General features: G+C 56.4%; 7 protein-coding genes across 12 annotated transcripts in view; 4 read left to right on the forward strand and 3 right to left on the reverse strand.

Moving 5' to 3' along the window:
• The window catches only part of FDXR (ferredoxin reductase), a 10,476-nt gene extending 6,567 nt beyond the window's left edge, over positions 1-3,909 (forward strand). For 2 of the 3 annotated variants that reach the window (XM_068413116.1, XM_068413118.1), the window contains 4 exons: positions 398-597; positions 920-1,091; positions 1,501-1,674; positions 2,397-2,999. In XM_068413116.1, the coding sequence (XP_068269217.1) occupies positions 398-597; positions 920-1,091; positions 1,501-1,674; positions 2,397-2,527 (677 nt within the window). In that variant the 3' untranslated portion in view covers positions 2,528-2,999. The other variant, XM_068413117.1, reaches the window with a different exon arrangement.
• Positions 3,910-14,981: 11,072 nt separating this feature from the next.
• GRIN2C (glutamate ionotropic receptor NMDA type subunit 2C) lies at positions 14,982-25,220 on the forward strand. The gene is made up of 12 exons (XM_068413259.1): positions 14,982-15,389; positions 17,013-17,608; positions 18,133-18,247; positions 18,832-19,043; positions 19,117-19,330; positions 19,679-19,832; positions 21,086-21,211; positions 21,305-21,534; positions 21,730-21,890; positions 22,463-22,650; positions 23,275-23,507; positions 23,868-25,220. The coding sequence occupies exons 1-12, from the start codon at positions 14,982-14,984 to the stop codon at positions 25,218-25,220; spliced, it is 3,990 nt and encodes a 1,329-aa protein (XP_068269360.1).
• A 3,800-nt stretch (positions 25,221-29,020) lies between these two features.
• Positions 29,021-73,107, reverse strand: TMEM104 (transmembrane protein 104). 2 transcript variants are annotated; one of them, XM_068413224.1, is made up of 10 exons: positions 73,058-73,107; positions 71,537-71,654; positions 69,439-69,560; positions 67,439-67,520; positions 66,384-66,486; positions 65,895-65,975; positions 61,359-61,458; positions 60,455-60,560; positions 44,385-44,478; positions 29,021-32,489 (listed from the first exon to the last, which is right to left on the reverse strand). In XM_068413224.1, the coding sequence occupies exons 2-10, from the start codon at positions 71,579-71,581 to the stop codon at positions 31,729-31,731; spliced, it is 1,494 nt and encodes a 497-aa protein (XP_068269325.1). In that variant the 5' UTR covers positions 71,582-71,654; positions 73,058-73,107; the 3' UTR covers positions 29,021-31,728. The 2 variants fall into 2 exon arrangements, with proteins under 2 accessions (XP_068269325.1, XP_068269324.1); XM_068413223.1 differs by having other exon boundaries at positions 60,455-60,563.
• A 157-nt stretch (positions 73,108-73,264) lies between these two features.
• Positions 73,265-77,911, forward strand: NAT9 (N-acetyltransferase 9). The gene is made up of 6 exons (XM_068413285.1): positions 73,265-73,718; positions 74,478-74,587; positions 75,515-75,655; positions 75,878-75,937; positions 76,119-76,213; positions 76,304-77,911. The coding sequence occupies exons 1-6, from the start codon at positions 73,642-73,644 to the stop codon at positions 76,448-76,450; spliced, it is 630 nt and encodes a 209-aa protein (XP_068269386.1). The 5' UTR covers positions 73,265-73,641; the 3' UTR covers positions 76,451-77,911.
• Positions 77,912-79,672: 1,761 nt separating this feature from the next.
• On the reverse strand, positions 79,673-89,719 carry NHERF1 (NHERF family PDZ scaffold protein 1). The gene is made up of 6 exons (XM_068413353.1): positions 89,307-89,719; positions 83,088-83,249; positions 82,167-82,320; positions 81,518-81,558; positions 80,859-80,957; positions 79,673-80,740 (listed from the first exon to the last, which is right to left on the reverse strand). The coding sequence occupies exons 1-6, from the start codon at positions 89,685-89,687 to the stop codon at positions 80,576-80,578; spliced, it is 1,002 nt and encodes a 333-aa protein (XP_068269454.1). The 5' UTR covers positions 89,688-89,719; the 3' UTR covers positions 79,673-80,575.
• A 3,114-nt stretch (positions 89,720-92,833) lies between these two features.
• Positions 92,834-99,304, reverse strand: RAB37 (RAB37, member RAS oncogene family). Of its 3 annotated transcripts, XM_068413216.1 has the most exons (9): positions 99,193-99,304; positions 97,399-97,509; positions 95,473-95,514; positions 95,248-95,314; positions 95,109-95,161; positions 94,611-94,676; positions 93,775-93,831; positions 93,457-93,533; positions 92,834-93,347 (listed from the first exon to the last, which is right to left on the reverse strand). In XM_068413216.1, exons 1-9 carry the CDS (start codon positions 99,286-99,288, stop codon positions 93,242-93,244), a joined length of 675 nt encoding a protein of 224 aa, XP_068269317.1. In that variant the 5' UTR covers positions 99,289-99,304; the 3' UTR covers positions 92,834-93,241. The 3 variants fall into 3 exon arrangements, with proteins under 3 accessions (XP_068269317.1, XP_068269319.1, XP_068269318.1); XM_068413218.1 differs by lacking the exon at positions 97,399-97,509; XM_068413217.1 differs by lacking the exon at positions 94,611-94,676.
• Positions 99,305-113,474: 14,170 nt separating this feature from the next.
• Positions 113,475-116,125, forward strand: LOC137670632 (CMRF35-like molecule 3; the record flags this gene model as incomplete). Its single annotated transcript, XM_068413561.1, has 5 exons — positions 113,475-113,543; positions 114,362-114,691; positions 114,988-115,120; positions 115,620-115,729; positions 116,085-116,125. Coding segments are annotated over exons 1-5 (657 nt in total), but the record flags the coding sequence as incomplete, so codon positions are not given.
• Between the last annotated feature and the right edge of the window lie 2,886 nt (positions 116,126-119,011).

Consider the following 119,011-nt stretch of genomic DNA (forward strand, 5'->3'; position numbering starts at 1 on the left):
GGCAGGAGGTTCAGGAGGGCTGGGGAAACCTGGCAGGAGAGATCCCAAGGCTGTTGATTTAAGAGCTTCCTGCAGAGCTAAAAAGAAAACACCGAGTTCAAGGGTGTCCAGAGACTTGCTGTTCTCCACAGGCTGCTGCCTCTGAGCACCAGCAAGACAGCAAAATCTCAGGCTTTGATTTGTATGTCCCACTGGCCTCAAGCCTCAGGAGCTCTCCTGGTCACTCTGACTTGCTGTTTGTCATCTCGAAGGCGTTGGGACTCCCATCGGCGTGACAAACTCCAAATGGATGCTCCCATACCACTGAAACTGCCTTGACGTGGCCTTGGCTCCATGCTGTGTCCCGAGGGGCCTTTGCTATGGTTCCTGTCCTGAAGCTCTCTCTCTTTCTTCCTAGATGCCCCCAGGCCCAGGAAGCGTCTGACTGAGCTGATGATCAAAACAGCCCTGGAGAAGCCTGGGGAGAAGACTGTGGAGGCGCAGGCAGCAGCCCCCCGGGAGTGGGAGCTGAAGTTCCAGCGCAGCCCCCAAGAAGTGCTGCCCACTGCTGACGGGAGGAGGGCGAGGGGCGTCCGCATGGCCCTGACCCGCCTGGAGGTGCGGGCTCGTGGGGGGGCTGGCATGGCCCTAGCAGGGCTGGGGATGGAGCAGGATGACCTGCAGCCCCTGGGAATCTCTCCAAAGACAGCTTTGCGTTCCCTGGCTGCTTTGAGTGGCTGCTGGCAGCCTCTTGAGGAAGTCGGTACCACCACCAAGAGCCTTTCCCCGTCTAAAGAGAGCTCTTTCCATGCTGCTGCTGCTGCAGAAGGGCCTTTAGCAAATACCTGGGGATCAAGGAAGCCAAAGGGGACTGGAGGAGGCTGCTGCTCTGCATCTGGTGACTGCCTGGTGGTCAGCAGCCTCTTCCTCCCTCTCTCAGGGCTCGGGTGACTCCGCCAAAGCCATCCCCACTGGAGATGTGGAGGAGCTGGAGTGTGGGCTGGTGCTCAGCAGCATTGGCTACCGGAGCCTGCCCCTGGACCCGGCAGTGCCCTTCGACACCCAGCGCGGCGTTATCCCCAACAGCTCGGGCAGAGTGGAGGGTGTCCCAGGTCTGTATCCGCAGGGACACACGTGGGGCATGGGTTGAGCACAGCCCATGGGGTGGGGGCTGTGGGGTGGGAAGCTTCATTCAAGGGCACTGGTACAAGGCAGTTGCACACCTCAGCTGGAGAGTGGAAACGGAGGAAACGAGCTGCCTCTGTCAGGTGTTAAGGCCTGGCCCATGCCCAGCTCGCGTGAGGGGTGTCTGGTTCTGCAGCAAACAGCACTGAAGGTTGTGCTGGTTTTAGTGGGCCTTGGAGTCTGTTCCTAAAGCCGTGCAGCCCGTGGGGCTGCTCAGTGCCAGCCGGCAGGCACACAGGCTCCTGTGATGGCACCACTGAAGGGCCACGCTCCAGCCCACCACAGGGGTGAATTCTTCTGCTGGACCGAGCCTGGCTGCTCTGTGTGCCCGTGCAGGTCTGTACTGCAGCGGGTGGGTGAAGAGGGGACCCACAGGTGTGATCATCACCACCATGAACGACAGCTTTGACACTGCCCAGTCTGTGCTGGAGGATCTCCAGGTGGGCGTGCTGGACGTGTCCACCTCCAGAGAAGGCTTTGGGGCCGTGGAGAGCATCCTGCGCAGCCGAGGTCAGTGGGAGCGTGTGTGTGAGCCGCTGGAGCAGCCAGCGTGAAGGTGTGATGCAGCCAGACTCCTCCTGGGTCAGGGTATACTGGGACAGGGAGTCCCACGAGCCACTTTTGGGAGCGGAACCTGAACCAAGGAAACGTGTCGTGCTGCCGTTTCGTTGCTCCAAAGCCCAGGGAGAACAGGACTTGAATTCCCTCAAACTCGGTGTCATTGCTGAGGTTAATGACCACTCTCTGGGAAGGGCCAATAAAAGCAGCACAGACCTGGGGTAGAATGTCACTGTCAGCTGCCTAGACAGCGAGCGATGGCTCTTGAGTGGTTTTCCCAGCAATCCTTCCAGGCAAGTTGGGGGAAAGATTAAAATGCCCAAGGGAGTAATTTGGTGTTGCTGTGTTTAAAGGCATTCAATTAAAGTGTGTGTGTTTTGCCTCTTAACTGTCTGAGGTTTCACAGTGAGCTGGCAGTGGTTTATCCCCCAAGGTGGTGCCGTGCTCGCCGTTGTTACGGCTTGCAAAGGTCTGACTGATCCGAGTCGACTGGAACCTGCCACCCTCTCCTCGCGGTGTTAGAAATTGTTATTCCTCTGTGAGGCTGAAGTCTGACGCCGTGTCGGAAGAGGGCAGGGTTTGCTGGCACGTCAGGTCCCTGCGAACGCGGAGGTGAGGCTGAACTCGTTTTTCCTTGGTTAACTCGTCTCCCCCGTCTCTCGCTGTCACCCCAGGGGTCCGTCCTGTTTCCTTCTCGGACTGGGAGAAGATAGATGCTGCTGAAGTGGCAAGAGGCAAAGCTGCTGGCAAACCCCGAGAGAAGATAGTGGATCCCCAGGAGATGCTGCGGCTGATCGGTCACTGACGGAGCAGCGATGGGATCGTGGCGCTGGCCCAGCCGGTACTGTCCTGGGGCAGCACCAGTGGGGTACGGGCAGGGCCCGGGAGGGCAGGGCTTGTGCCCGGGGCTGGTGGCCGCTCTGGGGAGGTGTGTGACACTTGAGCCGCTCAATGAACTCCGGGTTCCCAAAGTGAGTGTTTCAAAACATCCGAGGCTGCTGGCTGGCCCCGCATCTCTGCCGCCAGCTGCTGCCCCTGGGGCTGATTCTTGTCCTTTAGGTCCTTTGAGCATTAGGAGGTTGGCCGGCACAGGTGAGGGGAGCTGTGCCCCTGCCAGGAGTCCTGGCCAGACACTTTCCCCCATGGCAAGTCACATAGATCAAACTTCCTTGTGTCTTGCTGCTTCCCCTTTAAGCCTCAAGCCAAATGGCTTCGTTGCCTTGTCGGTCGTGCCCGAGCAGGCTTCTTTTAAGAATAATTGTTTTTTAAATAAACCCTTCCAGGGAAGCCAATTTGGACCCGCTGCTTGAGTCTGGCTTCTTTGTCTGTGACCGCCTTAGTCTCGGAGCAGCCAGCCCAGCGCCGCGTCTCCTGCACCGTGTCCCAAGGCCAGGCAGCTCCTCTGGCACAGGGAGGGACCGTCCGCTCCCCGCTTGTCCTGAGCTCTGAACAAACAGACAAGGGCATTCGTTCACTTTCTGCCTTCCGCAGTTAAACCCTGGCAGAGGCCAGGTCCTACCTCGTGGGGTGGATTGGGATAACAGGCGTGTAATTGCCTTGTTCTGGATCATGAGGGATCCTGTGTTCCTTGGTACCTGCCAGCGCTGACTGGTGCAAGCGATGCCTTGAGCCCTTTCACTTCATTCACTGGTGGGGTTTTTTTGGCCTGTGTGTTTTGAAGCTTATTGAATGCTTCTCTTAGCCCAAACTGGCCATGGGGATGGTGTCGGGTTGTAAGACAGATGACAAGCTGTGAGCTGTAATCTCCTCTTTATCCGTGGCCCCCTCTCCTGGCCATCCTGCCACCCATGCTGTCCCCTACCGCCTGCACTCCCTGCGGGAGCACTGCAGGATTGCAACTGCTCCTCACTGACCTGTGGAAACGGTGACAACGGCAGCTGCTGGTGGCTCTGTGTTAGAAACAAATTAGGCTCCATGATGGGGGCAGAGGGTGAATCAAGCCAGGGCAGCTGGCTGGGGTTTGTGTCAGGTCCACGCTCAACCTCCGTCTCTGCTGAGCTCTCTCCTGTGGTAGAGTGTTGCCCACTGGGCACTGTACCCCCACCCCATCTCTGGTCCAACCTTAGGCAAGGAAGATCTGTGGCTTCTCTCTCTTTTTTTTTCCCCTTCCCCCCCCTTCCTTTTCTATTTAAATCTCATTCACTCAGGAAATGTGATACTGGGAACTCGTACGCAAACGAGCAATAAAGCTTTTGTGGAACAGCTGCTTGTATGATGTGGCTCTCGTTACGTCTCGCGGCTGATGCGGTCTTAGTGCTGAACTCTTGAGCAGGAGATTACATCAGCTCTGGGTTGGGAGGCGAATAAGTGCTTTGGAAAGGGGGGTGTGGAGGCGAGGGGGTTGCTGTCAGGACAAGGTAGATAGCCCAGCCAGAAACGTGACGGTGAAGGGGTTGTTGTGGCTGCATCAAATGTGCAGTATCGGGAAGTGATGGGCTGAGTCTTGCCTGGGGTTTTCTTCCCCATCGCCTTGGATGTTGATGTCAGGGTGCTGCTGTAGCCGTGATAAGGCCACGGTGCTCGCACTGAGCACAGCAAAGGGCTGCTCCCAAACCGGGGATGCTTCAGGGTAGTTTTTGGGCTGTGACAACAGATTAAGGGGAGCGTCTGTCTTTGCTGAGCCGAGTGTCCTTGCTCAACCCAGAACCTGGCCAAGGCCCTGGGCTTGATGCTGGGCTGTGGGAAGGCCATGGGATGATCAAGGTCAGTGAAGGGCAGGGCTGGAGGACTGAGTCTTATGGGTGGAGGCAGGATCGTTACGATTGTGTAAATCCCTATCCGATACCTCGAGCTCCCCCTTCCTCTGCTGACTGCGTCCCCATGCCCCAGCCGCGTGTTCTGCTGCCTCCCCATTGCTGTCGGTGCTCTCCATCCTTCTCACCAAGGACTGGGGTGCGTCCAGCTTCCCCGTGAAGGTCCTTATCCCTGGTCGCAGTGTCATTAGGTGGCGCTGGGAGGCCGGTAACGGGGAGCAGAGAGGGGCTGAGCGGGGATGGAGGGGTGACCTGGCACCCCCGGGTCTGGGGTGCGAGGGGTGACCCGGCGCTCTCACTGCCTGCAAAGCCCCAGCCTGGGCTGTGAGCAGGGTGAGGGGCCCTTGCAGGCTCCCGTTTGCATTCGGGTGCTGCTTTTAGGCACCGTTAACCTTGTGGGTGTTTGCTCCAGGTACGTCCCCACCACGGGTGGTCCAAGGGGCGAGGGGGGCAGCCTCGCTGGGCAGCCACCCCCTTGCCCTCCACGCTCCCGAGCAGCTGGAGGAGCAGCTCTAAAGCCCTTTTCTGCAGCAGGTAAGGAGCCGGGAAGGCGATGCTGTGACTGACACCCGGCTGCCGTTGGAAGGAGGCCTGAAAAGTTGAAAGTCGTCACTGCCAGGTCTTAGTGTGGACTTCCCTGCTCTGATGAGTTATGGCTCAGCTTAGCTTTAATGAGACTGCACAAAGCTGGTGGGGATCAGCATCTGGTGAGGGCTGGCCCCGAGGCCGGCCCGGGCAAGGCTGCGCGTTCCCTTCCCGCACACCACGCGTCCCTTGGTGCTTTGTGCTGCTCCCGAGGGCAGCCAGGCTGGGTACGGAGCAGAGAGAGCCCGTCGCAGCGTGGGGTGGTTGCACAGTACGTGCCCTTTTGTTGGGTCTTTGCAACCTGCTGCTTTGCGCTGCCCTGCCTCGGTTTCCCCGGTCTGCAGGGCTGCGCAGGCTAGCTCTTCTCTGCCCTGGGGCTCCTGCCTGGGGCTGCCGGGCAGCTTGGAGTAATCCAGGGAAGAAACCGGTCTGGGACACCCCAGAAGCTCCTGTTGATGCTGCATTTTGCAATTACACCCGAGAGACAAGTGCAGAGGCTCTCGCTGGCTCTGCTAACAGGCTGCTGCCTGAACTCGGCCTTTTCAAATGAGTATTTAGAGCCCCTGAAGCAGGAGGTTACCTGTGCTCTGGAATAAGGAAAAAAACCAGCTTGAGTGAGGTCTCTGCCCTGGCAGCGACGAGCTGTGCTGCGTTTAAAAGCCAGCTCACGCGACCAGAGAAATGGTTGAAAAAGCTTTTCCCCAGCGTGACTAATGTACAATTTCCCAGCCCCATCCCCGGAACTCGCGTGGCTGCACAGGCGGTGTCCGGCTTTACGCCGTCCCCAGCCCCTCGCCCTGTGAATCACCGAACTGCGGCATCGCTGCCGGGAGCCCGAGCGAGCCCGTCTGTGCGGGGGCTTTGGGGAGCAGATGGCTCTGGGAGCGCTGACTGCGGCACCTCAGCCCCTGCCTGGACCCTCCCCTCGCCGCGTGCTCTCCTGGGCACATCTCCTGCCTCGTGTGCTCTTAAGATCCATCCCCAGCCCTGGGCAGGGATGGGGAACAGGTTGGCATTGGGGTACCAACATCTGGGGTTGCCAACCCCCCTGCACCCAGGGAACTGCTTCCCTCCTGGCACAGCGTCACACCAAGAGCATCCTTGGCTCCAGACCCCCCAGAGGCTCGTGGTTTCCACTCCTGACCTTACAGACCTGACCTTCCCGGGGCTCTGTGCTCCCTGAAATATTGCCCCTAGCCCCGAGGGCTGTGCCAGGACTGGTAGCAGCGGCTGCAGGATGGCTGCACAGGGCGGGAGGCTTTTCCCTCTGCTTGGGGTGAATCACTTTGGAAACGGGGGCCTCACGAGCCCATTTCCTGAGGCTGGGAGGGGAGAGGAGGCACAGGAGATGTGAACTCCCAGCAGCTGCTTCGAGGAGCTATTTAGGGACACAATAAAGCGGCAAATAAAGTTGTCGGAGGGCGAGGGCTGCTTACGTCCCAGATGGAAGCCAGTTCCTCCCTTCCTGGGGAATTTCCATTTCCAACCCCCTGGCTTCGGCTGCCTCATCCCCAACCTTCGGGGCCACCCCGCAGGCACACACCTCCCTGGGAGGAGGAATTATCCCTGCAGGGATGAAACCATCCCAATTTATTTTAGCTCCCTTAATGACTGCGAGGGGAGGACGTGGTGGCAGCGGAGCGGAGCTGTGCCAGATCCATGCCGTGCACAGCACCATCCTCGTGGCCTCTCCCACCTTTCTCCTTGCCCTGCTTTCTGCCTGGGTTGCTTTTGTGGCTGCTGGGATCCATGATCCTGGCCAGCTCTGTGTGGTTATTTAAGCACTGAAGCACTGAATACCCTTATGGGATGGAACAGAGTGGGGACAGTGCCTGGGGGGTGGCCCTGGGAGCCAAAGGCAGCACAGGGGGAGGTGACCTTCACCCATGTTTGCTTCTTAAATGAGACCCAGAGGGACAGGGCGAGGTGAGTACCCAGGAGCAGAAGTGGCTGGGCTCAGATCTTCTGAATTTTGGGCCAGAGCGGGATGGGTGCAGGTCAGGATGGGTGCAGGTCTGGGATGAGTGCAGGATCAGGATGGGTGCAGGTTCGGGGCTAAATCTCTGGCCTGTGTCACCTGCAAGACTCTGCTCTGGCAGAGGGATCGTCTGATGTTGGATGCTGTTAGTGGGATGCAGGTGCCCCTGTCCCGCAGCTGCCACACTGCCTTTCTGGGGCCAGCTCTGGCTTTGCGCTGGCAGCATACAGACCTGGGTCCTTTCTTTCCCAAAGTCCTGGTTTAGGGCGCACTCAGGTTAAAAACCTTTGCCCGAATTTCTCCTACAGATCAGAGGCCCATGGTGAGTCCTTGCCCTGCAGAACTGGAGATATCGAAGGCACTGGCTCGAGCTGCGCGGTGCTGCCTTGGCTGTGGGTGTGCCTCAGGGGTGGATGCTGTGGGCAGGGGCTGGGGTGCGGGTTTATGCTGGGAGTTGATGGGCTCCCGTTGACCCTGCAGGGCTGGGGGGGGCAGAACAGACGGGGCTGGGGTAGGATGTGCTGTGAGGGGCTTTACCCCAGCTTGGGGTGCAAGGTGCTGGTGGGGTTGCGATGGGGTGCAAGGAGCCTGCGTGGAGCCTGAGGCATTTCTCTGACACCAGCGTTGGCCTGGATGGGTTAGCACAAAGCTGGACTGACATCGGCCTCTCGCCATGGTCCTCCCCCGGCTCCCCCAGCCCAGACACCTCCGGGCTCTTCCCTGCAGGAGGTGGCTGCAGACCCGGAGCTGTCACCTTGCGTTTATCAACCTGCTTTTGGAGCCTCCTGCAAGACAAGACGCCGGGGAAAGGTAATGGGGCGATGGAGAACCCAGCTGAGCTTGTCAAGGCCATGCCATGGGTGAGGGACCCGCTGGGATGCCGAGGGTCCCACACCGGGGCACCCACCCCAGCAGTATGAAGGAGGGGGAAGGCACCTTCGTGCATGTGTTATCCCCACACAGGCCAGAAAGGTGGGCACGGTGGAGAGATGGGGCACAGCATCCCCAGGGAGGACGCACGAGGGGCTGGGGAAGTCAGGGGTTTCCAACCATGAGGAAAAGTCCATCCCAGCTTCCAGGGCTGTGGGCTTCATCTTGGGGTGCCAGCGGGGCTTTTGTTCCCACTAGAACTTTTAGAGCCATCAGGGCACTTTTCTTTTTTAGTGTAAAAATGACTTTTGTTATTTAAATGCACAAATAAGTTATTTTGATGGTTGCAGAACAGCTCCTACAAGCTGTGTTATGGCTGGTGCTGGTGTTGGCTTTGGGGAATCTCTGCGTTTTCCCCCAGAAAAACATTGTGGGTTTTTTTGTTTTTTTTTAAATACGCTGAAGGACTTTGCCAGGAAAACTGGGAACCTAGAGGCAAGCTCTCAGCGCAGTCGCTCGCCCTGCAGCCTGCCTGGCCTTTGGCTCCTCTCAGCTCAAAGGGGTGGTTTGTCTCTTCTTGCAGCTGGGTTTGTCTCCCAGGGAAGAGGAGATGTGGCTGGGGGGGGCCCAACGTGTGCCACCACTGGTCCTCCCTCTCTGCTGCTTGTCCCCACTGCAGACACCCTCCAGCTGTGCCCAGCTGTGTGCCACGTCTGGGTTTGTCTGTCTGTCCCATGTGTGGGGTTTGGGCTGTGATGGGAGTTAAATGTCCCATGGGATGGAGGTGCTGGAGCATCATGGACGAGATGGGGGAGCCGGTATTCCCTGGGGCGGGGGGGGTTGCTGCTGCCCATGTTGTTCTGCCTGCACTGGGCAGCTCTTCTGGGAAAGGTTTTCCCTGTGAAGCATCACCAGGGCTGAAATAGGTGTGAGCCAAGACCCCCTGAGGGATCCAGCCTGGGGGGCAGACAGTCCTGGGAGGGGAAAAGGATGCTCCTGAGCTGCTGGGGGGGCACTAAGGGCACGGGAGGGGCTCAGGGGTCTGTGCCAGCCCCGAGGGACCAGGTCCCCGAAAAGCAGGTCCCTGGGTCTGGTCACATCACAACCATGAGGGCAGCAGAAGGGGTTAAACGCAGCCGCTGCTGCTTTCAATGTCAAACCCCAAAGCTACCCTTTTGCCCTGGGAAAAGGATTTGAGGCAGGAGGACCTGTTGCTAACCCTTCAGTCTCCTCTCCTGGGGCAAGAGAGAAGCAGTGCTGCCAGGATCCCGCAGCCTGAGGCTGGGCGAGCAGGATGCGGCCGGCAGGTAGCCGAGAGGGGTGCGAGGTCCTGCGTCCCCATCGCCCCGAGCCCCGGCACTGCAGCAGCCTCAGCGATTTGGCCGAGCTCTCCCGCGGAGAGAGGAGGGGCTGCTTTTACACGGACTAAAATGAAGCCCAAAATGCATTTTTTTCTTTCCTCGGTTGTTGGCATCCCTTGCAACCCTGAGGGCAACCACAGCCCCAGGCATGGGTGGCCAGGCTGCCTCAGGGACAGGGACAGCGCGGGGAGGTCCTGCGTCAGGCAGCTCATGGTTAACCACAGGTTTTTAGGCAGGTTGAAACCTCTCTAGAAAGGGCCTTTCCAGGCCCCAGCAGCCCCAGGGAAGCTGCATCGATGCTGTTGCAGGTGGCTGCGGTGCCAGGTTGGGTGGCAGCCACCCGACAGCACTAAAAGACTTGCTTTTGGGTGGCCATGTCCCCGAGCCGGGCACCTGCGCCTGGGGGAGGCAGGAGGGCAGCGCCTGGGCACGGGTGCTGCTGGCACCCCGCACCGGCACAGATGGGCAGACGCTTTCAGGGTGTTGCTCGATATTTTGGTGGCTCTGAGCCGGAGTGCGGGGAGGTTTTGGAGCAGCTGCCCCCCATGGCAGAGCCTGAATTGGGCTCTAGCCCCTGCCAGGCCCTGCTGGGAGCCGGGATCCCCCTGGCTGCTGCAGAGCACGGGCTGGTTTTGGGGCCAGGAGTCAGACCGGGCACCCAGCCAGGGACAAGGGGACCCCAGCAGGGCCCCTGCCCATCTCCCCCCTTCCTTTGCTGGATCTCCCCCCTCTCCCCCACCCAGTCTGGCTTGCTCTAAACCAGTGCTGCGGGATCAGCTGATGCTTTAATACTGGTCCTGGTGACAGCTGGAGGATGCTGCTGCCTGCGGGGGCTTTGCTCTGTGTCACCCCCCCCCCCCCTCCTCATGACCGATGGGGACCCTGGGGCTGCCCTGTGCCGGCTGAGGGGGGGGGCACAGGGGTGGGCAGCTGGCCAGTGCCCCCCAGTTCAGTTAGCAAAGGGCTGGAAGGTATTTCGGGGTGGGGGGGGGAGAGTCCAGCCGCAGCCCATTGCACCCCCTCCAGCTCTGCCTGGGGCGGGGGGGCTGGTGTCAGGGCTGTGCCATTTTGCGGTGGGTTTTCTCTCCTGGGGAAGGAGAAGGGGATGAAGGAGGGGGGGGTCGTGCCCGCTGCCCTCCCCGGCGTGGGGCCGGCCTGGGGTGCAGGGGGAGGCGGGCAGGTTTCGGGAGGGGAGGGCTGCCCACTCCCCCCCCGCCGCCAGCCCCGGGGCTGGCCGCCAGTCCCGAAGTTGCGGCGGGGCGAGAGGACGCACGTCCTGTCCTTCCACCGCCCCGCACCGCCCGGGCAGCCCCGCCGGCTCCCCGGTACGGAGGGGAGCCATGGCTACCGGGGCCCGGTGGCCACCGAGACACCTGCTGCCACCGGGTCCCCCCCCCTCCCCGCGCACAGCCGCTCCGCTCCCTCCTTCCTCCGCTCCCGTCCCTGCCTCCAGCCGCCGCTGCGGAGCCGCCGCCGCCACCGCCGCCAAGGACGAGCCGGCACCGACGGCGGCCGCCGGACCCCCTCGGTCCTGCCCCGGGGGGCCGCTCCGCAGGAGGAGGAGAGGGCTGGGAAGAGCCGAGCCACCGGTGGGACGAGCAGCCCCGCCGGAGCCGCGGGGGATGTAGGCACCGGGCAGCGGCGGTCCGTAAGTACCGGGCGGGCTGGGGGGAGCCGGGACCCCCCCCTGCGGCTCTACCGGCACCGCCGCCAGCAACTTTTAGGGATGGGGTGGGGGGATATTTTTATGTTGGGGGGTGGGGGGGTTGCCCTGGCCATTTCCTTCTGCCCCAGCATCCTCCCGCTCCCGCATCCCCGAGAGCTCCCGCTCCCCATCCCCGAGAGCTCCCGCGGCCCGGGCAGGGGCTGGGAATGAGCCTGAATTCTGGGCGCTGTGCTGGGGGTTTATTTTGGGGGGGTAGGAGGCAGGAAAAAGAGAGGAGACTTCCCTGGGTGCCGCCAGTCCTGTGTCCCCCACCACCACCTTGCGTAACCCAGCAGCAGGCAGGACACTTTGGCGTTTGGTTTTGTTTTTTTTTTGGTTAATCCATATTTGACCTTTTTAAGCTGCGTTTCGGTGTGTGCGTGTGCAGGGCCATCGCCCCGGCCCGCAGCCCCCGGCCCACAACTGTTGCTGTCGGAGGTGCAGACGAGGAAGAGGAGGGTGATGAGGACCCAGGAGGGTGATGCTGGGTGGTGGCAGATGAAGGTTGAAAGGAGACGGTGCTTGCTGGGGGCTGCCAGTGCTTCTCCCTCCCGAGCTGTCCCCCCTGCGTGGGGACAGGGATGGTGATGAGTTGGCTTTGGGGAGGTTTTGCTGCTTTCCCTCCTTTTGTGGGGCTCTGTCAGGGTCTTCTTGCTCCACAGGGGTGTCCCCTATCTGGGCAATGACAAACCCTGGCACAACCCGGTGCCCTCCCCAGTGCCTCCCATCCTCCCCGCACGGCTCCGGCCAGGTTCGGGTTTGCTCTGTCCTTTCCATCCATCAGTAGTAGTTCCCCCTCCCCTGGAGCAGGCTGCGTCTTCCTGGTGGTTTTGGGCTCGAAGGCATTTTTGGGGATAAGGTTTCTTTTTCTTGAGTGATATTTTGCATTCTGGGATTTTATTTCTCCTTTTTCTGAGGTCAAAATATCTGCATGGGCTCTCCCCCTCTCAAAGCAGGGGAGGGAGGGATGGACGGAGGGCAAAAAGGAGGTTTAAAATTAGGAGCAAACTTTCCCTGTTGCATTAAAATGACATTTCAGGAGGCGGAGGGAGGTAAGGGCTCGGTTGGTGCCTTTAGCAGGAGGTTTCTGCGAGTGTTTGGTTTATCAGGTGAAGCTGTGCCTAGGAAAGGGGTTAACCTGCTCAAAACCAGCCCAAAGCGACAAAAAACAAGTGCTAAAGCCACTGAGCGGCTCCGTGGGTGTCCTCTGGTCCCTGGGGAGGCTGCTGGGAGATGGCATCGCCCTGCCCGGGCTCCCGACCGGGGCCACCTACCCTTTGCCTGGCTGGAAAAACCTCTTCGGGAAGGCATTTTCCCAAGGGAGCAATTCCGCAGCGCTTGCTACAAGAGGTTGAAAAATGTGGATTTTTTTTTAAAGTCCGTGGGGGCTTTGCTGTGTTGTGCCGAGCCCAAGAGCAGCCCCGGCTCTGGCAGTAGCGCAGGGATGGGCTCTGTTCCTCCTCTGCCTCCACCACCTTCCTCCCATTTGCCTTCCCCACCCTCGTCCCCCAAAAAAACCCCATATTTTCCTGCACTCCTCTAGCTCACTCCTGGAAAAACACGGGCTGGGACTGCAGGGGGTTGGCTGGGCTGGAGGAGCCGGCTGCTCTCCGCATCCCGAATCCGGCCATTTTGGAGCAGCCCTGGCTCCGACCCGCGCACGGAGCCCTTGCCAGCCACGGGCTCGCTGGCTCTAACCCCCTCCATCCTCCTCCGCCGCAGCCCTCGGCGAGTGGCTCGGCTTCGGCCAACGGCACCAGCCCCTCGACACCGCGTTCCTGGGAAGGATGGAAATTCCTTCCCCAGGTTGTCTCAGCAATGGCTGACCAACACGGCGTGCCCGTGCCCGCCTCCTCTCTGCCACGGCCATCGCGCTCCCCCTGCGAGGGATGAGGATGCTTCCCACCTGCGGCTCGGTCCAGTGGGAAACCAGTTTGCCCAAACCTGCTCCCAGTTGCAGTCGGGAGCGGAGCAGCCCCTTTGGAGGCAGCACTTGGTGTGGCGGGAGGGTTTTGCTGGCCTGCGCTTGGGTTACTCAGTGCTGGAAGAGGCTCCTGAGTGCGGGGAAGAGCTGGGGTGAGGAAGAGGATGGTAAGGGCCCAGGATGGGTGATGTGGCGGGGCTGGCATGAGCAAACCCGGTCAGTCACCACGAGGGCCTGGAGTATATTTAAACGTCCTTGAGGAGGGCTCAGACGGGCAGAGCTGCGGGGAGAGTGGCTCTGTTTGTTTTGGGTGGCGTGTTGATCCCCTTCCTCTCTGCTCGGGTAGCTGATGCCGGATTCCGATGAATTATTTATCGCGGGACTAAAAATACTCGGGAATTCGCAGCGAGGAGCGGGCCGTGCCGTGCCAGAGCGGGGGATGCTGCCAGCGTGGCATGACTCACTCGCTGCCCTCTCCGGCCAAGGAGTCGTGGCTGCGGCCATCAGTGTGGCGTCGTGGCTCCTGCGGTGCGGCCGGCTGCGATGTGGGGTGGTGATGGGGATGCAGCCGGGCAGAGTGAACCCTCCTAGGTGATGGTGGGTGCTGGGGGTGGATGATCCCCATCTGGCCAGGCGAGATGTGCCTGGTGAGCGTCGGTGCCCGTCCAGGTGCCTGAGCCCTCCTGGCACATGTGGGGTGCAGGAGGGGGACATGGGGCTCGTGTCCCCCGTCTCTCCGGAGGGGACAGCCTTGGTGCTCAAATCCGCACCGTACAGCTCTTGCAGGGTGCCCGGCCGGGCAGTCGTTGGGTTTATTTCCTGCGTTTTCAGTCCAACGTGCTGGCAGTGTTTTCGCAGCGTGCCGAGGGTCTGTCCATCACTGCGGCACGGAGGGGTGGGGGGGTCCCCAGGGCAGCCCAGACCCCAAAACCATCCGGGACTCGGCAAGGGGCTCCTCTGGCTGTGCCGAGGATGCGTTAAGCAACAGCAGCTCTTAATTGCAAGTGACGTTTCCAGGCGCCAGCTGGCATCTTGCTGCATGGAGCGACACCGGTGCGTGGCCGGTGCCACCGCGGAGGGCAGCTTGTCCCCCTCCCCGCTGCCCAGCGTGGCACCGGGGCAATGGCCCTGGGGGCAGCAGGGCTTGGAGGGGCTCGGGTGCCCCCAGACACAAATCTCGCCGCGGGCTGGTTTTCCCAACGGGCTCCGAGGAGGGGGTGAGCTCCAGCACGGGGGGGCATCGCCGTGGGCAGGGACAAATGCATCCCCCTGGGGGCTGTCACCCTGCCTGCTGTGCGCTGGGCACTTGTGGTCAGAGGGAATTGGGGACCTGGCAGGAGGATGTGTGCAAACACCCCCCCAAGCCTGGCTTTGGGGTGCAGCCCAGCAGAGACGCAGCACGGTGGGTGCCCAGCGTGGTGGTTCTCCCCTCCAGGAAGGGGGGAAAGCTGAAGGATGGTGTTTTTGGGGAGAAACGTGGAGATTAGGGGCTGGGTGGGCACTTTGTTTGGGATTTGGGAATCAGCAGTGAGGGGGCTGGGGCGGGGTCATGGGCAGGGGACAGAGAAGGGACTGGCTGCTCCGGTGACCATGTGGTTTGCAAAATCCCAACATGGGCGTTGCGGAGCTGAACCCTCCCTCAAGGGCAAAGCCTCGAAATACTGAAGGTGGCTGTCAGCTGTGGAGAGAGGCACCAAGGAGCTGCCAGCTCCTCCTGTCCCCACGTCGTAGCAGTGATGGCTTTTGGAGGAGGAAGAGGGGCGGGAGGGGGACGGTGGTGCTGGGGTGGGGTGGTGGTGGGAAGCAGCGACCGTCTGGAAAGAGTTAGTGGTTGGTGGCACTGGGGACAAGGGACATGGCACTGGGGTGTGCGGTGGGTGGTCATCCCTCCACCACGTCCAGCCTCCAAAGGACGAGGGTCCTGCCCTGCCCCTGGGGTCAACCCTCCCTGGTGCTGTCCCCAGGGCGGTGGGGAGGGCTGGGGTGAGCGGGGCCGGGGGTCCTGGCAGGCGGCTGGATGTGAGGGGCTGTGTCCTGTCCTGGCAGGGACGCGGCGGTGGACATGGGCAGAGCGCTGGCACACGCTCTGCTACTGTCGATGGTGCTGGGCTGCTCGGCTGCCTTCATGGACCTCCTGCTGCCGGGCCCCGAGGAGCCGGTGGTCAACGTGGCCGTGGTGTTCGGGGGCACGTCCTACCCCCTGCACATCCGCTCCCGCCTGAGTCCCCAGAGCTTCCTGGACATGCCCCTGGAGATCCACCCCATCACGGTCATCGTCAACAACACCAACCCCAGCACCCTCCTCACCCAGATCTGCAACATCCTCGCCAGCCACAAGATCCACGGCATCATCTTCGAGGACAACGTCGGCACGGAGGCTGTGGCCCAAATCCTTGACTTCATCTCCTCCCAGACCCAGGTCCCCGTCATCAGCATCAGTGGGGGGTCTGCTGTGGTCCTGACCCCGAAGGTGAGGTGGTTGCCAGGGGCTATTTCCGGGGGCGGGGGAGAAATGAAGGATTATTAGAGAGGGGTAGATATGGGATGTGAAATGCTGGAGGGCAGAGGAGCTGCTGGGCTGCAGCCCAGGGGCTCGTGGGCAGGAACAGGCAGTGGCTGCAACAGCGTGGCCAACCGGTGTGGTGGGACATGGGAGAGGACTTCAGTGCTCTCTGCAAGGACCTTCCCTGGTGTCCTGCTCCCTGTCCCCTCCAGGCTGTGCCCACCACGGGGTGCTGGGGTCTGCCAGGGCAGCGGCAGGGTTGGCATGTCCCCATCCTCCTCCCTCCGCGCCCCACTGGGGCCGGATCCAGCCCTGAACTGGCTGGGCAGGCAGCGTGGAGAAGCCTCGCCTGGCTGTGGCAGCCATCTCAGTTGCACCATGGGCTCACACGGGATTTTTTGGCTTCTCTGCTCCTCGCCGACATCAGAGACTGTCACTGTCACCTGCCTGCCGGGAAGCGCTGGCGGCAGAGAGAGCTGGAGCTGGGCTGGAAGGTGCTGAGTGGGCAGCGATGGGCTGTGGCAAGGCTCGATCCCTCCCGGGGAGATTTGGGCGACCTGCTGGCTGCTCATCTCACCCTGCCCAGCCCAGGCACCAGAGGGGTCCCAGTGCTGGCTCCCGCCCAGGGCAGCAGCCCCCGGGGTGGAGACCCTGCCGCTCCTTGGGGCATTGGTTTCATGCTCTGGTTGCTCAGAGGTTTTGGGGACTAAACCCCCTGGATGGCACCTTGGCAGCCCTGCCTGCACCAACCGGTGCTCCTGGACCACCCCGAGCTGCTGCCCACTGGGGGTGGGTGACGGTGGGTGCAATGGACTCGGGTGGGTGTAGGGGGCTCTAGGTGGAGCCTCACTCAGCTGACAATTAGCCACGGCTTTGCTGTGGTCTGGGGGTTTTTCTGCAGCTTTCTATAGGGGTTGGGTATTTTGGGGGTGGGGGAGGGACTCGTCTGAAGGCTCAACCTTCTCCTCCTCCTCCCATGGGTCTGAGGTCCCCAGCAGCTCCCCAGCTGGGACTCCCTGGGTCTTATCCCTCTAACTGGACCACTGGCCTCATGGGAAAACCTACTTCTCTGGACGTGGAGGGGGTCTGGGTGGCAAAACGCTGCTGCCTGCATGAGACCTTCCACAAATGCCATTCGCTGAATCATTTAAGACAGAATCAGATCAATTAAGGATTGCTAATGAGAGGCCAGATGGCCGGGGAAGTGGGGCGGGGGGGAAGGAGCCGTGCGGGCTCCGGCAGCAGGTAGTGAGTTGGAGCTGGGATGGGAGTTACTCGCCTGGCAGAGCCCTCGCCCCCTCCCCTCCCAGTTTAAGGAGAAATTGTTGGTCTCCTTTGGAAAGCACTGGATGGAATTTCGGTCCATGAGCTGAGAAATGGAGGAGAGGCCATAGGGCCTGACCCTTTGTGTGGGATGAGGTTCCTCAGAGACCACCGGTGGATCAGTCCCATTTTGGGTGTCTCCAGCCCATGGCCCATGCCAGTTCATGGCTCCCTCGAGCCCTTTGTGATGGTGAGTTCAAGACATCTTGCACAGGACACCTGGACCATGGTGCTGGAGCAGCCCCTGAGCCCCTTCTCCTCCCGCAGGAGCCTGGCTCGGCTTTCCTGCAGTTGGGTGTCTCCATCGAGCAACAAATCCAGGTCATCTTCAAGGTGTTGGAGGAATACGACTGGGGCTCCTTCGCTGTCATCACCAGCCTCTACCCGGGCTATAACATCTTCCTGGACGTCATCCGCTCCTTCACGGATGCCAGCTACTTTGGCTGGGAGCTGCAGGAGGTGCTCACCTTTGAGATGAGCCAGGAGCAGAGCAGCTCCAGGACGCAGCGGCTCCTGCGGCAGATCGATGCCCAGGTCCTCATCGTCTACTGCTCGCGGGAGGAGGCCGAGTACCTCTTCTCCATGGCGGAACAAGCTGGCCTCGTGGGGCCGGGCTACGTCTGGATCGTGCCCAGCCTGACGGTGGGCAACATGGAGGTGCCACCTGCCTCCTTCCCCGTTGGCCTCATCAGTGTGGTGACGGAGAGCTGGAAGCTGAGCCTGCGGCAGAAGGTGCGGGATGGGGTGGCCATCATCGCCATGGGGGCAGCCAGCTTCTTCCGGGCCCATGGCTACCTCCCGGAGGTGGGACGGGACTGCCAGGCTCCCGCTGGGGCCACTGCCACCAACACCAGCTTCTACCGGTGAGGTCCAGGGACCCGCTGGGGTGGGTGTGAAATGGGGGAAATGGGGAAACAGAGAGGGAAGGGGCAGGGGAGGAGGAGGATGAAGCTGGTGGGCGGGGGGATGATGCTCGCTGTGGGCTGCAGCTGGTGGTCCATGCCTCTCGGCTGGGGTTCCGCTGGAGCATCTCCCCAGAGCAGCCCTTGCCTTTTCTCATGCCTCTCTGTGACTTGGGACCCACGGGGTGTCTCGGGGGGGTTCCCAGCTCTGCTTCGCAGTGCAAACGTGGCCCCTCGGGGCTGCTGCGGCAGTCTGTGCATCCTCAGCCCTGCAGCGGTCCATCCTTGGTGCCTCCTTGCTGGCAGGGCTTTCTCCAGCTCCCCGCTGCCCCTTGTGTAGGGGCTAAACCTGGTCCCCAGCTCTCATCCCCCCGTGTCTCCGTGGGACCTGTGGCAGCCTGGCTGGAGCTGCAGGAGGAGGAGGAGGAGGGCTGTACGGGGCTGGGATGCACAGCTGGGGTTTCACGGGTGCTGTGTCCCACCAGGCACCTCCTCAACGTGACGTGGGAGCACAGGGACTTCTCCTTCAATGAAGGTGGCTACCTGGTCAGGCCCACCATGGTGGTGATCTCACTCAACCAGCACCGGCTCTGGGAGATGGTAGGACACCCGGAACCTTGGGGATGGGCATACTGCGGGGTGGCTCGGTAGGGTGAGCCCGGGGCCATGCATGGGCTGGGGTCCCACCTTGGGGAAGGCTCTCCTATGCAAAACCCATGGCTGGTACCAAAGGTACCCATGGCAGCATGGTGGGGCTTTGTGGCAATGCTGGACACCAAAGCTCTGCCAAGAATTGGGTTTTTTTTTTCCCTGCAATTTGACTGAAAAGTTCCAAAAGAGGCAAAAACGCAGCTGCTCACCTCTGGAGAAGGGCACCCACATGCCTAGACCTGAAACATGCTGCGGAGGGTGTTTTTCTAGTTTAAAAGTATTTTGAGTGAATTTTGGCCAGGTTTGTGCTCACCCAAGCCCAGTGTTTGGGGCCCAGGAGGAAAAACTTTGCCCTGTGGTCAATTGGTGAGTGGGGAAGGGGGTGCTGAGATGGGCCTCACCACAGCTCAGCTCCAGCCTAACGATGCTCTGGGAAAAACAAGTCCCAAAGACATGGGGAGGATGAAGACGGGACCTCGTGTGACCCCCAGAGCCCCTCGCTGGGGTGACGGTACGCTCTCCCTTGGGGACAGGTGGGCAAGTGGGAGAAAGGCATCATCCACATGAAGTACCCGGTGTGGCCCCGCTACGGCTCCTTCCTGCAGCCCGTGGTTGACAACCGCCACCTCACGGTGGCCACGCTGGAGGAGAGACCCTTCGTCATCGTGGAGAACACGGACCCCAGCACCGGAGTCTGCGTGCGCAACACCGTGCCCTGCCGCAAGCAGACCAACTCCTCCCAGAGGTGAGCAGAGAAGATGGAGCTCAGTGATTTTGGCCACCGCTCCCTGGGCACGCGGAGACACCAGCGTGCTCAGAGCACCTTTGGTTGGCCCAACCTGTTTTTCCTGGTGTGGTTTCAGTGGCGATGGCCTTGTGGATCCCTACACCAAGCTGTGCTGCAAGGGCTTCTGCATCGACATCCTGAAGAAGCTGGCCAAGGCAGTCAAGTTCTCCTATGACCTCTACCTGGTGACGAACGGCAAACACGGCAAGATCGTCCGTGGGGTCTGGAACGGCATGATTGGTGAGGTAGGGGTGGGCATGCCCTGGCCTGGGGCTTCCCTGCTGAGATGGGATTGGGGGTGTCAGCGGTGGGACACGTCCCTTGGCAGGGGACAGCTCGGCATGAGGAGCGGGGAGGTGTGATCGTAAATCATGGTGCTTATGGGCAAGTCTCGGTGGCAGAGGGTGAGCAGGGGAGTCAGCTGAACATTTATGACCCTACAGCTGATTGTGTTTGTGTCACTGGTCATTTAAGAAGTTAACATCAAAAAAAAAAGCCAAAATTTCAGGTTGGACATGCTGGAGATGAGGGATACCTGGGGAAGGTGGTGTAGGTCCCTCTGCCCACCCTGAGACCGTCTGCCCCTTCCCCAGGTGTACTATAAGCGCGCAGACATGGCCATCGGCTCCCTCACCATCAACGAGGAGCGCTCGGAGATCGTGGACTTCTCCGTGCCCTTCGTGGAGACGGGCATCAGCGTCATGGTGGCCAGGAGCAACGGCACCGTCTCCCCCTCCGCCTTCCTGGGTGAGCCGTATGTCCCTCCATCCGTCCATCCGTCTGTCTGCAGGTTCATCCCACGCTCCCGACAAATGCAAATTAGAAATATCGTTGGGTTTTAATAACTTTTTGTTTTAAAAAGCCTGGTTGTAAGTCATAAGGGAAGGAGGTTTTGCTGCCGGCTTTGGGGCTTCCTCATGAATAATCCCTTTATTACGGAGACGGAGGCTGGGATCGGTGGGTTCCTCCTCTTTTCATGACTTGGGTGGAAGAAGGAGGATGGGGACACGGGGGGGGAGACAAGCCGGGGATTTGCCAGCTCTGAGCTCTGCTCCGGGGACCCCTTCTCTCTGCCACCATCACCGCGGTTAAGCCGGGTGCAGGAACCCGCTGGCGCTAAAAGTTTTAATGAGTTTTTAAAAAAAGCCGAGCTGCAGCCTCGGGAGGGCAGGAGAGTGGCCAAGGTCACCACGAAATCCAGCCTGAGCACTCGGCCAGGGCTTGAGGCTTTTGGCAAGCAGCAGCGACCGGCTCGGCTGGAGCCAGGGGTGCTGTGGGGTGCAGGACATCGCTACCTGGGCGCATCTTCCCCCTCCTGTCCCCCCCACGCCGCAGTGTCCGATCCCCCCCCCAAGGTCACCTTGGCCGGCCCCAGGGACAGATGGAGCATCCCGCCACAGTTGGGCAGGGCCGGGGTCCGCTGTCCCCGTGCCACCGCCTCGCGTGTCCCGCGCTAATGAGCCGTGTCCCCATCAGGGGAGGCCTCTCCTCCCTGACAGCGAAGGACTTGCTGACAAATGGACCTCGGCGGCCACGTGCCGAGGGCCCGGATGCATCCCCACCGCTCCGTCCCGGGCAGGTGGGGGCTCGCCACCCACCCCCAGCTCCCGGGGGGCTCTCCCAGGGGCTGAGCGGGGCTGGGAGGGCTGGTCCCATGCCCAGAGCAGGCATGATCCCATGGCCAGAGCCATCGTGGGGGACAACCCATGATCCCATGGGAAACTCTCCTGCTGATGGCCCCGGAGCTGGGCAGTGTCTCGTTAGCGTCTCCCCATTGATTGGTTTTATTTAGGCAGGGAAGCACGGCCACATCCCCCCACCTCACAGCACCCCCTTCCCTCCTGATGTCCTGTGGGTCTGCTCGGCCACGGTGCTGCCGGTTCCTGTCTTCTCTCCGAGGAGAGGCAGGATTCAGGAGAACGAGCCCCGTCTGTCGGGGAGGGCTCCTGGGGAGCTGTGGGGTGTCCAGGGGGGCTGACGGGGTCCCACTTGCCTTGCAGAGCCCTACAGCCCGGCCGTGTGGGTCATGATGTTTGTGATGTGCCTCACCGTGGTGGCCGTCACCGTCTTCGTGTTCGAGTATTTCAGCCCCGTCGGCTACAACCAGAACCTCACCAGCGGCAAGAGTGAGTGGGGGGAGGCAGGAGCTGGGCGGGGGGACACACACATACACCCCTGGCCAGGCTGATGGCTGTCCCCTCTGTCCCCTGTCCCTGCAGGGCCGGGAGGTCCCTCCTTCACCATTGGCAAGTCAGTGTGGCTGCTGTGGGCTCTGGTCTTCAACAACTCAGTGCCCATCGAGAACCCCAAGGGCACCACCAGCAAGATCATGGTGCTCATCTGGGCCTTCTTCGCCGTCATCTTCCTCGCCAGCTACACCGCCAACCTGGCCGCCTTCATGATCCAGGAGCAGTACATCGACACCGTGTCAGGGCTCAGCGACAGGAAGGTGGGGCTGGTGATGGGGCTGGGATGCCTCAAAGATCATAAGGGGTTTTTTTTGGGTGAGGAGAACTTGGGGGGAGGCTGCATGTCACTGCTGGCTGGGCACGGGTGGGTGGGTGGAGGGCTGGCTGTGGGGAGGGCGGACATGCTGGGGACATGGACTCTGTGTGATGCTGCTCCCCGGGGCCCCCCGTTGCAGTTTCAGAAGCCGCAGGAGCAGTACCCCCCGTTCCGCTTTGGCACCGTCCCCAATGGCAGCACCGAGAGGAACATCCGCAGCAACTACCCCGACATGCACACCCACATGGTGAAGTACAACCAGCGCTCCGTGGAGGACGCCCTCACCAGCCTCAAAATGGGGTACGGCTCCCCTAAACGGGGTATGGCTCCCCCAAATGGTGTACGGCTCCCAGAGCTGGGGTACAGCTCCTCCAAATGGGATACAGGACCCCCCAATGAACTATGGCTCCCTGGGATGGGGTACAGTCCCTCCTGGATGGGGTAGGGCTTCCTCAATTGGGGTACAGCTCCCCCTCAAGTGAGATATGGGCTCCCCAGGCTGGGTATGGCTCTCCCAGATGGGGTATGGCTCTGGGCAACTTCCCTGCACGGGGGTATGGGCTCCCCCAAACAGGTTGCAACCCCCTGCAGATGGGGTAGAGCTTCATACAGCTCCCCCCAAAAGGGATGCAGCCCCTCCCAGATGGAGTATGGCTCCCTTAGATGGGATACAGCCCCCCCAGTCTGGGTACTTGCCTCCTAAATGGGGTTATGGCTCCCCAAGATGGGGCAGAGATCCCCCAAAGAGGACACAACCCCCTCCAGATGGGTTACAGCTCCCTGAAAGGGGAACAGCTCCCCAAAAAGGGGTGCAGCTCCCAAAAAAGGGCTGCTGGGTCCCCTCCTCACCCTCCCTCCTGGTTTCGGGGCAGGAAGCTGGATGCCTTCATCTACGATGCGGCGGTGCTCAACTACATGGCGGGCAAGGACGAGGGCTGCAAGCTGGTGACCATTGGCAGCGGGAAGGTGTTCGCCACCACAGGCTACGGCATCGCCATGCAGAAGGACTCGCGCTGGAAACGGGCCATCGACCTGGCCCTGCTCCAGTTCCTGGGAGACGGTAGGTGCCCGGGTGACCTTCTCGTTAGCCCTGTTGCCGTCCTCACCTCGCCCCCGCCCTGCAGACTAACCCAAGAGGGACCAGGCATCACTGTCCTCTCCTTCACTGGAGTGGGTGGCTTTGGTCCCTGGACCCTGCACAGCCTCCACGGCTCATTGCAGGATGCCACCGAGGGGGTCAGGTGAGGTGGTTTTCTCCACCATCTCCTTTCAGGTGACATTAAACCCAGCAGCATCTCTCCAGCTGGGTGCTGGGGGGGGTCATTCCCTCTGGGGGGTCCCTCCTCTTGCAGGCTGTAAAATCCTGGAGATGGCCATGCACAAAACCTGAGGGTCAGGAGGAGAAGCCTGGGGAGGGGACAGTGAGCAGGGCTGGCTGGCACATGGGTGGGGGACAGAGACAGGAGAGGGCCCTGGAGAAGGATGAGTGACCAGTGAGATGCTCAGGCCAAGGGCAGCAGCAAGGGCTGAGCTGATAACAGCTCCAGGGTCTTGGGGGTCATTTTCTCCTCCTCGTCCAACCACAGTAGGGTGGGGATGGGCAGGGGCTGTGCTTGGGGACATGATGTCGGTGGGGGGGGGGTGGCATTTTCACCCCCTCACTGCTGTGTGTGCCTGGCCTCAGGTGAGACCCAGAAGCTGGAGACAGTTTGGTTGTCGGGGATCTGCCAGAACGAGAAGAACGAGGTGATGAGCAGCAAGCTGGACATCGACAACATGGCCGGGGTTTTCTACATGCTGCTGGTGGCCATGGGGCTGAGCCTGCTGGTCTTCGCCTGGGAGCACCTTGTCTACTGGAAGCTGCGTCACTCCGTCCCCAAATCCCACAAGCTCGACTTCCTCCTGGCCATCAGCAGGGTGAGGGATGCTGCCAGGGGCTCTCGAGGGGCCCAAATGTCCTTACATGGTGTCATGGGGCTGGGCATGGCTTGGTGGGCACCACTGCACAGGAGGGGCTGGAGATGCTCCCGCTGGTGTGAGCTCTTGGTGGGGGAGAAAAGCCAGTTTTTTTGTAAAAGGGCTCAGCCCTGGGCGTGACCCGGCGCCTGTGTTAGCATCCCTGGGGAGACGGAGGACGGTGTCAGCGCTGGGGATGCTGCGGAGGGGACATCTGTGCCATCAAGACACCTCAGCATCTCAGCTTGGTGGGGTGGGTTTGTGGGTGCAGGACCCCGACGGCCCCACTGATAGTGGGGGGTCCCCCCCTTCTCTCCACAGGGCATCTACAGCTGCTTTAGCGGGGTGCAGACCCTGGCGAGCCCCGGGCGGGCACCCACGCCCGACGTCACCGCCAACTCGGCCCAGGCCAACGTGCTGAAGATGCTGCAGGCGGCCAAGGAGATGGTGTCAACGGCTAGCGTGGGCGGCTCACTGGAGCAGGCCACCCGCACCATCGAGGACTGGAGCAGCCGCAGCGAGCGCCTCCAGACCACCTTCTCCCTGAGGACACCCCAGCTCGTGGTGCAGAACAGCACCGGTGCCCACCGGGCCCCCTCCTCCGGCCCGGCACCCACCGAGAGGCTGGGGAGACCCTATGCACCCAAGGGTGCTCCCCTGGGGCTGCCACTGCCCCAGCCCATCCCCGTGGACTCACGGCTGCCTGGGGAGGACAAGTGGAGAGGGGCGAAAGAGCACGTCCCCCGCCTCTTCCACCCCCTGAAGTTTCGGGGTGGCTGCGCTGGCGAGGAAGCCCTCCCTGGTTTCCCCCACTTCCCGGCAAAGACCTCCCCAGGGGGGGAATTGGGGGAGCAGGCACTGGTGGGGAACCACATCGGGGCTCCCCTCCCGCCCCCCACGTCCCCCAGGGACCTCCCACCGCCGGACATCTACAGGGAGCACAAGCGGCCGGTGGGGCGAGGGGACCGGCCGCAAAACACCCCCCTGCTCCCTGGGGACGGAGCCCACGGGGGCTCGGGGACGCTGCCCCGGCTGCTCTCAGCAGTGGAGAAGAGGCGGGAGGTGGGCAGCACCTTCCTGCCCCTGTCCTGCCCTCACGGCGCCTTCTCCAAAGCCACCAGGACTTGCAGAGCTGGGGGCGAGCTGGCCAGGCCGGAGGCCGCGGGGATGGAGTGGGAGAAGCCGAGTGGGCAGGCGGGCTCGGGCAGGGTGCCGGGGGAGCGGGGCGAGCGGCGGCGTCCCGGGGGGCCGCGGCGCTGCGGTGCTGCCCACCTGCCCGACCTCTTCCCCGAAGCCGACTCTGGCTGTGGCCCCCGCTGTCCCCAGGCCACCGGCCGGCTGCCACCGCGCTCGCCCATGCCCAGGCTGCCGTCCTACCGCGAGGCCTGCCGGCAAAACCCCCGTGCCACCACCACGCCGTACGCCCGTGTGAACTCCTACGCCAACCTGCCCCTCTACCCGGGGCGCCTCTCGTGGGGGTCCCTGCCGCCCCGTGAGCACCCCGGGGTGCCGGCGGGCTGCGGCCGGGGGGCCGGGCGCTGGGACGGCGGCTGCAGAGACTGCAGGAGGCACGGGGGGACGGAGAGGAGGAACCTGCTGGTGGCGCGTGGGGTGACGAGTCCCTGCGGCGGCGGGTCCTGGCGGCGGGTGTCCAGCCTGGAGTCAGAGGTGTGATGGGGGGGTCCCTCCACCCCCCTGCCTGCCCTTTGCCTGGGTGTCCCCCCGGTCCGTCTCCAGCCTCCCGGGGTCCCGCACTGCCGGCAGCGGGATGCTCCAAGCAGCTCGGCGGGTCCCGTGCGCTTTGGGGGGGTCGGAGGAGCGTGGCGGGGGCTGGGGCGCACGGGCTCGGGCTGTCCCCGCAGGTAGGGCTGGCCGGGGACTCGAGGACACCAACCTCACTGCTGCTGTGTTGCCGTCACGTTTTGGTTTCATTTGAGGGACTCGAAATGCCACGTCCAGGTCATTAAAGAGACATTTTCAACCGGCTGCGGACCCTTCTTCCATGAGCCCAGGGCTGCCCTTGGCTCACCCCTGTGTCACGGGGGTGCTGGTGGCCCTGTGCACCCCCTCCCCGCTCGCCTCCCATCCCTGCTGAGCCCTGGCACGGGCTCGTCCCACCAGCAGCAGCCCGGCAAAGGCAAACGGCACCTCATTAAGCCACGTTGGGGGATAATGACTTAGGAGCCATCAGCCTGCGCTGAGGCCGGAGCTGAGCACCGAAGCTGGAGTTACTGCACCCTGCTCGGGTTTGCGGTGCTGGGAGCTCGGCTCGGCAAGTGATGCTCCCACACTGCAAACCAACAGCACAGCATGGGAAGGTGTGCTGGGGGGGGAAAGAGAGGGGAAAAAAATCCCACCTTCCCAGGCTGATGGAGCCATAAATCAGGCAGGATGGATGAGCCAGGTTTAATTCTTCTCCTGATGTACATGTCTCACACAGCCTCGCTCTGCCGGGCATCATCCCCACAAGACACTGCTCTAAAGCTCCATTTTTTTGGTTGTCTTTTTTTTTTTTTTCCCCTATTTAAAAGCAGCTGTTGGGGTTGCTGGCAGCCACCGAGCAGCCACCGAGCAGCCGGGGCCGCTGACAGCAAGGGGACGAGGGCACGGGCTGCTCCGGGACACCCAGCCCTGCCCCAGGGATGGCTGCAAAGCCCCAGGGAGGTCACGAAGGGCCCGGACACGCGTGGCCCAGGGTCAAAAGCATTGGCAATGTCTGTCTGTCCATCCGTCTGTCCATCAATCCACCCACCCCATCTGTCTAGGGTTAAATCCAGCCAGGCCCCCCCCACATCCCCCAGCCTGGCTCCCATCATACTCCAGTGCCGGTGCTTTAAGTCCTGTTACTTATTTATCATCGCAATTGTCCCTTAATTGCTTTGGCAGCTCCTCCGAAGCCTCCTGGCAGGGAGGGAGGTGCTGGGGTATAAATAAAGGCCATAAATAAATAAACCCGGCTGAAGGCTCCGGGATCCTTGCGGGGCTGCCCCAGGCGATGGCACCCGTGTGTTCGGGGCAGCTCTCCCCAGCCGGGTGCCCCGGTCACCCCCGAGGGTGACAGGCTGGTCCCCAGGAGGCTCCAATACGGCCTGGGGAGCTTTACCCCCAAATTGTGGCTTTTTTGGCCCAAGGAAGCCAGCAGATGCAGCTGTGCTGCCAAGGCCAAGCCTGAGCTGGGGTTGGGGCTGCGAGAACAAAAGGGAGTGGAAAAGGGGAAAAAATTAAATATGAAAAATTCCCAACCCACACTTTAAATTAATTAGTGATGTCCCCAGTGACTCAGCAGAGGCCAAATGGATTTGCTTCATGTTTTATTGAAGGACTTTGCTGAGGACAGTGAGGGACAGGGGATGGGGGTGCTGTGGGTGCTCCCAGGGGAGGTGGCCCTGGGGACGGGTGTTAGCACCCGGTGTAAGGCTGGTCCCCTGCCACCATGGTGGCATTTGTATAATCATCTTTATAGGCTAATTGGGATGGATGAGAAGCATTTTTCTCCCATTCCCGGTGCTGATGTGGGCACTGGGGGGAGAGGAGCCGAATGGGACACGGGGGCACGAGCACCCAGAGCAGGTGGGAGCTGCGTGACCCCCTCCCAGGACCAAGGACAGGCTGAGCTGCTCCTGCAGCATCCCCGCACCCCGCCTGCACCAGGGACAAACCCGCAGGGCAGCAGCAGCCTGGAAGCACCCTCTGCCCGGGCTTTCCAAAGCTGGCGTTGGGTGGTTTAGTGCTTAACAGCCGCTGAGGGATATTATTTCTTTTTGGTGAAATTGCCTAATCAATCACTTTTTAATTCAGCCGGCTCTGGCACCCGGGACGCCCCGGGACACTGCGGGCGTTTATGTGTGAAGAGAAATACGGCTGGCTCGGCTGCTGGCCACCCACCCCTGCTGCTGGCCACCCACCCCGGGGTTCGGCCCTGCTCCGGGGGGCTCTGCCTGCCCACCCCCCTGGCCCTGCTGGCTCTGGCATCGCCACAGCATGCATTATTTTTGCTGTCGGCATCGTGAGCCCTGTCCTGCTGAGGAAAGGGGGCACAAGGCAGGTCAACCATAGGGAGGAGGTGCCCAATGGCAAGGACGTGGTGGTGATGCTATGGGGAGACGGTGGCTCCGGTGAGGGTGGGGGGGCAGCTGGTTAAATCACAAATGGTACAACCAGAAAAGATATGGGGCCAGGAAATTGTTGGTGCCAGCATGGGGAGAGCAGGGTGCTGCCATGCCTGTGCCCAAGGATGCTGGAGGCAGCAGCACGCACAGCCGCCTCCGGTCCCTGCCTCCTGCCAGGGTAAAGCTGCGGCATGAAACCTGCCCTGGGGTCCCATCCGCCCCCTGCACCAACTCGGGCACATCACCGTGCCCCGTCCCCGCGCCGGGGAGAGCCCTGGGGCCGCAGCACAGCGGGGAGGTCGGCAGGAGCCAGCTGGGTGCCAGCTGCTGACCTAGTGGAAGAAGCCCTTTGCCCCAGCATGAAGCCACCTGGGGAATGGCTTCAGGCTGCCGGCAGCCCCCCGGCCGAGCCCCCGCAGCAGGGTGCCCTTCCCCAAGCTGCCGACAGCTCCCAGCTGCCCAAACCCACGCGGGGGAAAGGCTGGTGAGCATCTTCTCACAAACCTCCAACCAGCCGAACTCCCCAGGGGACACGCTGTGACTTGGTGACGTTCAGCCTTGTCTAAACCTGCCTCTCAGGCGCCAAGTTCTTATTTTTCCTTCCCTGTCCGTTGCTCTTCGAAGTGCTGCAAAAGCCCGACTCCATCCCCGATGCCAGTTTGAGCTCAGATTTACAGCCCAAGCCCCGAAATCCTCCGCTGCTTGTGGGCTCCTTCGAGAGAATCACAGCAGAAAGTGTTTATTTCCATCATAAAGATCTGTTTTAATATTTTAACATAAATCAAGCAGCGCTTTATGGTGGTGATAAATTTGCTGGCAGAAACTGCCTTTGCAGCCCGAGGCGGCGGAGCAATTCAATTTGTTTGGTTTTAAGTGTAAGGAGCCGTAATTGAGAAGGGGAAAGTACAGATGTTTTAATTGAGATTGCAGCTACCGCCCAGAGTTGCAGGAGGCTAATAGAGAAGAAGAGGTGAGGGTCTCCATTAGCCTCTCCGCTTGCCATTTCTCCTTGGCCCGCAGCCCCATCACTCACAGCCATCCCCTCCAGGAATAGCTGCTCGGTACTGTGAGATGAGGAAGGGGGTGGAAAAAGAAGCCACACTAAACCAGATGTATAATGTGCATTTTATTGGGTTTTTTTTTTTTTTTAATCCTTTTTTTTGAAAACTAATGACAGTCAGGACAAGCAGCACGTGAGAATCTGTAATAATGAATCGTTAGTGTTGATAACGGCCGAATAAAACCAGACTCATTCGTGATGGGTGAGAGGAGGGAGCTCCGGCCCCGCACGGAGCTGGGGTCACCCCGCGTCCCCCCAGCCCACCCCCAGGCAGTGCTGGCTCCCCCGGGCCGTCCCCTCCCCGCTTCCTCCAGTAATTTTTAAGGCATTGTTATGTCATGTTTTATATGAAAAATGTTCTCTCTCTACTGTAGAGATTCTTTCTGTTAATCATCACCCCCAGTCCTTGGATAGATTTGTTTTGCTGCTGTGCAAGGACAGCGGGTGCCTGGGAATTTGTGGTTATTTATTTAAGAAAGCACTCGTGCTCCTTGGGGACCAGAGTCCTTCTCGGTAAGGTCGCATGGCACAGGCCAGGCTCAGGATGCGAGCCCTCACCATACCACTGCCTCCAACACCCGGATCCAGGCAGCTTTTAGGGCTAAGGGCCCTTAGAAGTCACTGCCACGCACCGAGGAGGAGAGGTGGTCACCCAGGCCAGGGAAGAGAAGGCACATCTTTAAATATGAGATGGCAGGAGAGGGTGTGCCAGGCTGGGCTCCCCCCACCTCCCACCCCAGGCAAGGCAGGAGGATACCAGGAGGCTACCCTGTACGAAACAGGGGCAGGAGGGGAGGGAGGGAGACCACGGGCAGCCCTAAGAGGGGAAGGGAGGATGAGAGGAGATGAAGTAACAGACAGCCCCGTTCTCTGGCTGGCCATGAAATGTGAAGGCAAGAGACTGAAATGGGCACTTGCAGGGATGGAGGCTGAGCCAAGCGCCTTGCGAAGCACGGGCAGCCTAGGGCAGGCAGCGCGGTAGGAAAGGCCTCAGCCCCCTCCACAGACTCACACCTGTGCCAAGGAACAGCCCCCGCAGCCTCTCTGGCTTTCCAAAGGCTCATTTCATCTGCACTCAATCCCTCCCTCCAGCTCTGCCCAGTTCCCAGCTGCCTCGCAGGTGGCTCCCATGAATTTGCCCTCCAACCCACACAGCTACTGTCCCTCATCCTAAATGAGACACCAGCACCAGCTACCTGTAAAATAATTTGCTAATTTGGCACTGAAGGTGCCACACCAGCTTCCCCGGAGCACTTGGGGATGTTTAACTCACTAGCGAGGGCTGCCAATGCCTGTTCAGCTCATCTCCAGCTTGATCCTAACCAGTCCCCCCGGATCCTCTCCAAGGACACAGTGGCAGTGCTCAGGCTCGAGAGGTGCAGGGTTTTGCTTTAAAAGCCATGAAGTGTTTTTATCCAGCTCCAGGTACTTGCGTACTCCCCCAGAAGAAGCACTTCAGGTCATATGGGTACCAGAAAGTCCTACTTGAAAACGGAGCTTGATTAAAAAGAGCTGCAGTTCAAAGCTTGCTTTAGTGAGCGGCGACACTTAATACCGCAGCAAGTGCAGAGGGCAAGAGGATCTAACGTAAGTGACATGCACCTGGCTTTGAACCTGCTTTAATAAGGGGGCTTAAAATATTTCAGGTGAAAACTTTTAAAGATCTTCCTTTTATTAGGAAAACCAGTATGACCTTTGCCCAAGGGGCTCAGAGCACAGGACCCAGTGCTGCTTGTCACCGTGTGGTGTTACAGTGACCACCAGTAGCCTCAGAAGCAGAGACTCACCCACAGCACGGGCTGCCCGAGGTAAGAGGCAGCCCAATTCTCAGACAAGCCCAAAGCCCACCTCAACCCCGTGCAGAAAGAGAAGAGGGGGGATTCTGGCCCAGTGCAGGCAGGGTTTCAAGTTTTGCTCCCCACAGCACTGGGAGCTCTGCCCTGGCAGGCAGGGCTGAGCCAGGGCACAGCCGCCTCCTCCTGGCACCAGCCCAGTCCCCTGAGTTAACACCCACCTCGTTTCAAGGCTAATTACCCAGCGCAGGAGGCTGGAAATGCATCAGTGTGCAGAGCCAGAGCTCTTGCAGGCCTCACGCGTGTCAGGACTGGGTAATTAGCACCTCCCCAGCCCACACGAATCCTGACCGCTGGCACCAGGGTCTGGCCCGCGGCACCGGCCCGTGCAAAGGTGCGAAAGGGAGAAGGGCTCTGCCAGCTGCTCGCAGGGGCCGAGGGAAGCAAGGCTGCCCTCTCCTTTCTGGGGCGAAGAGCTGTATCCCTGCATGCGGAGGGGCATGGCTCTGCCCGGCTGGGGCTGCCATAGCACAGGAGAACAGGATAAGTGTCAACATAAACTCCTGGGCTGGAGAAATCCAGCTCCAAGCAAAAGATCCCAGATCCCAGGCAATCCACGGTGCACAAAACAGGTTAATGCCTCTAGAAAAAGAAAGTGTAACAGAACACAACATTATTTTTGTCTGAATTAGGGCTATTCCCACCCCAACTTCTTCCCTCAACTGGTACAGGAGGTCGGTTGGGAGGGAGAAGAGACTCAATTCCCCCAAACTGCTGCTGGATTCTGCACAGCACGTCCCTGCCTCTGGGAGAAGGGACATTTGGCCGATTAGCTTAGTGCTCAGCCAAGGCCGTCTGCTCTCGGGGGTGCTGAGACCTGCAGCACACAGAGAGCCACGCAGGGACGGAGAGCGCGATGCTCCAACAGAGCTGAAGGCAGAAATGGCTGGACACTGGTGAAGCGTGCAGGCTGCCAAGGGCTCAGCCCCAGGGCTCTGTACAGCGGGTCTGAGAACCAGGGTTGTAACAAGGCTGAGTCCACTCCATCCACACCCAAACGGAGTGGAGAAAGTCAGTGTCCAGGTCTAACCCATGCCACCAAGGTGATGGCCTGGAAACTTCCCTTCACGCTGCCTTTTCCCCTGCTCCACAGTCCCAGAGGGGCAGATGAAATGCTGCAGTCTCTGGAGCCCAGGAGGGAGCGTGCCACTACCCCCCCATCAGAGCTTTGACTCGCTCAGGACAATGTTTGCAGTCACAAACACAAAGCACGAAAAGCCCCATATGAGCACGAACACAATCCAGAAGGTGTGCCGGAAAGGGGAGAGGTGCTTGTTAACTGTCCCACTGCCAAAGACCAGCTGAGTGTCCTTCCGACTGCAGTACGCCAGGAAAGCCGGAATGAGATACTGGATCCCGTTCCCAGCATAGGCTCCCGTGATCCCCACCAAGGACTCCAGATCGTGGGTGCAGAAAGCCACCAGCACTGGGGGAATCAGCGTGATGGCAGGAAACACAATCCTATCCACCACCCACGGGTAGGTCCCCCCTTCTCTGTGGAAAAGGGTCTTCCAGTTGTTGCGCAGGGTCACTGCGATGATGGGGAAGTTGGTGCTGATGGTGAAGACGGGGAAGAGGCCCAGGAAGTAGCGAATGAAGGCAACGTTGATGATCTCGCAGTTGGTGAAGTTGAGCGTGTACATGTCCATGAGGGTGTCGTTGCGGAAGCAGTAAATGGCAGTGAAGGACAGGAGGCTGTAGAAAGCCAGGATCAGGATGTAATCGAGCAGCACGAGCTTGTTGACGTGCTTCTTCTTGGAGATGGGTGTGATGAGGGATGGCAGGGAGTGCTGGCACATGAAGGAGTAGACGCACACCCCAAAGAGATTGCGGATGCCCGATAGCTGGGCCATGGATGGGTGACCTTCAGCTTGGCCTCTGCTGATGCGGATGAGGGCCAGAATAATCATGAGGATGAACGCTGGAGAGAGAGAAGGTTTCAGGTCAAGCCCAGGTCTGTGCTCCCCACAGCGCTCCTCCCATCGGCACCGGCAGCCTTGGCACCAGCTCTCCCTCCTGCTCCCCAGGAGCATCTCGTTATCTCTGGAGAAAATGGTACATCAAAGGCAAGGTGCAGGGGCATTAATCACGACTTGCTTTCAGTGCTAGTCAGCAGATTAGGGAATGGGCTCGGGACTGCCTTTGGCAGGCATCTCCCTCCAGTCTCCTTCCGCAGGGACTCACCCTCCCACCCCAGACAGCAAACGGCTGCTCTGGGCCCTTCGGAAGCGTAACGCTAACTTGGCTGTGTGAGCCCACCACCCTGAAGGGTCTCAGTCCATGGATGCTTCTGCCACGCACCTTAAATATCACCATTTAGAAATGGCTTAGAGATGTTTGAGCTTTGACCTCCAAAGCAAGAAAAGATTAAACCCAGCTGCAGTCAACCCCAGGAATATTCCTACATATTTGCAACTGGACTAAATGTTTCCAAGACCTCACCTACGTACGGTGGCAGATGCAGGGGAGCAGCAGCTACTGCCGAGCTCTCCTGTCCCTGCGATCTGTCAAGCACGATGGAGCAAGAACTAGCCAGCCATTTCCCGGGCAGGAGGAACAGGCTGTCTGTAGTTAATCCCAGGGTGGAGAAGCCAGTCTGGAAGGGACTAAAGCAGCACTGTAAGACTGCTATTAAAATTCATCACTTCTAGGTACAAAGTCTGCTCGTCTACTCTTCACTTATGTCGAGGAAAAGCCTAACAACATTTTACAAAGCTTATGACAAAAAGCAACATGCTATGGACAAAAATGAATTGAGGAGATGGGACTAATGCCCTTATTTACTCCGCTGGCGGAAATCTGAGCCAGAAGCAGTTACTGCTAGACTGTTGTTCCTAGCATGGCACATAAAACCAGCAGAAAACTAATTCTGGTGTCGCAGAAATCACATCAACCTGGGAAAGATGATCATCAGCTGCTGGAGTTAACAAGGAGCAGGGGAAAAAAGCCTGCCTGGCAGGGCAGCAAGGAGCAAGATTTACAGTCTGGTGCTAGCAATGGATGGGCCAGCGTGGCTTCCACAGAGCTGTCTCCTGCACTGGTTTGAGGCATTGGGCCACAGCTGTGAATTATCAGGTAATGAAAAACATAACAAAATGCTGAGGCTACTACTCTGGACAACTTTGAATGTCATAAATATAAATACAGAGGAATTAATCAGAGCAGTGCACAGTCCTGTGGCCAAGCCCGTAGGAGGCCGGCCACCGGCGCTGTGAGCCAGGCAGGCTGGCGGTGGGGGGACAAGGACACGGGCTTGCTCTGTGCCCAGTACTGCTCTGCCTCACACAGGCGGCTGGAGATGGGAAACCCTGCCAGGGACGGGGCTAGAGAAGAGAGTTACAGAGCAGTTAGCGAACGCTGCCTCTTCTGTCCCCAGCACGACCGGATTAACCTCAACCAAACATCTCCTTGGCGCGCTCCCAGCACTCTCCCAAACCCCGCTTCTCCTCTCACAGCCATCCTCCTTTTATTCCTGCAGCAAACACCAACTTCACGCTGAGCCCTTACCAAGCCACACATCTCATGCTGCCTCAGGGAATCTCTCGCTTCCAACTGTTCCCCAGTGACAGGGCAAGTCCATGAACACTGGACTGGAGAGATGACAGCACCTTCACGGTACCGTGAGGGCCAGGCCACTTTGGGAGTGCTGGGCTCTATTTACTTCCCCAAGAGCAGTCACAGGGGGCTATGGAAAGCAACAGCTCATCGCTCTGGGGGTGTGCAATTCCCCTCGCCTTCACTCAAGCGAGGTGCACCGTGAACACAGGTAGGGTTGTTGTGCCTCCCCCATTGCTCCCCGGAGGGGAGATGCTTGCCAGCCTTATCTGCTACGGCAGGATAGCTGGCGAGAGCTGTGTTCCAGGTGATGTGATAGTGGCTGTGCTCCCCAGGGCTGCACAGGCTACAAGAAAGAGGAGAAGGTGCCTTGAGTAATAAGACAAACCAGGGTAGACATTGAGACCATTCCTTTCCTTCTCGCTTGGGAGAGGTGGTCAGCCTCTGCCGCCCAGTCCTGAGCTGGTCCTGTATCAGGACCAGATGTAACTGCACAAGACACAGCCTTAGGCTTAAGCAGCTAGAATCCATAACCTTTGTTTTTCCTTAAATACTTCTTTCAGAAATTAAACATATTCAAGTCTGAAGGAGTGATAATCCAGCAGTAAGATCCAAACCGGCCCTGTTTCCAACAAGGCAAGCTGTGCTCCTCCTGCCCCAGCACTGGTGCTCTGCAGGTGCATGGTCCTTGAGAGAGGTGGTGCTGGTGAACTGGAAGCCTCCCCTGCACAGTTCCAGCCCCAGAGAAGACAACAGCAGCCCTGCCCCAACGGCTGTGTTTTCTCTCACTGCCTGCGGCAGAAGAGTCTCTCTCTCCTGGAAGTGGAGAGTTAAAACATTTGCATGCCAGATTTACCTGCCTGCCCCTGGGAGGAGGCAAGCCCAGAAATGAAACTATGAAACCTAGTTACGCTGGGTGATAAATCAAGATGAAAAGAAGATGACAGACTGTGACTGACAGGCAGCTCTGAGCAGACAAGAGGCAGCTCGGGATCCTGCAGGTACACACGAAGCTCCTGCTCGCATCCTCCTCTACCTGGGACGCCAGGCTGAAGGCAGAGTCACACCACACCATTCCAAGTCACCTACAGTTGCCACATGAACTGTCTAACAGTGTTCCTTCTCCACAAGGACCCTGGCAAAGTCAGACATGGGTCAGTTTAAAAAAAGCCTCAATTTGTTCCTGCATATGCAGGACAGAGGATATAAGCAACATGCTCCAGGGATGAAAGACCTTCAGATACCATGACCAGCCACACCCAGAGCCACGAAGCAAGATGGACAGTGATGCTACCACACAGCATTAGTACGTTACATGAAAACTTTGTTTTAAACCTTGTTTTATGTTGGCTTTGCAGCCAACAAGGCACAGAGGACACTTCTAACTCATCACATCTTCTCTCCTCTAGAGGTTTGAGCACCCTTTTTACTGAAGGATGTAAGTGAAGCTGTGGGGAAAAAAAAAGGGGTATGCTGTAAAGTAAAGGAATCTCATCACTGCTGCCCAACGGCCTCCCCTCCAGACCCCTCCTCACACTCTTCCAGGAGCAAACACTGGCTCTTCTCAGACAGCGCAGACCTTGCAGACACCTACTGCTGCCTGTCCTGCTCGACTCAGGAGATGTTAGTTCAGAGACAGGGCAGCTCTGCTATGGTTCTTGCAGGTGGAAGAGGGATGAATATGGATGAGCACACATCCAAATAAGAGCACTTTGGGAAAATATGTGAGTCTGGGGATATTAAAAAATACATTTTTGTGAGCTTTGATAGAAGCGTAACAGAGCTGCAGAGAAGCAGTGGAGATAATTCAGCCATTCCAAGTTTAAGGATTGTTTTGCAGAGTCAGAGCAAACAGCTTTGTAAATGAAAAATGCTGTTTTGTACGTGAGCTTCATCTCTCTGCAGAAAGACCACTGCAGACAAAAAGAAGTCCAAGGCTGAAACACATTTTTTTTTCCCCTCCCATCATGGTAGGTTCCTGGAAGAAGAACTGATGCTCAGGATGAGTTTCTGGCCTAACCCTCCTTTGCATCGCTGGCCAGACACTATGCTTTTGAGATGTTTCACCTGGTGCCCCACGTCTGTCTCTCTGTTGGCATGTAGAAAATAATGGAGAAGACCCTGAATTGAGCTGTGCTGGGAAACAGGGAGGAGGGAGATGTGCTGTCATGTCATTCAGAAGGAGGTGGCTTGGCAAGGGGGAAGCAAGCTCAGCAGTGAGGTTCTGCAGAACCGTGATGTTGGATGGTCCCAGGAAGGAGGGCCAGAGACAGGTGCTGCCTCCCATGTTCAACAGTAAACATTGACCTTCAAAGTATTGGTCCCAGTTTAAACAAGGATGGTTTTACTGGCGCTAGAAAGCATGTGGCAGACAGCCACAAACCAGGGATGAGTAAAAGAGTTACTGGGGAAAAAATAAAACAGAACACAGGTTACATGGCAACCACCTGTATGTTAAGAGTCAGAAAGGTAAAGACAGAGGAAGAACGATCTTGCACACCCATTCACCACAGCTCGAGTCACATCTTCTCCAACTCTCTCCCTACTCTTATTCCTCCCTCCACGAGGAAAGCCTAGTGAGAACATCACGGTACCTGCCGGCCACCCCTTCCAGGGATCCGGAGGGGCAGCGGTGTGCAGCCACACCACCCCGCTACCAGCAGAGCAGCCCACGCCTGGCTGCTCCCCTACCCACCCACGGCCATTTGTTTAAGCAGGCGCCGCGCCGTGCTGCCGACACATTTGCGGCAGGGCCATCCGTCACCGCCGGCTGACGGCGTGACAGAGCTTTCTTGTCGAAGCGGAGAATCAATACGCCAGGAAATAATGATAATGAATCACCCTTTCACAACGCATGCCACTGGCTTCCCTTTTCCTACATTAGGTGGCACGATGGATTCCAAGAGGAGGACGTTTTCATGAGCTTCCTGAGCCCATTCTCTTTGGAAGGAGGAAGATCTCTCCCCACCTTAACCTTGATCCTGATCCTCCATCAAGCCAAAACACAGCAGAACACTCCTAAACAGAGGAACAGATCTCATTTAGTTTAACGTTAGGCAGCTCTTCCAGTAGAGAGGGCATAAAAGCAAGAGCATCTGCTCTGTACATACTGAACAGCACAGCATGATGTCCAGACAGCCCTACCTTCTGCATCCCTACCCAACGCTTGTGTTGTCTGCTTCACTACCGATGTCTTCCCAGGATGCTGGTGGCCCCCCTCAGAGCCAGCTGCCTTCTGTCAGTGTTTTGGGCAAGTTTAAGAGCTCACTGCAACTCTGGAACTGCCAGGCATTATAGATGCTGTGGCATTTGAAGTATTAAAGCACGGCTGGAGTTCACCATGCTGGCAGAACAACATATCTGAAATTAAGACATCGATTCTTAAATTTAAAACTGTTATCCAGTTTTTCCTGCAGAAGCTACATCCTGTCACTTGTTCATGACCTCCAGCTCTCTGTAAACTCCAGAGCAGCAACCGATAAATTTCTCCAACCTTCAGAGAAGGTTTCTAGATGAAATGATGGTAAAGAGGTAACATGAAAACCAGGTTTGCTCTATCAGATGTGGGAGCTGGAGAAGTGAAGGATCAGATTTGGCAATGACAGAGCCTAAACCACTGTCTCTAGGAAGATGAACTCTTCATGAGCACAGAGACTGTGGGGAAGCAAGATGGATATGTTCACAGAAGACAGCAACTCTCTGGAGAAAGATGTCAGAAGGAGGAGATGAGGGAAATTACTTCCCAGAAGAAAGGTATGAGCAAAAGTTGTGGGACGTCAGTGTGGCTCCTTCCTCTAATGGAGAACAGGGACTTGCAGGGACAGTGTTACCCTTCCTGCCCCAAAGCCTAAGGCAGGGTCTACACGGCAGGGGACTATTGCTGATACAGCAGGGGAAGCATAGCCACATGCTGGGCCGTTAAGATCAGAGAAATGTGATGCAGCTTACCAGAAAGGCAAGAAAAAGCTTCTCGGGCACCTCCACTCCCCCTGCCACCTCACCCACTCTGCCAGGTTTGACTAGCTCCTGCTGCAACTCTCTCAGACACTACTGCTGCCCTGGCCTTGGGCCAGGCAGAGCCTGTTCAGTTCAGAAAGGGAAACTTTATTAAAAAGTACCACCAGGACTTTTTGGCTGTCAAAAGCGGTTCACCAGGGCTTCTCTGCTGCAAAGGCATCATCTCCCTGCTTTTCTTCGTCATCTGGGGCATGGCTTGCTACGCAATGACCAAGTATAGAAGTAGTCTCCCCTACTGTGGTAACAACTCCTGCTGTGAAACCGGTGGAGCTGCCCCCTCTCAGCCCACATCAGCTGGTCTCCGCGGACATCTGCACACCAGTAACAGTTCACGGGGAGAAAAACAGCTCTGCGCTCTGGTGTTTATCACGAATGCTTTATCTTAACATATGGGAAGGAAAAATCAGCCAGCGAGGCTTGTTTGCTTCTGGTGGAAAATTACCCGTGTAGTTTATTGTCCTCTCTCCTCCAGTCACCTTTGGCAGAAGCACCATAAAGCCTCTGCAGACGGGACTTGTCTCTGAGCTCTGCTCTTGACTTGGTCTGTTAGCTTTGACAGTCACTTCTCTCTCCACGTGAGAATTTACTCCTCTGTAAGAAGGGCAGGCGCATGCCACACACCCACTCTGAAAACCTGTGTGGGCACCATCATCTGGACCCTTTTGCAGGACTGATGTGTCCTTACGTTTTCAGCTCCCTGTCTCCAGCTCTCAGACCCATCAGTTTGTCTCCTGCTGCCTGGATAAAGTGCTCTTTTCAGGAACATCAGATCCTCAGGCAGGATCTCAGTGGTCCCGTCCAGCACCGCATGTCACACTCAATCTGCATCTGAAGCTAACAAGGCTCTTTCACTCACACGGGCACTGCTTCACCCCACTGACCCCCACAAGCAGCACTGAAACGAGCTCCTCAGCCGACAACTCTGAAAGCAGGCATGACAGAAGCAGAGCCTTTTACCTAACTCTTCATAAATATATTCACTTCTCTTAGTGAATTATTCACCCTGGGCTCTGGCAGCAGCTTTCTCTGCTCCAAAAGGGATGTGAGAACATGAAGTAACTTTGTTGAAGAAGCTTGTCAGAATGAACATGCAACAGTGCCCTGATTTACAGTTCAATTCCCTCTTCCTCGCTGCTCCCGTATGCCCTGCTCTGCAGAAGGGAAGGGGCAGAGATTGAACTGGACCCTCCTTAAGCTGTTTGCTGAAAGCTCCATTTCTGATGCAGAGAAGAGGCCACACTGAGGGCTGTGGACACTGGCAGACCAATCTCTCTGCAGGAGACTGGAAACACAGGACTTCAGATCATTGTCACCCCTTCCTGTATCAGCCTCCGCTATAATTCTCAGTCTCTGCAGCTGGAAGGACGTAGCAGAGTGACTCCGGGTTTCTGCACCGAGTCTACTCCAGCACGGCTGGTTGAGCCTGCTAAGGATGGCAGCGACAGTCACTACAGCAGCTGAAACCTGCTCACGAAGTGAGATGGTCCCAGACCAGTTCTCTGCAGAGAAGTGCTGGGGAGTTCTGTACAGAGCAGGATTCTGGGGGAGCGAGCAGAACTACCAGAGACATTAGTAGATATGGCCGGTCAGCCTCAGCAGCGTGCTTTGGAGAGCCCTTTCCTAGCTTCTTCCCAGGAAGCCTTCTACCAAGTATCCTGGAAGGGGATGGGACAGAGAAAAGAAAAAGAGTTTAACGCAGACTTCCTGGCTCTTCTTGTCCTTTTACCCTCCATCTTACTGGAAAGAGCTAGGGGAGAGATTTTATTTCTGGGCATATAATTGTGAGATCACAGTTTGGGCAGGGTTGGGAATGCTCTGTCTCGAGGGCTGCATTGACTTGAATAGATGTGGTATGATCTGTCTGTGCTGCAGGGAGAGAGAACGGAGCCTGCAGCAACCAAACCCAGAAGTTTATTCCTCTATAAAGTGTCTCTTTATTAAAATACAATACTTTCTAATAACTACAATACAGCATCAAGAGCAGCACATAGAGCAAATGTCCCACGTGGGAGCTGTCTGGGAACATTTGCCAGAGACTATTCAGTAACAGCAAGCGATAATCACGCTACCAATGTCTTTAAAGCCGACGGTCCTCACCTATACAGCTGGGCATCTCAGGCTGTAACAGGCTGCAAATAATCGGTTTAGCTGCTTAATACACAATAGTCCAATGTTTGCTGCTGAGCTCCACCAAGCCCTGTCTTTTTGTTATCTTTCCTAATCCATATCCTTCCCCATGACGCTGCTAGAAAGTTATTATCCAATAATAAAGAGGTGAGCTGTGTCCCCTCTGTTTTGAGAAGTGCATCAGACTTGCCTGGCTCAGTCCTTTTTTGCTGTGCCGTGCCCTCCAGCAGCTCACCCCTAACACCACCCGCTTGATCAGGATTGGAGAAAGGAGAGGAAAAAAACCAGCTAGATATTCAAGTCTCTTTAGGGAGCAACCCATCACTACCACAGATTTAAACCTTCCAGGAAAAAAGGGCCTGAAGTCCAAACAGCAGAACTGAAAATACCAACAGCTCTAACTTATTGATGGCTTAGTTGATTTAGTCTTCTGCAGGAGACGCCCTGTTCTAAGAACCTTGGAAGAAACCTGGAAACAGGCTCCAAAACTGGTAAAGGACTTGGGCTAATAACAGCTCCACAGTTGCAAGGCTGATGTGGAAGGGAGCTGAAGGGAAGGAAGGAGTTACAGTTTGGGGAAGGAACCCTCCCCCTCCCAAGGGCACAATTCACCTTGCTGATGTACTTACCTGGTCACCCAGTCTGGGCCTGTCTCTGCTCTTAGCAGCATTGCTCAAGAGCTGGGCGAGCCAAGAAGGTTTTAGCCCTAACTCACATCAAGGCTTCACCTTCAGCACCATTACCAGGATTCAGAACAATGATTTGTCCCAAGCAGCCCTTTCTCCAGGGAAGCACAGATGACAGGCTCCCGGTAACACCCATTAGGGTGCCTGTGCTCAGCCTCCCAAGGCAGTTTGGGCATGCGTAGGAGAGGGCTGACAAAACAGGCTGAGGAGCTTTTACGGTTGGGAAAGGGATGAGAGCTTGTGTAGGCAAACCCCTACCCACCCGCCAGCTCCCTGAGAGCAGAGATCTCCAAGCACAGCTAAGGCCAGCAGTTCAAGCACTGACTGCTGCACTGAATTTAACCATTGGCACTCACCCATGCGAGGTGGCAATCAGTTTTGCAGCCAAGTATGTAAGCTGTTAGTCTTCAGTAGACTGCCAACAGCTCGCTGGCTCTGTAAGCCCTCTCCTTGCCATCAACCCCACTCCACCTGGAGATGCAGATCCACCCTCTGTCCTCCTATCAGTCCTGACAGGGAAACGCCTCGCTGTGCCAGCCTTCTTTCCAGATGAGCTCTCCATGTTCAGCAGGCCCAGAAGACAAGAGCCCATCTGTCTGGGCTCTCTAGCAGCACAGCACTTGGGCTTGCAACTCCTCCTTCAACTTTCTCCTTTTAGAGACTTCAGAGTTGCCTGTCCTGGCTAGGCCCTTTCCCTGGGAGGAAAAGCACAGCCAGATGAAGGGCTGATCCCTGCTGCATCTCCACGTTCTTTAACTGTCCCATTTTTAAATTCCACTTCAGATCCCAGTGTTTAAGACTGTATTTTTCAGTGACAGAATGAAATTTTTCTTGTCCATGAAGTGTGGAAAGAGACTGCTGTAGGCTTTGTTAGCTGACGTGCTGCTTGCGATGAGCACGAGGCTCTACAAAGAGGCTGGTGACATTTGATTATCACTTGGATCAGGAGAAAGAGGGAAAGCAACTTTGAAAGGCAAGGCTGACACTGTTACAAACACCAGCAGAAATGACCTTCACACGCAGCTAGCTCTCCCTGCTGCCAAGAACCATCCTCTCAGCCACCGTCATCCGAACTGCCAGTACACCTGGGGCAGTGCAGCTTTACATCAGCCACTGCTGCTCCGAAACCCAGGGACTTTTCATCGGGCTGGGGAAAAGGGTGTGTGGTGGGTCCTGCAGCAGGCATGCTGCAAAGCTGTACTGGCCTCCCAGTTCCAATAGGATTGATTTTTTCAAATCAGGATGCAAAGCATGGGTCAGCTTCCCACCCACACCGGGCCAGCAGACACAGGCAAGCTGAGTAAGCCACTGCCTACACAGTAAGTTTTTACCCAGCACAACAAACACGTAGGCTGGCAGCTGCAGCGTTCAGCTCTGCCGCTCGGAGTGCTTTGCAGAAGGGGAACCACCTTCAGCACCACGTGGCTAAAACCAACTAAAGGAAGATGAAGAAAAGGCACAGATTAGAGCAGGACAGAGAGCCCACATCTGGCCATTGGCACTCAGGCAGGAAAAGTTCAGGAGACCACAAAACACCAGCCAAGACCATTCTTTAGGATCTAAGCTCTCTAAGACCAAACCATGTTTAGCTCTCAGTCCTGGTCTTGGAAGAGGGGACAGCAGTGACATGAGGACATAGGAGAAGCCAGCTTGATAAATCTTGGCAGTACGGGATCCGTCCTTATCCCGGAATCTGCAGCAAGAGCTTTTCTCTGTTCCCTGCATCATGTGGCTGTTTGATGAATTGTCTTTCCTAATAAATCTATCCCTCATTGTACACATAAGGAATCCGTTGCTCTAAGTAGCCACTGAGGTGCTATCAGGGTCATTAAATATCATTATCCGGGGCAGCTGTTCCCCAGCGTGCTGACACAGGAATCAATCAGGCTAAAGCATGAATTTCCCCTGCACTTCTCCAAACACTGCCTTTGTCCCTCTCCATCAAGCGATGGAAAAGTGAAGCAGTTTTGCCTTCATGCCAAGGTTTAGCAACCCTCATACTGGAAGGAGCCAGCTAAAGGGAAACCAATGGCAGATCAGGCAGGTATCAGGTTGTCACAGAGACAGGATGAGGTCTGACTGATGTCTTTACCAGGGAAGAGGAGGCAGGGTGATTGGAAACAGGCCAGTGAGCTGAGCAGAGATTACTCTTTTAAAAACAAAAAATTTCCTTTAATACCCCTTAACGAGATAACCTGTTTCTCTGAAGAACATGGGGGCTTTCAATCCTTTCATGTGCTCAGACAACAAAAGGGAAAAACAGACATTCAGGATTTTCACACCATTTGAAGTCAGGATTCATTAACTCAAGCTGTTCAGCATCTGAGACTTCAGGGCTTAAAATCCAACCTCATTTTCCTGGGTGACGACTGCTTAACCCCATCCCAGATGTTCTCTAGAACAGAGGATCACTATTCCTCTGCAGTGACTGCCAACCACTTCCAAAGAGGATCACAGGCCTTTGAACTCACAGAAATGGGACAATACCCAACTGAAGTCAGGTCAAGTGTGTGTGTGTGTGGTGGGAAATAGCCTGAGAATCAGCTTTTCTTTATGCCCATCACTCACCTGGAATAGAAACAGAGCTAATTCTGTGCTTGTACAGTCTGGACTCACGAACCAGGAGACTGCAAACCTGCAGAAATGCTGCCGGTGCTGTAACACCCTCTCTGTTAGCCCTCAGTATCAGTTACTCTGTCTAGGTTACACAAGACAAGACAAACCTCAGCATAAGCCTCTAACACACACACACCACTCTCAGCCTTTAAGGGCATGTACATATACAAGCCAGACGCGAGGCAGCTGCATCTTTGGATGACAAAGGCATGTCTTATTTCCCTTAAGGGAATTATCCATCTTCCCAGAAGTCCTTGGCAGTAAGATTTTGGAGAGAACTCACGAGAACAGGGCTTCCCAAGGACAACATACGTTGGTTTGGGGGTTTCCAATGCAGCACATCCTACGCTAAAGCAAGACCCAGGAAAAAAAAAGCGAACAGATGATAAAACTAAGGGCAGAAAGTCTGACAGAAGTGCCTTTTGTTCTCAGATCAAAACAAAGATTGTTAAAAGTCTCTCGTACACATGCTGAGAGAATAAGAAACTTGCTGCTGAAGAGCAACTGGTGGGTACCACAGTTAACCCACACACAAGAAACTTCCAAATCCCTTCTGCCTCTCACACAAACCAGATTAAAACTTCATCTACCAGCTCATGTCTGATTGAGAACAACTTGTTTTAATCAAAAATTTCACCCTAGAACAAAAATCCTTTTCCTCAAAGATTTATGAGGCCTGGACAATCCTCCTCAAAGAGGTTGTTTTGACGAGCACTTCCTTCCGAAAAAGATTATCTTGCCAAAAAGATGCATCGGTAGCATCACTCAGGTTCCATCTACGGTGAAGAGGTGGCCAAGACTCTGCCAAGACTCACCTATCCATCTCATGAGGGACGTCATGATTTGAAGATACTTGGTCTTCTGCACGTTGAAGAAGGTGAAAGGACCCAGGAGGAGAGTGAATGCTGCCTGGAAGGACAACAAAAACACACATTAGGTTAAAAAACAGAAGTTCTTCTAGTAAGAAAAATTTATCAGTAAAGCAAAGCTTGCCTTGGAGGTTCATCCCCAGACACGACTGACTGTCATGGAGCTTGCTTTGCTACTTAATTTTACACCTAAGTTGGCTGAGACGCAGGGGGTCAAGCAAGCTGTTTGGTATCAGAGAACATGCCTGGGGCAGAAGTAGAGCACAGGATCCTCTTGGCTCTCAACTGCTCGCTATCACTGCTACAGCACGCCTTTACTGACACATTTCAGTAAAAGCTCAGTGCAGCCTTATGGAACATTAAATATTAAACTGTGGCCTCTTTGTTCAGGTACATGCTCAGTTTAGGTCTGGATAGCAATAGCTGTGACCATCTGCTCACACTAACATTGATGAGGTAGCTTCGAGGTGTCCCAGGCTGAACAGTAATGAAGCCAGGTCTGCCCGGAACATTTTTTCCCACACTTTAAGTTGCTTGTTTTACACCTGGAAGTTTATAGCTTAACAGTTAAGCTGTTGACCTGGAAGCTGAAAACCTGTACAAAGTAACGGGGAAAAAATAAAAATCACAGAGATACTCATAAGGATGAACTTCATTCAGTATGGAAATTAAAGACACTGTCAATGAGGAGAGATCTTTCTTTACTGCCCTCTTGAGAGACACTGAGCAGCACTCAGAGCCCTACCTAGTCCAGACAGAGAAAAGGAAAGGCTTTACTGCAGGAAGACAACAGACCTTGACTGAGGTCTGAACGTGAGCTGAGAGAAGCTACTTGTGAGAGGGAGACAAAATGGGTGTTACAGAAGAGAGCCCTGCGCGTGATCCATGGGATGGCACGGGCTAGCGGTACACTAACGGGTCCAAAAGCTGTAAGCAAGCGGTATCTGGAAAGCCACGGCACACACGTACAGATTTGTTAAGGATCCCAAAGGGATTTTTCAAGACAAATACTCAACATTAATATTTACACATTGCTCTTTTCCATGACTTCTTAAAGCAGTTCTGAAAAAAGGTGTCACCAAAAGGGAAGAACTGGGACTCAAAAGGGCAGGCTGCGGAGCCTCAAGGTCTCTGTCGACCCCAACAGAGTCAGCGACAGAACAGAATCCAAGCTATTTTAAGACTAGTACAACCCCAGGAAACCTTTTTTGAGACAGTTTCAGAATATCTGCAAGGCAAATTGGAAATGCCTCGCATCACAAGTATTCTCAGACGATCAAAGTAAATCCAGAAGGGGACCAGAGGAGAGAACCCTTGGTTTCACACGTCGCTCGGTCAAGACACATTCTGACCTGAGGCCATCATTTACACTGTCTTGTTTTTGCTGCTTAAAAAAGGGGACAGAAAGCAGTCACAGAATTCAGATTTGTGAAGCAATTGAGGATCCTTGGAGGAAATGTTGAAATCACACAGAATACAACAACACAGGCATAACTGGCAAGACTTAACCTAGTCTTAATAGTTCAGACACTTTCAGTTTTAACATAGAAGCAAACCAGCCAGTTACAAGTCTTTTTTTCATCTTCTCCCTCTTGCTCCTTTCTTGTTTCTTTTTGAGCTTAACTCCGTTCTCCTTCCACTCAACTCCTGCCCTCTACAGACTGCCACTCCATCCCAGGATAACGCACAAACCCCAAAGGACTAAATAAACCTTAGACTAAAGAGAGATGTAGGTCAAGGACTCGGAGCAAACCAAGCAGACACCAACTCTCTTACTGGAAATCATTCTCACGTTTGTGACTAATATCTTTCAACCTCCCCTCCCAACACACACTGCTCAACACAGCCTCCCTTCAAATCGTGTTCATGTGTCAGAAAGAGCTGAAACAAAGAGAGATGAAGGAAGGGTGGTGATAATTGAGTAACAGGTGTCTTCTGCAAATTAGAATGCACCAGAACCAATTGGCAAAATAGCACCTCAAGACACGGCAAGGATTGACACAAGATCACTGAGCACCGAAGCAGCTGGGTCTGAAACCTAGATTTGTCTTAAGCACTGAGGAAAGACCTGTGTTAAGGTGGATTTGGGGCTCAGTTGCTGAAAAACATCAAAAACATCATTAGGTGCTGGAAGAACCTGGGTCTCCTATGTGCTCCCCAACAACTGCTAAGGAAGCAGAAGAAATTCTTCTGGATGTTACACTCTGTTTTCTGCAGTTATTCTCCAGTGCTGAGGGCATCTTAAACAACTAAATCCACTGAGTGACTCTCTCAACTCTCCCCCTCCTCTGTGGGCTTTACTGCTCAACTCAAGGGGAAGAGATAAAAGTCACTGTGCCTGAATGGTTGGATTCCCCTCCCATCCTTTAAGACGATCAGTGTCTTCTGTTCTTAACAAGATCCTGGAGCTGGTCCAAAGGAACCAAGGGAGAGATGAATTCAAGTGCAATAGAAATGTGCTACCTTTTCCATTTGATGCCCATTAGCGATCCAAGATGGATATCCACGGATCAATACAAACGATGCTAAGGCCTGCAATGAGATGAGGCTGCCCTGCTTTGCAGGGATTTGTGCCAACCACTTTTTGGAAGGGAAGCCACAGCACACACTGGACTTGAGGAGAAAAGCATGGCAGGACACGAACCAGCCAGATTAACATCACTTCAAAGTGAAATTGTATACAGATCCCCAGGGTTCAGCACAAGTCAGGAAAGAGGGGTCAGTGCCTCACCGATAACCAGGACACGAGGGGCAAGGACTCAGTCCCTGGATTAGAGCTAATCTCACCACCAACCCTCCAAGAGTCCCAAGGCCAGGAAGCCTATTTAAAAACACATCCCAAAAGGGTGAGACCATAATGCTTAGAAGGAGGATGTCTACTTTCTCCACCGCGCTGTGCCAGACACCTAAATGCTCTTCCGACCCATTAAGTTAATTAGTTTCATAACTTCTCCCTAAGGAAAAAGTAAGCCCAAATAAGCACCTCAGACACATAACCAAACTTTCCACCTGATGTTTTCCAAGCTCAAGTCTCCCCCAGAGGGATATAATTTACAAAGTGCTTCATTACACATGTAATTCAAACAATCCAAAACCTACACAGAAAACTGCACCAGACAGCCCTGCCAGAAATCAAATATGCAGAGCTCCGGCACATTAAAAAGCTCTCCCAAGTTTTCCAGTTCACCTCTTGAGCTAGCTGAGATGTTTTCTAGGAGTTTATCATTCTCTTCCTAAGCTTCAGCAAATTAACCCAAGGCAGAATGAGCATAGTCTACTTTGATTAAAGATTTTTCTACTAGTGAAGGGATTTTCTATTCGGAACAAGCAGGCGTACGTGGCTGATTCATTGTTAAACTTCAGCAAGGTAAGGGAATCCTCCCTTCGGCTACGAAGGAGCATCAGATCTATGAAATGCTGTTTATATTCACAGGATGGCAGAGGGAAGCCTTGACTATGTTTTTGCACGGACTGGCTGTTAAGAGTGGTTCCCTAATTTCTCTCCAAGCTCCTCTGTTAAACAGGAAAGGCCAGACAAGTCGCCAAGCTTGCTGAGGGGGGTATGTGGAACCCACACACAGCAAGTAATAGACACAAAATTCTTTACTTTTCCTTCCTTTCTCATGCTGAAAAAAACCCATGAGGATCAGCACATTAATGACCCCCCAAAACCAGTGTTGTTCTTGCTTTTACTGACGTTTCCAGTCAGAAAACTAGAAGCCAGCGAGCGTAGAGGAAGGAACAGCAGCTTGTCACCCTGAATTGCACTCTGCAGGCTAGTAGGAGCCTCGAGCAGCACACCAACTTGCTCAACGCTTGGGAGGGTCTTCAAGTCCATTCCTCCCGCCAAGCCAAGCCACAACAGTAGAGGCACCAAGGTCTGGGAGCTTCTCTTAGCTGGCTGCTCAGCTGACACTTCTTTCCCAGCCTCTGCACTCGTCAGCTCTTAGTATTTCAAAGTGAAAAGGCCGCTGGTCAACTTGAGTCTTCTTGTCACAGGGGAAACTAGCTGGGGCTTACCCTTGCCTGGAGTATATTTTTATATGTATTTATATATTTTATAAGTATTTATGTATTTCTAAAAGTATATTTTATTAAAGCTCTTATATTAAAACTTGGTTACATAATCTTGTTTATTGACTTATCTTAAAAAAAGCAACAGATCAAGCGTTAATAGGGCATCTGGCTGGTTTTATCAGCTTAGTTTCAGCAAAGAGGACCACCAAGAGAGCTCTCAACCACTCATCGATGGCCAGCTCACTGCCAAGAGTCTTTCAGACCATACCAACGTTCTTTAAGCTAGTCAGAGGGCTGCACTGACTAAACAGGTTCCTTATTGACCTGAAGGGTCCATACATCACTCTGAACCAGTACAGTTCAATAGCTTTCCTCTGCTTCCCAGCACGTGGCTTTTAGAGCAAAAGCCAATACGGCTCAGGAAGCACAATCAGCATCCCAAACGTAGCTGATTCATGTCTGAGATGCCGTAGTTACAGCATTATGGCTAGTGCCTGCATGCATTTGCAAGAGGACCATCTGAAAACCAGCTTAATTCGTAACTGTCATCAGAACTTGCTTGTCTTCATGCTCCACAAACTCATCCATAAGAATTGCATCTGTCTTTGGTGCTTGCTGAGCAGTGAATTAAAAACAGTAGCTACTGTTCCTTGTTGATTCAGAGCCTGGAAACTTTCAGACAGGTTGAGTAGAAGCATGGTATTTACCTGGGCAAAGTGAGACCATGAAGATTAACCTTGTTAAATGCAGCAGTCACTCCAGGAGCAGAGCAAGAAGAGTTCGAGTGTTTTCGAATAAATACATTCACGTGGCACAGGGCTGTCAAACCAATGCAAAGTTAATAAGTCTAAGATACCAGGGCAAGGTTCCCCCAGTTTTAATATAAGGTGGTAAAAAGATGGTGTAGTGTTCTCTCCTTAAAATCTCCCTTTGGGCCGAGGCCCCAACCACCCTTTCCTTTCCTTCTCCTCCTCCCAGCCTTCCTCACCCTTCTTCAGAACCAGAACTCACCTCAAACTAAATTCTTTCTTGGAGGCTCTTGCTTCCCCCTGATAGAAGTGCCAACCTCTCACACAAACTTTATTTCAGGATAGTATCAACTCCACCTCTGCAGATATTGATGTTTAGATTTCACAGCTGTTGAGCAATGGTACCTCTCCCCCACAAGACAGTACAGCAAATAACCCTACTCTAATGGGGAGCAAGATGACATTTAAAAAAGAAAGTTACTGGTTTAACAAAGTGGATCCCTCTCCTTGGCAGACTTTGACACCTTGGCTGGAAAGCTGAGGGTTGAGTGCTTTATACAGGACTACGGGTACGGAGCATTCCCACAGCAAGGCAAGATACCGACAGGACGATGCAAGCTCTACTGAACAAGCACCTCCCTGAGGAAGCTTTGTTTGATTCAGTGCTCAGACACAAGGAAAGTCTCCTTGAGCACGGCAGGAAAAAGCAGACATTTCATAGACGCTGTCAGGAGCAGCAATTCTGACACCCCTTCTGCTTCTGCAAGACGCCCCTGAGCTCAGAGCTATTTCACAACCCAGATGAGCACTAGAAGGGACAGGCAAAACAACAAAACTAGACTGTGCAAGTACAGAGATCGAACAAGATGTCAGGAGAACCAGGGACTGGCTGCTCTGTTCCCACCTCAGGTACTCTCCTCTAGAGTATATCTAAAGAGACATCTAGAAGAAAAAACCCAAAACCAAAACTTGATTTACCAGCACTGACATAGGTCAGAGGTTTTATCCCTGGCTGGAAGCTTCAACCAGGTCTTCAGCAGGGTGTTTTTTTATGAATTGGCGTTCCTATTCACACCCTCAGGGAAGTTTTAGGGCTGACTTTGGAGAGAAATATTAAATGCAAGGTGCTTTCCCCGCTCCCATTTGGGACTCCTAGATAAAGACAGCAGAGCTTCATAACATTTCAGAGCTACTTGCAGCTACACCTACACCCACCTGCAGCCTCCAGTAGCCCCTCTGCACCCACTTCAAGTTGTGGCAACTGCTGTGCTACCCAGCAGCGGGCTCCAGTCGCTCATGCCAGGGCTTCAGTGCTTTTCAGCTAAAACACATCAAGGGAAAAGGGTCTCGAGTGCAACGCGGTGCCTCCTCTGCCATCTCTCCTCCCCTTCACCAGGGTGACAAGGCCATGTTTCTCTCCTGCATGAGCTCGTATCTCAAGCTAGAGAGCCAGATGGCACATCAGTGAGGGCGGCGATCCAAGCTTTCGTTGGTAAAGCTTTACCCCTTGCAGTGGACAGTACAAATATAAATACATGAAAGGAGCCTGATTGTTCAGGAAGGAGCTTTTTAGAGAGCTGAAAAAAAAAAAAAAAAGCTGAAGATCAACACAGCCTCTCAAGGCTGGAGGCAGGGCTGCAGCAGGGGCCGTGCTGATAGGCAGCAAGTTATCAGCAGACAAGCGATTATGAAGCTCTTAAAGTTGGTTGAAAAAGAGATAAACCAGCAACAGAACAAGGATTGCTCAAAGAAGTTGAGAGGCAAGAGGGATTTTAACCTCCAGATCCCCTGTAGCATCAGGAAGTCACAACGGAGGGAGGATGCAACTGCCAGACAGCCCACAAGGAATATTTATAGATAAAGAAACAAGGGCAGTTACACTTTGAGTACAGCAGGCATCTGCTGCCACTGCAGCTCCGGTAATTAACGTGCCGCTCTCGGGACACCTGGCAGAGGTTTATAGTCGTAACTCACATGAAGCATTTTGCTGGCACTAAGGAGCCCTCACCCACCCTTCTCCCCAGTATCTTCAGGCACGGAGGAGATAACCCCCAAGAACTAAGACCTCAGGTGCTGCCAGGCCGGTTTTTGCCAGTGAAGCAAGTGACATTTCACCCACCCGCACCCACGGTACCCATTAAGCTGGATGCTGCTGCTCATGATTCCTGTGCCACAGCGCTCCCAGTGCTTCTTCCACATGGAAGACCTTCTGCAAGAGATGGAAAGAAGCGCCTGTATCCCTAAAGCTACTTAGTTTAGTGAATCTGAGTATGACACATGGGTTTTCAAAGGTCCTAGTCCAGCACCAGCTGATGGCAGCTTGCTTTTGACTGCCCATCCAGAAAACAAGTGTACTTGTCCCAGCTGATGTCATTGTAAGCTATGATCTTGCTGGACATCCAACACACCAAGGACCAGCCAGCAACTGAGCAGCTTCTACGTGCAGCTCTGGGAGGTCAAGGCAGAAGCAGCACATGGATGGCAAGGCAGTACCGGAGGGTGCTGCTCTCCTCTCCCCACCCTTGTTCAGGGCCGCTGTCTGTTTGTGGAGCTGGTCCATCTCTGAGCACCAGGAACTTTCCACTTTGGAGAGAACACCCCGGAAAACCAGTCCTTCCTCCTCTTAAAGTGAAGAAATCCAGGCGCAAAGTGTTTTCAGAAAGTCATTCGAGTGCAAGGATTGCAGGCCCTGGCACACCTGGGGTGTGCAGGATCACAGCCAGTGGCAAGCTTGCGCTCTCCGGGGTAAATACACTTCCATTATCATTTTTTCACAACAAGAGAAAGATGGAGGCCAGCAACACCCCGAGCTGACCGGCATCTAATTTTTCATCATTGGAGTATTTATGGCACAGCCATTTGCAGCATCTTGTAATCACTTTACCTCCTCCTTGACCCCTGGCTCCCCCTTATTCTGCATCTCCTAATTGCATCTGAACGAGCAGGAGGGAAGCAGCAAAGTGGATAGAAGCAGGAGAGCTGAATGGTTGGTTTGTGATACTTGGAAGGACAGCAGAGGAGTTGCAGAGCCAGGTCTAGCTGTACCCTCCCACCACCAGCAGGCTATGAAACAGAAGCCTTCCTCCTTCCTGACACTGGGTAACCTTGAGAAGTCATCCCCCGCCTCCCCAATTTATTAGCGTGGTACAAGAGATTAATGAGCTCCTTCCAACAAAGTGTGAAGGCATAATCATTACACACAGACACTGCCCAAAATTCCTGCACACTCATAGCCTCTCCTGGCAGGGTATTGGCAACTATAATGTTTATATTGACTACAAAAGCCGCTGGGTTAGACAGCATAAAGCGAGGGAGACATGGACCAGTGTGACATGGATGCACAGAGGGTCCTGCAAACATGTCAAGCCACAAACTGCCAGGGTTAGAAGGTACCTGGGTTCAGCAAGGATGACTGTTCCTGAAGGCCACTAACCCCTTGTCTGCCACAACACAAACAGTGCCTCCACCACTAAGCCATTGTTTTTCCTCTTGACTTTTTCCCCTACAAACTTCTCAGCTGAGTTTCACTCAATTCTTCAGCTGCCTGGAGGATGTAATTTCAAGGACAGCGTCATCCCTGTTCACTGTGTCAGGCAGGAGTTGCCCTGAGGGAAAGGAAATGTCCCACACTTTGTAACTACCTTGCAGCAGCACAAAAGGGAGAGATAAAGCCCTGTTGCCTGGGGCTAGCGGGGAATCTGCTTGCTCCCAGTATCCTCCTTTGCCTTCGCTGTACAGTGCACACCCGTGCAACAGGCGTCAGAGATCAGCTCTGCCTGAGAGCATTATACTGACTTCAACTTACAAGATAAATCCCAGCTGCATTATTTGTATTTATAGTCGTGCTTACAGAAGCATGAGCCACGTGTGGGATTTGCTGATGTAGTCCAAAAATCCACATTTTTGGACAAGAGTGTCAGTGATCTCACCCAGACATAAAGCACAATTTAGGAGGATGTTAAGAAGCTGCAGACTTATTTAGAAGTATGAAGAGATACCAGTCTGTCCAGACCTCTTCCTTCCACAGCTTCTGGTAGTGTTCAGTGTGGCACAACTGCACAGTTCTGCAGCCCTGGTGCTTCCTACCTGTATATTATAGAATTAAAGGTAATTTCAGGGGACGAGAGATCAAGATTGCTGTCTCACTCAATGAAAAAGCTGATGTGAACCAGGCAGGCAGCAAGGTCAGACCTCTGTTTAAGAGCAAAACTGGTGTTAAAGCATCGAACAAAATGCTGGAAAATATGCCGTTGAGAAAAAGGCTTGTGTTGCATCTCCCAGGGGAGTGCTTAGCTGACTTAGCAGGTCTTCTCCAATCCTGGTTTCTAGGATGCTGTCAGTACCATTGCACAAAATAACACTGCACAGGGGAAATGCATTTATTACTTATTTTCTACAAAAGTGCTCCAAAAATGAAAGATCTGTGAGTCTGATGGAACAGTCTAGTCCAAGAAGGGAATTTTAAAAGGCCCTTTTTAAACCTTTAAAACTTGGCTTCGTGAGCGGGTGACCACAAACAGATATTGGTTCTGACACCTGCCCTGTTCAGGGGAAACTGGTCTCCAATATCGAGAGACAACAGTGTCAGCTTTGGTGCCTTGCTGCCCAAGTGAGCTTACTCCAAAGGACAGCTTTATTTAGGAAGAGCAGCAGCATGGCCTCTCAGCCTGGCCCGGGCAACTCCGCTGGGCAGCAAGGGCTGTAGTTTGAGCCCAATACACAGCACTGGCGAGCTCATAACTGGAGGAAGCACAAAAGCAAAGAGAGATGTATCTAGAGCCACTTCTTTGCCCAATTTGTTTAGCTGGCTTGCTTCCAAGGTTCATGCCCACCATCCATCATCACATAAGTCAAACCAAGCACTAAAGTGTGCAGGACATTCTTCTATGGGGAAGGCAAGTGCATCTGAGCTCACCAATGGCCTCTGCCTGCACACCAGCCACCTTGCTTCTCTTAAGGGCTGGCAGCACCTGCAGGACATCTGGCCAGGCACACAACCAGCACCCTTCCCTTCCACACAGCCCTTGCCAGCCAGCTGGAGATGGCAGGGGGGAAGGATTGGCCCTTTGGAAAAGCTCAGCATCCAAATGACAGCGCAACCCAAGCCTCACTTAAGGAAAAAGCCACTTCTCATTGTGAACAGACAGCTCTGTGCAGAAAACACATTCCCGTCCCCTGCACTATTGATTTTCCCGTGAAAAGAGACAAGCTAATCCTTTAAACTGAGTTGCTTCAATCTGTGGTCTTGAAGATGCTTCACTGTTGCACCAAAGGCTCACTCTCCTACCCAGCCCTAGCAGCAGGGAGGCTTGCCTTCTGGCTGATGTTTCTTTTACTCAAAATGCAATCAGTGACAAGGAAAGCAAGAAAAATCACACACCAGAAGCTGAACTCCAGCTCTTGGGTCACCAGTACAACAAGTTTATATTCCACTTTCACAACACTGCACATCTGCCTCTCCTCCTGCCAGGTCAGGAAAAACCTCTTATTCACAAGGCCAGTTATTATCTGAAGTTCCCTTTGCATTAGGAAACACGAGGGGTGTGGGAAACTCTGAAGGAGCAAGTTTATCTGTCACAGGCCTATGATGAGTGAGCAGTCGAAAGAATTTATTGACAAGGCCACATAAAAAGAATGGACCAGGATGAAGGAGGTAGGATTTATGCCATATTAACAAGGCTGTGTGCCAATTTCAGCCTTATTAGTTTCACAACAAAAAAGCTGCGAAGTGCCTTCCCATCCCACATTCAGGCACCATTTATTTTAAACAAACTTGGCTCCTGTCCTTCTTCAACCACTTCAGAGCAAAGCAGCAACTTAACTGACCTTACTTTTTGGAAGATGACTAGATGAGAGGCATGAGAAGACTCCAATCAGCCCCTGAGACTGGGCTTTTAGCCAAGCAAAGCTGTATTTCAGAGGCACCTGTAACAGTTCGGGCTATTGATATTTATGCTTAATGCAGTACTAATTCCTCTCCTGCCACAGCGATGGCTCAAAACTCAGGTGCCTGTACATACAGAAATGGTAAAATATTCTGGACCCTTGAGAGGCTTTTCCCTATTTTGAAGGTTTTCAGAACTGCATCCACACACAGAAGTAGCAGCCGCCTTTTTTGTACATTTGTCTCTATTTCTATACCAGTACCACAACAAAACACACCGGAGCATTTGTGGTAGGGAATATAATGTAGTATCTTTGGCAAGAAGGTCTTACCATGAGTAACTTCTTGTAGGATATGCAGGGTGACATGCTAATAGTGCCCCAGTCCTGCTGCATCCTTACTGTAAGCTGGGGTAACCTGGAACATAACATTGCTACAGTTTAAGCAATTTATTTAAACAAGATGATGGCTTCACACCAGCAGAATAAACTTCCATGAGTTTTCCTTCCTTTCCCCTGGCTCACCCTGGGAGCCCAGGCCAAGCACCCCAAGCCTTTGTGATTGATGTGGTGTGAAATTAGCCCTCCCTGCTCCAGACACCTGCCACCGAAGCAGCTACCTTCCCCACCACTGGTTCTCAAGGTCTCTAGACACTGGGACCTGTAAGAATAAATATCCAGGAGACAGCAGCTGTGACCCATTTATTACCGGACGCTGCTGCAGGGCACAGCTGAGGGAGGCAGGGCAGAGGAAAAGCACTTGCTGCAAAGGGAACAAGCGGCGCAAACTCAGGTGTCCTTGGAAGAAGCACTTTGCTTGCAGCACTGCTCCAGCTCTGTTTCCCAGATGGCAACAGACAGCTTAGATCAAGCATGGATGTTCAAGTACTGCTGTGAGGGCTCCCCTCATACCACTGCTGGGAGGTAAAAAAATAAAACAAACAAAAAACCACCACAAAGAAAGCCCACAGAGGCCAGAAGGCAACACTGGGCTGGAAAAACGGACAGAGAGGCCACAAGAGTCTCGTGCATTGAACAAGCTGATAAAACTGCCCTAGTGCAGGCAAATGTGTCTGGAAAGATCCATTTTGACAATAAAAATCCCAGGTACCTTTACCCAGAGCAGGGGGTGTGCACACACATGCGGCACGGTCAGGAAGGAGAAGCAGAGCATGTACACAGCGGCTCAGAGCACGGCGCTCCAGCCTACAGCCAGCGAGGGCCGGGAAGGCGAAAGGGATCTGTATCAACACTTACCAGTTCAGCCTTCGCATTTACCGATTAAGTTCTGCTGGCACTGAGCAGTTGCATGTGTCCTCAGACCACCTCCTCACCCCCCTGCACAGCCTCCCACGGCCGCAGCCCGGCCCCGCTCTGGTCACTGGGTGTTCTGATCAGAGCGTCAGGCTGGGGTGACATTGTCCCCTCCTGAAGAGGGACGGTAAGCGCCTGCAAGCCCGCTCATTTTATTCACTGCACAAGCACGTTTCCAACTGGGATAATCTCCATTAAACCATCTGCGCTCCCATCTTCGCTCGGCCCGCACCCGCTGGGCTGCCTGCGATCCTGCAGCATCTGTGAACTGGCAAAAGCGGATGCCGCGTCCCTTTCCCAATCAGCTAAAAAACCAACAGAGACTCAGACAGAACAGATGCACTCGGTAGCTCTGACACGCTACAAAGCCAGGCTACCAGGAGTACCTGTGCCAGTGCCTCTCCTGAAAGGCGTACGGCTTCTCCCGAGGATTTAAGCCATTTCCTTTCCATCACAGGAAGACACCAAGCCCCAAATTGCCAGAAGAGGAGGGCTGAGAAGAGAGTAGAGGTTTTAGCTACAATGGCTGCCCTGGTGCAGAAGACGAGCGCCGTTTGCCAGGTCATGAATGCATTTTGGATTAGACATTCTGAATGGCTGCTGATCCCCAGGATTTAATCTCTTATTTATCTCAGTATCTGCTTTCTAGAAACAGGGACTATCGTGCCACATTCCTACATCACTGGAAGAGAAAGACAAGAAAGTGTTACGATGAGAGACCTGAAACTTAAACCCGCTGCCCCTTCCCCACAGCCTACCCAGAAGATGTCCAGCTGACCTTACAGAAAGCACGACAGAGCGACTGCATTGAAGTGGGAATTCAGCGCGGAGAGAACTCGACCCTGTCCTCAGCATTGCCATCGAGACAGCCAAGGGACTCGGGAGTCACTTCAGCTGTCGAGGACATGACAGCGTGGTGATGGATCTGAAGCGAAGACAGAAAGCCATCGATCTGCTTTAACTGTAATCAGTGCTTGCCTCCAACAAGGTCGCTGGGCCATCGAACACATGCCTGTCTTCCAGCCGGTTTGTCCTGCGTGGTCTTGCCCTCGCAGGCGTGGAACAGCACGGCAGGGCTCACCTTTTAAACCTCCCAGGACTCCTACGGTCCCAAAGAGGAAGCAAATATTAGCAGCAAGTGACGGGACAGGAGCAAAAGTCTATTTCAGTATTTGCTGCGCTTGCCTTCACCTGTTTGTTTTGCAAGCCTTTATTTTCCAAGGCAATTTACAAACAAAAAGCAAGATAACCATTTTTTCAGGCAAAGGTTAACAGGGGCCTAGTGCTCTCTGAAGACTCTGCAGTCATGCTTAGGTGCGAGATTTTGGAGTGGCAATAAAGATGCTGCTCAGACAAGCAAGTCTCAAGAGAAGAATTTAATCTGTCTAAATATTCTCATTATGTACATCGTTTTCAGCTTCCATGCCCAGTGATCAGAGCAGAGAGCTTCCAGAGGCCTTTTTGGACAATAAACCATGAAATAGGATTTTTACATCAGTCATTATTCCCCTCTCTCCACCCCCAGTTCGAAGAGTCAATGTTTGAAATGTTTTTTGTTGAAAAGACGAAGTAGCATTGAGAGAGAGAGTCGGCAGGAGGAAGGCAGCACAGATCTTTGGCAGACCGGTGGTACTTGGCACAAGAGAGCTCCCACTGGCACCATTTTCCCAGAAAACCTCAAATAGATTATTTCTCCTGGTAGTCCAAAAAAGGCTTTCTGTGGGGCCACCCACAAAGTGAGAAATACAGGACTTCATCCAGAGACGTGTTTCACTGTAACAGGCAAGAGGTTCCAGTTACATCCACCCATCTTGCTCCTAAAAGTCACTTAAACCTAAATACAGTACTAAGACGAGTAGAGAAAACTAGAGGCAGGCATCTAGGACAAAAGGGCTGATCCAAAAACTCAGCTGCTTTCTTCTAGGATTGCAGTGTCCATCTGTCCCCTTGCCACAGGGGAACTTAGCCTGTAAAAATAGACCTTGTTTGTCCACTGAAACGTGGAACCTGAATTATTCCAACATGCGAGAATTCAAAAAAGTCAAGAAAACAGAGCAAGTTCTCTACGGGTGTAATCCCCTGGGACCAAGAGAATAGCTATGCTCTTGATGCATCTCATCCCTCCTCACTTTTGTGTTGCCTTTTCCCCTTCAGACAGGCAGGCTGAAGCTTTTCTTGCGTGTTCAAGACTTCACTTCTATATACAAGAAGCTTGGACAAAATTGTAGAGATAGTTATGGTGTTTTGCTATTAAATTTTTTGCTTGAAGTCAAGTGACTTCCTACCCCTGCCCTCCCATCCCCAGGTTTCTCTCAGAAAATCTAAGAGCTTTAACTACTGGCCACTAGCTGTCCGTGTTGCAAACAGGACAACAGTGGAGAAATATTAACCAGCACAGTCTCTTCAGAGGCAACCCAAACTTGAAGAACTGTTTCAGAGCTGTGGGTCGGAAAGTTTTATAAATTATTACATCTCTTATCCCTCTCATTTTTGTTTTCTGGAGAATAAAAACACACAGGTCAAGCAGGGAGTGGGACCAGCAGAGTTGGAGGTAGAACAAGTCCCAGTTTACTCCCATACTCATGCAGAAAGAACTATTAAAGACCTTAACAAAACCCCAAAACTCAGAGGTAATGCTGCCAGCCAGCAGTCTCCCGAACACAGTGATTGTGGGACCCCCCACCTTCCAGTAACCCACCACACAGACTGGTACATTCTCCCACGAACAATCCTTCCCCTTCCTTCAAGGAGGAGCAGAGAAAAGCACTGAAACCCTCATCACAATTACTGAGCAGCGGAGGATTAACCACTACCAAAGACCTTGCAGATATTCGTTCTCCAAATCCACAAGAGCAGACAAGCAGAGGGAAAAGCTCCTCTGAGAATTATGTACACAGAGAGAAAGTCTAATGCTTACACAGTCTTAATTTTTTAATTTTTCAAGTCCCAACAACAATTATCTTCATGAATTATAGACATAATATCTGAGAGACGCAGGCAGTAATTAATGCATGTCTGCCTTTTCTGACTAGCTCCTTCTGCTGGGTCAGGGAGAGTTATTGAAATTCAGGAAGGAAATCTTCAATCTTCTGGAAGTTTTAAAGAAACAGACCAAGACACAACTTAATAAAGCAATAATATTTCTCTTCAATAATTAACTAAGCTTTGACATTCACTAATATTTCTGAGGTCCAGCTCTTACTTTTGCAATAACACTGGGACAAGTGCACTCAGGGATGCGATCCACTGCAGTCCAAAATGTACTAAACTGCAAAATTGCTTCAAATAGTCTTCACCCCTGGATTTCTCTGCACACACACAGCCACCTTCACTCTTTTTTCTTAAAACTCTCACTGAGATCCTTAACAGAAGCCACGCTATGCAGCACTTCCATACCTCCCTCTTCTCATTTTGCCCTTTGACATCTGTCTCCAGGTATGAGCGCTCAGCTCTCCCCAAGCTCAAGATAAGCAGCGTTTATCATCCTTTGGGAAAAACCTTGGTTTCACAGCAGAACCACAGCACAGTAATAGATGCAATAGACAATCCTAAACTAGACAGAAAGCTATTACTAAAGCAGCATATAGCACTGGATGTTGGTTAAGTGGGCTGTTTCCATCATCTCTCAAAAAGCAGGTTCTCCTGCAGCATAAAGAATTTTATTCACATAAAGAATGCACTCGAGAGCGTAATATACTCCAGTATATCAACAATTACCTCAAAGCAACAATTACTTAGCCAGTTACTGAAAAAAACAACCCACACCCTTTGGCACAGACATATCACCTGCTTAAGCAATATAAAACTACACAAGAAAGACAGAAGTCTGCTTAAACTCAAGATCATAAGGATTGTTCTGATGGCCACCAAATTAAAACACAGCCATGTCACCAAGAACAGAGTGGGGCTATTTGGCCAAAAAGGTCAGTCTGAACTGAAAGCTTCACACCTCTTGTTTGCTTGAGCCACGTTGTCTCTGCAGGAAAAAAATCCCTATCCACTACAAGCAAAGTTTAAGTGGAAATAATGGTCATCCCAGTTTCAGAAACTCACCAGATACAGTCTGTAAGCATCAATGCGCCGAATTGGCCCCCAGCACTTGTCCGTATCGTTATACTTTGTGCCATCTCCAACACTGCAAGAATGGTTGCCAGTGGCACTGCTGGGAAAGGAGGGAGAAACAAAAGACAGTAATTAACTCCTAGCAGATGTCTTCCCCTCTCCTGCATTCAAGAAAGAATGATCAGAGACCTGAAGTGTCTATTCCTCCTCTCCCTCCCTGAACACCCTCCCTCCTTGTATTTTCTGGACTATGTAACAGAGCAAGTCACTGAGCACCATACATTTAAAGGCAAATTCTTGAATTGCCTGCAGTTATTTACAAGTTTGGTCATTTGGTCATCAAGTTACCAAGTTTAGGTCACATATGGATCACTGACGTTTTCCATTTCCAAGTCACAAGTCCAAATCCAGCGTAGCCTAGATTGCATCAAACCAATCTCTTTCATCATCTGTCTCTTTGATAAAGGAACTGGTCTCAGTCCAGAGCTAAGTCCATGTAATGTCAGCACTCGCTGGTCACAGGCTTGGTAAGCACCACACCTCTCAGCTCTTACCCGAAGAGACAGAGAAGCTAAAATATTGCACAGAATATTGCAATCAAACTATTGAGCAACAAGTCCCATGCCTGCAAGTGCTGAAGCTGGAAATACTTCGCACCTGAGGACTCATCTGAAGTCAAGTCACCTACTTTTCAGGCAGGCAGCAGGCACTCCGCTAGGGAATATAAAACAACTTCACCTTCCCACCCACGAGTGATGAGCTGTCCTTGAGTCATTTCTCCGCTCCTTTCTTCAGAAAGCAGAGCTGATCCCAGTCAGACTTATCACCCCATCAAATCCAAAAGCCTGCTCTCTTCTCTGTTGGCCCACAACCCCCCAGCAGTAAGCACACTTACCAGGTCACTTGCATGAGAGAGACTGGTACGGCTGCTGCGTAGATTGCCAGGTCTCCGTAGAGGTAGATAATTATGCAGAAATAGAAGAGGTTGACACCCACTGCAGGAAAAGGAAATATTGTACAGAGACAGCAGAGTACACAGGGACTCTTGAACTCTGCACTTCAAATACACAAAACTTTTTCAAGGTCTTAAAGATAAATCACCGTTTGCCTTCATAGTTTACTTCTTTCTGCAGCAAATTCCACCCAAGGGTCACATCAGCAGCTTAGAGAACTTAGCCACAGCACAGGAACTGATGGGACACGAGGTGCCTCAGAGCTCAGCTCTGCCTCCTTTAATGTCTGGCCCTGACACTAGGCCCTCTCGTTCAAGACGATCCTCCAGTCGCTGGTCAAGACCAATAGGTCTCACATAAGTCATCTGTCAGATGAAGCTGTCAACTTGGAACAGCCTCAGGCAAACATCTAGCTGATGCTCACAGACTTGGTGAGCACGCAGCTTGACAAACAGTGAAATGAAGACAGAAGATGCTTTTAGTCTCTGCCGATTGCAAAACCTCTGGAGAAATGGAACGCCTTGAAATGGAGCTGCTTTGGGAGATCCCTTACCATCAGCAACCTGTGCCGAGGTTCAAATCTGCAAAGCTTTAAAACTCTCTTTCTGCAGCCCTCTTAACACCCTATTGCCACAGTGTATGCTGTTCCTGTCCCACATTGTTTTCTTGGGTGGGTTTTTGGTGGGTTTTGCTTGGGTTTAGTTTTTTTTTTGGGGGGGGGTTGTTTTTTTTGTGTGGGGTTTTTTTTTTTTAAAGCTTGCCCTATGAGATTAAAAAAAAGTCTTATACAAGTTAATTGGATGCACAGAAGCGCCTTACTGGGGCACAAGATGACACTCTGTGGAGGGCTAAAATCTGCATGGGTAAAGAAATGCTTGATGAGACCCCAGGACTCTTTTCTTCCAAGCAAGTCAGTATAAGTCACACCAGGGAAAAACAAACAGGAACATATTTTAGTTCAGAGACAGGTGAGCCAGGAAAAAAAAAAGCCCCAGATTTGTTTCATTTAGAAAGCTGACATTGAAGGAAAACAACTCAAGGAACCTGCCCATACTTTCAAGTTGCAATGCCACCTGATGGTTAATCCTAACACATCTCGGGCAAATCAATTCACCTCTCCAAGCCTCGCACGTGACAACTATCAAATAAGGACAGCATTACTGCAGGAATGTGGACTAATATTTCTACAGTGCCTGCATGCCTCAAAGTTTTACCATGTTTTGCCACCATACTGCCCCTGGACCTCTGGATGTCAGGAAACGTTAATAGACACTCTCCTTCGTTTAAATGAACTATTCAATATGCTGAGCCTAATTAGCATAAAACATTCCTAAAAAAAATGGGCTGTATTGGGAAAGCAGCAAGAAAACTTTCCTGCTTCTGTAAAGCAGCACACTAAGCCAGTACTCTAGAGTTGTTCCTGGTTTGTCTAAACAGACAAATGGAGATCTTACAGAAATTGTCAGATCATTTCACATAGCTCCCCCCTTGCTTTCTTCCTCTGTGAAAGATTTAAGATGGCTTCACAGTGAAGGAATCTCTGCTTTGTTCTGAAGATGACAACAAGCTACCTACCAGTTTTCTCCAATTTCCTCTTAAAAAGGGTTGAAGATTATAACAAATATCTGACACAGGACAGAAGCTGCAAGATGCACTAAGCACAGAACTAGACAGACTCAGATACAGACTCTGTTTTGGGGATCTGATACTGATCTCAGGCCTCAGCTGCCCCCCCCCCCACAAAACAAGGCTAACACGACCAGCTAAGCCACAGCAGCACTGCCAGGCACCCACCAGCACACACCATATCCCCAACTCCAGGGCAAACTTCTGTGTCTGTGGGAAGTCCAGGTGACAGTCTTCTCCCAAACTCATCCTCTCAAAGGCAGGAATCCTTTAGCGCCAGTTCTTTTATAAACTGCTACTGACCCTCCCTGATCAATACTTTCATTACTGGACATAAAACAGGAAGAAAATCAATGACTTCCTGTGGGGAAACAGTATGATAGATGTGCCTATAATCCATTAGTGCAATAAATGACTGCTCGGTCCCAGAAGAAAGCACCCAACATTGCAAATTAAAAAAAAATGCTGTTCTTCAGAGCCAGCTCTTTTGAAAGAGCATACTGACCCTTCAGAGCCTAAATCTAAGGCAGCTCCCTTTAAGAAAGCAGACAGTCTGAAATTGAGATTTATCCCTAGCTTACCTCCCAGGACTGCAGATTCAACTCCTGTCAGATTGTTGAAAATAAAAATCAGTCAAGAGAAAGCAGCAGAGAACTCACTAGAAATCAGAGGCTTCGAGGTCTATCACAAAACTTTCACCAGCCTTCGCTCTGAAGGCTGTAAAGCCCTCAGACACCTTGGGCTTGGGTCCATACTTTGTATATTGCAAGCAAAAACCCACCCAGACATTTGCTAGCTGTGAATCTGCAGAGGTTGGTGCTTGAAGCCAGGAATTCCCAAGTGTGGCCCAGTTTCTCAGCTCTAGGCAGTAGCGCCTGGTCACTGAGCAACTGCTCTTACTGAAGGCCTTTCTGTGCAATCCTCAAAGGAAGCACCTCCGCAAGGATCTGCAGAGGGAGGTACTTGTCTCCTCTGCAACCACTCAGCAGACCAGAGGGTGTCTCTGAACTAGGACTCAGCAACAGTGTAGGGACAGAGCCTCACTGCTGAGGACAGAGGAAGGGAAAGCAGCACGAGTTACAGCAGCCCCAGACCCTTCGCTGTGTGTACCTCTCACCTCATCTGGAAGTCCCAAATTGTTTCAAGCTATGGCGTTCCAGCTGCCTTCCTGCAGAGAGATTCATCCCTTTGCACTGGGCTGAGTAGGTCCTGGGGAGGATCCCTAACACAGAAATCAGATAACTCTGGCTAACGAAACATTAAGAAGAGGGATTAAGATTTAGAGTACTAAGCAGTTTATATCACTTTGCTGTGATGTCAAGAGGATGTGTATTTCCAGCACCCCCTGCTGCCTGAGCAGCAGCCAGCATCAAGGCCCAGAGGTCTAGAAGGCAACTGCCCAGCGCCTGGCTGGCTTTGGGGGGTTGTTACCATCTCCCCCTGTGAAGCACATGCAAAGCAGGGGCCTGCTGGAACTTGTTGATGGGAGCACAGTGCCTCCTGTGATCCCCCAGCCCTCTACAGCTGAATCCTCAGCAACACTGCTAAGCCCTGTTATACGGTGCTTGCTCGCAAAGCACTTCCCAATATTACTCCCCAGAGGGTAACTGAGAGGCAGGGAAGTGTCCATGGTGTTTTACAGATGGCAAAGCACACAAGCAAGAAAACTTGCCTAAAGTCAGAGCAACCCAGTGCTCCAGGTACGACTAGGAACAAGATGTTTCTGAGTCTCCAACCCACACTCCCATCACCTCTCCTCTTCTATGACTAGAGAAGTGGCAGCCGGATCCAAGCTGGGTTATTTTGATAGTCCTCAGTGATTTAAGTCTACAAAGGCCCAAAAGAGCAAGCAGGGAAATTAAAAAGTTTTTTCAATCAGACTTTAAAATCGGCAATAATATAGTTCAGAGAATCTTCACTCCCTGAGCCCAGCTGTCCTTCAGAGGCAACAGTCTTACACCGGCAAAAAGCTGATGTCATGTAGTGGAAAAAAACAGCCCATCGCGTCTTTGTAAGGTGACCAGCAAATAAGAGAAAATGTCACTTCCCACAAGAAATGGGGCCTGACAGACTGCACAACCATGGTGTCTGATGGTTTTCTGGCTCTGCACAGCATTTCAAAGGTGCTGTTTTACAAGTTTCAGAATACCTAACATTGTAGTTTGCATTTCTATTGCATGCAGCAATGGATATGGCTTCACTGCAGTACGGTTGCAAGTTTGTTCCCTGCCATACAAGAGACACTGAAAAGCAAAAAGACAAGACAGCTGCCTATCATATGCACACCAGGGAGCCTTTCAGCAGTCCATGTCCCAGCAGCTCTCTTGGTGACTCTCCAGACACAGGCAATTCTCACAAGCTCTCCCCAGAAGTGTCTCTCCTCCAGACTGATATTTAAGGGGTTCAGTGAAGCCCATACATCTTATTCTCAAATGCTACAACCAAGATGGAACTAGTGAACCCTGCAGCTGGACACTGCTTCAGACAGTGAAGATCAGAGGATAGATGCAGTTCAGAGTAAGGTTAGGGGAAGTCAGAAAAGGCACTCACTTACACTTACCTGTCTCAAGAAACTGGGCCCGTAACCTGCAGTATTTTGGCTAGTTCCACTACCACCACAGCACCCTCCCCTTCAGGTTCTGGCCCACCTGGCCCATAAATACTCTACTTTGTAGAAACACTACATAGGGGGATGAATACAGCCCACAGAGAGAAGGAACAACACTTTTGGGTGGAACCATCACAAACTCAGGATGCAAACCCACAGTGAGAAGCACGCAAACTTAAGGAAAAGCCACACACACAACACGCAGGAGGACCTGAAGGGACTTTTGAAAATGTGAATCACTTACCTTTATTGAAGAACATGGAAGCCATCTGGCCCATTTCCACCCTCTCAGTGATTTCAAAGATATTGGGTGAGCCACGTCTCTCTGCAAGTGGAAAACAGGAAGCGTTTCAACCAGTCCCTCTAATAAACCCAGAGGCCAGACTAGCTGAAGACACTCAAGAAGCTCTAACAATAGTTTGAAGGACAGTATGTACGACTCCACAGCTGCAGAGTCACTGGTCCAATTACTCTGCTGAAGTTAGTTTAAAAGCATTTTCAAAGTAAGATGTTTTATCTTAGTGACCTAGAAGGAAAAGATCTTTATCAGACTGCAGAAGGTGAACTGAATTCTCAATGAGTCTTCTCTTGCAAGTGCTAAGGACTTTGGGAAGGGAGCATGTGGAATTAAGGGTGAAACGGACAGAAGAGTCCTGCTCCACTTGCTGGAGCCCACTGGGACACTGCAGAGAAGAGGTCTCGGAGCCAGTGAAAGCATGAACGGGGTACTTACGAACTGACAGGATAGGTCGTGTCTCTGCTCGCTCGTAGCCATCTTGGAGAAGAACGTCACTGTCAGATACTCCAGAGGAAGAATCCTCATCCTCATCATCCTCCTGAAAGAAAAGACCAGACCACTGCTGAGATGTCTGCTACCCACAGTAGAGGCTCGGCACCACCAGCGTCATGGTCTCGCTTCCAGAAACTCAAAGGAAAGTCCCAAACAGGAATGGGCAGGACATGCAAGCAAAGGCAATACCAGGGAGCCCTTGGCCCGGGGTTGGGATGCTGTGGAGAGCAGAAGAGGGCACTAGCAGAGCAGGCTGAAGTGAGTGACAGGCTCTGCTGTCCTAGCCTAGGTCGTGCACACAGTAACAGTGTCCGATTCATGCAGTGATACGTGGCACAAGGAAGTTAGAAACCTTCGGCAGATCTGCAGGGTTGCAGAACTGGTAGAAAAAAAATCAAACATATACAATCTTAGCTAGTCAGAGCAGACAGGTCTAGCTCCTAACTCCAACCCACCAACATATGGGCATGGATCTAAATCAGTGCAAACAATTACGCCTCGCATTGATCCAGAACAGCCACTAAAGCCAGGATCCAAAAAGCCACAAGTAAATTTTACAGCAAGGACATACTTCAGGACTGTCCACTCCCCGGGATACAGCCTGAGTGACAGCAAGGACATTCCAGCCTGCCCCAATTAAATGGCCTGAGATCAGCAAGGATTTGTAGACCCCCAATATAGCACACTCCAATTGGCATCAATATATTGGCTGCCACTTCTCCACAGTCACTGAGCAGCGCTTCTGGGTAAGGAGAGCACAATCAGTAAGAAATGTGAACAGCACAAGGGATTTTTCAAAGCAGGAGCAGAAAATCCTGTCTTTAATGAGCAACCCCACAGGGAACTAACAGCCATGTTTTATAAGGCAAAGTTAAGTACAGTAGAAATTTATTCCTTTAGAGTTACTAGTAAGGCAAGGCAAAGATGCACAGGAATCTCAGGCAAGTCCGACAGGATACAAGAACAAGAGAAAATGGAAAGTTAAACCCCACACAAACCTTGTGTTTTTCCATTCTCTTCCATCGCAGCTGGGCATTTGCAGCAGCCATGGCTTCCACCACAAAGGTCGTAGTCATATAGCTAGAGAGAGAAATTCAACTGATATTGGTAATAGTCAAGAACTGTCACTGAAGGGAGATAGAGAACTATTCCCATCTGTTTGTATGAGCAAACAAACAAATCAAAACAACCCTTCCAACAGCTCCCCACACACTGTGGGTTTGGTACAGTGTTTCATCTCAGTTTGCTGCTCCCTTCTGTTCTTGAGGTTAAGGTGTCCAAGCAAACCCCAAAATGCAGTAAAATATAACACGCCTTCAGATATAAGAATACACTTTAGATATCTGGAAGGCACCTTCCTAGTGTTTCTGTGGGTCAAAGAAGGGAAGAGGACATCGCCTTTGTTAGAAAGCGAGCTTCCTTCCTCTTTTTAGGGCCCAGGATGAACACAGCACTACTCTGAAGTGTATCTATTAGGGCCTGTGGCAAAGGTACTACAGTCCCTTAAAGAATCTTACAAAAGGCACCAGAAGCAAAGCAGCAACACAAGACCCAGGAGCAGATCACATGTGCATGCACATACACTTTGCTGGAGGCCAGTGGAAAAGCTGTCCAGGGAGACAGCGAGAGCCACTGATGGAAGGAATATCATTATCTCAGCTAAAAACAGTCCTACCATAAAAAAAACAAAACCAACCTCAAATCAATCTTATTTAAGGCCTTAAAGTGGTTTCTTACTGCTTCAGGAACTGGCCTCACTTGTCAAGGCCAAACGAGAGATCAGTTTTGCAAGAATAAAAGGAAGCAGCCCTGCCCTGAGGCCCACGTAGCAATTTCCGCGTAGACTCTTCTTGCACCGAAGGGTCCCCAGCGTGCATGAGGACGAACAAAAGCAACAGGGCAACGCAGCTCCCAAGGCACGCAGTACGTGGAGCGGCGTCTTCTCAGTTTAATCCGGTGCAGGTTTGGAGGTTTGTGCTCTTCTGCTGACCTTGAAGGATTGCCGCTGGTGCTGAGTTTCATACACTGAATTTATGCTTTTAAAATAATGTATCTAAAAGGAATTGCTTCCAAGGCTCCCAGTTCCTGGTACTCCCACAGCTCACATTTTATCAAGCCTTTGCAGCACACAGCTTCGAGGTGGGAAACTTACAAGCATTACTTCAGTCAATACTGACCATACAGCACCTCTATATAGCAGCACCTAACAGGTTCAAAAAGCACTGCCTCCGAATCAAAGGCACATTCAGGCTGACAGAGCTGGTTACTGACAAGAAAGGAACTTCTAAATTCCATTCTTACAAATGGATTTTGTTTTATTTTATTTTAAAACCAAGCAAAAAGCAAGCAGGGATTCAGAGCCCGTCAGAAGCTGGCAATGCTATTAATAACTACTCAGACATCAGTGCTGTATCAACAGCCTTCAGCTCCACCTGCTGCTCCAGCAGGGAGACATCTGGGCAGAAGCTCACGGCCAGCCAGCGTGAAAATCATGAGACCAGCTCCAAGGTCTTGAGCAGCAAAGGTATCGGGGAAAATAAGACGGGCCCAGCTACACATAATTTGTTTTCCTGACACTCCTGCAGCTGCCCAGAGCATTGCCAGAAGCCAAGAGAAAGCAAACACAACAGGTCTGCATCACATCTGCAGATCACAAAGCAGAGAAATGAACCTGCGTCACCTGTGACCTGGGTAGTGTTTGAGGAACTGATCTGTGACAGAGGCAGCCGTGGGATGTAACCACAGGGAGGGCAGTGTCGAAAAAGGAAGCTGGGAGAAGAGTCCCAGAAGACTCTGGACTGGAGAAAAGGTCTTTCCTATCAGTCAGGAGATGGGATGTAGCACCAAATAAGGTCTACAGGCAACACAACTGCAGAGACCAATGCTCAAGCAGCCAAGAGACAGGATCACTCAGAAAAGCAGCAAAAGTCTTAGCACTGCCCTTACAGCTCTACCCAATTGAACCCCCCAACCCCCAAAAGACATACTCATGTCCTACCTCATAAATCCCAGGAACATCAGGAGAACGAGGCTGACGAGCCACCCTGCTGTCGCAAAGGCCTTTGGCATGGTTAGGGCTCCTGTCCCAACGATGAGGTTGAACATGTAAACCAGACCAACCTGCAATCATCCACATAATCCAATGTGAGAGTTTGCAGCTGTGCCAGAGATCATCCAAGACACCTCACAGACATACTGATTTAAATGGAGAGAGCAATCTTTGTGAGCAAGCAGGGCAGGAGAAAGCCCTGCTAGAAATAAATATAGGAAGGGATTAATAACCAAAGAGAACAAAGTGAGTGCCAGCACATTTCTGTAGAACCTGATATTCCTCTCCATTTGTCTAATTATTTTTAATTTTGTTTTTTATTTCTAAAGTTAGAAAGCATGTGAGCTTTTTGTTTGTTTTCAAAGCCACTGCTTTCTAGCAGAAGGGTCTACAACGTGGGTTTGGGTCTCTCCTTATTTTCTGACCCGAACCTAAGTAGTTATGACTACGTACATAAGTTACCTTTCAGAACCTCTTGTGTTTCTTCATTCTTAGTCAAGCAGGAAATATCCAGCCAGAATTCTAATTCAAAGCCTGCCTGACACTTTACCAGCAAGCAGCTGAGCGCACTCCGAAGAAGGGATTTTACTTATGGAAGGGAAAGGATTTTATCCTCTCTGGCAATGAGCTTTTTTCTGCTCAGTGGCAAAAGATAACTGTGCACCTGGACAGGACCCTCCCAGACTATACATTTAGCTGAACTCAAGATCAAAAATTGCCCCAAACTTTTTTATATAGGTCAGAGTCTCTCCAGAGGAGAGCCAGTAAAGAACTGTGCCTGAGTACACTTTTCTGGGCATGGAGCGATTAATATCAGGAGATCTATTCCCCAGAGACCCTGCGAGCACTCCTGCCCTACATTCACTGACATAAGCACAGCAAATTCATCTTTTGATGGGTCTCCCAGAAGGATGGAAAAAAAATCAGCCATTGCAGCTTGCAGGAAAGTTCTTTCCATTCAGCTGACAGAGCTGTCATTCCCCGAGCACAACTCAAGTGCCCAGGGCCATAACTCACTCTTCAGTGAAGGACTCTTGAAAAAAACCCCTCAGGTGATTTTCCTTGACTTTGGTCAAGTAGACAGAGATGAGAGTGGTGCCTGTGTATTCAGTCTGGCTAGACATCTTCAGGGAAAGAGGAGAGAGCCACAGCTTTTGAGATTAGACTCTAGGAAATTCATGCAACACTAACATAACAACATAAGAGCAGGTGACACTAATCCTTTAGGGTCCAGATGTCCCAGTTAGTGCCTTGTTCTCCATTTTCTCAGTTGTGACCTATTTCTGCAGCCTAAGATCCAGTTCTTCTAAATTCAATCGTTAACACAGGGATGAAAGTTTTAAAGCATTTGAAAGCCAACACACAGACTTCAGGACTGGTTCTACATTTAGTGACTTCACTTCAGAGGAAAAAAATGTTTCCAAAGTGCTGTTTGTAAGAGCTGACACTTTATGTCCACTTGTGGCTATGAAAACCAGTATTTCCAGTAACATAGGAAAGCAGTAATTGGCTCTGCAGTTTCACAGGATACCACATCACAAGGAAGAAACATCTTGATTACTGTTTTTAAGCGAAGTAGTTTAAAACAAATTACTACAACAGCTACAAAGAAGTAAACTTCAAGAAAATCAGGGGAAAGCGTTATATAAAGTAAAAAAAGAGAAGCAAAGTGGGATAGTTGCAATGTTACAATCCCCCCTGTTTACGCTTAGCTTCACGTGACAATTTGAGTTGATGAAAACATTAACAAAATATAAGGAAAGTGGGTAGAAGGATGCAAGAGCTGGTATGGGACATGAAGCTCTTCTTAACACTTCCAGAACCACACCTTAAGCAGACATTGTCCCTTTACACTATATAAAAGTGAGCTGTGAGGGAAAAAAAAAAAAACAACAGCTACAAGCACTAAGCATTTTTAAGTACCCTTTGACCTCCATCATCTCTTGAAACACTAAGGTTATGTCCATGGGGAAGCAGGAAATGAAATCACAACGTTGAGAGGATTTTGAAAAGACTTGTGAGCCAAACCCCAAGCAGTGGTACTTACATAGGGAGAGTAAAGCTCTCCTGTATCAGTAATGCCACCAGCCATGTTGAAGATGGTCTTGGAGCCAAGTGAGGAGGGTGTTTTCAGAAGGGTGTTTTCAACTTCTATTGCCTTTAACCTAGGAAAACATCATAAAGTTGTGTTAGCTTTGTCGGAGAGCGGAGGAACTCATGAGTCAGCTTTTACACAGCGGTCTCCTGACATCTGAACAAAAAGGATTTCAGCAGGACCCTGAACTTCGGACAGATATACCCCACTCACCAGCACCACTTGCTTCAATGCTCCACTAAAAAGTTCTTGTACCTGTTAAACTAGTTTAAAAGTAACCAAAAGTCCCTGCCCTTTCACAGCACGAGATGACCAAACTTCACCTTCCCCAAACAACCAAAGGGGCTGTTTCAGACACTAAAACCTCAAGAGGAAGAATGCCTGCCTTGAGGGTGATCTCATACCGCTGCTTCTCACACAGATACCACTCCTAGAGAGCACGTGCCTCTTGCAAATCAAAGCAGTAAAAGCAGCCTACAGTCTCTCTGCATGATCTCAAATACAGAAATACGCAGACAAATGAAAATACTGGACCTACAAAAAAACAAAGATGTTTTGTTATATGTACCAAGGTTTCCAAAGCAGAAGTATTTAGGGAACTTCGCATTATCTTAGAAAAATCTACAGCAGGGAGGGAGAACCCAAGACTTCTGAAAGGTTTCAGAGTCAATAAATAACTAGCTATAGCTGAATTGTTTAAGAGCTTTATCAAATTCATAGAATCATTTTGGCTGGAAAGGACCTTTAAGATTCCTCATACTTCTCCACATGCTCCTACTTAGCTGTACCAACTGGGACAAATCATCAGCACAAACTTCACAAGCCAAGAGCACTCCTAAAAAAACCCCAACAGTTCATGAGCTTACACACACACTCTAGATGACAGAAATCAACCAGGCTGCACAGCTCACTCTGCTCAGAACTAGACCGGCCCTCAGAAGAAGAGGACAAACATCATCTTTTACAACAGACCTCGACTCCAGTCACTAAAGCCAAGCTTAACAAACCAAGGGAAAGCAGCAAGACCACGGCACGCTAACAGACACCTCAGGGACACGGCCGGGGAAAGCATGTCCGTGCAGGGCACCCACCACAGCCCGGACGGGCCCTACCCCAGCCCTGAGCCCCCCAAGGCCTCTGGAGCCCCCCAGCCGTGCCAGCTCCCGGCTCCCCCCGGGCCTGCCCCCCAGCCACAGTGCTGCTGGCCCAGCCTGACCTCCTGGGGAAACCCCCCCCCCCCACCCCACAGAAGCCCCCTACAACCCCAAGAACCCCCCCCCACCCCCGCGGCCTCTCCCCCCGCCAGGGCCCCGGTGTCGCCCCGGGTCACCACCGCCCCACACCGGGACCCTCCCCAGGCCTCACCCCGCACCCCCGCCCATGGGACCCCTCCCCAGGCCTCACCCCGCACCCCCCCTCACAGGGACGCTCCCCAGACCGCCCCCGCACCGGGACCCCCGGCCCCTCCCTCACCTCCCTCATCGCGGGGCGCTGACGGCGCACGCGCCGCCCACGGGGGAACCTTCCGCGCACGTGACCGGCTCCCGGGGCGGGGGCGGGGTCAATGCGCCGGCGGCGATTGGGAGCCAGAGTCACGTGGGCGTCGGCGGGGCGGGGCGATGAGACGCGCTAGTCGGGGGCGGGGCGTGGGTGGGCCTCTGCGCATGCGCAGAAGGGCGAGGCGGCAGGTAGACGTGTCCTCCCGGTTCCGGGGCTCCCCTCAGGCCCCGGGGCTCCCCTCAGCCCCGAGGCCGCGGTGTGTCGGAGCAGGGCATCTCCACCGCCACTTGGGTCATGAAGGGTTAAGTGGCTCCTGTCAGGGCAGACCCTCGGCCGCTGTCGTGCCTCCGAGGGCGCTCGGCCCCGATACAGCCCTGCCCTGGGTGGGGGGACGCGGTCAGGTTGCTGTGTGGGCGGTTGGTATGAGCTGGGGCCTGTCCGCACAGTGACAGTGGGCACCGCTGGCTCCCGAAGGGCTCCAGGCGGTGCTGGCCCAGCCTTTGGCCTCGCTGGAGACACGGAGTGGGGTGTTGGGTCTCCCTCTCAGTGCAGAGGCCATGAAGATTAACCAGAACACTGTGCTGCAAGGACAGAGAGTGACCCTGGTGCCGTACACGTCTGCACACGTACCCCGGTATGTGGTTCTTGTCCTCCTCTGATACTCCACGCTGTCTGATTCACTTCTCTTTCTTAAGGGTTTCTGGTCTTCGGAAAGGTGCTGGCTCAGCAGCTGCAGGGCCCTCTTCCCCCTGGGAACTGCACAGCGGAAAGAGCACTCAGTCAGTTTTGCCTCCTGTGCTCTGCAGCAGACATCCCTGTGCTCTGCTGGGTCTGCTGACAAAGGGAACTTCATCTGTGCCCCTGTGTGCCCACAGAAGGGGAAATACCTGGCTGCGAGTGCACCGCTGACAGTTCTCTTGTTCATTAATGTCTTTCCCTACTGACAGTGGAAGAGCAAAACTTCAATGTGTAAAGCCAGATGGATGCGTGATAAATTAGAAGCAGGCGTGGAGCCAGTTTGTAAAGTGCTGGCCTGGGCAGCTGCAGCCTCAGCACAAAGATGCCAGTATTAGGCTTTTTGTCAGTGTCCAGGAGATGCTGTATCAGTCTCAGTCGGGATGAAATGCGCTGGAACTCAATGCTCAGTACTTTTAAAAACATCAAGTTTTCATCAGGTACTCTTCAGACAAAGCCACAGGATGGACAAACTTGCTAAATTTCCACAGGGAACACCGATTCCTGTGTTAGATAAGGGAGAGAGGCTTGGGGGTACCTTTAAGTTGCCATGAATGCCAGGCTGATGTTTCCAGAGCTGCTTTATGACAGCGCTTGTGGAAATCAGCCTGCGATGCTGTAGCTCAAGCAGTGATCTGGTCCTGGGTCCCATTGTCAGGTACCACGAGTGGATGCAGTCAGAGGAGCTGCAGCGCCTGACCGCCTCTGAACCCCTCAGCCTGGAGCAGGAGTACGAGATGCAGCGCAGCTGGCGGGACGACGCAGACAGTGAGGATCTTAAACGTTTTCTAAGGGTGGGTGGGAGTGGTGAGCAGGTCCCTTCTGTCCTGTAAAGGTCCCACAGTGGGCTGAGAGCGCTCGGTGAGTGGGCTTTACTTGCTGAAGCAGATGGGATGTGAGATCTTCTACAACAGTAGCTTTGAGCTGGCTTTCTCTTTATAGCTGGTATGTGCTCAGGGAGGTAGAGAATGTCCCGGGCTGCTGGTGACCTTTTTATACAGTTTTTCAAAGGTCGCAGTGATTTACTTCCCACAGCATTATGTGCTGAGATGCTTCTGCACAGTCAACACTCCCCAGGTCTGATCATCGTAAAAGGGTGGAAGGGGGTTGTATTTTTCCTTGAGAAATTGAATGACTTTATAATTACCTCGTTGAGGTGTGCTGACTAATTGGTTCCCTGGCTGTCCTTCAGTTAATGAATCACTGTGCATAAAAGCGTGGTAGAAATATAGTGAGCTGCAAAATACTGAGGCTGGCAAAGACCTCAGTCTGGAACGTTTGTCTCAGCTGGCATTAAAAGCCTTACTAAAAGCAAAAATAATACGGACCAGGTGAATCACGAGGTCTTGGTCTCTTGCGCACCAAACAATTCTTTGCCCAAACTTGCTGCAGAGTGAGACAAGGCAGGGAGACCTCAGACACGGGATGGAAGGTTTCCTGCTCTTTAAACAGGCTCTTTCTAGTCTTGGTGTCTGCATCACCCTCACAATGGGTTTTTCAAAATATTTCTTAGTTTCTATGGAAGGAAGCAGGCACACTTGGTGTGGGAAGCCCAATTATTAGCTCTTCCTCACTATTAACACGTGGAAAGTGTTGTTCCTCTGTCCATTGCGTGCCTTTAATTTCATCCTTTCGTAATTTGTGGATAATTCTCAGCATGCCCTGAAAATGTGGCTCCATTTTTGTTTTCCCCAGAGTGCACCTTCATTGTGCTGGACGCGGAGCGGTGGTCAGGGCAGGCGTGTGCGGATGAGGACTGCATGGTGGGGGACGTGAATCTCTTCCTCACCGACGCTGAGGATCCGACTCTGGGCGAGATTGAAATTATGATTGCAGGTCAAGTTCTGCTTCATAGCTTGGACCTTTGTTGCCATGGCTAAAGCCAGCTGCAGACAGATGTTATGTACAGCAGCTTTTTATTCTCATTGCCTTACCATGGCTGTTAGGTCCTGATCAGCATCCTTTGCTGGTCAGGTCACAGTCACTTCAGAAAAGTACCCAGCATGGCTGATTTGTCTCATGTAAGTGGATGCTGACTTCTCTGGCTGTGTCTTTCAGAGCCCAGCTACCGAGGCAGAGGGTTTGGCAAGGAGGCAACTCTGATGATGCTGGCCTATGGTAAGTGTGGCTGAATGCACGGGAACAGGAGTAGTAAGGATGTGACCTAGAAGCACATACTCCCAGTGATACAGACAGGGTAGGAAGGGATCCATCTGCCCCAGAAATCAGTCCTGTGCCTCTGTAAATGTGGCAGCCGAGCAGGTAATAGAAATGCTTCTCTTTCTGATTTCTTTTGCAGGAGTGAGGAAGCTGGGGATCACCAAATTTGAGGCTAAGATTGGTCAGGAAAATGAAGCCAGTATCTGCATGTTCAAAAAGCTTCATTTTAAGGAGGTGCAGTAACAGCCCGTCTTCTACCCAGAGAACGTGAGCAGCGTTTGCCCTGGGACTGGCATTGAGCTGTTTTTCCTCTGTGTGATACAGGTTGCTGTGAACAGCGTTTTCCAAGAGGTGACGCTGAGGCTGGATGTCAGCGACCAGGAGAGACGATGGCTCCTGGAACAGACAAACCACGTGGAGGAGAAGAGCTACGTTGAACTGAAGCTGCCAGCTGGGGTGCTGGAGACCTGACAGCCACATCCAGGCACGGGCCTGGTTTCCAGGGAGTAGTTGGACGCTGTTGCGAGGTCTGGGTGTGGAGGACACTAATAAGCCAACGCTGCACTTGGCTGTTTTCGTGTCTCCTTCAGTTACTTTATCATCTTTGTGAACTTTGCACTTTGTTGCACCAGCCAGGAATAGTGCCTGAAATGTAGACCTGGAGAACAGCCACTAATTCACAGACTTGAACAGGAATGACTGTAACCTTAACGTGCTGTTCCAGCAGAGCCTCAAATCACCAGCAGTTAATTGATTCCTAGCGTGACCAGTTTCTGGACAAGCAGCACCCACTGTTCCTTCTTCCACTGCCTTGGAGCAGGATTCATCAGTTCGACAGTCAGTCTCAGAGCGCTGGTAGCTCAGTCTGGTTTCTCTTGAATAAAAAAACCTGACAAAAACCTGAGGTTTCTCCAAGCCCCCTGGGAGCAGTGGGGCTTGGCTGCTTGCTTTGGCTGCTGAAAGGGTGCTTAGAAGCTGGAAAGGACAGCAGAGACTCTTTGAACGCTGTTTTCTGGGGTGCATGGGGGCAGGTTGCAAGGGGGGACACTGCTGGGTCCTGGAAGTGAGAGGCCCAGGTGTGGGTGAGCACAAACAAAGGGCAAGTTCATATGATGAAAATGATTGACATCAGCCAAGCCTGGCCAGGAGCACTGCGTAGCAGGGGACTGGCAGCTGCAGGAGGCTGCTGAGACAAAACCCCTGGCGTTTCAGGGCCATGCTTTGGACCTGGAAACCTCAGGCCACCAGTGAAAGGATATTGCACTTCATTTTACCAGGCTGCTTTTATGAAAGCAAGGAGGAGGAGAACACAACTGAAAAGAGACAGAAGAGTGATCCCCAGCTGCGAGGAGCTCAGGACTTGCTCTGCCGAGCCTGGAGGCTCCATTCGCTGCTCTCCAGTAAGATGAATGGGGGGCAAAAATCTCTCTTACTGGGGGCAGATAGCTTCAGGGCAGGAGGCAGCCAGCCAGCCTCCACTGTGATACAGCCGAGATCTGTGGCTGCAGGAGAGGCACTCGCCTGACTCCCACCGGACAGACTTTGCAATGCAGTTATTTAGCCTGACCTTTCCTGCCCCACGCAGCGAGCTCTCCACAGCAGGGAAGCTTGCTAAGAGGAGAGGACAGAAGGTAAGGAGGATCACCGCTGCTCCTGTGCGTTTTCCCACTGTAATAGCAGCCGTAATGGCTAATTCGAGACCAGAAATTATTTGTTCCAATGACAAAATATCAGGTAATAACTTTCAGATTTGCCCAGGGATGTTTTTATCGGAGACTGGTAGACTGTGGAATTTTGAGTGTTGCTGTGCCTGTACTTTTAAGGCCTGGGGGGTTTTTCCAGTTTTAGTTCATTTAAACACCTAATTCCTGTGACTAATATTAAAACCAAGCTTGGGAACAGTGTATCATGGTATTTTAAACCAACAAATATTTAGCGTGGATTTAGTTGTAGCGAAAGCTTTGTGGGGTAATAAAGTGAAGAGCGGCTCTACTTCCAGCTGGGATTACCATGACAAGGGCTACTAATCCTCGTGCTCTTCGTCACCTGCTGCAGGCAGGAATGGATTCTGTCCCCCAGGACAAGATCTGCTGGCTCTGCGCTCCTTCCGTGGAGCATTTCACCCCTCTGCCAGAGGAGCAAGGTCCTATCAGCAGGAGAGGTGTAGCTGGGGTGGGATTTGCTCCCCTAAAAAGTGAGCAAGGTGGGAAAAATATTTTCTTTTAACCTCTGCTGCCAGGGCCAAGGGGGGCACAGTGAAACCGTGCTGCCCCCCCCAGCCCCAACACGGCTCCCTGTGCCCAGCCGGTTGCTCCGGAGCCAGTGAACGCCCCGCTTGGCATCCCCGCTCCCCGCCTGCATGGGCAGCTGGGAAAAGCTTTCACCCTGGCAACCCAAAACAAAGTTGGGTCTGTCCTGGAGCCACGGCCCGCCCTTGGGCTGGGGGGGGAGGTCCCAGTGGGGCTCAGCCGGGGTTCCCACAGGGAACCAGTCCCCAGGTTGCTCTGAGCAGGCAAAGATGCAGAAGATGCTCCTGGGACACACCGGGTGCCCCCACTCCTGCCCCGCACAGGCAGCCCCAGCCCGTGGCATCGCACCCATCCCAGGAGGTGCCCTGCTTGCCCCAAGGGGGTGAGGGCAGGCAAGGAGGGGACAGGGCTCACCTCCGCTCAGCAGTGCTGCCGCAGAGGACACGGCTTTGAAGGATGAGGCAGGTTGAAATGGGCTCCTCCAGCTTCCAGGGGGGTGACAGCCTGCACTGTCCTCTGCAGATGTGGTGGCACTTTGTCATTTGGTTGTCATTTGAGCTGCAGACCTCTGTGACGACTCATCTGCTCGGGTAGAGGGGCTTGCCCGGAGGCTTGGAGTGTGAAATGAGAGCGTGCAGAAGGTGACGAAGCGAAATGCCAGGCAGAAGCCAGGGCTGCGGGTCCAGGGCATGCCACGGCCACTGCGGAGAGCACAGCTCTGCCTTGTCCCCGGGAAGCCGCCAGCCCACCCTCCCCAGTCCAGCCGTGGTGCCACCAGCCCGGCCCTGCTGAGCCACCCCGGCACAGCGTGCCCCAACACTCGCCCGCTGCAGCAGGAGGGCTGAGCTTGGCCCTGCATGAGCTGCCCCACATGGGCTTAAAAATAGCCCTGGGGGCATCCTGGCCCCACCACACTGTGCCCCCAGCCTGTTCCGTCACCAGCCCCATGCTGGAACACCTCTGCCCTGCTCTCCCCTGCCTCGCTCCCCACACAGGGCTGAGATCCATCAATTTAGAGGCACAAGCAACTCTCTTCCCCACTGATCCCCCCTGCCTTCCCCCAGCCCAGGATGCAACCCTGAGGCTCGGACTCACCCCAAACCCCCCAAGAGGGGCTGGGGGCAGTTTTTGGGCTGCCCCCAGCAGAGCTGCCACCCTCCAACCAGGCCAGCAGACACAGATTAGAGCCTTGCATCACCCCCCCTGCAGTCCCCAGGCGATTAGAGCCCTTTAATCACCCCGAGGCATTAACCCGCACTGGGACCAGCCGGTCCCTGTCCAGCCTGGCCCTGCTGGGTGCTGAGGGGGCACCCAAACCAGCCCGTGTCCCCCGTCACTGGGAGCGTTACCTGCCTCTTCCCCCAGCCCCGGCAGCGCGGTGAGCCCCCAACAAGCCCCAAGGCGTCCGCAGGCTTTGGAAGGATTTAGCCTTAAACCGGACACGTGAAGTCAGGAAGGTTTATTCCAGTAAACAGAATTTCTCTTGAGCTGGACAGTACGACAACATCCGATGGCAAAACACAGAAACAAAACATCCACAGGAAGAATTTCCACAAAATACATGTTTTAAAAAACCAGTGTGATTGGAAAACTCTTATTTTGGAAAAAAAAGTCTATTGAGAAGCCTTGTCGGATTCAAACCCTGATCGGCTCCACCTCCAGGAGTGAGTGGGAGCAAAGGAGAGGATAGTTATTGCTTGCTGTGCTGGCGCTGGACACCCTCTCCTCTCCCAAAAGAGCCCCAGGGCAGCGTACTGGGGGCTCCCCACTGTGCCAGGCACCAGTGTCCCTCCTCTCACCCGCTGGGACCCGGGGCGTGAAGGGACAGGGTCATCATGGACGGAGCTTGCCGGGCAGGGGTCAAACACCCCGGGGAGGAATCGTGGTAGCCAGGCACGTGGGGTTTGCTAAAAGTCACTAAAAGCCTCAGATTTTGCAGTTAAAGGGCAATTTGGGGGGGGGTGGGCTCAGATGGAGATGGGGTTTGGGGTGGGGGAAGAACCAGGAAACAGCAGGGATGAGAGTGTTGGGCATCGGGCCACCCCAAATCCCCGATCCCCCCAAACCCCTGCTTGTGCCTACGGGGGTGTGCAGGGCTTCAAGGCAGGGCCTGGAGGAGCACCCTGGGGATGGGCTCACGGGAGGGGGCACCCCCCCAGCACCCCCGGCTCTCTCTAGCCTAAAAACACCGCCCAGGACCCTGCCGCGGGGATGCTCGCTGGCCACCGAGCCCCATCCCTCAGGTCAGGGTGGTGGGGAGCAGCCCCACATCCCCATGGGGAGAAGGGGGATGCAGGAGAGGTGGGTGCGAAGCTGGGGGGGCCGGTGGACCCCCGCCCCATGGCCCTCACAGGTTGCTGAACAGTTCGTTTTTCTTGCTCCAGTCCATCTGGGGTGCCCGCTTGCTGGTGCGCTTCTGGTGCGCCCGCTCCTTGGCCACCGCCAGCGGGATGTCGAGGTCCAGGAGGGAGCCGGGTGCCGAATGGCGCTTGTCACCCTCCTGCACATCGGGCTGGGGGGCGAGAGGCTGCGTCAGCCCCGCCGTGCTCCCCAGGACAGCCCCGCGGCGGGGGCTCAGCCCAGACCCCGCTTTTCCAGCCCCCGCCTCCCCCCAGCATCCCCAGCCCTACCTCGCTGTGGGTCTCGCCGGAGTCGGGGGACACGGCCAGCGGCCCGGGGCTGGACGGGCTCTCGGACACCGAGTTGGACCGCAGCTCTGCGCCGTTTTCCTGGGAGGGAGCAGGGAGTGAACGTGAGTGGGGTGGCTCCAGCCCCGGGCTTTGGGAACGGCCCCCGGAGTTGTGAGTCCCGCCCGGGGGGCCACAAAATCCATCCTCCCCACGTGTAATCCCCTGCGAGCTCCAGGCTCATAAATACCTCCAGTGCTGCCCATCCGGAGCGGGAAGGATTAAACCCCGGCCTGACTGCCCCGGCTTTAGCAGGAGGAGGAGGAGGGTGGCTGCAGGGCTGGATGCTACGTCCCTGCAGCAGCACAAGGGTTCCCAGCCCTGAAGCATCATGAGGATGGAGGAGGAGGAGGAGGAGGAGGAAGGGAGGCATTGCAGCCACCTCCATGACACTCAGCCCCACAGGCAACCTCCTTCCTGGGAGGCACCAGCTCCCAGTCCCCTTCCTGGTGGCACCTGCTCTTGTGTGGCAGCCCAGCCTAGAAGTATCATGGTCCCCAGTGGCATCACCCACCCATGGGCAGGGGGGACACCTGAACAGGGGGGGTCCCTGCCCAGAGACTGGCATAGATGGGATTAAAAGCAAGACAAGACTCTCTTACCTTCCCTATATCGCCATTGGCAACTGGTTCTGGCAAGGGACCTGCAGGACAAGGACATGGGCGCTGGGTGAGGACACCTTTGCTCTGTCCCCTCGCCCAGGGGCACAGCAGTGCCCAGCAAAGGCTGCACGTGCCCAGCGCTCACCCGACACTGCCCAGGGCCTGGCCAGGTCCCAAATGTTTTAACCCACCCCTCGCAGCCAGCCCCGCAACACGAGGAGATGCCGCCAGACACCAGGTACATCCCCGTGATGACAGCCATGACGTGGAGCCCAGCGAGACCCCCACATCCTCCCAGGGACCCCCGTGACAGCAGGGAGGTGGCCATGGCTGAGCCGAGGCTGCGGAGGAGCATGAACGGTGGCGGTGCCTGTTCGCTCCCCAAGCCATAAACCCTGCCAAAGTGCAGCCCGGGGCCATAAACCCGCCTTCCCGCAGAGCCCACGTCAGCCCCACCGCCCCAGGGCCCTTGGCTGGGCAGGGAGACACCAAAGCTGGGTCACCCTGCTTGGCCCTGGGGTGATGAAACCTCCACGTCCTCCCAGGGCTCAGGGACCCCCCCCAGCAGCCCCGGGTTCGGGGATGAGGTGACATGGAGCTGGCAGAGGTGGCACAAACCCCCGTCCCTACAGCACAGCCCGCAGCCCACCTGTGAGGTGCTCCTCCGAGGGCACCACCTTGCACTTCTTGAAGAACTCGTCTGCGAGGACATCCACCACCAGCAGCCTGGTCTCATCGCCGCCTGCCTTGATGGCTGCCACCACATCAGCGTGCTGCTTGCCCTCCATGCACACCCCGTTCACCTGAGGGCACGGCACCACGTCACCGCTGGGGCCAGGGGACATCCATCCCTCGGGAGCTCATGGTACCAGTCACAGCCCCAGCACGGCCACCCCACAGCCCCCACAGGTATCCACAGCCTCGCAGGGATTAGCAGTGAAGCCAGCAAAACCTCATTAGAAGCAGATTTTCCTCTGAGTGATTAGCACAGGATGGTACAGACAGAGCTGGCAGGGAGCGCCTGGCAGGGCACAGACCCGGGGCTGGTGCAGGAGATGGGCAGCACGGGCAAGGCACAAAGCCCCCATGCCATGGCATGGTCCCCAGAGACCCCAAAGCTTCTCCCCTAAAGAGACAGCAGCCCCACACCCTGGTGAGCAGCGGGTCAGAGCTCAGCCGGTCCCTGCCCTCATGGGTCACCATCCTGCTTGGCACAAACCCCGTCCCCACCCCGGTCACGACTCCAGCAGGGCTCGGGGCCATCGTGCACCTTGTCCTCAGCCTGCCCCACCCCAGGGACAGCGCAGGGACACTCCTGCTCCAGGCAGGGGACAGCATTACTGCTGCTTAACCCGCAGCCAGGTAATCAGTGCTCAGCCCCAGCCCTCTTGGGGCTGCTCCCCTGGGTGGGGACCGGTGGCAGCTGGCACGGGGCAGGCGGCTGCGCCGTGAGTCACCGCCGGTGCCGGGGACACCGTGCACCGCCCCGGCCAAGGGCACCTCCCTGCTGGGCGCCGGGACGCGAGGGAGCGCAGAGCTATTTGGGGACACCCCCTCTGCCCCAGCGTACCTCGATGATGCGGTCCTGGGGGGCCAGCCCTGCCGCCTCAGCTGGCGAGTCGGGGTCGACGGCGCGCACGTACTGTCCCGGACGGCTCTTGTCGCTGTGCAGGTTGAAGCCGTAGCCATTGGGACCCTTCTTCATGCAGCACAGCCGAGGCCGCAGCTCCTCCTGCAACGGGACAGCCTGTGGGAAAGCCGCTCCCGGACCCCCCAACGCCCAGGGACAGCACTGGGACCGCCAGACGCCCGCTTAGGCGGCAGGGACATCATCCTCGGGTGGCCACCCGCACCCACAGACGCCACGATTGGGCCACAGGGTGCTGAAACACCCTAGGAACCCAAGCTCTAGTTACTTAATTATGTGCAGGGCACACTAATTGCAGGAAAACATTAAGGCAACATGTTGTCGTGACTGTCCTTAGACCACGCTCTTCCTTTGGGATCAGGATTGCAACCGCCACGTGAAGGTGGAGGAGGAAACGCAGCCCAGGCTGCCGGGAAGCATCCCCACCCCACCCCATCCACCCACCCCACCCAGGAAGCCTTTGCTGCCGGGAAAGGCTCAGCCCCTGGTGCAGACCCCCTGCATCACCCCCTCACAGCTCCAGCCCCCCTCCACAGCAAATCCAGCAGTGGGACCAATGAGACCCCCCACCCCAAAGCACCCCACAGCCACTGCTGGCGGGGAAGGGGCAGGAGGAGCTCGGGCAGGGAGCCAGACGGAGCAGCCCCAAAGCTGAGGTGCCCCAACGCCCCGGCATGACCCTCGGTGATTGCAAAACAGAGAAACCAGCTTGGCCGGGGCGGCGCGACACCGGACGTTCACCTCTCCGGGAGGCAACACCCAGCTCGTCTGCGCTGGGTTTCACCCTGACCCGCAGACCAGGGAACCCGACTGGGGCAGCCACGGCCCCCCACGACCCCATTGACAGCGCAATTCCCCCCACTGCAGCAGCGGGGGAAGTGGGAGCATCCCCAGGAGTTTGGCAAACAGGAGCTGCCTTCGCTTGCCCGGTGGGCAGGGGGGTGCCCGGGAAGCATCAGAGGAACTAGGTGACATGAACCAGCTGCAGCATGACCAGGAGAACCGCTCCGACCCCAGCACCCAAACACCACTGCTACATATTTATATGCAAAATGGTTTGATGCTGCCTCGACCACCAGCTCCTGGGCTTTGGGAGGACTCTCCCACCAGCCAAGCTGCACTCAAGCTCCTGAAATATTCCTTACCAGGGGGGTTTTAATATTTATTCTTTCTTCTGAGATTGTTTGCTCTCCTTGGGTACCTGCAGCATCGCTGGGGACATGCACTGCAGGGATTTCCCTGCCCATATCCACACTATGCTGCTCTTCACCCCCTTCTCCCCACAAAACCCCCTTTGCCCCCTGCGAGGAAAGCCTGGTCCCTGGGGTGCCAGCACCCCGTATCTGGCAGTGCCACGGTGGCACAGGGTCCCACACAGGCCGGGGTGACGCGTTTGCAATCGCTGAGCCCAACGCTGCGATAAACCCCGTCCTCTTGCACAACGCCTTCCTGCAAGGGTCAAGGCCGGCGGCCGCCCCGGCACCGCTCGCCAACGCCCCGGGGAGGGATGGGCACCCCAGCACCCAGCTGGGGAGCGAAGGTGAGCCCGGGACACCGCAGTCACGCAGGACCCGCTCCACCCGGGGCTTGGCTGGGCAATACCCGGTGCAACCGCCCGGCTGCACCCCGAGGAGCTGGTGGTAGTGACTGGGTGGGGGATTGCGACACCTCGACTTCGCCCCGGCCGCCCCTCGGTCCCCGCGTGTCAGGGCGCTGGGCTGCGGGCTCTGCCCTGGTCCCCGTGCCCGGGTGGGTGGCAGCAGGTTCACGGGGTGCCCAGGGTGCTGCGACTGCACCCTCCACCCCCACAGCGATCCCTAGGGAGGGTGGGCACATGGAAGACCCAAAATAAGGCCAAAAAGCAGGAGCTGGTGGAGCCTGCAGGAAGGGCAGCACCTCCCCGGGTCCCTGCCCCGGGAAGGGGGTTCGGGCTCTGCGAGCACCCACGCTCCCGGTGCCCTTGGCAGCACCGCGGGGTTGCTCCACGCCGATAGCTCGGGACAAAGCCGGAGGGAGCACCCGGCAAGCGGCACTGGCAGCGCTCCCGGGCGAGGAGGAGGAGGGAGGGCTTCGCTCCCACCCGTACCAACAAAGCCCCGGCAGCCCGAGCTCCCCGAGACACTGGGGCCATGAACTTGGGGGGGACGACACACACAGCCCTGCAGGATGGACCGATGCCTCGGGGCAGGGGGAGAGGTCACGGCAGCAAGGGAGGCACCGAGCCCTTGGAGGCAGGAGCACACGGTGCGAGGGCAGCCTGGTCAACCTGCGACCTGGCCCCCCCATCACCCCCCGCCAGCGGCTGGCAGCTCCCCAGCCCAGCGTCCCAGGCCGCCTTTGCCCTCCCCAAACCCCTCCTGCCAGGAGAAACCCTGCGGGCAGCCACCATCCTGCCTTCCCAGGGGAAAAATATAAATCCACCCGATACCCCAGCAGCCGCATCCTGCCCGTGCACGGGGCGAGCACCCCGCGGCAGGGCACCCCTCCAGCCCCAAAGTCCCCCTGGCCAGAGGGGACCCGAGGTGAGCGGGTTTGGGGTCAACACTCGGGATGCAGAGAAGCCCCACGGCTGCGGGGCCAGGAGCTGGAGAGCAGGAGAACAGAAACGCCCCTAATTTCTATAAGCTTTTGCATCCTCTCCTCCAACGCCAGAAGCTGGACTCAGTCCCCATCCTGTGCCACCCCTGTCCTCCACACCCAGGGTGACAGAGGGACATGTCCTGCCCACAGAGACGCACACTTGGGATGGGGAGCTCAGCAGCATCACCCCCCTATTCCTGTCCTGGAACAGGACGTGGGGCACCTCTGGCCCCTTCTCCCTCCAGAGTCGTGCTGGACCATCCCTCCCCAGCACCTTCGGCCCCCCAGCAGGACCAGGGACCCCAACTGCACGGTGTGCCAGGACCCGCTCCCCAGCTCCCAGCCCCCCAACAGCAATTTCAGGACAGCTTTTGAAGGCCCAAGTCCCAGGAAACTCCCTGCAGCCCTACAAGCAGCAACAAGCCCGCCGGCAGCAACATTCCCAGTTACTTCAAGAGAAACACAAGGGCCCTGAGGACACCCGGGCCAGCAAATTCACACGGGTCCCGAAATCTGGCGCACGCATTCGGGCTTCATACAAAGGGGATGCAAAGCAGCCTCCTCGCAGCATCCCCGTCACGTCCCGTTTGACTGGAGCTGCTTTTCATGCAGCTGCCTTGAGAGGAAATTTAATTCATTTCCTAATTAGACACCAGCTACCCCCAGTGCAACGCTCCCAAATGGGGGGATCTGCTCCCTGTTATACCCCAAAACCCAGCCCTGGGAGGCTCACTGGGGTTTCACAAGGAGGGATGAGCGTTGCTGGCAGGGAGGGCTCTAATTTAGCACTAAATTTGCAAGAGGGAAGCCCGGGGCTGGTAGCAAAAGCCTTGCCCTGATAGCAGCAGCCCCAGCCCGTGGCAGGGCGCTGGGCTGGCAGCTCCCGGTGCCACCCCGCTCACACCATGTGGTTTGTGTGAAACTTTCTCAAGATGCTCCCGAGCAGCCGAAGCCTCCGGAAACGCAGGCGGGGGGAGGACGAGCTGTCACAGCCCTGGGGACAGTCCCTGTGGTGCAGGGGCTGGCCCCGGGGGTGTAAAACCGTCACCTCACTGGCTCAGCACCACAGAAAAGGGGTGCACGGATCAGCTCCCCAGGTGCCTCAAAACCCCCACCCCAGCACAGGGGGATTTGCACGCCCAGGGTTTTGTAGAAATGAGAAGGGAGCCCATAACAACCCCCCCAAAACCTCCCCAGCCCATGCCCAGCACTGGGAGCTGCGGTGGTGCCTGAGCCCCCCGGACCACGCAGGACCCAGCGGGGTTTGGAGAGAGGCTGGATCCTGCCCCAAGGTGGGAGATGTTACACCCTCGCTCGGCCCCGGGCAGGGTGCAGGTGCTGCTGGCCGGCTCCCCAGCAGTGAGTGTCCCCAGGCTCCTTAAGCAAATAAAGGCAAGTCCAGCCCAGTAAAGCAAACAGGACTCTGATACATGCAAACCTGCTCCCCACCGCATCGATCCCGGGGGAATCCCACCGACCGTGGGGCTGGGACAGGGCTGTGGGGGGTGCAGGGGGACGGGGAGGCAGGCACTGGTTGCCCGCCAGCGGCTGGACAACAGGCACACCAGTGTGCTCCTGGCCCTTCCAGAGAGAAATCCCTTTCCGCCCGCTCTGGCTTGGCTCGGCATCCCACCTGGCATCTTCCCACCCTACTCGGTGGGTGCCCAGCTGGGGATGAAGTCTCCAAACCCCCTTTGCTCTCCTGCCCTGAGCACCGGGCCCTACCCCCAGCCACAAGATTTCCTGTTCCTCGTTGAGAAACCATCCGGTGCTGTGCAGCAGTGTCACCCCATGTCACCCACTTCCTGCTCCCGTGCAGAGAGAAACCGCCTGTGGTAACTCTGCCCGGGTTGAGCCCTGGGGCTGCCCCCCAGGACTGTGGGGCACCTCCAGCCGCAGCTGCCCCCAAGCCCATGGTGCTTCCCCAACTCTTTGCGTTGCTCGGGCCAGCACAGCCCCCACGAGCAGGCAGCCACCCCGCAGCGTGTCGGGGCCCCGTCCCCCTTGGGGACTGCACATCCTCAGCCCCCCAGGCCTGGCAGGGGACTCACCTGAGCTGCATTAACTATGTCCCCTTGATTTTTCCCAGCCCATGGAGAGATTTCTGAGTGGAAAGCACAGCACAGACAGTCTCGCTGGCCCCGTGGCATACCGGAGGGCAGGCACGCTCCTCCCGTGTGGGGCAGCACCACAGCCCAGCACAGGGCCAGACCCAAGGGACCAGGGATGCCACAGGGGACAGTGAGCAAGCGGGGCAGTGACAGGGGCAGAGCCTGGTTGTTCCCACCTGAAAAACCCCACCAGGGAGGTGCCAGAGCAGGATGAGACCAGTGCCCTGCAGTGAATCAGCCCGATCGGGGGCAACGGGCAGCCAGCACTGGGCTAAAGTCCAACAGGAGACACAACTAATAAAAACACCTGATCCTCAGCAAAACCCTGCGCGACAACAGCTCAGTGAGGCACCAAAGTCTGCCTGGGGCTCAGCATCGGCGCTGGGAAGGCCCCGCGGCACCAATCCTTCACCAGCACCAGGGACTGGGGCTCAGCCCATCCCACCGGTCACCACCACAGCTGGTCTTTGGGAGCAGGTCATATGAGAAGGTCCCCTACCCCGGGGTCACCGGGAGCCTGCTTCCCGGGAAGACCATCCACATCTCTGTTGTAACAACAAACATGTTTCTGCTGGGTAAATAACAAGCAGTATTATCTCCAGCAGCCCAGAACAGTCTCTCGGGAACCGCTCCGGGCAGGAAAGGTCAGCTATTTCTCAATTCCTCACCTTTCTACATCGCTTTGTTTGTGCAACCGTAACTCCCACGCTCCGCTTAAGGCCGACATTCCTGAATTAGTAAGTGTCTGTACGCAGGGACGGACCGACGGGATCAGTCCCCCCTGCCCGGGAAGGGCTCTGCCACCTCCGCTCCGCAGCAGAGACCGGACACGCTCAGGGCACGAGTGACTGCCACCAACGCCTGCAGTCACAGCCCCCCCAAGATACCCTCTGCCACAGCTTTTTCGTTGTATTTCAGAGCGGGTTAATGGCTCCTCAGCCCAGCCCCGGGCAGGGGCTCACCTGCGCGTCGAAGCTCGCCACTGGCCTCACTCCCTGTTGCTTTTCTCACCCCGTTTTACCGGTCCTGAAGCATAAGGAGGGGCCAAAGGGCTCCGGGCCATGACGGGCTGCTCGGTTACGGGTCCAGACAGCCCCGTGCACCCGCCTGCCCCGGCTCGTCACCCAGCACGGCTGGGAGAGAAAAACGCTAAGTTAAAAAAAAAAAAATTAAAATAAAGCCGGAAGAGCAGCAGGGCGCGGCGGGGCCCGGTGCTGCCGGGGAGCTGCGTTTAAAGCAAAGCGAAAAAGAACCGAGAGCGAAAGCGCACAGGGCGCCCGGGGGCGGCGGGGGGCAGACGCGGCGGCTGCTGCTCCCGCTCGCTTGGCTGGACGACGACGACCGGGGCCGGTCCCAGGAGGTCCCGACCCCCCCCGGACATCACCCTCTCCCCCCGAAAACTTTTCAGCGCCCGAGCCCCCCCCTCCCCTCCGCCCGGCCGCCCATTTACCCGCTGGCCGCCGCCACTCGTGGGCTCCGCCGGCTCCGGGGCCGCCTGCGCGCCGCCCGCGGGGGGCTCGGTACCGGGCCCGCCCCGCTTCTGCAGCTGCTCATCGGCCACCGGGTCCACGACGAGGAGGCTGACGGCGCCGGCGGCGGCGCGGATGCGCTCCACCACCTGCTGGTGGCTCTCCCGCTCCACGTTCTCGCCGTCCACCTCCAGCAGCCGGTCCCCGGCCCGTAGCCCCGAGCGCTCGGCCGGTGAGCCCGCCTCCACCAGCCGGATGAACTGGCCCGGTTTGCCCTTCTCGCCGTGCAGGTGGAAGCCGTACCCGTCCGGCCCCCGCTCCAGGCGGCACAGCCGCGCCGCGGGGCCCGCGCTGCTGCTCATGGCACGAAGGCCGTCGGCGGCGCCGCCGCCCGTCCCCAGCGCCTCTGCACGCCCGCCCCGTCCGCCCGCGCTTTTATACCCAGGGGCGGGGCTTGGGGCAGGCGGGGCCAATCGGAGAGCGGGGCGGGGCGAGAGAGGCCAAACAAGGAGATCGATGGGGCGACGCCATGTAAATATGAGGGGCTGGGTTATGCAAATGAAGGGGGCGGGGTTATGCAAATGTAGTCTCGCCCCGCCGGGGCGTCCCGGGGCCGGTGCCGCGGAGGCGCCAGGGTCCCGCCGCCGGCAGCGAGGCCCTGCGCCCCCCCCCCGGGACCGCACCGCTCCCCCGCGGCCACCTCTGCCGCTCCGGGCCCACCCCCGCTCCTCGCTGAGCCCCCCCGAGGGTCGCCTCTGCCCCCGCCCGGGGTCACCGCAGGCAGCCCCGACGGTGGCTGGAGACCCCCGGGGCGCTCCCCGCTCCACCGGGGGCACGTCCCCTGTAGCAAATCTCGGTTTCTCGGGGCCCATCATCCCCAACCCCTCGCCCGGTCTTCGAACGCCGCTGCGAGGCAGGGCTGGAGGGGTGCTCGGAGCTTCACAAGCAAAATAAAAAACCCCAAAGTGAAACTGCGTGTGCAAGGGGTGCGGGAGGCCGCGCTGGGTGCTAACCCGCTGCAATGAGGGAGCAGCCCCACTCCCCCGAGCTTGGCACCCAGGAGCTGGGGGTAGGGAGGCAAGGACGGGGAGACGGGGGGAATCCCGGGGGGATTTGCTCTGCCGCGGCCCCGTGTGCTCAGCTCACCGCCTGGGAAGCAGAAGCGGCTGCAGGGGGTTATGAGGGTGTGAGAGCCTGGGGTTTCAGGCCAGCCAGGGCAGAGCGAGGCGGCAGCAAGCCTGGGCAGCTCCAGCACCGCGGCAGGGCTGCTGGTGCCGGGCAGAACTGGCCCCTGGGATTGTCCCGGGGAGGGTGGCGTGGAAGCTCCGTCAGTGTCTCCCAGTGCCAGGCGTCAGGGCCTGGCTGAAGTTCAGGCTGGCCAAAGGTCCCCAGGGCGGCTGGGTTCACGTTTAACCACGCTGCAGCCGGGCGAGCGAGGAGGTGATGGCAGCAGCGTGCCTCAGGACACGTCCCTCCTGGGGGGCTCTGCACTGAACCCCTGCCGGGGCGACCCCAGCGGCCCAGAAACCCCCGTGTGCTGGGGGGTGGCCGCGCTCCGGCTCCTCGGGGCCAGGCTGGGAGCGGAGGGTGGGCTCATTTGTTTCCTCCACTCAGCTGAGCATTCGCCCGCAGCCGCTCGGCCCTGAGAAAGGCAGCGGAGAGGGATCCCACGGCGGCAGATGTCTGTGGAGAGGAAAACCAGGGCAAGCGCGTCGTGGTATGGCCCCAGGACAGAGGTGGGGGTCCATCTCCTGGGGCACCAGCACAGCACAGCCCTCCCCTTGGCAAGGGGCTTGTGAGCGGCACAGCCCCATGAGCGTGCGTGTTCGGGGGGCAAGACTGGGGAGACACTTTTTGGGAACGCTGCCCTAAGTCAGGAAACAAAACCCAGCTCCAAGAGGGCTGGTTTGAGCACGAGACCGCGATAAGGAAGAAAAGCAGCAGCAAAGGAAACAGCCAGAGCTGCTTTTGGGTCCGTCAGACCCCGGCAGCGCCCGCGGGATGGCAGGGCACAGGCAGCACCATCACACCCCAGCTGCCTCCTCCTGCCAGGGCCCTTTGCAGCTCGGCGTGACGCTAAGGGAGCTCAGGCTGGAGGGGGGAAAGCAGAAAAGAGCCGACGTCTGTTTGTGTTGAAGCCATCCAGCATTTTTTGCAGACATCAGCCAAGCGGCAGCGGCAATGCCATTGGTGGGAAGACGGAGTTATTTGGGGAATGCTGGACTCCGCACCATGAGAACAGCAGGGGAGGAGGTTGGTTTTAATTTAACAGGCCATGTTTACTCTTCCCCTCTCACCTTTGGACTGTCTGAAATGTGCAACGAAAGCCCCAGCGGGGAGGAAGGGGCCGTGGGTGCTTCCCCCCTCCCCACGGCTGCTGCCAGGACCCCCCCCAGCCTCAATGCTCTGCAGCGCCCGGGCGCAGCAGCCTCCCACGTCGCAGACCCGGGGCAGGGATTTCTCACGCAATAAAAAAAAAAAACAGGCAGATACAAAGCCTCGAAAATACCCAGCTTTAATGTGTAAACTTGCAGAGAGACCCAGGAGCAGAGCAGACGCGAAGGAGGCCCCGGGGCTGGTGAGAGACGAGCAGCTCGGGCGCGGGGCCAGGGAGGATGCTGGTGGGGACGGATGTGCAGGACGGTCCCCGACTCCTACGTGCAGCTGTGCCGTGCCCTCCGCAGCCACCCTTGGCATCAGCTCTTCAGCTACATAACCAAATACCCACCGTCTCCCCACCCCGGGCAGGGCCCGGGGCAGCAGGCAGCGAGCCGGAGGGGTTGGCAGGGCCAGACTGAGCACGGGGGATGTGCAGCAATGGGGGACCTGAGCTCGCTGGGCCAACGTAGCAGCGTTTGCTGGCTGAAGCATCTCAGGCATCTGCTCTCCAGAGTGGGTTTCAGGCGCTATTTGCCAGCGGCAGGAAGAAACAGTTGCATTACGTGTGCAGCAATGGGAGAGGGACCCAGCCCGCCCTGGCATTGGGCGGGCACCTCTATGCCACCAGCTCCAGCCTGCATGGGGCCGGAGGTGGTTTTGTCCGGAGGGACTGAAAAGAAAAAAGCTTTTCTCCTTAAAAAAAAAGTCTCTTAATTCCTGTGACTATAAGAGCGGGGAAATAAAGGTTTTTCCGAATTGCTGTGCGTAGTAGAAGTGCCCCAAGCGTCGCTCCATCACTCCCGGGGGAGCTGTATTTCCCACCCAGCTGCAGGGGCAGGGAGCAGGCTGGGCTCCTGAAGGACACTGCCCAAGCGACGGACTCTGCCCAAGCCTGGCCCTTCCCTCCGGCAACACCGGGACACAACGGGGACATCGCTGGTGGCAGAAGGATCAAAGCCGACAGCAGCAGCCGCAGCAGTGAGGAGCCCCGGCCGAGTGCGGGCACCCGGGCGTGGGGCAGCTGGGGGGCAAAGCCGAGGGTCCCTAGAGGGAAACCAGAGCCCAGTGGCTGCGGGGACACGGGGGGCTGGATCAGGCCCTTCCAGCTGGACGACAGCAGCACCGAGAGCAGGGATGGCCGCAGGGGAGGAGGGGGCTGGGGGCTGTGCGGGGGCCCGGCCATGGCATACACACAGCCCCGCTCCAAGGGGCCCTGGGCTGAGCGTGGGGCCGTGTCCTGCAGCCCGCTCAGGTGACGGAGGCACAGAGGCTCGCTGGCCGGGCTGGCAGGCATCACACCGCGGCTCTCCCTCCAGTGGCACGTGGTGAGCCCCAGGCATTGCCCCGCGGGGCAGCAGGATCGGGCCCCTGGGGCCTGGCGCTGGCTCTCCTCGCGCGCTCCGCTCCGCCGTGTTGTCCCGTTCACGCTTGGCGTGTCAGAGCCTGGTTCCCGCGGGTGCTCGCATGCAGGACCGGGCCCCGGCTCTACCTCCCGCCTGCCTGTGCCCCCGGGGCTGCCGGCTCCTCCTGGCCGCTCTCAGGGGAAGGCACAGCAGCTGGATTTCTTCTTCTGCGACTCGATGTAGTCATGGATCTGGAAGCGGGGCTCGTCCGGCGCCTGCACCACGCGCTGCTTCAGCTCCCTGGGGTGGGGGGGCTGTATTATCCCGCCCTGCCCGCTCCAGTGCCCGTGCGGGGGGCAGTGGGGCTGCAGGGTCCCCTTGCCTGGTCCCCCGGTCCCCAGGTACTCACTTGGCAATGGCGAGGAAGGCCAGCTCCACGTTCATGCCCGTCTTGGCGCTCGTCTCCATGAAAGGCACCCCGTACTCCTGCAAGGGCAGCACGGCCCCATCAGCGGCCAGCCCCGAAATGCCCTGCCCCTCCGAATAGTCCCTGTCCCCTCCCTGCCTTGCCCCAGGTTTCATGTGCAAGCGGCTGCCACGTTGCCCGTGCTAGAGCCAGGCAGGTCTGGGCACCCAGCAGAGGGGGTGGCACGGCTGCGCGGGGACCCTGAGCGACGTGCGATTGTCTGGGGGGGCTGCAGCTGGGTTAGACCCCGGCACAGCTCACCCTGGCCAGCGATGCTCCATCCTCTGTCCTCACAGCCCTCTCGCTGCTCACGTCAGCCTGCCGGGGGAAGGAAAGTGTCACCGTGTACCAGGGCCAGCTGGCACCCTGGGGGCATCTGGCAGGAGGGTGGCGTGGGGTGCACAGGGCCTGCCAGGAACTGGGAGCATCAGGGACCCAGGAACACCCAGTGCCCAGAGGAGAATGCGGGACCTGTTGAGCATCTGGGAGCTGGTGGCATTCAGGATGTAGGGGGGCATCTGGGACCTGGGGACACTGGGGACCTGGGGCAGTATCCTGTACCTGGGGGTATCCAGGACCCAGAGGGGCTTCTGGTACCCTGCTGGGTATGGAGTACCCAGCACCATCTGGGATCCAGGGGGCATCCAGCCCCAGGGGAAATCCCGGTACCCAGTTGGGCATCGAGCACCGGGGAGCACCTGGGACCCCAGGAGAGAATCTGGGACCGGGTTGGGCATCTGGGACTTGGGGCTACCTGGGATCTGGGGGTGCATCCAGGACCTGGGTGGGCATCCCATACCCAGCAGCATCCTGTACCGGGAGCATCTGGTACTGGGAGCCTCAGCCTCGTGCTGCCCCCCACTGGCTGCCGCGGACACCGGCCCCTCCCGGCCCCCCCAAACCTCCGGGGTCACCTCTGGGCCTGGCTGAGCCCAGAAAGCAGCAGAGCCCGGTGGGAGGTGCAGGCGGGGTGCACTCAGCCGGCAGGCAGAGCACCCACCGAGCCCCATCCCTCCGTGGCCGTGGGGATGGCAGGGGCATGGCACGGCACGGCATGGCACGGCACACCGCGAGGTGAAGGAGGGCCCTGCACGCACCTTATTGCCCAGCAGCATGATGACCACGTCCTTCTGGGCATACTCGTGGATCTCCGTCAGCCAGGCCTGCGGGGCAGCGGGGCTGTGTCGGGGCGAGCGGCACCCCCGTCCCTCCCCTCCCATCCTGCACCCCCCTCCCTGCGAGGATGGGGAAAACGGCTTTTTTTTGGCATGGGAACCATTCCAGCATCGCAGCCGAACAGCCCTGGGAATGTCTCCTGGCTACAGCCCAACCCTACACGTAGTTCACGTCCATCCCAACCTGCCTTTTCCCCCTCCAGCCATTTACCGTGTCCTGAAACAAAACTCACCCAGCCGTGCAGCGCCCAGCCAGGCGCCCGGGGACGAGCTCCCAGCCGGCTGGGTCTGGCTGAAACAGCCGGCGATTATGTGTAAAACAGGCTTCAAACCTCCCCGAACACTCAGCAAACCACGGGGGGCACCCACGACCCCCATCCCTGGGGAGAACCCCCCCCCCGTCGCGCGGAGGGGACTCACGCGGATGTTGTCGAAGGACATCTTGCTGGTGATATCGTAGAGCAGGAGCAGCGCTGGAAGGGAAGGGGCAGAGGCATTGCCCCGCTGCAGGGACGCGCTCTGGCCGGTCACCCCCATCCCCACCGGACCCCAAACCCACCTTGGGCATCCCTGTAGTAGGCGTGGGTGACGCTGCGGAACCGCTCCTGTCCTGCCGTGTCCCAGATCTGTTGAGAAGCCACCCCGGTGAGAACGGGGAGGGGAAACCCCCGTCTGGGGATGCCCCTGCGGCTCCCGGCCCTGCCGGACCACCGCGCTCAGCCTCAGTGGGGGGGGGGCTTCCAGCAACCTGGCTGGGAATTGCTCACCCCCTCCCAAAGCTCACCTGCAACTTCACCTTCACACCATCCACGGCCACCACTTTGTTCTGCAGAGAGAAGGAGAGCACGTTTATCAGCCCCAGAGGCGCCTTGGTGGGGTGCTGGTCAGCCCCGGCGCGGAGCCGGCCGTGCCCCGGCCCCTCGGCTGCTCTCCCCCAGCCGGCGGGATGAAGCCAGGCTGCCCGTGGGGCTGGACGTTGACGCCTCATCGCTACAAACTCTGGTCCTGGGCATGCGATGCTGCTTGGTGGCTACAGGGACACCCCGGAGCAGCATCCCCTCGTGCTGGGGTGGAAAAGAGCCGAATCAAGCCCTGATGGAGACAGGACAGCAAGGTCCCAGCCTGCTCTGGATCCGGTGCCTCGCTCATCTACAGCCAGCGCTCCCCACCCCGAATGAGCTGGCTAACGATGCGGGCTGCCCCGCAAAGCCCGGGGACACCGACCTGCCCCGGGCTCGCAGCAGCCCACGTGGGCAGGGGGAGTTGGGCAGAGCTGGGGCAGTGGGGAGGTCTTGCAGGAACTACGTGCAAATGTGCATTATTAATAACAGCTTGACCTGCTTTTGTAATGTTTGCCCAGCATAAAGCCCTGACCTTCCTGCCAAGGTTCCTCTGCTCCACGTGCCGAAGGAGCCACCGCTGCACTAAAAATTGGGGCTATTTGCAGTAATTTAAGGCTTTCGGATGCTGTGAGCTGCCTGGGGATGCTCCGTGGGTGAAGCTGCGTGTCCAGCTCAGGTCTTCTTGCTGGTGGGAACCTTTCTTGGCCCTTCAAGGTGGTTGCACACACTGAGCTGGGGGGTTGTAGGTAGCGTGTAGGTTTATCCAGCACAGCAGGAGGAAATCTCCCAGGTCGGGGCAGTTTGCAGCCGGGATCGGAGCCGTTCAACCCTGCAGCCGGGCTGGGACCAGGGAAGGGAAGTGGCACTTGCAATTGAGCGGGGAAGGCAGTTATCAGAGAGGGCTTAAGCAATTGCTGTGCCCGACTTGGAAGCGCAGGGACTTCTGTCCAGAGGCCCGAGAAAAGAAAACCAGGAGTTACTGAAGGGCTGTTCTAAGACTCAAATAATTGTACTTGGAGGGATGATTCTGGAAAGAGAAGACCCCTAGAAATCATTTGGTTGCCTGGAATTGTTTGAAATGGAAATGCAGCCCATGTGGAGATGACAAAGTTTGAGAAAATAGGCTGAATAAAACCAAAACCATGCCTTAGGAGACTCTGGAAATTACCTACCAGCAGCAAGCCGTGAGCTGCTGGAGAGGATGCTCGCACGAGGCAGAGCGGGTGCATACGAACTGACAACACTCCCAGGGCCACCAGCGCCGAGCCCAGCAGTGGGACGCAGCAGATTTTCCTTCTTTCATGACTTTATTGGAAGGACTGGCTACGAGACCCCTCCAAAGTGAACCCGCAGCCCTCTCCCCCCAGCCCCTGCTCACCAACCCCCTGATTCCCCCCTCCAAGCCAAGAGCAGCCCGGGCAGCAAAGGGGCACTAAAACAGAGCAGCTGCGGAGGCAGAGGAAGCGCCGACCGCGCTCGACACGTGTCTGCAGCCACAGCCGGGGACACCCCCGTGACTTCCAGCCTGCTGAAACCCAGCACTGCCCCGTGCTGCAAACAGCCCTGCCTGCCCATGCAACCCCAGGGAGACCCTGCAGCTGAAATGTGGTGAGCAGAGAGCCCCGGAATGGGTTAAACCGAGGCTTTTGGCTGATTTAAAGGCAAGAGGTGACATTCCCAGAAGGCTCTTCCATCTGTTACTGCCCTCCCAGGGAGAGGTGGAAGGGTTTCAGCAAGCGCCTGCAGCTGGTTGGGGCATTATTTGGGGTTCAGAGGCTGGAAACCCCCGTTCCCACCTTCCCAGCACCCCGTCCTGGCCGAGGTGTGGGTTGGGGGAGGCGAGGGGCCGGCAGCTGTGGTGGTCTCACCCGGAAATCTATGCCCACGGTGGCTATGAATGTCCCGGAGAGAAAGGCCCCGTCTTTGAACTGGAGCAGGAAGCAGGTTTTCCCCACGCCCGAGTCTCCAAGTAACATCACCTGCAAGATGGGCGCAGGGAGAGGTGTCAGCGGGACGGGGAGGGGGCAGCGGCCCTGGGTGGTGCTGAGCCCCCCTGGTCCCTTGTGTCCCTCTGATTCTTTCCCCAGGGCTGGTCCTGTGGGGTCTGGGGAGCCCTGTGAGAGCTGGGGCTGGGATGGGACCCCGAGGGTGCAGCCAAGCAATGCTCCAGGGCAGCAGAGCAGCCCCCAGCCACAGGAGACAGGGAGAGCAGAAGCAGAGAGCTGGTAGGAGGGCAGGTACCACAGCAAGAAGAGAAGCCTCCTGGCTGGCCCCTGGCCATCTCCCAGCCCAGGAGGCTCCTGGAGAACTGGCCGCAGCTCCCGGACACGTGAAGCCGCCCCCAGCCCGGCTGTGCCCAGCCCAAGGGCTGATGCATGGCTTGGGCAAACCCCGCTGTGTCCGGGACTCTCGCCCTGTTGGTGCCCAGAGCCCTGCCTGCTGCAGACACCAAAGCAAACACGGTGCCTTTTCCCCTCCTGTTAAGCAAACAGGCCCAGCCTGGCCTCCCCAGCCGCTCCAGCACCGCCGGACCCGGGCAGGCAGCAGCCAGGACCGACGCTGGTCACCGTAAGCACAGCCTTACCCAAAGCCCTGCTCTGTCCCTGCTCGCGACAGCAGCCCTTTGCTGCCCAGCAATAATTAACCTGACGCTGACTGCATCTATCCCTTGCCTAAAAATGGCAGTGAGAAGGACTCCAGCGAGAAGGTCCATCCCTCAAACCCACCCTGCGGGACGCTGGAGCCTCCAAAGCAAACCCACGCGGCCCCACTGGCCCTGGGCCAGGCGAATGCAGCGAGCCGTGGCCACCCTCCGCAGGGATGGCACAGCAAACGCCCGGCGGGCCAGCACAGCCAGAGCTGGGGCTGGAAATGCTCTGCCTCCTGCCAACTCACTTTGCTGGCCAAATCCTTCCCCAGGACACCTCGAGCCAGCCTGGGCTGGAGGGCAGCTGGGAACACTGCTCAGTTCTGCCTCCACCTCGCTCCACATCAAGCTGGCGACTGATTTCCTTGCTCAAACACAAAAGCTGCCCTCCACTGAAAGGAGCCAGAGCGGAGAGGATAAAGGCAAAGGAATAAAAGCGGTTTAGGGAAGGTGGCAGCCACGGGACCGCTTTGGGAGCCGGCTCAGCGAGGCAGCGGGAGGTCTCGGGGCTGGCACTGTCGGCGCTGGGCTCAGCCTGGGGCTGAGTATTAAATTTTTTGGGTAAAAGGTTCATGGACCCTGTGCCCTCCCTGTGCCCTCCCTATGACTCCCCTGTGCCCTCCCTGTGCCGCCGGGAAGAGGATGGTGCTTGCCTGGGGCGACCCTCGGCCGAGCTGGGCTGGGGAAGAGGGGGGCCCTCGGGGAGGGTTCCCATATCTCCACCGCCCGGGGGGGAGGACCCCCAGCCCCACATCTGCTGCAGCTGGGACCCCCCCGGAGCAGGGGCGGGCAGGGCTAGGGGGGCTCAGCGGGGGTGCCCCCTCCTTCCCCTTCCCCTTCCCCGGCCTGCAGCCGCTTCCTGGGCGCGATCGCGGCAGCGGAGGAAGCGGGCGGCCCCCGGGACCTCCCCGGGACCCCTCTCGGTCTCCCCCGGGCCGGGGGGCGAGCCCCAACCTCCACCCCGGCAGGGCTTGGTGTGTCCATCCATGCTTCCCCCTCCCGCTCCGCCTCCCACCTTGCCGGCCAGCTCGTAGTCCCGGGGCAGCGCCGGGGGGTCCCCGCTCCCCTCCGGGGGGGTCCCGCTCCCCGCCGCCCCGCCGGGGCCGCTCATGGTCCGTCCGAGCGGAGCCGCCGCGTCCCGGGGCCAGCGGGAGCCGCAGCCCCACCCGGCCCGGCCCTGCCCGCCTTCCTCCTCCTCCTCTTCCTCCTCCTCCGCCTCCCCGGCCAATGCCACCCCCAAGGCTGTGCCCCGGCCGCCTTCCTGCCCAGCCCGGCCACGGGATGAGGAAGAGGAGGCTCAAAGCTGGAAACCTGCCCCCCTGCACCCCCACGGCGGGGACCCCGGGGTGCTGGGGTTTGCCAGGGGCTCGGTGACACCGGACAGCGGGCAGAGCCCTGGCACGTCCCTCCGGGCACATGGATGGGGAGAGGAGGAACCGCTCACCCCACAAATGAACAGCCCCCCGTCCCCCGCGGGGTGTGGGGTTGGAGACCCCGGTGCTGCTGAATGACCCCCGCCACACCGCCTCGGTGGGGACGGGGAGGACGGCAGCTCCTGCTCCCACCCCACCAGCCCACCCGAGGGTGGGGGGTTTGTCCTGTCCACCGCGGCCCCAATGGCTGCCGAGCTGGGCCCTGGGCTAGCAGCAAGGCGCAGCCAAGCCGGGAGGAAGCCGCCAGCAGCGGCCGTTAGCCGGAAGCCGGGCGCTGCGGTGAGCCGGTTCAGCGGCGCCTGCGTCTCGGCCGGGGCGGCTGCCAGGGCTCCCGCTCCCCCCGGCTGCTCACAGCCCCCAGCACCCCACACTGGCCGTTGGGGCCTGGCTCATAACGCACTTTGTGTGGGAAAAGCCCAAGCGTGGGAATGCGGGAGAAGTCCCGGGAGAGAGCTGGGGATGTCGTGTTACCCAAAAACTCACTCCACAAAACCCTGTCCAGGTCCACACGCTACGGCTGCACAGGGGCTTCAGGCTGCCAGGCACCGCTCCACAGACAGGAGCCTTCAGCCCCCTCTGATTTATTTTCCCGGGATACCCAGCCCACCTCCCCCATGCCAGGGCTAATCTCAGTGCAAACCCCCAGCCCCGCTCACACCGCTGGCATTCAGGCCAGGGCAGAGCCGTGCCCCTCGCTGCTCTCCAGGCGAAGGCCACACGCGGCTGCGGGAGGTCTGATGGCAGAGATGCCCTCTGTGACGGCACCCACCTCCGCGCCTTCCCCGGCTGCCGGCTCCTGCTCCAGCCAAGCCTTCCTCTGCCCCTCGGGAAAGGGAACCTGTATTTCCAGTCCCGTAACTGCGCTCAGACCCAGCCGGGGGATTTATAGCTTATATACGCTCTTTGGCCAGGAAAAGTGCCCAGAGCTGAAGGCTGGAGGCACTCGGAGCTCCTGGAAGCCGATGAGCTCCCTGCAGCTTGCTGGGGAGGGGGGCTGGAAGGATACAGCAAACCGTGGTGGTGCTCACGGAGCTGCCCAGGCAGGACGAACGCCTGGCTGAGCATCACCTCCACACGCTGTCATTTGCTCCAGGGGAAACAAGGCAGCCGGGAGCCGGCAAAGGTCAGGAGCATGACTGAGCCTCCTCTGCCTGCCCTGGGCTCGGCACTGCCCACAGGGGCACCATTGGCTGCCAGCCCCTGGGCTGCTTGGCCCCAGACCCCCCGCACTGGTACCACGTGTTTCCCTGCTTCCTTGGCCTGGACTAGAGAGAAAATCCCCGTGGGTAACAGCCTCCTCACAGGTAACAGCCATCCTGTGGGGAACAGCCTCTTGCTGAGCCCCAGCCTTGCCATGGATGCTGGAGGGATGCTGGTCTCGCTGTGCAGTGAGGTCCCAAGTGCTGTCTCTGTCCTGGGCTCCCCCAGGAGAGGGGACACTTGCGTCAGAGCCACTCGCCGGCCCCGTGGCAGCTCTGCAAATAGCACTGGACGGCGGCCGAGTGCTTTTCCCAGGCGCTGCCACCATCTGCCTGACTTTTCACAAGGACCCTGGGCCACACAGGCAGGACACAGGCTGGCTTCTCCTCGGGAGAGTGGGGCCGCTCCAAAGGCGGCTTTCCATGTGTGATGTGAAGGGCTTTGCCTGGGCACAGCCCCACCACGGGTATTGCCATATGAAGCCTCATCCATCCTCCATCCCCCCCCAGCAGCCTGAAGCATGGCTGCCCCCAGCTTCCCGGTGAGCACGCAGCCAAACCGGGCCCCTCACCCAGCAGCACCAAAGCAAATTCTCTGAATTCTTGGTGCTTAGCACCGCTTAGAATCACAGATTATGATTACCCAAATAAAACCTCTCCCCCAAGGGTGAGCGAGGTTGCACAGCCCAAGGACCAGGGATCAGGCTCTTACCGTAAACCCAATGCCCACGGTGGCGGAGAAGGAGCCAGGAATGAACTTGCCCTGGTCAAACTGGACCAGCAGAGACGTCTTCCCCACGCCGCTGTCTCCAACCAGGATCGTCTGCAAGGACCATGTAAAGAGGCTTCAGTGTGAGGGAGCAGGCAATGCCAGAGCCTGCAGGCACGGCACGCAGCTGGGGGATGGCGTTTGGGGAGGGGGTGCTGGGGGGATGCGGCAGTGAACGCAGCAGGATCAGGAAGGGCCAACCCATCCCCAGATCACAGCAGAGCCATGGGTCCTGTGGTAGCCCCATGGTAGCCCCCCTGCACAGCCCCACTTGTCAGCAGGTTGTTCCCATGGGCTGCTGGGTGCCAGTGCCATGGCCAGATGGCTTGTCCCACTGCACCTTGTTCTTCTCTGTCACCTTTAGTCCTGCCACCTGCCCAGGGAGCAATTTGCACCCCTCTGACCACCTCTGTAACAAATGAAATGTGCCCCAGGCTGAGCTTTGGGCATGAGCCCCACTGTGCCCTCTCCAAGTGCAGAGAGGTGGAAGAGGTGCAAAGTGCAGCCCGTCACAGCAAGCAAGTAGGAGAGATGCTCCTGTCCCGGCTTGGGAAGCTGCTGGGCAGGGCAGCCTTGGCTCTCACAGCCCTGGCAGAAAACCTCTTTGGGATGACTCTGAGGGTGCTGGATTAGATCCAAAACAGTGTAGTAAAGAGAGCATCACTGCCACAGCCATGCAGCCTATCCGGGGCACCAGGCTGTCTTCAGCTGCATTAACACCATGGACCTGCAGCGTTTCCCTCCAGCAGGGCACTGGGTTTGAAGTCACGGAGCCCCTCTGCCTCTCCAGCCCTTCGTGGGAAGCCCCAGGGCTGTCCCGCAGGGAGCAAAGCTTGCTTGTCCCCGAGCAGAGGGGACGAGGGAGCTGTGCAGGTGTCAGAGCTGGGGCACTGCCACCACCTCCCGAGCAGCTCCCAAGCTGCCAGCCTGTGGCCCTGGTACCCACACTGCATCCCTGGGAAGCCTGTCCTCCCTTCTGCTCCTGCCTGTGTTCCTCCAGATCCCTGGCCTAACGGAGACCAACGGTGCAAACCCAAACCCCTCCCTCCCCTCTCTGCCGGTGTCTGGGTTTTGTTCACAGAGCCACCAGCACAAACATTCCCATCCTTCCAGGAAACCGAGGCACTTCCAACCCTTTTGCAGGACACAAGTTAAAATAAACACTCTGCTAACGGGCTTCTTGCTCAGGAGTGGTTTTGGCTCTGTCTTTCAGGACATGGGTGTTCCCATAGCTGCAGCCCCAGGGCAGAGTCCCCCTTGTCACCGGTCCTGTGCCACCCCTGAGGCTGCAGGGCTGAGCCAGAGGTGCTGGGGCTGAACCTCCCCACTCTGCCTCCACCTATGCTGCACTTTGCTGCATTTGTTGTTTCCCCCCTTGATTTGTGTTTAGTCTGATGCAGCTCCAGCAGCCCTGCTCCATCCTGGGACACCTCAGCCCTTCATCCCCACCCCAGGTGACATTGTGAAGGTCACTCGTCACCTGCTGAGCAAGAGCTGTTACTTCAGCACCTTCCCAACAGCCAGGGGAGCCTCTGTGGGTATCTGGTCCCGTCCCTCCACCACCTCCCCTGCCCCAAGGGGTCCCAGGGTGAAACCCAGCCTGGCACAACTTCAGGCACTGTGCGTACCCCCTTGTGAAATGCAGGGCAGATGAGCGTGGAGGAACATGTTTAATCAAGTGCCTGAACAGCTCTGGCAGATCAAGACCTGATTCCATGCCCCGGGAGGCCTTGGGGGATCCAGCCACCAGGCACGTGCCACAGCACCCAGCACAGCAGTTCCTCCCACCCCACGGACCCCGAAGGAGTGGGCTGAAACCAAAAGCCAAGAAGATTGAGGACCACAAACAAAGCAGGAACGTGGACTGGCAGGAGACCAGCATCCTGCCATGCATAAATCACCGCACCACGACCCGCCTGGAGCGTGTTAACGCCGATATGCTTCTGTGAAACGCTTGCTTCTGTGAATCAGCATTTTCCCTCGGAAAAAAACACCCCAAACCCCAAATATCTCCTGGGAAAAGCCTGACCTGCTAAGCAGAGCTGTTGGCAGGAGGGAGCCCTGCACCTCTGCCAGACGCACGCTGCTACACAGACCTGTGTGTTGAGAGGCAGCAACCAGCAGCCAGATCCACAGCCAAAGATTTCTCCCTCCTCCCACACTAGAGTCGGGCTGTTTGCAGGTCACTTGCACATTCAGAGCAGCCTCGTGGGCTGGGAGCCTGCGCGGGAGCTGGGGGGATGTTGGGAGGCAGAAATCTCTGGGTGAAGCCCTTGCACGTGAGCCGGAGAGGCTGGGTCACCCCTTTCCCTGGGGGGAATTGCCCTGCCCAGGGTCCCTTTGGCTTTGCCCTGGGGCCCAGGCACCTTCCCCGTGCAGAGAGCAGGATCTACCCTGGAGCAGCCACATAGGAGAACATGGGGCTCCCGCACTCCAGTGCTGAATTTTTCGGTGCTACACACTATTCCCAGGTAAAACACTGGTGCTGGGAGGTTCAAGAAGACCAGCTGCACCCTGCAGCCCTGTCTTTGGAGGCATTGAATGCAGAGAACAGCATTAATAATGGAGGGAGGAGAGCTGGCTGGAATAAGCACCAGAAAGCCTCCAGAGCCCAGGATTTACAGAGAACATGTATAAAAGGCAGACTCCCCTATCAATAATTTAATTGGAATTTATAATAGAGACAACTCATGAATTGCTTCATGACTTAATAATAAGAATAGTAAAAGTTGGCCTGAATCAGCCAAGAGACTTTCCTGATGACTTTAGGAAACACTCATGGGCTCTGTGGAGGTACAGCACAGTGGAAACCACCGTGGCCTTCCTGGCTACGAAATAAACATAAAAGAAGAATAAAAACCCCACTGTGGGGTGGACGTGGCTAGCCAGCCATTGAAACCTCAGATTGGACATGCCTGAGGCACAGTAGCAAGAAGCCTCCCAGCAATGAAGCTCTGTACCCACCCTGCCTCTTGCCAGCACCCTCGGCCACAGCCCGGCCTCCCCAGCACCCCCTCAGCACTCCAGGTTTTCTGAGGGGTTTTCCTTTGCCTGGAAAACTTTGGCAAAAATGTTCAGAGATTCCTTTTGGTGCCACAGTTTCTCTTTGCACAGCAGTGTGGGGATGGAGAGGTGCTTTTTTGGGGTACATGCACAGATGGGCTGGCCAAGGCACAGAGGGAAAGCTGGTCACGACCAGGAAAGCCGCTTGGTGACAGTCCCAAAGCACCGCTCCTGAGCCCCAGCACAATCAAAACAATTCTCGTTTCCAGCTAAAGGAAATTATTTCCACTGGGTGGGCAGAGGTAACTTTGCTTCACCACCACCCCACAGCTCACCTGCTCCACAGCCCCAGCAGAAAAGTGGGCACAGCTTGTAACACCCCCCTGAGCAGAGCTGTCTGCCAGCTCTGCCTTAGGGAAAGAGCAAATATCCCTCCCCGTACCACAGATTAGGGGGTTTGGGGCTAATTCAGAGCTAGACGAATCACCCCCCTTCAACATCGCTGCTGGCTCTGTGTAGGTTGCAGAGAAAAGGCAGAGCGATGGGGCAGCGAGAGCAAACCCACTCAGATCTCCCCTATCCATGCTAGCAGCCAGTGAGCAAAGGAGATATTTTGGTCTAATGTGCCTAGGGAAGGGAAGTTTTGCATGGCTGTCAAGGCAGCGTAGGGAGGTGATTGCTGCATTTCCAGTGCCAGCCAAGCAGGAGGAGATCTGGGATAGCGCGTGTGTGTTGAGGTTATCTTCTCAGGTCATTTTTGAGCTTTAGCATGCGGTAGCTGGACCTGAGCTAAATGTCACTATTAGCCTGACAGGGTAAAAGCCCAGTCCTGGGGGATGCAGGGAGGGGAGAAGTGCCCTCCACGGGCTCTTCTGCTGCTCTCAGAGGGTTGCTGAAGCCCCAAACCCCAAGGATTTGCTCCCAGGTCAGCAGGATTTGTCATGACAAATTGTGGCAATTGTGTACGTGCACCCCAGCACAGCTGCCTGCAGATCTCAGCCAAGACGCGGCACTGGGAGAGGTCTGAGAGCGAAGCTATGGCTACTTTCGGCCCCTCGCCACCCCGCTCTCACAGTCTCTCAGGGGTGAACTACTGAGACTTATTTTTACTTGCTCTATGTACAAAATTGTACTGCCTCTCCCCTGCTCCAGGCAGTGCTCCAGCACAACTTGGATGCTGCTGACTGCTGCCTCGAGCTGTTCTGTGCCACAGGAACACCTCAGAGCTGTCCCAACCCTGCCCAGGCAGTGTTTTACCATGGCCAAGCCCCTTACACTGGCCCTCTGCCAGCCCGCTGGGCCCTTGCACTGTCAGAGTTTCAACCCTGTAGACATGAGCCCTAGGGCTGCACATCAAAAAAAGCTGGCTCAGATCACACAGGGGATCCCTGTTTGTAAACCCCCCGCTAGCACCTGGGATCAACCACAGCCCAGGGGCACATCCCTCTCCCCCAGGGCTTGTTCCAGCTAAATGTATCTGAGAATACAACGGGAGGAAGAACAATTTGGCAATGGGTCAAATCCCCTGAAAGCAGAATCCATCATTTTGTGCCAAGTGAAACTTTTCTGGAACAGCCCAGAACAAACCTCTGCTGTTCCCGCTTTGATTTGCTCCTAACCCGTTTCCTCCCTGGGCCTGGGTTTAGCCACCAACCAGAAACCACTTAACCTTTGCCTCCAGAGTGCAAAGCTCTCTCAGGGTTTCTCAGCACATCTGAAATGTGATTCCTTGCTCAGAAACAAGATCTAGTGAGGTATTTGCTGCCTCATGTCCCTGGAGAAAGAACAGGCTTGTTTCTGCAAGACAAGCAACCCAGCTGGGAGCAGCAGCAAAATACCAAGGGAAACGGCAGAGAACGTGGGGCTGGGATGGTTATTTGCCTGGGCAGCTTTTCTGCCCAGAGACTCATTTCCTCCAATTTCGTTCCTTTACTGCAGCAGCTCATTGCTGGAGAGGAGAGAGTTAAGGCTTTGCAAAGAATCAAAGTTTCTTGAGTCATCCCTGGAGGCTTGTCCTACGTACTCGGTGTACAACAGAAATGAGAGTTGCTAGTAATTGATATTTTCCTGCTAATCAAGGGCTGGGCACATTGCCCTGAGTCAAGTGGGATATAGAATAGACTGGGATTTGTGAAGAGGGATCCACACAGCCCCAGCCCTTTCCCCTGCCCTGCCTCACCCCTGCTTTTCCTCTGCTCCCCAGGGGAGTCTGTCCCTGCACAGTCACTGGGGACTGCAGCAAAGTGGCGTGAGGACAGCAAGAAGGAGTGATGGGTGGTTCTGGCAGAGATCACAGTCTCCTCCATGTCTCCTGGAGTTGCTGGGTAGCGTCTGACTGCAGGGAGCAAAAGCCCTGCTCCAGCAGAGCCTGCAGCAGAGCCTGAGCCACCCAGGGCTTGTGGGGACAGCAGCAGCCCCGGCCACCCTCTGTGCCATGTGGGGTTACAAAACGCAGTCCCAGGGACCCCGCAGAAGAGAAGGATTTTAAAGCAAGGAGGGCAGGGACGGACGTCTCTTGGGACACCGCTATTTCATGGCAGGAAAGTCCCGGCTCCTTAGGCTGCCTCTGGCAAACAGAGCCCCGGGGTGCAGCTCCCCCCGGGCCCCCCGGAGCATGCCCAGGACAGCGGGAGCGGCTGATCGCCGGCTGCGGGCTGTGCCGCGGGGCTGGCCCCTTTCCAGCGCTCCTGCCCGCGTTGCTTTCCAAACACGCCCGATCCTGCCGTCCCCCTCCCCGCCGTCACCCGGGAGGTGGCGGGGACCGGGACCGAGCCGCGGGGGTTGCCCAGCCGCAGCCACCACGGGGCGAGGGGGCGAAGAGCTGCAGCGCCCCCCACCTCGACCCCGCCAGGATGGGGGTGGCAGATGGACCCCACTGGGGCAAGAGGAGAGAGGAGGGGAGAGGGACGGAGTTTGATGGCGAAGTTCAAGCAGGCGCCCTGCCCCGGCACCCCCCACCCGCCGTGCTCTTTGCAAACCCCCCCGGTTCCCCCCTTCCTCCGAGCACCGCCGCTGCCCCCGCCCTACCTTGTGCAGCAGGGCCTCGTTGTACTCAGCCCCCCCCGAGCCGGCGGCGCGGGCCTCCATGGCGGGGGGGCATGGGCCGGCCCCGGCTGCGGCGGGGGGGCCGGGCCGGGCCGGGCCGCTCCTGCAGCACCGCGGACAGCGCCCGCGCCGCCTTCAGCACCGCGGACAGCGCCGGCCCCGCTCCGCCCGGCCCGGCCCGGTCCCGTCAGTCCCGGTCCGGTACGGTCCGGTACGGTCCGGTACGGTCCAGTTCGGTGCCGTTAGTCACGGTCTGGCACGGTTCGGCCCAGTCCCATTATTCCCGGTCTGGCATGGCTCGGTCCGGCCCGGTTCGGTCCCGTTAGCCCCGGTCTGGAACGGCTCGGTCCGGCCCGATTCGGCACAGCACGGCTGGGTTTGGTCCGCTTGGGTTCTGTTCGGAGCGGCCCGGTTCAGCACAGCCCGGCTCGGCTCGTCTCGGCCCGGTCCCGATCCCCCGCAGGACAGCGGAGCAGTGCCCGGCTCCTCTCCGTCGCCGCCGCTCCCGCCCCGCTCGCAGAGTTCCCCCGCCCGGAGGAGGGGAGGGGGCCGGGGGCCGCCGGTCCCGCCCGGGGGCGGGGAAGCCGTGGGAGCTCCCCTCCACGCAGGCAGGTCCCGTGGCAGCTTCCACGCAACCACTGGTCCCTCTCCAGCCCCCACCCCCATCTCCATCCGCCGTGACAGAGGCCCCCCCCGGCCCTGCAGAGAGCCCGGGGCTCCCTGTCCTCGCCACCGGGCATCGCTGCCCTTCCTCCCCGCGCTGCGGGAGATGCCCACGGGGCACGGTCAGGCGGGGCTGGACGGCGGCCCTGGGCAGGGAGGTTTCTTGCTGCCAGCTCTGATCAGTTGATGAGCTGAGAGCATGAAGCCAGGCCTGCTGTGCTGCTCCAGCCGTGCTTCACACCCGGCTCATGGACGGTCACGTCAGGGAGCCCCATGCCTGCACCGGGGCTGCTCCAGTGGCCACCCCTCCAGTCCTCAGCCCAGGCAGCTGCTGGGCATCCATGGGCAGTGGCAAAGAGACCAGGGTCAGTGGTGTGTCACCCCAGGAAGCAGCAGCAGCTTGTGCTACCCGGGCCATTTCAGCTTCTTTATGAAACTATCCCGGCATGTCCCCTTTGGAAACCCACGGCATTTACAGAGCCCAGTTAGGAACCTGCTTGGAGTGCAAAACAAATTGTATCTAGAAACAGGAGGAATCTGTGGAGGTGACAGTCAATATCTCATTGAGATCCTTTTATTTACAACTCCCTTTAGAGCAATCTGGTGTTGTCGATTAGACAGGGAAGATATTAGTCTTTACTGAGAAGTTTATTTAAGAGAGACTCAATTCAATCTCCAGTCCCCTCCTTCCAGATCAGCAGACGGCCCCAAGCCAGAGGAACAGACCATGTTTCCAAGAGCCATCTGCACCCATCCGATCACTGTTTGGCTGCCTGGGCCTGACATTGCTAATTATATCTGCCTGTTATTTCCTCTGACAGCAGAGATGGTTCTGCCGGGTCAGATGACTGGTCTTGGCAGCAACAGCCAGAAAAGATGAAAACCAACCCAGAAAGACAGGGGCTTTTCAGGCTCACCCAAGGCCAAGAAGCTAAACCCAGGCCTGACACAGACCATCCTGCTCCCAGACCACCCGTTGGTCTCCAGCACTGGAAGATGATCAACAGCACAAAAATAAGCACTATCACGAGCCACGGTGTCTGGATCAGATAACTTATAAGCAGCGCGGCCAGCCTAATGGTTTAACATAGTGCACACACTCCACACCAGGTAGGGCCAGGAAGACGAGAACAGCAAACCTTGGGGGGACTTCAACAAAGCCAGGGCAACTCTCTGTCCTCTTAAATACACCAAGAACTTGTCAAAAAGCCCATGGGTGTGAGCACAATCCTTTCCATGGGTGTCCCAGTGCTGTAATGGCCTCCTGAGGATGGAGACCTCATGCTAAAGTGTCTTGAAGGAGTGCTCAGCCTTCTCCTGCACCAGTCCCTGCACAGAGTGGGGGTACTGCCCTGACCCGAGCTGCCTGCTGGGTCATACAGACCCCAGAGACCCAAATCTGCCACAGGCACCTTGTGGCTCTGCCCCGGGCTCCCAAGCTGTGCTGGTGCTCGGACAAACCCTTCCCGGAGGGTGGGATGAACTTAATCCCCAGTGAAGAGGAGAGGAAGCCCCCAACGCACCACCGGGGCTGAAGCTCCAGCCCTGCTTGCCTCTGGAGGGGGATTCCCAGCACGTCCCTGCCGCAGGAGAGGCTCTGGGGCTCAGGGAGCTCTGACCCAGCTCAACTCCAACAACACTTGTCTCTCTTTTCTGAATCGCAAAGGAGAGCAGCGAGGAGCTGCTGCTGAGCAAGGAGAGCCTCAGAAAGCCAAATGCTCCTTTCCTACTGCAGGCACTGGTGTTACACCAGAGACACATTTGGCCCTGCAGCCTTAACAGTGCTCAGGAGGAAGACAGTTTTCCTATCTATCATGATATCACCAAGTGTAATGAAGCCTAATGAGACAACACAGATTGCCGGCAAAAGACAGGCATCAGCACAGCCTGGCACCGCTCCAAGGGCTCTTTATGGCTTTATGGCTCTGGAGGACCTGACCCATCGCAGATAAGTGGTATCAGCAGCTTTATCAGAGCCCAGCAGTCTGACACCTGCATCATCCTCCTCCCCTCATGCACCATTGAATGTTTTTCCTCACCATCCAAAGCAAACCGCTTTCTCTCCCAGCCTCCCCCAGACCCCAGCAGAGGTTTCTGGGAGCCAGTGAGCAGTTTATAGCCCCGAGCAAGCGCTGACGGGCTGAAATCAGTGCAGAGCAATGAAATCAGAGGAAACGACCTGCAAACGGCAGGAGTGATTTCAAATGAACCTGCAATTCAGCCTCATTGTTTGGTCTAGTTTGCAGGTAGACTGTATCTCTGATAGCTTAATTACTTGTCTGTTTGCCTTGGGAAGCACAGCTATAACAGTGGAGGATTTACAGCCAGCTCAGAAGTTTCTACTTCACTGTCCCCTTTGCCCAGTCCTGCTCATTCTCAGCCCAACCCCATTAACCTGCTGTAATATCTCCCTGATCTGTCCTTACAACACTTTTCTGAGCCCCACCAAACTCATTCCTTCCCCATGAACTATGGAAGAGCCAGAATTTCATCCTCTGAATCTGTTGAATTTTGCTTTCTTAATTTCACCGTTATAACTGACCCCTGCCTTAACCCTCCCTGGCTGAGGAGTCCAGCCTAAGGCACAGCCCGGAGTAAACCCTCCACCACCACAAAGTCTGCAAGGATTTCTCTCTTTTATTAGCATTGCTAAGTCAGGAGATCTGGGACCGATCTGGGTTTGTCTTGGTTATCTGAGATGGCAGAGGAAGGGTGAGATCAGACAGACAAGGGCGAGATCAGACAGAGTGTGTTCCATCAGCCAGCACTAAAGGAACTGCATTAGCAATTATTATGTTCAGCTTTATCTCCTAAGGACAATTTCACCAAAGCTGCCAAGTTTGCCCATAAAAACACAGCCTGAAACACACAGATTATTTTTCAAAGGCCCCAGATTAAATAACAGAAGCAGGGGTTGGAAATCCCATTGAAGCCCAGAGCAGAGGAGGACTCTGGAAAGGCTCAGCTGTGGCAGTGGGCAGCAAGGTGGGGTGGGGGCTGGAGAAGATCTGTTGGTGCAGGGCCCTGCACCGAGGGGGTGCACGCACTGACTGATTCAATTACCGCCTGTTCCATGGGACTTGGAGCCTTTTTGTTAAGGCCACCGCCACAGACTAAACCCCGACACAGGATCTCACCCGAGCCGGGGCAAAAGCAGCATCTGATCATGTTGCTCCATGTCCCACCGCTGCCGGGCAGGGGCTACAGGAGTGTGGGTGTCAGCTCGCCTCTGGCTGCCGTGTTCCCATCGCCAGCGATCGCTCTGTCTCTGCCAGGGCCACTTCACTCGCTGACATGGCTACTGAGCCGCATGCGAGTGCTTGCTCCAGCCCCGAGTGTGGCTGAGACAAAAAGACGAACTGATTTGCTCCTGTCAGGATGCATCACTGGGATTGCTGAGAAGTGTTTCAGCAATGCTGCTTCTCGTACAGAATAGCCCTGCTTTGTGTTCCTGAGCCACTTGCTGCCAAAAGAGAAGGGGTCTTGGCTCAAGAGCAGGGCAGGACCCAGCTCTGGGCAGGCAGGACCCAGCTCTCCCTATCATCTCCCCTGCCCGTAGCAAAGAGGGCAGTGTCTTCCCAGCCACAGCCACCCCACAGAGATGCTGGTGCAGAGCCCAGTCCCTTCCCCTGCCCTTCCCTGCGGACTCCTCTGCAGGTGGCTGCGTTTATTCACTCCCCTCGGGTGCCTGCAGCACCCCAGCACCCACACCTGTACCCCAGCTAGAGGGTGTCGGGTTGGGGCTCTATGTGGGGTTCTCCCCATCTCTGCAGGGGACCAGGCAGCATGTCTCCACACCACGCTCTGCTGCACTGGTTTCTGTCTGAAGTGCTCCACTCCCTTTCTGGTTTCATCTCTTTCAACCTGACACTCGCTTTAATTGGGATAAACATCACAGCCCCTCGTGTGACAGAGCCTCTCGTGTCAGTGCTCCGGGGTTCCTCACTCCTGCCCACTCCAGGAGCACGTTCACAGGCTGCCGAGGTGGTTTGGGGCCAAGAGCCTGAGCTGGAGCCAACCCCTTTGCAAACCTTCACCAGCACCCTGCAGCCGGCGTCCCCACTGCAGCCAGGGCCCCGTTGTTCCACAGCTGAAAGGAGAAATACTGGGGTAAAACCCCACGTGGGAATTGCAGGGTCGGTGCTGGGCAGCTGTAAATTCCTGCGGTGTCCTCAGGGGCAGAAGGGAGATCTGCCTTCTGCCCCTGCCAACAGAGTCCGGAGCTCTCTGAAGGATAACATGGTTCTGGGGACCGCAGCGATGGGGGGTCCCAGCCTCTGCCTTGGGCTGCTCGTCCTGCCCAGAAACCAAACCCAAAACAGAGAAAGGGAAGGGGAAATGATACCTCTCATCTGATGGCGATAGCACGGATGTGGCTTGGAAAATTCCCCCAGCCTCTACCAAAGTGGCTCTTTGAAGAAGTTCTTCTGGCTGCTTTCGGGTAACCGAGCTGCCCTCAAAGTCCGCAGCCAGCAAATGCCTTCGTAGGCACCTTCCCCACACACATCTCAGCCAGAGCCTCCACCTCGGAGCTGCTTCCCCCGATCCTCCTCCCCGCCGAGGGAAGGGTGTGAAGGGCTCACTGCGCTTCGCCGCGCAGGGCTGCACCTCCCGTGTCCCTCCGGTGCTCATGCAAAAACTCTAGCAGGGTAATCTGGTGTCTGCCTCTCCTGCCTGGTGGTTCGCGGATGGTTTGACACTTCTAGTTTGTTTCTCGCAGCGCTCGGTCCTCTGCTGTACCCTGCAGCTCGGCGCGGCGGTATTTTAGCACAGCGGTTTGGCTACCCGCAGCGATTTCTCTGTTCCAGCATCAGGTTTTCCCCTTTGAAAAGCTGAATTTACTTTTCTACCAGCCCTGAAGCTCCTAAACAGAAAGTGAAGTTCAGCCTCTCGAGGTCTTTGCCTAAGCCAGCCCCCTGCTTCCTACCCCTTCTTGGCTCCCCAGCCACAGAGCTGCTGGCAAGGGCCAAAGTCACGACTCGGTCCGAGTGGTTTCAGAAGGAAACAGTTGGTGGCTGCTCTCTCCTGGCCCAGAGAAGCAGCCGTATGTGCTACCCTGAGCTAGAGAAGCGAGGCTGCACCCACGCCCCGGAGAAAGCGGAACCGGGGCAGGAAGTAGAGGAGCAGCACCGTGGTGAAGGGCTCCTCCGAGGGTGGCTGGGACCTGGCGTGGCCACTCCCGGGGACATGTAGCTCCAGGGAGCGAGTGGGATGGGGGAAAGGCTCCTGCTCTGGACCTGGATTCTCCTCCCAGGTGAGAGCGGGATGTTCTCGTGTTGATTGGAGCAGGTAAGGGCGCACTGGGGCCGTGCCAACCTTCCAAAACCCACATCTTCATTCAGCAGTGATGGAAATCTTCCCCTCTGCCAAGAACTGATTCATTATTTCAATCCCATGCAGAGGTGGTCAATGCTTTCCAACTCACGGATCCCTAAAAACACCCTACGGGAGGCTGCAGGGAGGCTGCGAATCCTGCAACCCCCCTGTGCCATGAGAGCAGCGGGCAGAATGGGCAGGGTGGGCAGGGTGGACAGGGTGGGCTGGCTACTTCGTGCTTGCTGGCAGAGACGGCTTTAACAGAAACCCCAACACTTTGGGGTGGGCAGCAGCGTCCCAGGGGATTTGGCTTTGGGGGAGGGCAGAGGTGAAGCTCCCCAGGCGGCTGCAGAGCTGGGGTGGGGGGGATATTTGGCATTTCTTCCTTTCTTTTACACCTGAGCCCAGGAGGGCCGGGGGGGCACTGCCCTGCCCAGGGCTGGGGGGGCAGCTTTTCTTGGAAGAGCCCACTGGCAGAAGCAGAAGTGGGTTTCCAGGCACTGGGGTTTCATGGGGAGGCACGGAGACACCGAGCAGTTCCCCGCCATGCCCTCCCTCCCTCCTTGGCCCCTGTCCCCACAGAGCCTTCCCCCACCTCGGACCCGGACCCCCCGGCTCCAGCTGCGGGAGAGGATTTTGGGGGTAGCACGAAGCAGTGCGTGTGGCAGGGGGACGGGCAGCGGGCTGGGGACAGGCAGGAGGCTTGTGCGTGGGCTTGTGCTTGCCCACAGGCTGGCACGGCCTCTGTCCCTGCAGGGTGCTGGGCTCTGCGGGGCCCTGCGGAGGTGAGCGGCTCCCCGGGGGGCTCCGTGGAGGTACCCTGCGAGTACGAGCCGGCACTGGTGGATGCCAACAAGTACTGGTGCAGGGGCAGCAGCTGGCTTTCCTGCTCCATCCTCGTTCAGACCACAGCCCCTGGGGACGAGGCACGGGGGGACAGGGTCTCCCTGCGAGATGACCCCGCTCAGCATGTGTTCGTGGTGACCATGGAGAACCTGACAGTGGAGGACGGGGATCAGTACTGGTGTGGGATCCAGGTAGCCTGGTATGACCCCATGGTCCTCGTCGTGGTGTCTGTTCTCCCAGGTAAGTGCCAGCATGGCCGTTCTGCTTCAGTGGGGGCTGGAGGGGCAGAGGGAAGGGAGAGGGGGGAGGCTTGGGAGGGAGCATGCGGAGAGCCGGGGATGGAAGAAATCCCCCTCCCAGCTGCCTTCGGTGGTCCCCCAGCATCCCCCCCTCGCTCCTGCGGTGCACACAGCCCCCCTGGGGCCACGCTTGGCATTTCTCAGCCACTCCACACCCCCGGTCACCAACCTTATCTACAGCCCAGGAACAGGTAACACGCACCACAGCGCTTTGCTTCCCATCCGTTTCCACTGCAGTGCCCAAGACAACACACTATGACCTCCACACGACACAGGAGGAAGAGGCCACATCTGCTTCCACCTTCCCGTGGACTCCCTTGGAGCTGGAAAACACCACGTCCACGCCGAGAAGCAGAAGCCCGCAGGCTGGGTGAGCGCTAGGGTCAGTGGGGAGGAGAGAGACTGTCCCCAGCACAAGGACCAGGCAGCCCCAGCCTGCCCACAGGACTTTGGGGCCAGTGGGATGTATCTGGAGAAAGCAAACTATAATGCTAAGGGGGCTGCTGTATCCCTGCATGCTGTAGGGCTGCACTGGTTGGGGCTCCCAGGGTCTTTGTCCAGCTCCTGCAGGGCTGTGGGGGACCCCGACACCCCAGGCAGGCATGTGCTGTGCCGGGGCACTTGTCCATGGTGTTGGGGAATGAATCTGTGCAGCTGGCTCATGCCAGGTTGGCCAGATATTGTGTGCACAAGTGCATAGATCCCTGGCCAGGAAACCTGGGAGAAATCCTTGGAACACCCTTGCCAGCCCAGGTAGTCTCATGTCCCCTGGGGTTGTGCTAAATACATGCACAAAAGCCCTCCCCAGGGCACAGGGCTGCAGAGGGGGCAGCACAGAAGCTCAGTAACACCCTTTTCTCCCCTCCTAGCACCTCAAACTGGCGTGTCCTGGTCCTGACATCCTTCACTGCGCTGGTGCTGGTTTTGGGAGTCATCATCTGCCGCAGGATGAGAAGAAGATCGTTGGAGAATAGCAGAGGTACAAGTGACCTGGGGCCCCAAGCTGTGGCCCTCCTCTGTGGAGTGGCTGTGGGGGTCCCTGTGCTGCTCCCCAGAACCCGTGCCCCCACCCCAGCACACCATGGGCTGCCCTCCTGCTCGTGTCCCAGGGTGTGAACAGGGCTTGGGGCAAAAGGGGCTGGAGCCCTCCCCAGCACCCCAACACGCTGAGCCCCACAGTCCAGGGGCCTCTTGGCAAAGTCAGGCCAGACCTGAAGTTGCACAGGAGCTGATGTTGGCACCCATGGGGAAGGGCTCAGGATCCCCCAAAACGCTCCCCTTCAGCAAAGGGAGCTCCGTGATGGTCTGAGCCATTTCTCTTGCTCTTCCCCCAGTAGCCTGGGCCATGGAAAGGAAGAGGGTCAAGGACCTCCAGGTACCATGGGTGTGGGGGTGGTGGGATGGGGGTCTCGTGATGGCTCCACCACGAGGAAGCCACTGCCCAGAGCCCCCCTTGTCCCCAAAATTCCTCATCCCCTCCAGGTCACTGCAAGCTGGGAGCGAGCAGCCACTTCCAGTAACAGCTACGTGAATAGGGAGTGGGAGCTCGGCTCGCCCGAGGATGACTACGAGAACAGCCCGGCCAAGTGGCAGGTAAAGGGGGCTGGGACAGCTCTTGGGGCATGCAGCTAGTTACCCCACGGGTGCTCCTTGCTCCCAGCCCTGCAGCAAGGAGGAGCTGCACCTTGCTTTGGGGTGCAGTGAGGAGGAGCTGCCCAGCTTTAGGGTCACACTTCTGCCCCCACACCAGCCTTTCCCTTCCCTTTAACAGCCTGTCCCAGGCAGCAGCTCACAAACCCCGCAGGAACAGGCATTATGTAGACACATAGTAGCTTTCAGTGCTCTGGCATAGGCAGACTGGCAAAATGCCCCAAATCGTTGCATTTCTCCCCCATTTCAGGACTTTGAAAAGGGAGATGAAGTTTCGGCTCCCCGAGCTCCAGACCCGCAGCCGATCTACATGAACACGCGCTGAGTGGCTCCATGGTTGGCCCCTCACTGCCAGGAAGCCCCGTGTCCGGGAACGGGGGAACGGGCATCCCACCCCCCGCAGCTCTCCCGACACCCAGGGCGTGATCCCCCGCTGCTCCCTGAGCTCCCTCTGCCTCTCCCGTTGCGATTCCCCGTACCCCACAGAAGCAGCTCTTTACCCCCACCCTGCCACGAGGTTATTAAATGAGGTGAGATCAGAAGATTTCGGATGCGTTTAAAATATCCCCCAATCAGGGGTTAAAAGCCCAGCATCCCCAGCCCAGGCTGCAGGGGACCAGGGGATGCGGCACCTTGGCTGCCCCTTTTCATCCCCACGGTGCTTGTGCTCAGCAATAAGGAGCACACGGCGAGGAAGGGGAGGTCGGCGCCGGGTCAGAGACGTGACCTCCGTGTCCCCCCCAGCCCTGGTGACTCCGAGGTGCTCCAGGAAGGAGATGGTGCCACAGCCAGTGAGGTTACCCCTGTTCCCACACAGCCCTCAGACTTCAGCTTCCTTCTTTTCACCTGGCGCCTTGTCCCTTCCCTCTGGGTCTTTGCACAGAGCGAAGGGGCTGAAGGGCAGGGTGGGGTGGAGGGAGGGTGCTGGGAGACCCTGGCTGCGGGGGGTCCCATCCTGCTCCCCCCAGCCCGTTCTCCTGTGCACACATCAGGGTTTCAGCCCCACATCCCAGGCCAAGGAGCTGCAGAAGGAAAAGCCCCTGTTTGGGTCGGTCTCGTCATCCACCCAAATATAACCACCCTTCTGCGAAATGGAAACCTACGCAGCAGTTCTAGAAAGAGGAAGAAAAACCACAAGGATGGAAAGAAAAAGAAGCGGGGAGGTGCTGCACGGAGGGCCGGCAGGCAGCCCTGTGGCGGCAGCCTGAGCGGAGGGTGGCCAAGCTGGAGCCCAAGCCGGGGGAAGCTCGGCTCCATCCCTGCCCCACCACGGGCCGGGGAGCTCCTCTGGGCACTGCCTGCTCCCGAGGGCAACCCAGGGCTCATCGTCTGCAAGAAGGTCCAGTGCCGAATGGGGAGCAGGAGGAAAGGGGCAGCCGCTGCCTGGACCAGCTCCAGCGATGCAGCCCTGCTCCCAGTTTTCCCCTGAGCCCCAGCACTGTCATACCTGGGATAAAAAGGCCAGAGGAGGAGCAGAAAGTCCCACATCACCCCAACAACTCTGTCCCAGCAAGCACCATCAGCAGAATCAACCTCCAGCCACTCAGCCACAGCTCTCAGTGCCAACCGTGCCAGAGATGGTCTGGCTCCCGCTGGCACCAAGGGGTCAGGGCTGCTGAGCCCCCCAAGGGCATGGGCTCCATGTTGGGCACCAACAGAGCCAAAGCCTCCCATCACTGTAGCCTCACGTCTGTGGCTAAAAGCCGCTTCTTCCCAAAGGGAGCTGAGGAGGAGGGCCTTGGGGGAAGGCTGACTTTGCAGCCTTGTTTCTCTCCGGTGTTGCTGTGGGTTTCTTTGTGGCTTGTCAGGCTCTGGTTCTCCCCAGGGAGGTCAGTGGCTGGTAGTCCCGGGGCCATGAGGGCTACAACACGTACCAGTGCCGGGGGGTCAGCTGGGACTCCTGTGGAAAGGTGGTGGAGACAGCGGGGCAAGAAACACCCTGGCAGCGTGGCCAGATCTCCATCCAGGACAGCCACATCTTCTGTGTGGTCCTGCTCACCGTGGAGGACCTCTCTGAGGTAGATGCTGGGAGTTACTGGTGCGGGGTCGAGACGATGGGCAGGGACCCGATGGAGCCGGTGACAGTGAGGATGGTCCCAGGTAAGCCCTGGTGTCCGGCTGGCTGCAGGTTTTGCTGGCCAGGGCTCTTTCTGAAGTGGAAAGGGGACAATCTGGTGTGCCCACAGAGCTGCTCTGCTGCTGCCCGTCCCCTTTGGGGGTCCCTGGGGTTCCCTGGTCCTGCTGGGGCTGCATTAGGAGGGGGCAACGGGAACCGACACTCAAAGCAAGTAAGACGAGAGTGGCTGGGGAGGCGGCTGGAGCCCGGGCTGCCCGGGGAGGCTTATCAGCAGAAAGCAGGTTTGCATCTCCAGCCACTTCTTGAATTCAGATCTCGCTGCTCTTTGTGGAGACTTGCTTCAGAGCCGGTCAGCAGGTTTTCTGGGAATGAACGGGTTACTTGGTGACCAGAATCAAAACCAGAGCTTCCTCTTGCCACGGCGGGGGTGGGAACAGGGAGGGGACGAGGGAAGGAGCAGCCTCAGCCTCCCACAGGGTCCGGGGTTTGTGCTTTCTGCCCTTTCCGAGGGGCACCGAGGAAGGAAGCCGTCGG

Source organism: Nyctibius grandis, chromosome 15 (assembly GCF_013368605.1).
Source record: "Nyctibius grandis isolate bNycGra1 chromosome 15, bNycGra1.pri, whole genome shotgun sequence".
In the NCBI taxonomy this organism is placed as follows: Eukaryota; Metazoa; Chordata; class Aves; order Nyctibiiformes; family Nyctibiidae; genus Nyctibius; species Nyctibius grandis.

What these genes read in the sequence shown, in the direction of transcription:
- NAT9 (XM_068413285.1), top strand. Translation starts at nt 73,642, where the DNA reads ATGAAGATTAACCAGAACACTGTGCTGCAAGGACAGAGAGTGACCCTG. An exon ending in CTGGCGGGACGACGCAGACA is followed by an intron (nt 74,588 to 75,514) that starts GTGAGGATCTTA and finishes TGTTTTCCCCAG; the next exon opens with AGTGCACCTTCATTGTGCTG. An exon ending in TCTGATGATGCTGGCCTATG is followed by an intron (nt 75,938 to 76,118) that starts GTAAGTGTGGCT and finishes TTTCTTTTGCAG; the next exon opens with GAGTGAGGAAGCTGGGGATC.
- RAB37 (XM_068413216.1), bottom strand. Translation starts at nt 99,288, where the DNA reads ATGAGCGGCCCCGGCGGGGCGGCGGGGAGCGGGACCCCCCCGGAGGGG. An exon ending in ACTACGAGCTGGCCGGCAAG is followed by an intron (nt 97,510 to 99,192) that starts GTGGGAGGCGGA and finishes CCCATCTTGCAG; the next exon opens with GTGATGTTACTTGGAGACTC. An exon ending in CTACTACAGGGATGCCCAAG is followed by an intron (nt 95,162 to 95,247) that starts GTGGGTTTGGGG and finishes CTTCCCTTCCAG; the next exon opens with CGCTGCTCCTGCTCTACGAT.
- GRIN2C (XM_068413259.1), top strand. Translation starts at nt 14,982, where the DNA reads ATGGGCAGAGCGCTGGCACACGCTCTGCTACTGTCGATGGTGCTGGGC. An exon ending in ACCAACACCAGCTTCTACCG is followed by an intron (nt 17,609 to 18,132) that starts GTGAGGTCCAGG and finishes GTGTCCCACCAG; the next exon opens with GCACCTCCTCAACGTGACGT. An exon ending in GGAACGGCATGATTGGTGAG is followed by an intron (nt 19,331 to 19,678) that starts GTAGGGGTGGGC and finishes CCCCTTCCCCAG; the next exon opens with GTGTACTATAAGCGCGCAGA.
- TMEM104 (XM_068413223.1), bottom strand. Translation starts at nt 71,581, where the DNA reads ATGGCTGGTGGCATTACTGATACAGGAGAGCTTTACTCTCCCTAT. An exon ending in ATGCTTACAGACTGTATCTG is followed by an intron (nt 44,479 to 60,454) that starts GTGAGTTTCTGA and finishes TTGTCCTTCCAG; the next exon opens with GCAGCATTCACTCTCCTCCT. An exon ending in GTCCCTCATGAGATGGATAG is followed by an intron (nt 32,490 to 44,384) that starts GTGAGTCTTGGC and finishes CTCTCTCTCCAG; the next exon opens with CGTTCATCCTCATGATTATT.
- NHERF1 (XM_068413353.1), bottom strand. Translation starts at nt 89,687, where the DNA reads ATGAGCAGCAGCGCGGGCCCCGCGGCGCGGCTGTGCCGCCTGGAGCGG. An exon ending in CGAGTGGCGGCGGCCAGCGG is followed by an intron (nt 83,250 to 89,306) that starts GTAAATGGGCGG and finishes GTCCCGTTGCAG; the next exon opens with GAGGAGCTGCGGCCTCGGCT. An exon ending in CCGGCGAGACCCACAGCGAG is followed by an intron (nt 80,741 to 80,858) that starts GTAGGGCTGGGG and finishes CTCGCCCCCCAG; the next exon opens with CCCGATGTGCAGGAGGGTGA.